The sequence below is a fragment of the Sparus aurata genome, chromosome 14, assembly GCF_900880675.1.
Source record: "Sparus aurata chromosome 14, fSpaAur1.1, whole genome shotgun sequence".
In the NCBI taxonomy this organism is placed as follows: Eukaryota; Metazoa; Chordata; class Actinopteri; order Spariformes; family Sparidae; genus Sparus; species Sparus aurata.
In genome coordinates, this window is record NC_044200.1 from 20,425,534 (window position 1) to 20,568,156 (window position 142,623).

Consider the following 142,623-nt stretch of genomic DNA (forward strand, 5'->3'; position numbering starts at 1 on the left):
CAGCAAATTACATGTATGAATCACTTTTTTTTATTGGCCTTACGTGAGCGGATTGTAATATGACATCCAAGCCTGCGGACGATTTGTATAAGTTGTTATACGACTGTCTTCCAGCACAACTCAGAGGTTCCACAGAGCCTCTGTAAGTGCTTGTTAAAGTGAAATACTTCACATTACAGTGTTATATGCTAGTTTAACAAGTGAGATGCTGCGGTAACGGCAACTTGTTTACAACCCGTACACGACCCAGATTTGTCAAAATAATGTGTGTTACTGTGTCCTTGCCACTGACCTCACCAGGATGCAGATCTGATCTGTGGCTCTCTGTTCGATGCCTGCTCCCGTAATTAAATGTTGATTAAATGCCTATTAATGTGCCCTGACTCACAGACAGGGTGTAATCAGGTGAAACAGAATTAATAAAGCATCCAGTGTGGTGCTCGGGAGAGAAGGAAGGGCTCCCCTGAGAAAGACGGACAGATGGCGGCAGGAATCGCCAGAGAGGAGGAGAAAGCAGGGTGGGAGAGGGGATAAAGCAAAGACCAGCCACCACTTTGGTGATTAGCTCTAAATTGGTAATTTGATCCGGCCTGTTCCACCTACTCATTATTGATAAGACAGACCATATTTGACCATATTTCCCCCTGTTGGCTCAAACCGGCACCACAGCACTTCCTCTCCGCTCGGGTCCTGCCGGCCCACGCCGCCCGTGTGCTCAGTGGATCTGACAGGAAGTACCGTGAGGTGGGATCGCGGTAACGGGGAGGGGGGTGGGGGGGTATACACGCTGTCAACACATGCACAGTGGAAATCCCATCTGCTAGGAATCTCTCTAATCGCATCATCTGAATTGAACAAGGAAAAGAGGGGCAGCAATCACTTTAGACAAACCCTATATGGGATTATGTGTCATACTTGTGATGACGGGTCAAACGATGACATCAAAGGCAGAAAGAGGCAATTGATTAATGCCTTTATTTTCAGCTAGCTTTGCTTTTTATTTGATTACTAACTACATGTATCTATATAGACAATGTAACCCCATAAACGTAGTTATGTATTTATGTATTTATGTATTATGTTATGTATGTAAGAGATGTATTTTTTTCCCCCCTTATTATCATTTTGCCTGTTTCCTTTGCTATGCTTTTAATTTCGGGCCTTATAATTTCCCCGTAGGTCAACCCAGCCCACAGCCACTTCATCCTTTACCGTCTAAAAATGTACTTGATTTCACATTCAGCGCATAATTAGTAACAACAAGGTCATTGGGCCGCAAGCACCCATGATTCACCGGAGGGAAATTGGTTGTTGTTCTCCATCAGTTCATTATTCACCAGCAATTAAGGCTTCTATTAAGGATGGAGAGCCCGCGCGGTATTTCTGGCATAATGTGCATAATCATATGTGATGTGCTTTGTCCAATACAACAGGTACGGTCCAAATGAAGCCTACAGACAAAAGCAAGACCTACGCTGCTCTCTAGCCTCTCATAGTGGCACTGAATGGGTTTGAGAGTCTTGCACAAGCTGGCAGAGAGCTCCACACCAGTGCACTCCAAAGGAACGGGAAGCGCACACATGTATACACACATCAAGCGCCATTGTCCTCCTACCCTGAGAGCCCCTTATGCCCCCTGTCACCCACTCCGGTCTGGGGTTACAGCCCATGAATGAGGGGTGAGTCCTGGGAGGATCTGCTCTCTTGCTCCCTGGAGTGGACCAGCTCTGGAGCTGACTCGGTGCTTCTGGGAGCTGCCAGGAGCTGCAAAGAGAGATGGATGAGCTGCTCTGCTGACTGCTTGTGATGTGTCTCCAGTGATTGATGAGTTAACACAGCGCCCCCTGCTCCCTGGGTCAAACTGATGCACCCTTGCCATAAAACCACCATACTGTCCTGAAGAAGCGACATGTTAAGAGAAAGGCAGAGGAGGATAGGGAACAGAGGTTTTGTTAACTGAGCAGATGTGGGAAGTTGGCTGCGTGGGAGAGCAGACTCCATCATCGCGTCTTCTGCTGTCGCAGCTCAAACCACCGGCCGGTCTCACAGCAGCTCAATAATCAAGACAGAGGGGTTATTAATGCAGTGGTGGGGTGTTTTAAATGTCTCTGGAGGGCCCACTCACTGTGTGGCTTTTTTGTTTGTTTTGCCAGGCTTCAGTCATTGTTCTCAGCCTGGAGGCCCACGGAGCAGGAGAGATTGAGCTACTGAAAGCAGTTTCATCTCCCAACTCTTTTCGACTGATCAATCTCAATCTCGCTCGGATAAATGTGTTTCTAACCGTCAACGTGTACCTTTGCCCTCTTTCTGTAATCAATAACTGTTTATATTTACGTCTCACTCTCGTTTTTTTCTCGCAGGGACCCATTTATGTGTCGTTTGTCAGCAAGGCCATCTTGTGGGAGAGAGGACTCTGCCACCACACTGTGAGTGCCAAAACACTATTTAAACAACAGGGAACATGAATACTGTTTTTTTTTTACTATCCTAAATCTCTCGCTTTTTTCTGTGAAGCTTGTTCCTACGACCTTCCTAGTTGGACCCTCGGACATGCACACAAGTTGCTCATTTATACTAATGAGCGGCCAAAATTGGTGTTTTAAGGGTTTTTATGTTACCCAAGAGTTAAAAGAAGCACTTAGCAGACAACAACATATAGAAACATTATTACCATGGAGCTGTTCTGTGACAGATACAAAGAGGGGGGTGGTTTCATTTGATCCCTCACATTCCTCAACAGGTGGCATCGGAACAAGTGAAAATGTCCAAATCAAATCCTTATATCTCACTGGAATATCACTTTCAAGGTGATTGTGTCTTATAGTAAGTGCGATGAGATATTCTGACTAGAAATAAGCAAAATATGCTTGTATTGTATTAAGGTGCATTGATTTTATTGTTGTGGAATGACATGTTTAATGTGATTGATTCATCTCTAAGATATTTTTTAGAGTTCGCAAGTAGCAGATCAAGGCTGCTGTATCCGACATGTTGGGAGTGAGATCAGGCTGCTTTTTTGGGGATAACTGGCTGTTGGTCAGAGTTACGTAATAATTGACCTTTGGTAAAATTGGTATGGCAATATTTCAGGTGCTTATTTTTTGGAGCAAGAGTCCAAAACCCAAACATAGTTACCTTACAATAATGAAAAAACAGTCGATACTGTAAGCTGAAAGCAGAGTAAGTTTGATAAATGACATAAATGATTTTATCCGTCCTTAAACTTCTATTTACTGATGGGACACTAAGGTTCAAATTCAGTAAAAGCTTTTCAAAAAATCTACTAAATCTGGACGTTGGTGGTTTTCCTCTAACAAGTAAAAAGAAACACACACACACACACACACACTCCTCTCTCTCCTCCAGCACTCAAAAGTCTCCACCTCTCCCCTCGGCTGAAAAGAGTCTGGGAGTGGATGTGCCACAATTATCAGTGGCGTTGCCATGGGGACAGCAGAGTTGTGTGGGCTGGCTTCCTGTCTTGGCCTCTGGTTAAACAAACAAGTAAAGTCGCCAGACAAAGACGCTCGCTGGTCCTTACAGCCTCATTTACATCCTCAACTGCCTTCAGCACTTCTGCATTCGGCAAGTTCATCGGGCGCCCGCGTCGCCCTCCACCATCTCTCTGCCGCTGCCGCTATATCTAATAAATCAGGAGGGCATTGTGATGGTAAACCTGCTCCCGTCATACAGCTACACAACTTTTTTTACAACAAGCATGTCCCTGTCTAAACAGACAGACAGCCGACAAGAGGCTGTTGACCCAGCAGTCTGCTTTATATAGGCGTCAGAGCCGCTGCGCTGTCACCCGGGACACGAGCTGCTATGGGACGCTTCAGGTCAGAATGCACAGGTGCCCAAACAAGCCAACAGAGCTGCAGAGCTGCAGATTAACATTCAGTACACAAAGAGTTCAACACACGTTTTATGGTTTCACTCGCTGCGAGTCGTTGTTTTCTTAAATAGTGAGTGAGCACAGAAAAGCTTCTCCTCCTCAAGTGTCACTGAAAACCCTTTAACGACATACAGAAGACATATTCAACTTTTTAACAGAGGTTAACGATCAATAGTGTTGTTTTTAATATGAGGTAGGCACTGATGAAAATGTCGTTTACTCAAGTCCAATTTAAGGTAGTTTTTTTGGCAGTTTTTTGCGACTTGTCTCCGAAGAATAATGTGGCATTTGTACTCCAACCACTTTAACTGCAACATTCAGAAATATTAAGAAATTTAGAATACATTCACTCGTCCTCTTCATTGAAAATGCCGGAATCTATGAAAATGCAGATATTGGTAAAATAAATGTAACTACTGGATGAAAGGAACCTCCTACTTCACCGAAAAATACATTCTTGGTGTATTTTCCACATAACACTTGTGCAAGTTGCATGTCAGACAACTAGCACTCCAAACTTCATGGGAGCATCATTTTTATGACCGCGACACTCTCAGTAGTACTCTGAAGTAATAACTACAATTACTTTAAATGAGCACTCTGTACTCCTGGATCGAAGGAGTCCCATCTTCGATCTCTGCTTATGTTTTTATCTCAACCTGTAAAGTGTCCACACAGACAGACAGACATAAATACTTGGCACGATGCTCGAGTTTGCTAAATGTTTCTATGATGACACATAAAGTCACAAACTGAAAACATTACTAGCTGACGTTGTTGTGGCTGGTCATCATGCTTTACTGAGAAAAGACTTGAAACCAGCGACTGAGACTATAAACTCATACTCAAGTGACAAGTACTGTCATTTTCTCATAAGCTTACATACAATCACACGCCAGTGGCGTCGCCCCTTTAGAAAGACTGCAGGTTTAAGGCACTGTGTATGTTTTTTTAGTGGGCTATGCTAGCGGCGACTGCAGAGGTTTGTTAAACTCACTTCCTTCGAACTCTGTGCTGTACGATCAGATTATTTCACACTTCTAATCTTCAGCTTCACAACTAACTCCAACACCTGTAAACAAACTTTGATGTGTGAAATCAGTTAAATTCCTGTTTTGAATAAAGAGTTTGAACGATTCTTCCTTCGCTGTATGTAATGCAGGCTGTCATGCTGTCGTCCTGTGTTGTGTTGTGTTGTGTTGTCTCAGGATGCTGGGGCTGGAAGAGCTTGCCAGGCCCTCTGTGCCTGCTCGGGCCTGTAAAGGGGGGTCATTGTCTAACCATCGAAAGTAGAAAGTTGCTCTGAATGCTAAGCTGTATCTGAGCCTGGCTTCTGACACGAGCTGATAATCAGATTTACTCCCCTGAATCCGCCGGACTCCACAATGCGCCCCACTGTCGTCGTCCCCCGCTTCGCCTCTTGCCGGCCCCTCCCCAGCATCCCCGACCTTCATCCACCCACCCTCCTCCCCCGCAGCAAAGCTAATTACACCCCGCAGAAACACAAATCTCCATGATTTAAAAAGTCACTCTTTTTCAGGGGTTTAACCTTGTTAGGGCCTAAGCCTGGCTTTCTTGTGCATCAGCTCTGTGAAGAATTCTCTGTTCCTGCAGACACTGGGACATAGACACACTTCTGTCTTTGCTCGTAGTCGTCCGCCTGTCAGAGAGTTCACTCGGAGGCAGTGTAATTAAGTGTGTGTGTGTGTATCGCTGCTTATGTACGCTTGTGTGTATATGTGTGTGTGTGTTTAGAGGTGAGGGGGGGGTGAAGGAGCACACGCAAGCCTGTCCTCTGCAGGCCATCTGGGACTCTGACTAACTAATAGACTTCCTACATTCATCGAGCAGCGCTACTTGTACATCTCAATCAGGGAGCTGTTGACCACAAACAGGCCCGTAATGACATTAGCCAGTTCTGGCTGTGTGAGGACAGCGTGTGGGTTGCCTGACGCCAGGAGGTCAGCCCGTTTCCTGGGGGCCTGCAGGGCCCCGGAGGAGCCCACACGCGTGTTCTGGGTGTCTACAGAAACTATAGTATTACCTACTGTCTCTGATGGAAATGGCTTCCTCTGTGACATGTTCCAGTCATCCCTTTGTACGGTAATGACACGTGCAGCAAAGAATTACATTTAGTCATTTTGACTATTTGACTTTCATCTTCAGTAGCCATTTTCTTGTGAGAGGATCCAATATGTGTATTTGCGTACATGAGATATGTTTTTGAAATAGCTCAACTTCAAATTGACTAATCTTTAAAGAATGGAATTCAGACGACGTACATTTATATAGCTGGTTTTATTATTAGCCGATATTCGCCACATCAAACAGTGTTGGGCTATATGTTGCTCGATAAGAGAAGATATGAAACCTTTCTTTTTTAAAGACTATATTACAGAACAGGATCTGTTTTGATTTTTTTACCCCAATATTGGTCCCAGTACGTGGATGCTTCAAAGATTCTATTCTTTACAGCACTTATTTGCCTCCATACTCAAACTTTTACTTTAAGTTTGTCGTGAACATGAAAAGAAAATCAGACTTCGGTACTGTCATTCAAAGTTCGTTCAAAAACTAAAGTTAGCTAATAGCGTTGAACGTAAACTTTAACTACTGTTGTGCAAGTTTTAGACGCTTTATTATGATGAAAACAAATCATCAGCTTCACGGTGTATCGCTGCAACCGCTCACATAACTACAAGACAGAAAGTTTACGTTGAGTCAGTTTTTGTTAAATGTCAGTAGATGATTGCTTTTGAAAGCTGCATGTGTCGTCAATGTGACCATGTTTAATTAGAATTGGAGTGTGTTTAAAGGACACGCAGCTTCGTCTTGTACTGTGTGACTGCGTTCGCGTGTGTGGCTGCATTAACATGGCTTTTGCATGTGTTGTAATGACCCAGACATAAGTTAAACATTCGTGCCCGGACGCGCTCCTCAGAAGGTCACCGGTTTGATGACACCGGCCCGAGTCGATCCTCACAAAGCCTTCCTCATCCTCCTGACAGGCCTGAGCGACAGGTAATGAGGAGGCCGTAGGGGAGGAAGAGGAGCGAGGAGGAGAAGGGCCCCCATCACCGGCTCTTGTTCTGCTCTTTCTACCTCACTTCTCCTTCTTTACATCACAAGAATGCAAATCTTTAAAGCCTCCAGATCTGAGGAGAGGGAATCAGCAGAGATGGTGCAGGGATTTAAACGCTGATCCTCCCTGTGTGAGTCACAGACAGCGACCCCACCTTCCTCCCCCACTTTCTCCCCCCTTTCTCCCTCCGTCTGAAGGTCTCCTGGTTCATCGTTGTAGTCGGACAGATGTTGTATCCGTGCATTTTCTGTTTGTTTTTTTTTTTATTGTGTGTTAAACGAGTGAGGAGCTGAACTTTGTTTTACGTGAAGCTTAAATCCAAGTCAAATAAAGCCCTGCTGCGTCTGTGGGCCGTCTATTACAAATGTTTGCTCTCTAAAGGCCACTGAATGAGTCACTGGGCTGGTTTTCTCTGTTTGGCGTGCCTCAGACGGGCGTCCATCCCTCCACATTTCCAATATTGACCGTCCCGCCTGCTTTTATCTGGCGTGTCCCGACAGTGTACTCTGAGGAGTTTTATCACCCTTGAGATAATTTTCTCCCTCTTGTCTCTGAAAGACGAGGAAGGTTGTGGATGTAAGAACAGAAAGCAGGAGTTACTTTGTGTGCTGAGGAAGAGGAAGATGGTGTCGTCTCTTTAGTGAACACAAGGGGGCAGTGGAGGCACCATGCATCATTTGAATTCTCCACAAACTGTTCAGAAGGACTCCTCTGTCAAGCTTTTATTTTGTGGTGGCAGGAGTTACAGATGTTTTCCAGAGTGACTTTTATTTTGACATGTTTTCTATCAGATATCTGGGAGGTCAGATATACATTTACTTTGCAAAGTCATAGTTTAGTTTTTGTTTGTTTGTGTGTTTGTTTTGTAACCTGCCAGTGTAAGGGAGTAGAGTTAGAGTTAGAGGTAGTTAGAGTTTGGTTTTATATATTTATTTGTAACTTTTTGGTTGACATTTTTTCAATTTAAAAGTTATTTTATATCAAAAACACACAACATATTTTCTGTTGTTTTTTTCTTTTAATTCTTTATTGATTTTATATGGCTTATATATTCACAGAATTTGTACTTTTATGGTTTTGATTAGTTTTTTATACACATATAAACTAGTTTGTTTTTACATTCTTCCTTTATTTTAAATAATTATTTTAATTTAACAAATGTGTTTAATTGTTAAACAATGTATTTTCTGTCTATTCATGTTTTTCTTTTTTATAATGTATATTTTTATTGTCTATTGTATATGTATTTATATATTGTCTGCCCTTAGTTAACATTTGTTTGAATTTTTACAAATTTGTTATGGTATGGTATGGTTAGGTATATTAATGTTTTTTTCCTTTTATTTAATTATTATTATTTGTTTGTTGTATTTTTTAATACTCTTATAACTAATTTTATAATTATTGATTGATTTATTTATTAATTTAATTACTTTGATTATTAAAAGTAATGATAAATGTGCTGATGTGGAGTCATATTGTGAAAAGTTTCTCTCTCTCACTGATTTCTCTTTTTCTTGTCTTACAGGTTCATGAACGTCCTCGTCATCGTCCTCTCTTGTGTCCCCGGTTCTTGTCTCACATGAGGGCTCGTTCTGAGGACCTCAGGCCTCCTTGTTCCCTGAACACCAAGTCCAGACCACAGCCTCCGTCTCAGGGGAGGACGACCAGCACACACACTCTCGCTGCGCTGAGGACGCAGACGCTGGATGGTGAGGCTTATCAACACAACACCTGGTGCTTTCACACCACCAGGAGGAGGCTGCTGCCTCCTTTGACTCCACAGCTCTGCTCATTAACAAGTTTTCTCGCCTTTTCTTCCTCTCCTGGAGCAGTGGAGGTGGAGGCCACCGGGCTCGTCGTTAGCTCTTAATCTCTCTCTGTGGTTGTGTTTGGTTAAGTGCAAATCTCCTCTCTGGCGAGGAAGTGCCCACAGCGCCGCCCTCCTGGTGGTCTTCTGGTGGGAGTGAAAGGCCCGGGGCTGGGAGACCTGCCGCTCCTTTCAGAGCCCAGCCTCTGATGTGAAGGCATCTCTCCCAGCACACACCTCAGCTCCACAGCAGGGCACTGCTTTCACCATGCCGGGGTGTGTGTGTGTGTGTGTGTGTGTGTGTGTGTGTGTGTGTAGCAAAGGAGGGGGGCATTTCTCAGCAGTGGGGTCTAATGCTAATTATTCTACCATATGGTGGTCGGCTCCCTCACAATCGCCCTTAACCCTGCTCCCTGAAGAAACGTGCTGCGCCCGACGCCGTGGCTTTGCGCTCTGACACATGTCATTCATACACACACACGCACCAGTTCGCTTGTGTATGTGTGTGTGCGTGTGTGTAACAGATGGGAATGGCGGGGCATTGTAAGAGGAGGCAGTGCAGAAATGTGCTCTCCAGTGCGTTCTCTTTATCCTCCTGTGCTGACTCCTCTCGGTGGCAGACCCCCAGGAAACAAGAGCAGATTGTTTCACACCCTCCCTCCCCCCCATCACACACACACACACACACACACACACCGAACACACTCCCTCTCAGTGGTCAACAAAAAATAGGAGGAGAGAGAAAGGAAGGGGAGTGCAAAGGCGAAAGGGGGAAGAATGGAGAAGGCGAAAGGGAAATGGGCGGCTCTGGGTGGAGAATCTTAGAGGGATGAAAGGAAATGTTTAGAGGAAGGAAGAGGAGATAATGAGCGTGGAAGGACGAGAGAAGTGGATTTATGGAGCAGTGCAACAAGTGATTGAGAAATGAGTCTGGCTGTTTGCTCGCTGTAGTGCTGACATGATTCAGTGGTCATTGTGGAAGTCATTTATCAAACAAATTTGCCCAAGAGCTGATTGATAGTTGACTATTGGACATATTTATACATAAAAGCTACCTTTGCACACTTACCTTATTGCTAATTTGTCCAGAAATCAGTTCTTAAAAAAGTTCGCAAAAGGCATTAAATGCATCTGATACCTGTAGACACTCTATGCACACAAGCAAAAGATTTCCATCCTGCTTCCAAAATATATAAATCGGAAACCGATATTCAGTATTATTATTCGTATCTGTGTTGTTCTACTTTGGCTCTGATGCAGCGTCTGTTCAGTCAACACTGAATAATCTGGATCTGCAAAATAACTAACAAGTAAAGTTATCAGATAAATGTATATTTAAGTTCAGTGATATTAATTGAAGGATGGGAACGGCAGGTTAATGTGAAGTTTATGTCAAAAGAAAGCACTGAAATGGTACAAAAAGTGGTCACAACCCTACCAGAACATCTTCTCACCTGCCAAGTCAATTGAAAGTTCCCCTGACATTCACAAAATAATAATTTTATGTGACACCTGTAACTGACATGATGTTCTGCCATCTCCAGCCTTTAAGAAAGATTTAACCCACGCGAGCTCTCCTGCCCTCAGGTCTGATCTCTTTTGTGAATATTGAGTTTGGAAACAGGCAGCTGCTCCAGCGGGGAAGATTTCTCGCCGCCTTTGTTAGCGGGCCGACCCACCCAGCAGGAAATCAAATGTTTGCTCCAGGACCGAACAAAGTGGGAATGAACATGTCACGAGCAGACTTTTAGAAATGATCTACGACATGTTGAGCATCTTTGTAGAACAGTGAATAAGATACTGTTGTTGTGTTTCTGTCTTTTATTTGAAGGTTTCTTCAATCCCAGTCCAGACAGAAGGAGAAATGTTGTGCAGGCTGGCGGGGGTTCGATCGCAGGAAGTCGGTCTGCTGTTGTTGTTCCCTGTCCTCCACTCCCTGCTACTCCACCATCATCCACCATTAATCCCGAACCCCTCCATCAAAACACCCCTCAGCCCGACTCAAAGGGAAAACAAACCAAGCTGAACTCTGTGCCAGCATCTCCCTCCAGCCCTCGACATGCTCCAGAGGAAAAAGACGTTCAGGAGAGGGAGACACGACCTGTTGTGTCGTCCACCACAGATGAGCCTGCGACACCGGAGCGTTCAGCGTCACTGACCTCCATGTTCTCACACGGGTCTCTCTCAGATTTAAGTCGTCCTCCTTCCAGTTTGTTCAGTCGAAGCACAGATCTCGCCAGTGGCAGGAGCAGCGTCCTCTCTGGTAAAACTTTAGCATTAGCTTTAGCCTCCTTCACATGTACTTAATGTTTAAAACTAGTGACTGTCAACCCAGTTGCCAGAATAAATGTTGGCAGTGTTCATGTCTGCAGAGAACAGCTTTGTTGAAAGCTTTGTTTGTTGTTTTTTTAAAGTTGCAACTTCACGTTTCTTTAGGTTAGATTTTACTTAATGTTGTGACAGTGCTGCTCTGATTGTCAGGTGAGGTAAAGCACTTAGTTAAATAAAGCTACTTTCTTATTTTCCTCTGTTGTCTTACAGCAGATATCAGGGATTCGGACCAAGAAGGCAGACCTGGTCTCTCATCGCTCCAGCGTTCTGGAGTGATACAGTCACCGTTGGCTTCTTGCCCTCCAGCAGGATCCAACCCTCGCCGATCATCCACAAACACCACGACCCCCCCTGTATTCTGTGAACCACTGCTTGGCCAGACCAAACCTCTTTCACCACGCCCAACATCAGACGTCCCTCCTCAGACAGACATCACTCAGAGCAGGCGTGAAAGCACAAAAACAACAGAGAATCTCAACAAAGGTGCATCTCTAGATCCTGGTCTGAACCCATCCTCTGACTCCGATCGTGGCCCCATCACCCTGGCATTCCCCTCCACTACTTGGTCCTCCTGCCCAAGTCCACAAAGGACCACTCCCCGCTCAGGGTCAGGACCAAAGCTGACCCCATCAGCGTCAGTGACTCGGCTGGAGTCTCATCGTTGGCCTGTCCTGCCTCCCATCTCCCCTGTCAGAGGTGAGAAATGATCTCTGCAGGCCACATATGGGCTGTTCACAGCCTCCTCCCTGCCCGGCACTGCGCTCCTGCCTACGTTCTTAGGAGCCCGATTGTCTTGAACATGGCTGGACATCCACTCATAGACAAAGGGACACAGAGAATTCAAAGCCTGCCTCCATAGTGAGACGTCCTGATGCTCCTGCCCCCACCGACACATTGTCAAAGCATCGCTGTCAGCCCGCTTTCCCCATCGACCCCCTCCTCATAATAAATAACGCAGAAAGCTTTTCTTTTTCCTCTAAATCAGCAGTAGAAAGGAGGGCTTTTGATGAAAAGCTGGTACCGTTTGATTCCTCGCTCAAAGGCGCGAGGCCCCAACAATAGAAGTCGGGGTGCCTACCTCGTGTGCCGTGCCTCTCAGCCTCGGCTCCCCCGTGCCTCGGCTATTCTCCGGGCTCTGAGAGGGAGACGTGTAGCCGATGGTCATAAATCCACACTGACCACCGCTCGCTGACGGCAGAACACTGAGCAGGGCCGCCACAATAGAATACCTCTGCGGCTTTCCTGTGGCCGCTAATTTACCGTTCCCAATGGGGATAAAGGACAGGGCCACTGACATCTGACTTCTCCGGGAACTTTATGAAAGAAAGCAAACAATGTGGAAATTGTGTAGGGATTTTCTCTTTTCTATCAGAGACATCTACTGTTCTCTGTGTGGTGCTGTGTACTGCAGGGGGGCCCATGCTGTATCGGAGCACGCTGTTCTGTTCACAGCAGACACAGAGCGAGTGTCACTGGTTCATTTATTTCCCCGCAGATGGAGGCGATTCAAGCTCAATGTGGCCTCAATGTGGCAGCGTGTAAAGCTTAAAAAGATCAGTCTGGTTTATTACCACTTGGGTTTATTTTCATAGTTCTGGCCGTCATCAACATAGTTATAATCTCAGAGCGAGTTTGACAAGGAGAGCAACACAGTAACGATTAGCCAGGTTGTAAACTTCACCTGGTGGCTACGGTACACATGTAAACAAGCTAACACTTGTTACCTTTTATTTTGCAGCGATTTAGACATTTTTCTGCCAGGATTCGTCTCCCCTACCTTCAAAACAAGTTCCTCCCAACGCTATTTTGCAGGTGCACCATCGCTGCATCTTGGGTTCAGTGCCAGCAAAGACAGTCGTGATTTGTTCAGAGAAATACAAACAAACCAGAGAAACTTTTATTCCCCTATAACAGAATGATAATGGGTGCAGACACAGACCTTTCTCCAGTGTAGCTGTGGCACAGTGCTGTGGTCTTGCTATACTTTAGCCAGATCATCAAAATCATTTTATTTGGACATGAAACCAGAAGTCAGAATGTCCAAAATAATAATAAATGTAATAATCTTGCAGAGCACAAAAGTGTTTGCATCAATACAGCAAGTACAGGAAGACAAAGTTGAGCAATAGAATGCGTGTTAACTGGCAAAAAGTTCTCATGGTCCAGTCACTGTTTTTGTGTCTCTCAAACTTGTAGATCTACATCTCAAACCAACCCTCCTCAGTTGAAGTTCATGTCTTTATTTAATCGAACATTCTCATTTGAGAGACACTCAAAAACTACTGTGAACATTGTCCTGAGGTGGTCTGCATCAGCATCATGTCATCGATACAAATCTGCATTTTCATTGTGATGTTTTGTCTTTTTGCAGCAGTTTTGGCTCCGGAGACAGTAAAGTAACCTTAAACCTTAGAATCCTGTGTGGTAAATGGCTGCAGAGGCTGATGTGAGTCTCCTCACCCCACTCAGCCCCTTTTGACCCCAATCATGATTATTTCAGATCCCCTACACTGCACGGAGTGACCCTGAGCTGACCTGTTTTGAGCAACATCTCCAGAGTGTAACTGTCCTCCACAATGAAGCGGGGCACTGTCCCGGCCCCGGCCTGGCCTCTCCACTCGGGGCCTTTTACCCCATCACTGTGACCAGGAAAAGAGGGCCACAGGCACACAGAGAAGGCCTTGTCTGCCTCTAACTCTGTCATATCAAACTCCCTGACCCCCCAGAGTCACCCCTAACCTCCCCGAAAAACTCACCCTGACTCAGTATAGCCCCAATCTGCTGGGAATGACAGCTGAGTTGACAGCAGCAATATGCTTTGAAGTGTCAAGTCAAGTCCTTCCATTGTCCGTCTGAGTAGAGCGCCGAGCCGCTCAAGTGCACAATAGTGCAGCGGTGTGTGCATGTCGTTGTTCGCGTACTTGACAGCGCGAGGGTGGCTTCATGTGTACATTTATACTCGTCCATGTGGGCAGAGGCGAAGGAGCTGAGTTTGCCTTTTTCCTTTTTAGAGCCTCTGTATATATTATCCTTTTGTGCGGACCAAGCTGCTCTGCATCTCTAATGTGAGAAAAGCCTCGACAAGCCTCTTTCAGGGCGACGACAAAACACACCACCCAGTGAAACAGTTTCTCTCCCTAATCCTCAGATTTCTGAACCAGGCAGAGTGAAACAGTTTTGTTTTGACGGTCCGAGAGGAGATAAGTAATTAGTGGTGATCTGGATGGAGGTTTTTGGTAATTTGAGCTGAAGTGAGACTACTTTCGCCCTGAAGTCTGACTGCAACGCCGTGCTCAGACCTTCATATCTGCATAGCCTGAGGGCCTTCACTCATGGAGGTCCTGGGTTTGTGTTGTTAGTTGTCCACTTGTCAGAGTGTAAAACCTGGAAGGGACAGGCTTTACTTAAGCCCACTACAACATCCAGCTGAGATTTATAGTCTGATAGCTGCATCGGAGAACGTCCTCCAGGAGCTTTTCCTCTGGCTGTCGGCTCGCTGTGGTGTTATTTGTTTATTTACATCTCATTACTTATCAATCCAGTCTACACCCCTGAGATTTACTGAAATCCCAACAAGTGATAGATTGTGATTTAATGCCTTCTAATTGTTTAATGACATTCAATTTAATGGTTATCAGAGTTTTTGCTTCAAATGAACAGCAAGAAAATATCCTCTTTAGACTTGTACACTTCTGTGTAGTTGATAAAAAGAAATCTGCTTCGATTTCTTGTTAAGACTTACTGTAGATGAGAACTTTGATGCTGCTATCATATCTGTCCATTAGCATGATATGAAGCTAAATAAGGAGAGCAAGTTGAAACAGCTAACTAAGATCAGTCCAAAGTTAGAAACGTGTCTGTTAGTGCTTCTAAATATAATTAATTTATACATTCTTTGTTTTAATTGTGCAAAATCAGTCTAGAAAGCATGATGGTGAGCCAAATATCTCCTGGCTTCATAGTTTTGCTAACGGACAAAGAGTGTTTTCATTCTCATTTAACTTTCAGGAGGAAACTTTCAGCAAAGTCAATTTCCCAAATTGTCAAACTACTTGAAAGATGTCTGGAATATCACTATAATGAGATTTCCCATCTTGTTTATTTTCAGCTCTAGATGAAGATGAAATAACTTATCTACTAAAATCATGAACATCCAACTTAAAACGACTAAAACCATTAATCTTCAGTGAGAAAATGAAATATTTAATCACCTCAAAAGAAGGTAATTATATCACTTTCCTGAACTGCCCCTCTGCATTGTGCTCATTAGGTTCTCCCAGTTGTTTTTATTATTATTCATACACCTCTTTGTTGTTTTCTATTATTTTCTAATGAAACAACCCACTGTGCCCACGTGTGTCATTAAAGCTGCATTTAATCCTCATCATCATCGCTGTTTATCATCCTAACATAATACACCCACTCTGTGTTGCTGCAGGACGCTGTGGCACTGCAGCATCTCGCTCGTCTGAGCTCAGCTGCAGTCAGTCTCATGTGTTTGACGAGCTGGAGGCCATCGCCCCTCGTTCCACCTCCTGTCCGTCTCTGGACGAGGCCGCAGACTCATCCGGGTGCCCCTCACCTGATAAAGGTAGACACACACACACAACCATATAGTCTGCAACAAAGACTTGTTTTCATGATGGATTAATCTGTCATTTTCATCTTTCAGCCAAATACCTGTAAAGCTTATGACATCCCATCAGCCTCTGCTCTGTTAGTAGCTTATTCTAGTCATATAAGCAAACATTAGCATGTTCATACACTGCAATACAAAAGTAAATATGGGAAACAACATGCTAGCTTAACATATGCATGTTGCTGTTGACAGCATGTTAGCATGCTAACCTTAGCATTCCACTCAAAGCACATTACATCAAGGTTTGAAAGTTAACTCGTGCCTTTGTTGTCGTTCCTCTTCCAGTATATTCTGACAAAAACAAACAATGATGGAGTTGATTATAATAACTGCCAGAATGGTGCTGTACATAATGTTTTCCTGTTTATTTGTTTGTTGCTGTTTCCATCTCTATGTGCCTCCCAGTAATGTCTCAATTAGACGTGCTCTCCTTCCTCTGTGACTTCAGCCTTGTTACAGACAGGGACGGGCTTATCTGATCCCTCACTGTGTCAGGTCATTGTATCAGCCCATGTTGGCCAACAAAAGCAGGGTAAATGCGATGTGTGTGTCTGCATGCCTGTGCTAAATAGCATGTGTGTGTGTGTCCTGGAGGTGGTTGAGTGAGCCGCCGAGAGACACATTAGCCAATGAAGACTTCCTTCACCTCCCTCATAGCCCTCTAATCCCTGACAAGGTGTTTAACCTGCTCGCTTGACCCAGACCCCCATCTGACCCCGGCGACCTTTGCCCCGAGGATGTGGACGGATCAGGGCAGCCGCTGCCATGGCAGCCACAGCGTGATAAAATCAACTCAGGCCTCAAATGCCCTGCCAAATGTGAGCTAATGCTCCACACTGATTTTTATCAGGCTGACATGAAGCACAATCCACATCTGTAGATAATGTGGCTGATTTAAAGCTTCACTGAGCAGGATTTTATTAAAAATACAGATATCTTATCAGCCTTCATCACCAAGAAGAATATTTCATCTTTAAGCACATGTGGGGACACTGTAATGAATGAATAGATTAATGGTTAAAATAAAACATGCTTGTCTCTAGAAACAATTCTTCTTGACTAGTTGACATAAAGCAGTTTTGTTTGAACCAGTCTGAAACAGAAAATCTACGGAAACACAACAGTCAGGCAAGTATTTTTCTTAAAACAAACGTCCAAAGTGACGAAAGAGACTCAAGCACAGTCGGACACAATCTGAAATTGGTTAATTAGACCTGTTCTAAAATGTTCCCCCTTTAATAAGCAGTTATGGTTGATACGAGCAGCAGTACATGACGTTCTCTGGTGCCTTTCACAGTTAATGATCCGTGATCAGAGCTGAAAGTGAGTCAACCCATTTTTACAACACATAAAGTTCTGTCATCCACAGCAGCAGGATCAAAACTGATGATGAAGCAATCATAATAGTTTAATACTAGTGCTTAATACTTAACCTGAGGCTACACTTGAGTTGCTAAAAATGAAACTAGAGACTTAAAATTAAAGATGGGCACTCTTTAGTTTTTTGCCTGGATGCTGATCACAAACTGCCACATCCCACATCATCCGTCATCCTCTCATCTCTTTCTCTTCTTATTTCCTGCCATCCGATTAACACAGAGGCTCTGCATGACCTGTATAAAGTTTACTGATGTTGAATAAATAAGTATTTTTTAAACCTTTCTCAAACTTCATCGTCCCACAGTGCATTTAAATTAGAAGTGTGTCCGTGCTCTTCTGTCCGTCTGACCCTGTGTGGGTGGTAACCAGTGTGTCCAACACCTTAATCACAAGCTTAGTCATTTGTTATCTGCCACTGTGTTTGCTGAGTGTCTTTCAATCTTGCGGCTACCTTTAAGTAATTACGCACTAAGAAGCAGCCTAACTGAAAGTGTGTCCCATCACATTACGTTACACCCACGGTTAACCCTGGGATTTCCTCTCAACGACTCCTTAATTTATCAGCCGAGGCAACAGTGCCTTTTTCTCACCTGAGGGATTACTTTACCAGCGTCAGCACACCTACGTGAGTGACTTCCCAACTGAAAACACTTCACAGGAAAGTGTGTGTGTGTGTGTGTGTGCGTGTGGGAGCAGACTTGACTGCACAAAACAATTAAAACAAACTGAAAAGTTTCTGTTTGTGAAAGCTACAGGCTTGTGCGTGTGTGCGTGTGTGTGTGTGTGTGTGTGTGTGTGTGTGTAGTGGGGTACCTTCAACAGAGCGTGCTGTGTGAAATCCCCTCGGAGTGGAATGGTAGCTCCACACCCAGCCAGCGTCGGCTGGGGATTTGCATGGGCCCCGAGCCACACTGTCATTGATCCGGTTTTAATTGGGTGTGACGATGAGAACTTTGGATTCTGGGGGGGGGGGGACGGAGTGTGTGAGGATAATGTACAGTATGTGATCATCTTGGAGGACTTGCATTGTAAAGATGATTGTATTTTTGATGATTGTTTCTGTTACTATATTTTGTTGAGTGTGGGTTTAATTTGGACATATTTAAGCCTGACCATCTTTATGACCGTGCTAGCAGAACAGCTCTTAACGTATTTTATGTACATTTTGAAGTATTGAAGCATTAGAAAGGGTCGATAGAAGAGCGCTTACCTCACATGACTGAACGGCTGTATCCGCTTCAAGAGAAGAAGAAGAAGATGAAGAAGAAGAAAATAAAGAGGGGTAAGAAGATGACAAAGAAGAAGATGAAGAAGAAGAAGATAAAGATGAAGGAAAAAAGATGGGGGTAAAGAAGAAGAAGAAGAGGGTGAAGAAGAAGTGATATTCAGAATTCATGAATTCCCACATTCCCCTTTAGACTGGTTTGGGCTTTTCCTCTTTTTTAGGTTTATTAACTTGTTTTGTTTCTGGTTCATGATCCTAAGAGGTCGTCCACACCAAGAGCGATACCTGTGACAAAAATAATAAATAGATCGTTTTTAACCTTCACCTTCTGTCATGAGCTCTGGTTAGTGACTGATGTGATTGAGGATGAAAGCATCTGAAATGAGTTCAGCCTGTCAGGTATCACAGATCCTCATTAGAGTTCCGGTCAGGAGCCTGGACATCTGAAGGCAGCACAGAGAGGAGGTGCTGCTCGTTCACATCTATAGGAGCAAATGTAGGTGGTTCTGAGCATCTGGGTCCTGCTGGATAACCAGGCATGTCCAACTGGTACGGGTAGACCCAGAAGAAGGGAATGCTCTGGATCCCAAGGGGGAACCTGGAGAACGTTGCCGGGGAAGGAGACACCTGGATGTCCTTGCTGAACCTGCTGCCACTGCACAAAGCCTCCAGATCAGTGTCAGTCTATTTTAGGACTGAAAATGAGATGAAACAACATGTTTGTTTTCTCATCGTTAGCAGCTGCATCGCAGCCCCATCAGTGGTCTGTTCTGTTATCCAAATGACTCACCTATAGAAAAGAAAACCTGTTTTAGTTATAATCTGTGTGCATCAGCGCTGCAGGATATTTTCCCATTGATTCAGACTTTGATGTTGTCCTCCCATGCAGAACTCTCTTCTGGCCTGGCAGCGCTGACGGTGGGCTGCGACTCAGGAAATCTGGGATCCCTGTCCCGGGTCCAGCTGCTCCTCCTGGACCGACTGGAGCCGGAGAACCTGCCGAGTCCCTTCGGTATGGAGGAGGAGCAGGATTGGGATCTGAGGGAGCAGTATGATCCAGAACTGGAAGGTAAAGCTCTTCATGAGAAAGGTGCAAACAGATGTATAGGGAGAAATATGAAAAAACACAGGGGCTGAACATTATCATCTCAGCATCGACATCTCATGTTTATTTCACAACTAACATGATGAAACTTCTTCATACAGAACTCCTGTCTTCTATCCTCTAATATCTAATACATTTCTCTCTCTATGTAAAGGTAAATTTGCCTGAATAAGTGTGTGGTAATGTGAGAGAGAGCAACATAATCACAGTTTAATACCAGGATTAGATCTAATCCAACGAAAACATCCAGCTATATCTGATACAAGTGTCTTGTTAATGCCAGATGGAAACTGAGCCAAAAGGGGAAGTTCACACTCGAAAGATAAACTCTGAGTCAGCATCGATATCAATCTACTTAAAAGCTTTTGAAACTTGTTTATTAAGTCAACAAGCATCCAAACGGTCTGCAAATTGTCTGTGATCAAGTGAAAATCACCTGAAATCTCCATTATTTGCGATATATTGAAGAAGTCAACTGTGACTGACGAGCAATCTCAGTTTACTGATCATAAACCTCCTGCTCTGACAAATCTCTCTGACAGTTTGCGTGACATTGTGTGATAAGCAGAAACCGTCGCTTTAATAACAGGGAGCAGTCAGACAGGTGTGTGTCTGCGTGTGCGAGGAGAAAACTCACATGACCAGACAGAGGAGAAAAAACATGACACTGTAGGTTGGTTTTTTTGCCGTCCTTGAGAGTAAGCGATGCCTTTATGGCGTGAAGCGGCTTCTCTTTTAACGAGCCGTGTTGCCGCCTCTCATCTGCTCCCAGGCATGCCGCTGCGAGCTCTTAACTGCTTTTCCCCGAAAGGTGTGGCAGCTCACAGAGGAGGTTTTTAGTGATATCAGGATGTGCCATATTAATAAAGATCAAACCGCTAGAGTGGATCATTAACCGGGAAAGTCCAGCTAAGATAGCAGGAGACACTTAGAAACAAGCGCTGCACACACAACAATGGATAAGGAACCGAGAGGAGCGTGTGCGGCACAGTCATTCAGTCTGGCGTCTGTTGTTCGGAGTGTGATAACGCGTCGGAGAGAGAGATAAACACTGCAGACGTTTAAAGGTTCAGTTCAACCAAATTACGAAAGGGAAAACCTGTAGTGGTAGGAAGTCGTGCAGGTGGTTCATACGTTTGTTTGTTCAGGTTTTGAGAAATTCGTCTCAACTAGATTTTTTCAGTGGTGGAATGTAATTGAGGTACATTTACTCAAATACTATACTTCTACTCTGCTGCATCTCAGAGGGAAATATTGTACTTATCACTCCACTACATTGTCTCACAACTTAAGAAAAAAGTCACTTTTCAGTTTAAAGTTTTTGTGAAAACTTGCAAATTGTCTTGGATAAGCAAAGCTAAAAAAACATTTTTCTGACACCATGAAAACGCTAGTGAATATGAACTTAAACATCTCCAGCAGCAAAATGCAACATACACATACAATGCAGATGTTATATTAACCCGAAAACATGTGATACAACAGTAAAACACTGACTACTTTTCATGTTTATAATTAAATCTTGTGACAACGCTGTCAGGTTTTAAATGCAGGACTTTCACAGTGTGATCATTCAAACTTTGGTCTTAAAACTTGATCAGATGAAACATTTTACAAACTTTACCTTTACTTAATCAACAGATGTCACTGTAAACAGTTTCAACTGAAGAGATAATTATTTTTTTATTTGTTATGAGCACTGACATTCCTTCGACCTCCATGCAGATTTCTCCAAACCTGGACAGATATAACCAAATCTATCTGCTAGATTTCGTCAGCGACAGACCAACAAAAATAAGAATACTGCTGTGGTTTTCTGCTTCTGCATCTATGCCACCGATGTTTACAACAAGAGAAAATCTGTCCGAGTTTGCTGGAAGCTTGTCTTTCCTCTCTCTGTGTCTCCAGAACAATGTTTGCACCTGGCACACTTCTGTAGACAGGTGCTCCTCCAGGGTTTTGTTGCTCCATTTTTTGCCATTGTTTGCTCAGAGATTAAGAGCCATAATTGGAACTAATACGCGATGCATTACTCATATCTGAGCACACACACTCAAGCACAAAAGACAAGTGCATGTAAGTGCGCGCAGGAGGCTGCCACTTATGTACACACATGCACGGGCGCCTGCCTGCAAACACACAATTGCTTCCTTTAGCTTGACGCTGCGTCCTCTGTGTGTGTTTTTTTTTATTTTTCAGGTGTTTTGAGGCCCCTCACAGCTGGCAGCATCTCTGAAAGGTGTGACTCTCCGGGGAAAGTCCAAGAAAACAAATCGGTGAGTGCCGCAGCCTCTTGTGAAACCGCCTTTCACTCTCTACCCCCCTCCTCCGTTCATCTATCAGATTTCCCCCCAAAAGCAGGACTGCGCCTTGTCGTGAGCAAACACAAGACCTTCAGGAATCAACTCCGGTCGGACAATAAGTCCAAACCTGGCACACACAGTCTCCCTCCCACACAAAGGCCCCCTTTTACAAACTTGAACTGGCATGTATTTATAACTGTCTTTCCAGTAAGACGAGCCAAATTGTTGTTGATAATTGAGACACAATATAACAGAGGGCACGCGGCGTGCAGCAGGTGTGTGGTTAATCAGTCACGGGCTGCAGGAGGGGGGAGGCCTGACTGTATGGCTTTTACTCCAGCTCATTGCTCTGTCGCAGGGGGGGCACGCTCGGCTAAACGCCCGACACTGTGGGATTCTTTTAGAGGATGCACCACCTCTAGGATCAGACAGGGGTTGAGGGGTGAGGGGTCAGGGGGGTAAACAGGGCTTGTGCATGCTGGGCTGCAGCGGAATGGACGCAGGTGCTCCACGTGATCTACGATTAATCTCCCCCTTTATGACGGACGAGAGAGAGCCCCTGAAAAGCATGAATGAGACTCATAAGCCCCCTGCAATTATGCCAAACCACAATGACGGGCTGGAGTGGTTGGAGCTGGATTCATACCGTCATTTGCATAATGTTCCTCACTGAACCAAGTGTCCACACACTGGATTATTTATAAAGAGGAGAAAGTGATAAACCAATGGTATGTTTGGAGCCGGAGAATGGGAGGAGCTGCTAGCTCTGGTTCTCGGTTTGAGGCGTTTTATAAATCACTCCCGTTTGGAAGCTTTGTTTACGTGAGATCTTCTCAGTTATACAACATAGAAACCATGGAGTTTTAAAGGAATAGTTTGACATTTTAGTTGACATTCCTAAAGTCTTTTCATCATTTTGAGGCTGCGAGGCAACCAGCAAACACTCCAGGAAGTCATCGCTCCCGGCCAAGAAAACGTCCGATACCATCTTAAATAAATTCTTTGTTCATAATGCTAAAGTTATTAAAACCCCACCCATCCTCACCTGTTATTATGCCACTGCAGTAATGGCGTCTTGTCTACTTCTTGACTACTTGCCCAGATTCATGTATACAGAACATAAACACGGCTTTTGATTCCAGAAGTTGGCGTACATCCATGTGTAGACTTTGCACATCACAATATGGGCGATCTGTCGCTGAAGTTTCATCCTGACTTCTGTTTCCTTGCAGGATCAATCTGAAGGAGGTTCTGGTTCACCATCCTCTTGGATCATAGACCCGAGTCCATCACATGACATGTTCAGATCAGCCTCTCCTCCTGGTACTGTATCCCTTACATCTACTCTGACAATGATTGTTTTCTTGATCTGTGTGTGCTGTTATGTCATATCACCACTTTATTAAAACAGGCGCTCTTGCTCAAGAGCCTATAACAACAATACTTAATCAATACAAGAGCCTGTCTTCAACCATTAGCGTCTGATCCGGTAAAAGCCCACTCAGTCCCTGTCAGCTCTGGTTTATCAGGAGCCATTGTCTCCTCACTGTCAGCACTGTGTTGAGCGCTCCCTTGCCTCCGGTACACTTAAGCCCGATAATCCTCAGTAGGGGCCAGCTGGCTCCAAGTATCACCTTCACCTGTGTGGCTGGCTTGTGTACATTCATGAGTGATGGTTCAGAGGCAGCGCTTACTGTACGAGACCACAAACACTGGAAGGAAAGACAGGAAAAAGGTCAGGAGTGCTGTCACCACATGGAAGTGGAGAGACGCCCTCGAGCTAATAGCGGAGTCTTTTTCCTCCCGTCATCGTGAGACTGTGATCACACTTTCCTCACCTATCAGTCGTTGTTCTCTGACGTTAATGGTCCACACAGTTTGCTGTATTCCCGACGAATGTCATATCAGAGATTGATGTGTCTGAGGGCCGAGCTCCAGCTCACCATTTAGACCAAAGGTACAGTGATACGTCTTCTAATCAAACATGGTTGACGTCAAGTACCAAGGCTGCGTGGCTTAAAAAAAACACTGAGTCGTTTACTCCTTTAACACCAAACAAAAAGCCCATCAGCACCCGCTAACATTGTCTTCAATGCAAATGTGTATAATCAGCATCCGCATTCACTCCCACGTCAAATGATCCTGCAATCAGCTGCAGCTTCAATGAAAAAAACTGTGATGGAAACACAACACTGAGGGAGAATACGTTATTTTTTAACCCCTTTCAGGCTCATTTATACTGATATCTGATTATCACTATTTATGCATTTTTGCAAATTTGACTGATTTTACTGTTTGAGCGAAAAGACCAATCCAGTTGAAGGAAACGTTACTGAGTTGCATGATGGGAAATGTAGGATCTTGCTTTTACAACAAAGTTAGTGCGTATATATTTCTTAATGTGCGTAAACCTTCTAGAAATAAGTTATTGCCCCTGTTCACATTGCCAGGAGACAGATTTGCCTTTCTGTTGTATTTTTCTTGTGTCATGTTCTTAGTCACGGACACACCAGCGAAACAGGGAACGGCGTAAAGCGGCAGATCATGTCACCTCATCGGTTCGAGTTACATCACAGTGGTCTTTAATATTTCAAGACTGTTGGGACACCCAGAACTTCTGAGCTGTAGTTTTTCTATTTCACTTAAATCTTTCCAAAACCGTTGACTCTACTCTGCAAAATGTTGCAGGACAGAATGATTTAAGAGGAGAATGATTGATTTATTAGCTTGTTAAATGTTTTACGATGTACAGCCATTGTCGTAACATACAATGGCTGAATTCCCATTAGCTTTTAAAAGCAGGTTGTTTATTTCATTACAGATTTTAAAACCAGTCTTAAACTGTTTAACTGCCCTATAAGAATTAAACAAACTCAGGGAACAAGATGTCACCCAGAGGATCCCGGTGATGGCTTGTGTGCTTTGACCTCTCAGAGGCCAAATGCATGGTCACACTCTGGGGGAAGAGGAGGGAGCGAGGGGGTCATCAGCAGGGCGTGGAGAGGTCACGCCTGAGGTCACACAGTGACTTAAAGATGCCCAGTGTGTGGCATGTCTTTGTGTGGATAGGTGAGATTCGGTTACCCTGGAGGTGAGAGCAGTTCAGCCTTTGAATGGGGCTCTAAAGTAATGGAGGGAGTGACCCCATTACGACTCAATGTATATGAGTCGTTGGAGAAAATGAGTTTGTGACACCAAGTTCACACGACTAACTGCTGATTTACATTTAGATTTAGGGAAGATGGGTTGAAAATACATTCCGTTTGTGTTGTTGTGTGAGAAATTGTGAGTATTTATCAGAAAAAAATGCAAAAAAATGTGTTTGTGTTCCATAAGAATACATAAATCTGGTCCGTTAGCCGTTAGCTCTGTTGGTTTTTTTAGTTCCATTAGCTGCTAGCTCCTTTAGCCAAACGCCCACAGGACTCTGGTGCCTATTGGCTACGGATAGCTAACAGCTAACTAGCTTTCCTCCCACCGATTTCAACACAAAATTGGTGTTCACAGTGTAGAAAATGGGGGTTGCATCCCATGTCTTTCTTTCTCCCAGAATTTAACGTGTTATATTTTGGGTGGGCTAGGTCTCGCTGTGAGTTGCTAACTACAGTAACAGTCATTTGCTAAGTGATAGCATCTCAGGGAACATCTGTATTTGTTCCAGATGCATTTTCTGTCATGATGCAGGTAATCTCGAACCCTCAGATCGAATGTGTCATGTTAAACAGGTCTTTTAGTGAAAAACCCACAAAGAAATATCCCCCGACTCTGCAGTAGCTCATAGCTCTACACAGCTTTTAGTGTTTTTTTCAGCTCTTTGTTTTGTTTTATGGCTCTCATCAACTCGTTTCGAGCACTTTCCAGCGACAAAGCTCTGACCCACTGTAACGCAGGCCTACTGGCAGACAAAGTTAGCAAATAGCTGTTCAGTTTAGTGCAACAAGCTGCTATAAAACCAGGTGTATTTGTCTCAATGATGATAGAGAACAAAAGTTGTGCTGAAAGGAGAGTGAATATTTGACTTACATCAGTCTGGTGGATGGAAACACGTCTCCAACTAAATACTAAACTCATGCCGGCAGCTGAAAATAGGATTACACCTTATTTGAAACATTCATATAGAATAGTGTAACATCCAAGAACATCTTTTTGAATCAATATTTAGAAAAAGGCTCTGGTACATTTATCCATTCTTGGACAAAGCAAAAGGGAAAATTGAGACTTTTAATGGGCCAGACTGAAACTTAAGGTTCTCCTGAATCAAGTGATGTATGACAAGATTGGTTGCCTGTCAACCTGGAGTCCACTTTCATATTCCAACAACACAAAATACAAATTAAAAGTATTAAAAAAAAACAACAACATGCCATAGAAATTAAAACAGAAGCTGTCAGAATCACACTGCTCCAGAAAAAAACACACAAAATCCCCCAGAACAGATGAGAATAAATGATATAAATGATAGATTATTCCATATTTCTTGAATTGCTTTATTGAAAGAGACTTTGTTTTTGCCACCTACGATGGTTTAGCAATCCTGCGATTGATCTGAAGCCAGAAATGAGCTGCGATAAGATTCTCCTGCTCCCCAGTGAGGCTCATGATAAGACCTCTGTCCGGATTTGCTCATCAGGAATTCATAGGTAGGATTATCCCTCCCCTCATAATTGTTTCATGACTGTTTCCCTTGCTGCCCCGGTCACTCTACGCTCACTCCAGTGTTTAGCATTCAGCTGCTACTAAAGATGTTAGCGTCCGAATGAATGTAGTGATGTGCGGGGGCCACAAAGAGCACTAATCTGAACTGACCCTGGTGGATTGTTCCAGGAAGCTGAGGAAGCTGCGGGACAGATTAAGCTCCAGATAGACAGAGATGGTGCAAGTAAAGATTAGTCGTGTACTAAGCGAGGATCGTTTCCCCCCCAGAGGACCACACACTGACAGTGTAGCCATGTCACCATTGTCTCTAAGCCACCGCTGCTGTGGACTCATTGGCTATTGTCTCCGAAATCCTCCAGCGTTTCCCCAAAAACCTGGACTCGAGCCCTTTGATTGGCACTTGTCAGGGCTGATAGAGAGCGGTGACATGTTGGGAAAGGCTTCGATAAAGGAGCCCTGAAAGGCAAATCCCCTCCCCATGAATAATAAATTGGCAAGGATTTTCCTTTTTACTCCACCCCGCTCCTATTCTGCCCATTCTTTCAGGAGATAGAGGAGTGCAGGCTCTGGGTGGCATCAGTGAATAGCCTCGGCGCGCTGATTGTCTCGCTGATGCTCATCCCTTTCTCAAACATGCAGAGAAAGAGATACAAGTCCAACCTTCTTGCCTCTGCCTGGTGCGCTGGATGGTAAAGGGCAGGCAGTGTGTGTTGGGGAGAGTGTGGGCGGTGTGTGTGTGTTTATTGTCTCCGGCGGCCTTTTCGGAATCGGCGAGGGGATTTGACTCGGCCGCTCGCAGCCAAATCCAGCTATCTGCTGCGTTCAGATGCTGCGGTTGGTATGGTAACCTGCTCTGTGTGTTTTAGATGGGCTCTTGTTTCCAGCTTGAACTGACCAGTAATCACTGCGGTGCATTCATGGATTAGACCACGGTGGAGGTTAGGATAGGAGGGTTTAAAAAGAAGGAAACCAAATCCTGAATAATTAGTTTTTCACCCTCTGCTTTAAAGATTGTACTTTACAGAGGCTGTGTGGACGTATAGAATTAAACCAGTTAAAGATAAAATATGGAACATTTCCACATTAAAATGTGACAAAAAGATTTAAATTGTGTACTTAGATTATCCCAAATGTTTCCTACAGTATTTAAACCTGGAGAAATCCATAATTTGATCACCACTGGGGTCATTTTTTTCAAGTAAAAATTCAAAATATTTGATAAAACGTCCTCTTAAATGCAAGGATTTGTTGCTTTTTTCTGTTTAAAATCCCATTTTGTAGGATTTTGTGGCGTCTAGTGAGTGAGGATGAAGTTTGAAAACTACTGTACACTTCTTGTCTCACTCAGTAAAAACAGGAACAATATGAAAGGCCGGTCTCCAGAGTGTTTGGGTCGGCTGTTCTGGTCTACCTGAATACTTCAGCTAAATACAGTTAGGCGGTTTTTTCCTTTGGTCTTGAGCTGTAATCTCTGGATCCGTTCCTTTATTCAGATCCACACCAATAGTTAATGGGGTTTATTCTGGGCCAAGACCAATTCTCTCTCCAGGTTTCATGTAAATTTGTTCAGTTTTTTTGTGTAATCCTGCTGACAAACCAACAAACCAACCAATGTACCCAGGTGAGAACATAACCTCCTTGGCCGAGGTGATAAACTCACATAAAAGTCAACAAAGGAAATATTCTTACACCTGTTAAATACCTGAAAAATACCATCATGCACCTTCTGAATTTAAGTTTCCGTCATTATAGAACTAAGATGAGCTTAATTGTCTTGTTAACTCATCAGACAAAAACTGTCTTGGTGTGTCTTTCCACAATCACCTCTTTGGTCAGCTTTTATCTACACATCCATCAAGATGTCACGTTAGAAAATCCCAGACATTTGGTTTATGTTGCATATGAAAGAAATGATGGATTCTGCGCCCTGGAGATGAACACATTCCTCATCCTGTCGTCTGTTTTGGTGACATTGAGACGCGAGCAGGACACGAAGGGCCGACGGGAGCGTGTGATTGTGTGCAGCCTGGTGGAAGACGGCCTGTCAAATGAGACATGGCTCCATCAATCTGGGCTGCTGACCTCTGCGCGCTCGCCGACGGGACAAATGAATCCACGGCAGCGCGTTCGGACGGCTTGATGAATCTGCTGGTCAAGCTGTCTCCCTCCCTAATGAATGGACCCATCTCCAAATGTATCACATTTTTGAATTATCGCTCATGCGCTAACACAAGTAACACCCGCGTCCTGCAAAAAGTAGCCCGAAGAAAGGAGTCCTAATGGAAACTGTTGCAGAAGACAATCCGAGACCTCCTTCAGCTCAAGACTGCATTGATGGAGCTCTTTGTGTCTGCTCTGCTATACCAAGACGTGTATTCAGTGGACTTTATACTCAGAGATAATGGGACCCTTAATTGGCTGGTCAGTGACAAAATGCACCGCTGTTTGAGTTTCAGGCAGAGCGTCCGTTCCTTAGTGAGAGTCTGAAAGGGGCTGAAGGGAGACGTGAATGTGGCGTTTAGGAGAACAATGCGACGAGAATTAGTGTTTATTAAGGAACAGAAATGGGTTTTTAGTGCTTTTTACTAAGTGGCTACTTCCACTTAAACGACCATGAATATAGATGTAGTTCCTCTTGTTCAGGACCTGGTTATTGTGGTGTTTAGATTTAAAAAGTCGCCCCGCTTACCACCCAACAGTTACCCAACTGTTCGGATCAGATCAAGCAAACGACTACAAGATGTTAGACTTTCTGTATTTTGTGTTGTATCGCTCTGCTCTCAGGTTCCAGTGCAGATGACGGGGGTCCCGACGAGGAGGAGTCCAGTTATCCAGGATGGGGAGAAGAGAAGGATAGAAGGATGGAGGAGAGGAAAACGAAGGCGCTGAGCATGCTGTCCAAACTGCAGGACGACCGACCGCGTCGCCAGGCGAACGCCAACAAAGGTCGCTCCAACTTTGAGGACTGTGAGTTTATTTATCCTCGACTGAAAACGTCGTGAGAAACCGTTATTTTGTGTCCTGCAACAAAAAACTTTGACGATTTGCGAGCCAAGCCATCACAAAGCTGCATCTTTAATGGTAATGACCAGCTTAAAGGTCTCACATTGAGCTCCCTTTGTCATTTAAATACATTTAACTTTTGTTGACTCAATTTCCTTTAATGGAGCAGCAACTAACAAGTTAGGAAGTTGTGTTTTTGTACAGTAACGAGTCAGGCTCGGCCTCACAAGATGACTCTGTGCTCATGTTGCTATCCTATCAGATGGTGCCGGTTCTGGGCAGGCTTCTAAAATCTGTTCAGTCAGAAGAAAGTGGGCTTTTAGGGAAGGAGGGCTAGGGAGGACAGAGAATAAACATTGGTGCCTGCATAAAGGGCCGATATAAGTAAAGTTTAGATTTGTGAATCCTGCAAAGCTCAGAATAAAAACACAGAGCTGGAAAAGAGCATAATAGGTCCCTTTGACTGTTTAAAATCAAGGGGTTTCTAACTCAGCGATGCTTGAAGGCTAAATCCATCTCTGCCTGCCAACGCTCTTCTTTACATCCTGTTCACACAATAGACCATGTGAGGAAAAAACACAAACACCCGACACATTTACCAACACTCCTCTCGACTCTAAAAATTTCCCCCGTCAATTAAGGCACTTGATTTTTTTTAGAATTGCCTTTTTTGCGAATAGGAGTTTGGCCAGGAGTTCTCCAGTTTCCCTCAAGTGCCTAATTTCTGGCGTCCGAGCCTTTGTGAGAGCGCTTGGGTCCGACGGGTCCGACAATAAGCATCCACACCTCAGGTCAAGGCTGAAGGGGGGCCGGCCCTCCGCAGAGGTCGGCCGGGTCAGAGTTCTCCCGTGAGTGCTGGCAGCCATGAATGGGACTGATTGGACAGGTTTGTTCAGACGGTAATGAAGCAGGATGAAGAACCCTGCAGCTGGCTTCACTAGTCTGCAGCGAGGTTATTACTAATGGAAAGCTTTGATTACTGTGTGTGTGTCATTGTGATTTGGAGTTTTATATATATGACAGCTCTTGCAAAGTAATGTCATCCTGCTGCTTTCTCCTCAAGCGATGAGGACATGACTTCGATAAAAATGTCTTACCATCAACCCCAGTCTTTACTTTCGTCCGCCATGTTTCGCCGTCAAATGACGTCAACTCAAGTCAACTCAAAGTTTTCCCCGACTTGAGGACGTGACAAACAATTCTAAGCCAGTGTGTGTTTGTGTGTGTGTGTGTGTTTGTGTGTGTGTCTGTGGCATTCCTCAGAGAAAGACACTCGCTCGCTGTGCTCTTGTTCATGGGTGTAGTGTGTTTACTTAGTCTGTCCTGGTACAATCTGTAATTTTTTCAGGCCTGAATATTCGCCAGGGTTCCTTTGTTTGGTCGTGTGTGTGTCCTTGCACACACACACACACACACACAAGTGTTCCTGTGTGTGTGTGTGCTGGCTAGCTCTTGTCCAGACACTTGTAACAGTGGCTCCTCATTAGTCTCTGAAAGAGCCTAACTGGTCATAATTGTCTCTTTTCGGTCCAACGCTGACCACTTGCCAAAGGATTCCCAAAATAGAGAACACCCACACACACGAACACCCACACACACACACACACACACACACACACAGACACACAGACACACACACACACACACATGCACAGACACACACCTATAACTTGCTGTACTCTGCCACCATTCATCCATTCAACCGCGTGCCGTGTGGCTCGCATTGGGAGTTAACACTCGTGCTGCAGGCGAGAATCATAGAACAGAGAAAATGTACATGAGGACAGACAGAAGATGTAATTATGTTGTCAGAACAAGACGTCAAACCTGCTCCTGTAGGCCTGAGGCTCCAGGCTAACACTACTGTCCTGGAATTGTCCCAAAAAAACAGTTTTAACTGCACCAAACGGAGGCAAACCGTCCTAAAACTAAAGTGTTGTGTTCTTTACTTTGTTATTCAAATTACAGGCATTCAGAGTGCTTTCATCTCCATAATGTGCTTAACTGAAGTACTTTAGTTCATGTATTCACTGTAAACATGTTGTTAAATCAGACACGCCATAGAATAGGTGAGCATCCCACTGTAATCAACAAGCAACTGTCAAATGTGCTGATTGATCGCAGCAAAAAGTACAAAGAGTCACAAGGACAGATATTCAGAATGAGGTTATAGAAACAGCCGATCTTCTCACTCATGGTCTTGTTTGCGTATGCAGACCACACAGAAACATCAGTTTTAAATTGAGAATGTTTATAAGCAGGTAAAAGTTCCTCGTAGTACATTAAACAACAGGAACAGGTTGAATTGCATTAAAGAAATACGTTTTTTGTGTATTTCGATCATTTCAACATGCTTTTCATGGACTATAAAGCCCAATTTGGTCCCATGATTTGCGACAGTGGAGAGCAGCCCACTCTGAACAGACTGTAAGTGGATGGAGAACAGGGTGACGCTGATGTCAAGTAGCTGTGGTCTCCTTTGTGTCGCCACAGAGCAGCAGCAGCTCGAGCTTGTTAGCCGGCGTGGTGCATGTGAGGGACTCTGCGGCTCCCTGATGAATGTCCGCGTTGATGTGGAACACCTGGCGGCCTTGTAGCCAGCCTCGTTTGACCCCACCCACCACCAGCACCGCCAACACCACCAGCACCACCTCTAGCCTATATCACTGTCTTCTACCTGTGGGGGCGGAGATCGGGACTAATTGTTGTTTTACAATGAGCCAGAAAAAAAGAAAAGAAAAGAGAAATAAGGCCGACGGAGTGAACAAGAAAGACCAGTCGCTTTAAAAGAGAGATGAAGAGAGCTTGTGAATGCGTGTGTGTGTGTGTTAGTGTGTGTGTGTGCGAGGATGTCCCCGGTGTGTGTTCTGGTACAGTGCCTTTATGTAACGCCTGTTTACTCAGCCTTTGGTCTGGAATACCTCTATGTATTTACCATCAAGCCCAGAATGACTGGGCAAACAAACAGCCCGTCTGTTGATGAGCAGCAGCGTGGAATATGCCCGCTGTATTCACGAGGGAGAGAAAAGGGGAAGGGGAAGAGGGAGAGAGCGCAAAGTAAATCTGTCAAAGAGTCTATTATACGGTGTCCAAACAGAGAGCGCCCTTCCACAATGGCCTTATTAATGGCACAATGTCAAGGAGCGGCGGGGCAATAATAGCGGATGATTTTGCTTTGTGAGGTTATCTCTGGAGATCTGGTCTTGCAATACAGCAGATGATTTGGACTCTGGGGGCATATCAGTGCGGATCTGCCGCAGGAGCTGATTGGACGTAGGCGGGCGTATGTGTTTGTGTGCAGAAAGCGTAAGTTGTGGTTTGTGGTGAGGCCGATGGCGTGCAGCCAGAGACGGGAGTGTGGCCGCTACGTGTGTCTTTGTTTGTTTTCCTCCACCACCCCTCTTCAACACACATACATACAAACACACACACACACACACACACACACACGCTCTCTTCTCTGGCTTTTTTGGGAGAAAGTGAGGGGGAGGAGTCGTGTTTTCAACGGGCTGCAGGAGAATGCTGCCAAATACTGTCACCCGCTTTTACATTGTAGTGCCCACTCGAGTGAAACAGGCACACGTTGCCAAATTCTGCTCTGAAAAGACCATTTTTTTACACAAAGCGAGACACCCTGAATATTCATGTACCAGTCCTCAATGTTTGTAAAACTGTGGGTTTATATCTTTACGCTTTAAGTTTAGGAAACTAAAATTGTTTGGTAACGAATAGAAGGAGATCATGGTCATGGCAAAACTTTTCATGGAAGTATAAATGCAGATGTGCCTTAAACCTGCGGTCCCTCTGATGGCCAGCAGGGGGCGACTCAGCCGGTTTCAAAAAGAAGTCCGATTGAATGTAAGCTTATGAGAGAATGACCCTACTTCTCACTTGATTCATTATCTCAGTAAAGAGTTTTCTGATGAGGAAGAAGGATAGCAACATCTTGCTTCTTCCATCTCTGCCTCTGAGAAATGACAGTCATTGTTACCACGACTACGAGAGGTTTGCTTGTCCGGAAAACATACAAATCCATTATTGTAGTTGCTCAGACAAATGATCAATGCTGCACCTCAATTCTCATGTTTCATTGTTTTACAAAGTTGAGTAAAAGTAGAATCTGGGTGGCTTTTTTTGTCGCAGATCAACAGAAAAAGTGAAAACAAGTGATTTAAATTAATGACAGAAAGCCAGATTAAATCTTGTTTGATCAGGTCAGGAACACATGAAAACAACCTGCGCTCAGAACCTCTCTGACTGACTCACTCTGTTCTCTAAACACTTCGTAGTTTGCTGCATTGTGAGCAGTAACTTGAGCCGCCTGACACGTGTGATTCATCATTATGCGTCACCACTGCCAGGTGTAGTGACACATAATGGTGATTTACACAGTTGAACAAAGGAGACGTTTTGTAAATGCTATGGATACTACATTTTCATTCCAGTGATAAATTTATGATTCAAAGCAGTGCGTGATTTTAAAACCTGTGCACCCAATTTAAATGGTAAAAAGCTGTGTTAACATTTTGCATGATAATCTTTGTTTTGTCCAGTCTTTGCTTCTGATGATTGAGAGGCTAGCTGATGTTATAGCTCAGCCAAGGAGGCTTGTCCAAACAGCTAAGAGGAAAAATATGTATTTTTGATTTGGGGTAACTGTCCCTGTAATCTTCTTTACAAGGAAGGAAAGACCTCAGTGAAACACACAGTGTATTTTTGATAATTAGCACTGAATGAAAATCTAACCTTTATTTTCCCCAGAGCTCCTTTAAGCAACCTGCCCATTGGGTGGTAAACAGGAAGAAATGTTAGTATTACTTGAATCTCATAATCATTGACTAAAAGGTGCAATTTGTAAGATATGACATATGATATAATTTTAGTTTAAAATATTCAAATATGTGCTCACATTAACAGTGCTGACGTTATGTCAAAGTTATCCGTTTTGCAGAGATGTCTACTGCCGTTAGCATGCTAACCAGCTAGCCTGGACCGTCCTGTCTCTTTTAACACTACTTTGTTCCACAAGAGGCGATAGTCTGATGTGATAAATGCCGGCCAGTATTGTAAATTAACAAAATAAACTCACAAAATGTCAAGAAATTAAATATTCTTACTTCTGTTTTCCCTGTCGCAAGCTAATTTGCTAATGGTTGCTAGCTACAGCCAAGGAAAGCTAGCCGAGAGCAGCAGTTGTCCCCCCGTGATTCAAATTCTGGTCATATTTTACAAATTAGATCTTTAATATTCACATAAAACGTATCAGGTCATGTAGATTTATAAGTGTGTGGGCATCATTTCCAAGAATGTGATGTTAACATACGCATCCTACAATCTTTATTTAATCAAACTCATGTCAGGGTAGATGGAGTATTAAGTTTCCTGCTTGGTAAATTGATGATCAGATTGTAGAGATTGTCACCACAACGGCTGAAACAGCTCAAACCACATGTAATCTACCCTCCATGTGCACATGTGGGTCGTGCGACTGCTTTCATCAGTCTGAAAACCTGCCCGCTCCGTTTCTACTTCACCTCCCGCTGGTCTGCCACAGTCCAGTGTTTTTCCCTGGAACACCTTCATCAGATAAGATATTGATCTTTACCTTTGATTCAGCCAACAATACCTCATTCTATACTATTGTGAAACGACACGCTTGGCCTGGTTTACAGGTCCGCTTTGGCGCTCAGACCTCTCACCTCCTTATCTTACAGCAACACACTTCATATTTTATGGCTTTTGTCTCGTCCCATTGAGGCGGTAGATTTACAGGATCATCACATATTTAAGCACTTAAACCCATAAACATCCCATAAACCCATTTCTCATAGAATATCAGCAGTAAAAGATCGGTTTAGACTCTGTTTATCTCCGTGTGTGTGAATGCGATTTGTTCTATATTCGCGCTCTTAATCACATATTTCAGGGCTGTATATGTGGGGCATGTTGCACTCTGACATTCTCCTGCTATTATAAAAGGGGGTCACCTCCTCGCCACTGCTGAATATGACCTTTGTTAAAGGAATTATAGGACACTTTATACAGTGTGATGATGAGCAGAAACAAAAGTCTGGGATTAAGCGGGAAAGAGAGCAACAAACAAAGTGAACTCGTTAGAGATACAATAGACCCCTGTGTGTGTCCTTGTGTGTGTGTGTGTGTGTTAGAAATGACACTGTTTGACAAGTCATTTATAAAAAAAAAGTTCTCCCTGTTTAATAAAGTGTTTTATTTTCAATTTAGGCTCCTCACAGGTCAGTAGAGCAAATACTCGAAGGGATACGAATTAGTTTTTAAACAAAACTCTCCTGAAAAAAGAGGCCAAACTTTGCCGTGAGTCACACAATATGATGTTTGTGAATGAATAAGATACTTGTGCAAGTCAAGAAAGTCACAGTTTGTCTTAAAATCAAGTAAAATAACATCTGGTTTATTGAACTGCATCGTCTTGCTTAACGTACGTCATCAACACCAACATGGCCGCGGGCTCAGCGCAGAAAAATTATTAACAAAGGTGAAAATCATACTGACATCTTGCAGTTATGGGAGAGGAGAGAGTGAGTCAGTTCTGTTGTTTAGCTAACAAACAGGAGCAGCTCCATAAAGTCCCAACTGTTGGTTGTGTAGTTTTTATAATTACGTGCTTTCACAGTCTCATATTTCATTAGTTTTATGACAAACTGCGACTTTCTGAAGTGGAAAAATGATCTTTTAAAGTGACACTTTGGCTGCGGTTACTGTCGAACACGGCAACTAGACAACTACAGTAAAAGGCCTAGCGTGTGAGCTAGCATTAGCTAAAACTAAAGCTATCTCTACTATTGATTTTACCTTAGTTGTAATATGTACATGAAAAATATTTGATCATTTAACATGTTGGTTATTTAGTTTAATCTCGCATGACTAAATGAGGCAGCAGCAGAATCGATTCATGATGAAGAAGGAAAAGACGAATAATCTCCTGCTAAAAATCAGAAAAAATAGATATGAATATACACCGACATGCTGAAACTTACATACAAAAACATTTCCAGTCTGAAGTTGGAAACATTAAACGGCCGTATTTCATGCTTGACAATTATGTCTAGTTTAGGAAAGTTTATCGTTTTAACTGAGTCAATTCCTGACTTTTCCATTCTCACACCCTGTTTCAAAAAGCATCCACTTTTTCAATAGAAGCCAAACATCTAATTTACCATATTTAACTCAAGCCAAACATAGTAAAGTTATGATTCAATAAAGAACTCTCTGATGAAATAAGTAAACAAAGCCACGAGTCGGACCAGACATTTGATTCCATCTTTCAGCACCTGACAGTTTTTGATGCCATGAAATCATGGAGGTCACAGCGGGAGATATAAATCATGCACAGATGAGTACCAATAGTTGTCAGACGAGCAGTCAGCAGTGTTTTTCATCTGTCAGCTGCAGACATTGAAAATGACGTCCAAGTGTGTGTGTTAAATGAGTTGTGACCCGCGGCTGTTTGCAGCCCGCGGACCGCTGCTCGAGCAGTGACTCCGCCAGAGAAAAGGAACAAAACAGAAAAACAAACGCCAGTGAAAGAGTGAACCTCCCTGCTCATCATCATCACGGCCCCATTCTTCCTCTCTCAATTGCAACTGAATCGCCTCGGTCTCATTACAGATTATGGCCTCAGCAGAGTGACTCTCCCCTTTCTCTCGCCTTTCTCCACACAGTCCCTCTCTTGATTAACATTTTCTGCTAGGCTTCACACCAAAGGCACAACCTGTGCGCTTTAAAGGCAGGGTGAAAAAAAAGCCATCAAGCGCTGGAGTGGAATCAGATAAGGCTATCAGGCAGGAGGCTTTACTGCCTCGGCTTTGTCCCGCTCCTCCACCCGCCCTCGCTTCCTCCCTCAATCTCTCACTCCACTGCACCTTTTGTCCAGATGATTCCCTGACGGAGTGCTCCCCTCAGCCAGGGTCCCCCCGACCTCCTCCAGCACCACTGCAGGTCCACAGTGTGTGTGTGTGTGTGTGTGTGTGTGTGTGTGTGTGTGTGTGTGTGTGTTGTATACAGCAGCAGTGTAGACCACGACAGGCGAAGCCGTGTTCATGACTGATGTTGAGTTTGAACTCTCCTGAACTATAACTATATAGTTATCCTAATAGGAGTGTTGCGATATTGACAATAATTGTGATGTTAAACATGTGATATTTATATATAGAGAGTCAGTAATACACAATATAAGTGATAATAGATATTGTGTGATTCAGCCAGCCCAGATTTTAGGCCTTGGGTTCCCTTTTCACTTTTAATTTGGTGTAATTGTCCTTTTTGTACTCTTTTGTGTACAGTTATGGTGACATACTCTCCCTCTCTCTCTCTTCCTCCCGACACTTGTATTTGGAGTGTATTCAATCTGCCAAATTAGAAGCAAAACACACAGTAAACAACATACATTTTGACTAACAGCAATTTATTTGTAGTTTTCTACAGATATTCTGATAATATCATTATTTTGAATTTGTGGGACCGTTAATTGTGGGGTGAAAATCTGGTATCATGACAGCTTTAGTTCCTAAATGTCCTAATGACTCACTATCACAGTTTATGTTATAGAAAATAGTAAAAATATGACTTAGTTTTATGGTATAACTTGTGCAATGCCCATTTAAAACATCTCAAGATGTGCAAAGAGACAGAATCACTGTAATGTAACACAACCGTTCATTCCAGGTAGAAAACTGGCTGTTGATTTCCCGTCTGAAGATATGTGAAATTGTCAAACTTGTTTAAACATGTTGTAATTTGTAACATTTAAAGATATATAGAGAAACACGGTGGTCTGACTTATCTAACGTGTCTTCTGTGCTTGTATTTTGTACCGTGCTGCTTCGCTAGTGACTTTAAAATCAGCACAACAACAACAACATCTCAGCTAAACTGAGTTTTGGGTGGACTGAAGCTGACTGAAGTCTCTTCAGGTCAACAGCTAACTCTCCTCCAGATGGTCAGTGAAGCTCAGCCTCAGCCTGCCTGTTGTAAAAGAGAAGGTGGATCCATTCACTCTCTACCACAAGCTGCTGATTCTCTCTAGCAGATTGACCAGTTGCCCCTGATGCAGCCGCCACGTCAGTGTGTGTTCGAGTCTTTTGAAGGGACTTTTAATTCCCCCAGCAGGCCGAGCGGCGGCTGCATGTGTGACTCCAGATCCTCATCCTGCAGCCTCTTCTCATCGCAGATATTTGCAAACAGATGCGCCGCAGGTTTTTTGATCAATCAAGCTTTAACAAGTCAAGTTGACTGGATGCGAATGTAACATTTTGCATGTGAAAGGACGAGGCCACGGAAGGCCTGGTTTTGATTAGGCCTAAGCTGATAAATGGCAGATTCAAACAGCCCCCCTGCCACTGTGGAGAAACCCCAGAGGTCCAGGGGTTTAAGTCCAGACTGATATCAACTCTGTTGCTCCTCTTTCTTCTCCAAACCAATGAATAGATCCATTATTCAGTAGACTCATTCTCATCTCCTAAATTGAAGTGGCAGCAGCTTAAAAGCCCCATTTTCTACCCCCGTTTTTTTTTTTTTCCAAGTCGCTCTCCCTCCCAAATTTGCCTACTGAAATATTCATGTCAGTCTCAGTTTGTCCCCCTCGTGTAATAATCGTTTTTATATTGGAGACTTTAACAGTGATCATTAGATTTTAGTAAGAAACAGTGTTTGTAAATACAAGTAGGTTTAAATGTTTTTAGTTTGAGTGTTTCAGGATAATGAAGATTAAAAAAAGGGTCATTTAGAGTCACAAAGTCACGAAACAACAGAAGTTGTTGTCGATATTTTTACAAAAACAACTGTTATTTCTGTAGCTTGTGCGTCATAATCAAAGAAAGAGTCTCAAATGTAAGAGGCACAAACTTGAGTGAATTATTATTATCTGTTTCTCAGAGGTGACATCTTCACATTCGAGGTTCAGGGTTCATTTAAGTGACAGCCTACAACACAGAAAATATTTTTCTTTACCGTGGAGTGTTGGGGATGAGTTCACAGCCTGATGAGTGAAGCTGCTGTGTTGTCTGGTGACACTGCAGCAGATACTTGTGTATCTCTTGAACAGACTGTGGCATTGGTGGGTGTCGTCTTTTAATTTCCTTTGGGCTCTGAGCAGACATCTCACTTCACTGATGTCGCTGCTGCTCTGCGAGATTGTTGGTTTCCTCTGGCTATGAACTCTCATCATTGTTTATAATACAGCCTACGATGATGCTTTCATACTTCACAATAGAGTTCTCCGGATGTCTGGGAGTGCATTCAGTAGTGAACAGTGTGAGCCTTTATGTGGCTCTGGTGTTGAGCACTAACGCAGAGAAGGTTTGACTGTCAGTCTGAACTCTCTGGAGCCTGTTAGTGAGGAAGTCTAATCTCCAGTTGCAGAGTGTTGTTTAGTTTTCCAATCACCTTCATGGGTGAGATTGTGTTGAATATATGATGTGGGGATATGGCATCCTATGTGTACTGAGGGTCCAGGCTAAGGACTTCATCTGAAGGGTTGAGCCTCTCGCTTTTATTCAACTACAGATGTGGTACTTTTATCATATTAAAGGGATATTCCGGTGTAAGTTTAATCCCAGGTCTAAACCACCGTGAAATTGTGTTAGACTCCCTCTCGAGAGATCAAGTTAGCAGACCGCTAATTTACGGAGTTTTATCAACCTCAGAAACGACCGCATGACAACAATACACTGCAGTAAATGGATCCAAATATAAACCGCCACCAAAAAGCCACAAATAATGCTCAGAACAGCACCAAACTTCAGCAACAGTACATATAGGGTCTCAGCACATAGTCCGGGGCATCTAACCTCCGCTAACTTAGCTGGATTTCTACTGAAAAGCTGACTAATTTTACCACTCTTCTGCAGCAGCTTCCTGTTGACGGGAAGTCCCGACGAGTCGATTACCGAGTGCAGTAGAGTTCCGCGGCTCATGGATGAAAATGTATGATTATGACTCCATGGAAAAGCAATCAAAGTTCATATGTGTCTTACCTGCCAGTTTATAACAGTTATTATCGAGAGCGGACAGGGAAAAGAACGGAAATGAGCATTTCTAACCGCACTCGGTAATCGTCGCGTCGGGACTTCCCCGACCCGGAAGCTGATGGAGGAGAGTTGAAATCTGTTTTTAGCTTCACAATAGAAATCCAGCTAAGCTAGCGGAGGTTAGATGCCCCGGACTATGTGCTGAGACCCTATTTGTACTGTTGCTGAAGTTTGGTGCTGTTCTGAGCATTATTTGTGGCTTTTTGGTGGTGGTTTATATTTGGATCCATTTACTGCAGTGTATTGTTGTCGTGCGGTCGTTTCTGAGGTTGATAAAACGCTGTAAATTAGCGGTCTGCTAACTTGATCTCTCGAGAGGGAGTCTAACACAGTTTCACGGTGATTTAGACCATGGATTAAATTTACACCAGAATATCCCTTTAACCCCCAAAAAAGCAGCAAATTCTCACATTTTGGATCCAGTAACCAGAGAAAGAAATGGAAAAAACTTGTACTCAGTTATCAAAATAGTTATTATTTTCAGTCATAATGTGTCTCTTTGCTTTTTTACTATCTTGACCGTCAGTCACTATTCATGCTAATCAAACTAATCCTCTGCCATAAGATATGTGATTACATTACACTTTTTCCTGATGAAGCAGAAAATTATGGTTCATTTCAATGTCTCGACCGCTGCAGCATCTATTCAGCAGCCCAGTGCCACTCTGCCCCCCCCCCCCCCCCCAACCAGTCAAGGCCAACTGGACTCCCTGTGAACCACTCGCCCTGTATTGTCCACTCTTCGTGACCCCGGTGTGACCAGAGGACAGAAATATTGCTCTAATCCACTCTGCACACACACAGAGAGGCTGAATGTTGTCGCTCGAGCTGGAAATCGTTCAAAATCCAACATTTAGACAGAAATGTTGTTCTCCTGCCGTCAGAAAGTCCAGTTAAGGTTCATCAAGCTCTAATGGGGTTTTTCTTTCTGTTTCTTCTCCTTGCAGTCGACTTTTTGGCAAAGTATTGCATTTTCAGTCAGGAGAAGCTGGCGGAGTACAAAAGAGCTTTTGAGGCAGTAAGTGAAAAGACATTTTATCCCTTTTTATCGGGGGTATTCTCACTGTAATATTAAGCACTTCCAATTAAGAATAAAGTGATGGTTTCTCTTTCTTCTCTCCGTCGTGGAGTCATATTCAAATTACCCCTTTTGTCCAACAGATGAAACTCAGAGTTCATTCCATTTAATATTGTAAAAGACAAAATACTGAACAAAAAAATACATTTAAGAAGCTGAAACCTGTGAAGTTTGAGTATGTTTGCTTTAAAAAATGACTTAATTAACTATTATTTTCATCTAGATTTAATGTTTCTCAGCCTGTTGGGTTCCCAAGAAATATTTATGGGCCCACAAGATGATTTAAAGGCATAACAGGAGAAGTAAAATCATATTTCTTATACGTTTGCTCATTTTATTTTTCTAAATTGCCCATTTTTTCTGAAATACTTGATGCTTTTGCCACTTAAATCCCTGAAAATTCTTCAAAACGACATTGACTTGTAAAGAATCGTAACCCAAAAAGCTCAGGAGCTAATGATGTTGATGATGATGTTGATGATGATGATGATGATGATGATGATGATGATGTTCTTCCTCTGCAGGAGGACAGTGACGCTGACGGCTACATCTCCTGCCTTCAGGTTCTGCTTGCTCTTAAAAACATCATCCCTCCAGAGCTGCTGTCCGACGAAGAGGAGATCTATGTCTACAGGGTCGGTTTGTCAACGTGCAAATACAAGAACACAACCGCTCACATAGAAAATCGCCCAGTCAGAGCCTCCAAACCCACCCAGAGGTCGCAAAAGTATTGATCATCTCCTCTGTTGTTCATGTTGCTTCAGATCCTGGAGATGGTGGACTTCAGAGTGACAGATGGACTCGTGGACCTGCGGCTCTTCGCTGTGATCTCCAGTCTGGCACAGAAAATCGCCACCATGGAGTAAGTGACCATCAGCTGACACGCTCCCTCAATGGAGGCGGAGGTGGGAGTCCCTGACCCGCCATAAACAAGAATAAGAGTGTGTTCGCTGGGTTTGTTCCGCTGATTTTGTCGACGTGTGTGGGGGCTCGCTTTGATCCGCTTCAAACAGTTTATGTGACCTCAGAAGTCGAAGTTATGAGTTCGGATGTGATAACCGCACATTCAGCAGCACTAAAAGGATCCATTGATTAGTGGAATGAGGGAATATTAATCTGCACAGCGGAAATACAAACATTATTAGCAACAATACAAAACATGCTCTGGTTTTAGCTTTTGCAATTTGATGATGTGCTAATTTCCTCTGATTTAAATCACTTTAAATTGAATATATTTTGTTTTTGGATGAACTAAAGTAGGTATCTGTGTTGCAACTTGTCCAGTAAAAGGTCAACTGAACAATAGAAATCTCTCCGCAGATCTTCAGACACAAAAGAAAACGAGAAATCACAAAAAAAGACTTGATATAAAGGGGTGAGGGCATCGCTTTCAGTTCTGGACACCATTTTTCACGGGTTTCTGAAATGTTATATACTAAATGATCGATCAATAAAAAGAATAACAATTAGCTGCAGCCCTCAAGAACGGCACCATATCTCCAGATATCATACCAGTTTTGTAAAATGGAATGAATTTGACTTGTTTTGTCCAACCAAAAGTCCAATTAAACCAAAGTTAAGGGAAGAAAAACAGCAAATATTCAAATTTTAGACCAACAACTCTCCCATCTCCCTTTAGAAATCTTAGATCCTGTTTGTAGTTTTGGTGATTAAATGTAGATTTAACTAAAGCTGCGACGTTTAATCACATCATCAGTTCATCAGTTGATGGAATATGTGATCTGAAGGTATTTTGATGATTGATTAAGTAATGTGTTCAAGCAAAAATGCCCCAAAAAAGGTAAAACTATTTTCAGACTCTCAAATTATGAGATTCGATGCTTTACTGAGAATGTTTGAATGTTCAAAAGAGAAAGACATTTAAGGGTGTGAACTTGGGCCGTGGGAACTCACAAAAAGGCACTCTGCACAATTTCCCTGACATTTTATGGATCCAGAAAATAATCTGCAGATTAATCAATAATAGTTGCAGCCCTGCGTTGAACCCTTGGCAGACAGAAAACATCCCACTGATTTGAACTCGGCCTTGTGTCTCTACATTACGCCCCATATGCCGCGGATTCCCACACACATCGCCTCTTTTCCTGCCCTGGGGTGTATAGCTTCCTACAGACAGGAGTGTGTGGAGCCAACCCTACTCCGGAGGTCTCCGAGGGTCAAGGCCTGCTCCCAAAGCCCCTCAGAGCTCCCTCTCAGCGAGGACAGGGCCAGGGTCATGGGTCCTCTGATTTACGGCCAGCTCTTTGTGTTGTGTGTTAGAGGCGGCCTGGAGACCGACTGGCACAGGGAGACCAGGGTGTCTCCTCTCTATAGAGGCAATTATAGTAATCATAATGAATGACCATATTAAACCTCTTTTCACAGAACTCCTCGTTTGCGATTTTGATAATAAGAGAGAAGATCAGCGTTGGAAACAAGGAGAAAAACAATAGCATCCTTCTGTCATCTCATCCCGGCTGAACTAAATTGATCCTCTTACCTGTCTCAGTTAATCCTGTTGTCTCTAATCCTATCCTAGAAATGAGCTGCAACAGTAGTTACACAATCAGCCTTTCTGATCATGCAAGGCTTTGAAATCCGAGCAGCTTCTCCCCACATCACATTTTTTTTTTTTCTTATATTTCTTTCTCCTCGTCCAGTTTTTTACCTCGCGCTAATTGCACCCTTCCACCCCCTTCCCTCTCTTTTTCTTTTCAACTTTAATTGTCCGTCCCTCTCGTGTCTTTAATCTCTCCGGCTCCCTTGTCGCCTGCCTCTCACCCTCTGTGCCGTGCTGTTTTGGCCCTTGACTCGGCCCATCTGTCCCCCTGTGTCGCATTGTGCTTCCCCGACAAGTCCACCTCACACAGCGCCGCCGCATACCCTCAGGCTGAGTCACATGATCCGCCAAGAAAGCACATTGCCACACAGGATTCCTGCAGTCGTTGTCCAGGTCGGGGGACTTGTTGCTTGGACTTGCGAGCATGCACGCGTGAGCTGGGAGTTACCGTAAGTCTCCTCGTTCCTGGAAATTCGCCGGACTGAGATGAGTCAAGGAGGGCTAATGTTGGAGGAAACGTGAGACGGCAGAACCAAGGACACAAACTCTCCCTCCTTTTCCTCCTCCTCCTCCTTCTCCTCCTCCTCGCCGCAGCCCGCTCAAAAATATCCCAAAACAGCCATCAATTCTGTCAAATTCAAACTAGGTCAGAATATGTTTGTGCCCGCCGCCTCACTGTATACCAGCTCCCCCAATGAGGAGAGCGCCAAAATTTTGGGGCGTTACGTAAGCGAGAAGTCTGCTGTGTTGTCCCCTGCAGGGTGCCAGAGCAGCGCCGACAAAAGAAAATGGGTTAGGCTGCTATTATCCTCCCAGTCCATCACCAGTTCCCCAGCCCCTCGTTTACGCTCGCCATTATCACGCCAGTGTCCTCAGCGCACCAGCATTTGGACTCTTTTACTGCAAACCAAGTGCAATTAATGATCATTAGCTGCCCTGTCTCGCTTCATCCCCGTCAAGCCGCGGCCCGCACCGTGGCTGGAGGGCCAATCATGGCGCGGGGAGCACTCAGGCGTGCGGTGCACTCGTTGGCCCAGCGCTTGGCCATTCTTCGCTCTAACAGGCCATTGAGCGCGCAGCGAGGAGGGGCTCATTAACACCGGGCGCTCGTTAGAGAAGGGACGACCGTCGCTGTGCCACACGCTGGACTGGAGAGGTCTGTCCCAACACAATCGGTCGTGTCTCCCTCTAATCATCCGAGCAGACCTAGATTTTGTTGGTTCGTGAGTGGTCACATTGCACCAGAGTGTGCCCCGGTAGCTCGTTCCCCTCCCTAAACCTCCACACGAACCCCGCTCACCCCTGCTCACCCAGCCTCACCCCCCCTCAACACCCCCAACACCCCCAACACCCACTGTCCCAGAACCAGAGCAGTTTTATCCGTTACTGTGGCGGGATGTCCACGTGTGCCCACGTATTGTTTGGCAGCCAGGCCACTGTGAGCAACCACAATGGGCTCAGAACACTTTACCATCACATCGCTGCAAACACAACACCGCACGGGACGCACCCGCCAAAATCATCAGCCGCCAACGCAAACAGGATGGGCTTAATGTGTCTGGAGTGGCAACCAAAGTATTTACCAACACAGATACTACTTTTATAAGATTTAATTTATTATTTTTACTGCAATTTGGCAAATGTAGGCCATGTTAAAGGTGCACTGCACTGATTTGACACTAAAGGGCTTTTTAAAGTTGACTGAGACTTCTCCAAAGTGTGTAAAATAACCTTGACACCAAATTTACAACAGAAAACCTGCATTACAAAGTGAGATCGTGGACATTCAACAGGCAGGAGGCTTGTGATGAAAGATGCATTATGGGAAGTGTAGGATCCAGCTTGAACCGCACTATGTACTGCCTCCTGCAAGTCTCATATCTTTATGAAATTCCAACATGAAATCAGTGGAGAGCATGTTTGAAAACTAGACTCACATGTTGTTTTGCTGAGTTGAACCAAATAACACGATCACTTTTTTCTTCCAGTGAGTTTATGAGATCTCTGATCAGCGACATGGACTTCCGCTCATTAGAAGTGAGGCTCTTCAGAGCGAAGGTAACGTTTCCCAAATTCTACCAAACTTCTGCTGGCTGAGAAAAACATGTCCAAGAGACGATCAAAGTCAATTCAACGGCTTTGTCAGCGTTGAAAAGACGTCCGCTGAGGAACAAGACTGAACGTTTTTAGACATCTTTTCAACTTACTGTGTTTGAGTCACGTCACTGGATATTTTTAAGGAGAGCTGCAAACATTTCTTTACGTTATTGTGGCGTCAAAACCAGCTGTTTTTTATGGGAAGGGTGATAAATCTCCATCTGTGATCATGGCGACAGAAACAAGTAATTTAACCCTAACCAAGTGTTTGTTGTTCCTGAACCGAAACACAGTGTTGAGGCTGTAGATTTGTTGCATGGAGTAAAATTGGAACATTATAAAGACTTTGATTTTGAACCAGAAGACTAGTGGATTATTGTGGACGATTGTAAGTGAAGTTGAAAAGTTCATTTTAAACCATCAATAGTGAACTTTGAAAAGACAACTAATACAGATTTGAAGCCGAAATTGGAGTGTATCTGGCAAAACCTTCTAAAAATACTTGATCACTTTTCATTTTTGTTGTTTTTTTTTTTTACCTTGTTTCACATTCCTCATTTCAAAAACAGGGAAACAGTAGAAAGGCAGCAGATGTTGTACCTCATCAGGATACATCCAGAAGATAGTAAACAGGTTTTAACAAGCTTTAATCAACATTATTTTAAATCTGATACGTCGTTTCTCTTCTGTGATGAAAGATGTCTAAAAAAGACGTCACAAAAAAGTTAATTCCGGCTCTTCGCTGGACGTCTTTTCAGCGCTGAGCTGACGTCTGTGGACTCGTTCTGTGTGCAGCCACATGCTCATACTGCTCCTGTTTGTTTGTGCACTTGATTGCCTCCATGCTACGTCAGATTAACTCCCACATTAGTCACATTCATGCCACCAACACCACCTCCGCCTCTCTTTCATGGCTCCGCGGGTATAATTACAATGAAATAAATACTGGTAAACACTTTGAAGAGCAATTCCAAAGCATGCTTTGTAAAGCTAGCCTCTTTTTTTTATTTTTTTTTTATGAGAGACACTCAGCCCTCATGCATAGAAATGAGGGAAACGAGCGAGAGGGAGAAAGAGAGGGGTGCTTTTCCCTTTTCATAGATTAGCGAGAGCCTAATCTCATTAAAGTGCCCAGCAGTGAACATGCCGTCCACTCCGCCCAGCCCTGTAATCAGCCTGAGACACACGGCTCATCTCAGATGGACCGGGACTGGCCGACCAGCTGGCCCGGCCCTCATTCATACGAGGAAGTACCGAGAAAACTGAAAGGCCGGAGCGACATGAAAGCCTGTGGCCATGGGTGTGGAAACTGAGCCGCTGGCCAGGTAGAGGAGGCTGTGTAATTATAGAGCTGTTAGGGATAGGGTTGTTAACTGGAGAGGCTGGCGGGGGGAACAGGCTAATTGCCAGAGGGATTATTCCCCCCCCTCCTCCTCCTCCTCCTCCTCTACCTCAACAATTATTACCTTGACTGCATTAACTGTGCAAACAGGTGCACTCAAACAGGACTAGAAACAGGCCGAGGTAATCTGAGGCAGCACACACAAAAACACACCCACACACTCCACTACTGTGCTCAGACTCTCCTCGGTTTTAACCATTTATGTCAAAACTCGCGCAGCAACTGTTCCTGTTCCTCCTGGAGGAGCAGCGAGGAGACGGCGGCGCTCAGCAGGGCTTCATCAGCGCCGAGCAGCTGCTGCTGGAGCTGAAGGCCGGAGGGATCCACCTGGAGCAGGAGGCGGCCATCAGGCTGGAGCTGCAGCACATCCCGCCCCTCGACCTGCTCGACTTCCTGGCCTACCTGCCGCTCTTCATGCTCATTCACAAGTCGGTCATCTCCAACCCGCTCGACGACTCCGGCAACCTCTGAACGTCTCGCTGGCTGCAGCGTGCGGCTCAGGTATCAGCGTCACTGCCGCAATCATCGGCACGGCACCGTCTTGTTAGGTAGTAAAGTCAGAAAGCTTATGATCTTGAACAGCATTGAAGATAACGTAAATCTGCTGTGGTTTCAACTCATTACTGGATCCCACCTGCTGGGGTAAAGTAAAGACTTGTTCACCTTTAAACTAAGTACGAGCAGTGGAGTGGAAAATAAAATGTTTGGCCAGCTTCCAGCTTCTAACTGCAAGGCAGATACTGGGAATGTCTGTCACCAACAACATCTCCCCTGCATCTAAGTTACAGCAGAATACAATCTGTACAAATGCTTGAACAGTTTATATCTGGATTTACCAGAGAAACTCTCAACACAGCACAAGAACTTCATTTAAAGATGTTATATGTTAGAATTCTGCATCAAAATACAACTAAACTTATCTCAAATGTTTCCAACAATCCACAGAAATCCACAAGTTTACTCAAAGTTATGGTCTGTTCATACGGTTGCCTGTTGCTGTAACTTCTGGATGCAGCCAGACTGTGAGGAAGGATAGAGAACTTCTCTGCTTGAGTCACTTCAGATCGTTTTTCATCAACAATGTGTTTGTTTAAAGTTGAATTCACTACCAGCAAAGCAAGTTGGACCGCAGGACCGCAGGATTTGTGTTTATTCAAGTTTTTTAGTGCCAAACAGCCGGATTACTTTACTGTACATGAGCTGTGAGCCATCATGTAAAAGCACGCAGCGAGGTATAAGTGTGTCTTTGTTTTCAAATTCAGACTCATGTTCTCTCTCCTGTTTTTCCCGTGTCCTCATGGAGTTAAGTAATCGTCCTCTCCAGCTGCGGTCAACATTACAGAACATAAAAACACCCGACAGTGGAGGAGACGTCCTCGATCAGCTGCAGTCAGGCTGATAAACGGGAGTGAAGATCAGATAATAAAGTTATAAAGTCGTGTCTGAGATCTCCTCCTGATGAACGGCTCCGGATCAGAGCAGAATCACATGAGATTTTCTGGGTGTTTATTCCTCCTGCAGGTCCGGCTCTGCACTTTCATTATCAGTTTACCTGAGAGCAGACCAAAACACTGCTTTTTCTTACACTTTTGCTCATGTGTAAACGCCAGTGTGTCTGGAAACCATTGAGTATTCATACATCTCTTCCTCTCACACACTGATTTATGACGTAAACATCCATGCCACATTTTGTTCTCCTCCTTTGAACTTTGAATAAACTGTAACTTCTTCATATCACTCTTAGTTTTGACTTCTCCAGGATCGATTTCTTTAATAAAGGATAAACGAGATGACCGGTTGCTGTGAAAAAATCTAACAAAAAATGTTTCTGGAGCTCTGAGAAAAACCCCGGTGATGATGATTTAACCTCCACAGAACGGGCTTTTTGACGTCTCCTCACGCAACTGTCACATTTTCTTAAATTTGGACCTCCTGGATTCTTTGATATGTTGATCATTAATCAGATATAAAGGGATCTGTATCAACAACCCTGCAAGAGAAGTCAGTTGTACGTGGGACGTTTCACAGAGCAGTGCTGTCTGTGGTCCTGAAATGTTCTGCAGCACCGCACAACTTTTATTTTGCTTCCATGAGATAAAAAACTCCTTCTACAAACTTTCCCTGACACGCCGCTGCCTCCGAGGCGGGCTTATGTAAATTTTCTGATACAACAACGTCTGATTGTGCTGCCGTAAAAAACAAAAACAAAAAAAAAAAACTATGTTGAGTTTGCCGCTCAGACTCTCGCCCTCTTCTATCCAACTTAATCAACGCTGATGAGTGATATTCAATGAGATATTCGACTAATATAGTTCGAGCCATTGTTTCGCCTCGGCTTTGTCAATTAGATACGGCCGTGCTCTCCTGCGGCTCGTACACGCTTGACAGAGCGCCAGACAGGAAAACATAACGGGCTCTGACAGGCAGCAAGACCGGGATTGTTAGATCAGCGACGTCCTGTAAGCAGCATATGTCGTCATGTAAAACACACAAAAACAAGAGAAAAACACAATATGTTGTATTCTGCCATTGATGAGGACACTTTTATTATTATTTCTGTCAGTGTTTCTTCAGTTTCTCCACTTTTTTTTGCCTTTTTATTGACCTTCAATTTTTGTTTCTTACTTTTTGGTGCCTTTTTTTTTCTACTGTTTCCCAAAAATGAAAATCCAGTCTTTATCTCTCCTCGCTCCTGTGCTGATGGAAGTTTCTCAGTCCGCTAAACATTTCTGGAGCTTCACAGCAAAACAGCATCTCAACATTGTCGTAAACAGCCAAAGACACAACATTGGGGATTAATGAGGAGCTGCACGGATCCATTTTACGTTTTTCTTTGTAGTTGTTTAAAACAAGTCCCCACCGCTTCAGTTGTTCAGGAGAACGCTGCGACGCTGTTTTTCCGTGAAGCTCCACAAATGTGTTGTGAAGGACTAAACTTGTAGTAACAATGACAAACTGCTCCTTTAAGTCTCTAAAGTGTCGTCTCGTTTTAATACTTTTGTTTCGGGTTCTGTCTTCTGTAACTCTGTGTCGACTTGAAAAATGACTAATAAAAATGAAAGGTTTGTGGCGGCTCACTTTTAAAAATGGTGGCTTGAAAAGATGCTGCACAGAGTCGGCCAGTCAGAAATCTGAACCACCACGAAGTCATCCTGTAGTTTAGGGAAGTGCTGAGCTCCTCTCCTTCAAACGGGAACTTCTTGGGGGTCAAATAACGTTCACAGAACTGAACTTAGACTCTGGTTCCTGTAACGGAAACACAGCTTATAATAAAATACAGTATCGTGTATTTATATCACATGCAGTAAAATACTCTCACGTGTTTACACGTTGAACGGCAGCACGTGTCATTCGTGTGCGTAGGCGTGTTACTTATGTTGCAGTAACTGTGTTTCACTGAGTAAACTGTCGTATGTTGTCTGTTATTATACGTGGTTTATTAAAAGTGGCGCCTGACGACATCTGTCAATATTATTCTGTTCAAAAAGTTGGAAAATAAAATGTGTTAAAACCCAAATTAGTAACTTTTTAATTTCATCCAGGCAAAAGTTTTCTTGTTGTCTTTCTTTTGTTCTTGTCATTTATGTATATATTTATTTATTTGTTATATTTTCTCGACTCAAATTGCATATTGGCCCTTTAATAAGTCACATAAAGATCATAAATTCTAATCAAACAGCTCTAAATATTAAAAGTTTGCGTGTGTTTACTGACACTTCTTTTCTGAAGCTGCAGCTCTGTTCATGTTCCAGGGGACCCTTCTCCCCCTCTCAGGGCCCCCTGGCGGCCCATGAACCCTCCTTTCAGGACCTCTTGCACGCTGACCCTGAACGCACCACGCAGCTTTTACAGTTGGCTTCACTTTGTGGATAAAAAATATTTCATTGTTCTTCAGAATCAGAGTCAAATGTGTGAATTTGGTATTTTTTATTTATACCGCTGAGTTCTTAGTGCGAGAAAACAAAGAGCAGCCATTCTTCTCCTCACACACACACACACACACACACACTGGGCTTTTTTTTCCCTACCCAGGTGGTGACTGTTGTGTGTTCAGCGGCATGCGGCTGTCAGGAGGCACACGCCATCAGCCAATTCAGCTCCGTGTCTCCACTCGACCACCCGACAAACCCCATTCACTCATTAAACCAGACACGCGTCCGGCTGCTGCCTCCGCCGCTCTACCTGTCAAACTTCGTTTTGGAGAAACACAAACTCCACCTCAGGGTCTCCCGGTGGTCCCCGACCTGTAACCACCCTGCTGGCGTCCCCTCCATCTGCTGGTTCCCTTCTTTTATCTCGAAGTTTGACTTTATTCGGGCTTTTTATGATGATAAAAAACTTCCATCCACGTTTCAAAACTTTAAATCTGTTTTACATAAACTCGACAAACAGTTAACAGTTCTAAGCTGCTGCAGCCTCTTCAGGGAAAACATTTCATACATCAGTTTTGTGAAATTAACTTTGTTTATGCTGGTGTTTGTTTGCTTTGACGCCCATTTCTGAAGAGAAACAAACAGCTTCTCATCAGTGTTTTTATTCTTTAATGAAATAAACAGAGGCGCTTTAAATTTCACGCACTTGTGGCACCAGCTTTACTTTAAATCAGTTTTGTTGTAGAAGCTGTGAGATAATTCAAAAGAAGCTGGGCAGAGTTGGGACATTGAGGGACTTGTGGCTGAAGGCTTTTGCGCTGAATTTGGAAAGATAAGATGGAAAATCATCGTGCGTAAAATGTGCGCAAAATGGATCAGTTCTCTTCTAGAAGCTGCCCGATATTACAGAAGAGATTTGGCGGAGTTGGACACTGATAAACCTGTGACTTCACTCCTTGAGGAGCCACTGTGTGCTGACTTTGGAACGATACGAATATCGTGCGTAAAATGTGCGTAAAAGTTGGGTTTCTTTTTCCTTGTTGTCCCTTTTTTTTACAACATTATAACTCCACCGGTCCCTGTCTTACTCCTCCTGTGAGCTGCTGACCACATGTTGAAAGTTGAAAACAAATGTTCCCTCCACCCTCCCCAAAAAAACAAGACATGAAAAGTAACTCAGTAGCAAATGATTTTATTCTTGGACTAGAGTGTAGAAAATATGGTTATAAGACTTCTTCTTTTTTTCTGTTTATGTGAAGACAATATAGAGCTGGCAGTATAAAGAGACAATGCATGGCCATTGCGCTCTGTTTGGACAATAGCTGCATAAGTTTTGATCATTGTGAACTTCATGACATGATGCAAACAACATGGTTCTGCTATTAAATAAGACACATTGGTGCTAGAATCAAAGGTCGGAGTGTCAAACTCCGCCTGGAACAGAAGAGCCAGAGAGGAATAGACTACACGTCTACATAGGCAGGAGGTATAGAAGCAACTTCGCAATATATAAACAAAATATATACAAAAACGATGTGTACAAAACATCTATAAATCTCTTACATACAAAAATATCTTAATATATTTCAAAAAAAGCGTTTTTTTGATATAGAATTTCATAGAATAAATCCAAGACTTGGAAGCATTTTCTGAATTAAAACGTCTGAGAGGTGTTTTTTTACCAAAAGGGTTGGTGTTCTTTCTGTGATTGGATTTAGCATAGTTGAAGAGCGACGTGTTAAATAATGTTTTTTTTTTTTTTTAATGTGCTGCTGAAGGATTCACTTTAGGGTTGCTTTCTTTCTTTCTTTTTTTGTTTATGGGCACAGAAGCTCGGATTCCCACGCTGTCAGGACACCCGTCTTCATTTAATCCTTTGGCGCTGATCTCTGGCCTGGTTTTCCACAAGTTTATTAGGACTTTCAGGCCGTTTGTGTCTCTGTCAGGCAGGCAGGCAGTCAGCCTGGGAGGACCGGTGCGTTAGAGGACGCAGGGACCAAAACGCTGAGACGTCTGGTGTGTGGAGGACAGCCAGCCTCCTCCGGGACCATCCCAAGCGCGCTTCAACAGTAAATTCAGTCGATCCATGTTTCTGTGAGGGAGAAGAGAAAGGAGAAGGTTAAGCCACTGATCAGACTGTTTATCACGACTGTTTGTGCGTAAAAGAGTCTGATGGTAACTCGTGAAGTCTGCGCTCACCTCATGGATGCTCAGAACCAGTTGGTGAAGTCTAGCAGCTCCTGCTCCTCCGGACTGAGAGGATCGTAGGAGCCCTCGTCGGATGAGTAGGAGGACACGGGTGAACCTGCCATGGAGTTCATGTCGGCGGAGTATCCCTGCGACATGGTGGGCGACAGGACGCCGGACTGAAACGCGGCGCTCACCGCGTCGTGCTCGTCCAGCAGCTGCTGCAGGGCGCGGATGTACTCCACGGCGGAGCGCAGCGTCTCCACTTTGCTCATCTTCTTGTTGGCGGCCCCGTTGGGGACGTGCTCCCGCAGGGTGGCGAAGCCGTTGTTGACCAGCTTCACCCGGTTCCTCTCCCTCTCGTTCCTCCGCGCCACGGCGTGCGGCTGCTGCTGCGGAAGACTGTAGCCGAAACCCGCGAAGTTGAGCCTCCGCTTGCAGCGCAGCAGCTCCGGGGAGGAGGAGCGCTGCCTCTTCGGCTGCTTGGACACCGACTTCCCGCTGCTCTGGCTGCTGCCGCTCGGGCTCAGCTGGATGCTCTGCGCGGAGAAGAAGCAGGCGGGCGGCATCAGCTGCTGCTGGCTGACGTTAATGTCCATCATGTCTGTGAGATCCGGTCCCAGGAAAAAACTTATAAACAATCACAGAGTCTCGCGGCGGTGCGTCCCGCTCGTGCCGTTCACGTGTTGTGGGGCGGTCCGCTGGGCTTCTGCCTCGCGCGCTCCTCAAAGCTGCTCTGAGTCCTCGAGGACAGACTCCACTGCTTTTCAATACGTCTGGACGGCGCTGAGGCCACGCCCTCCGGTCGCGTGGATTCACCTTGGGCTCCTGCCCCGGTGCCGGTGCGTTGCGCGCGCCGGACGCGTGCCACTTGAAGCACTAAACAAACAGTCAGTGGAGAGTGTTTTTTTCTTTTCTATCATCACGAGTGTCAGAGAGGTGAAGCGGCAGAGCAGAGAGGAGAGACGTGGAGCTGCAGCACGGCGTGTTGTTGTTCCAAAGAAAACACACTATGAGTTTTAGTTGATAAGTTAAATTATTTTGAAGAACAAACATCAAGAAAATCACTCAGATGGAGCCACGTAGGGATCTTTTAACGAATAAACTGTACTATTTATAAGTTTCAGAGTTTAGATCTTTAGAGATCAAGATGAACTTTTTCCAAAGGGAAGTTTGGTGTCCGGACTTTCCCTCAGTACCGAGCTGACGCACACACGCACACGTCAAACTCTCATTTCAACAGATAACATCGAAACAGTCTCAGTCATTTTGAGCATTTTAAGTCTGGTTATGAAAAAGAAAGTTTCACAAGAAAGTTTGTGGTTGTGTTTGTTCTCAGATGTGTCTCCGTGATCCAGTTTTTCTTTCCTCTGGACCAAACTGTGGTGCTGAAACACAGCTCAGCCTCCGCTCGCGGCTCACGGTCCAGATCTCGGAGCGCTGCATGTAAATCAGTCGCTCGCTGCCGTTTCAACTCGAACGCCGTCTAGTTTTATTGTTAACATTACAGACGCGTCTGAATGCCGCTCATTTGAGGCACCATTGTGCAACAGAGGCCGAATTTTCCACTTTGATTAGAGCAGATCATCGGCCGCGCACAGGCGGAACGGAGGGGCGCAAATCTGCGGAGGGGCCCTCAGAAGCGGCTTTGTGTGTGATTGGATACACCCGGTATGGTTACAGTAGCGCGGACGCGCCGAGTTCTGTCAATTATTGTCGCTTTGAGGAGAGAAGAATAATAAAACACGTCTTTCAACGCGGAACAAAACCAGGACTGAACTGTAACACCCTCTCTAATTTTCTCTCTGTGTGCGCGCGCGTGCACGTGCAATAAAACAGTCGTGTAAAGAACAAGTTGCTTTCCAGATTGTGCGTAATTTTTCAGCTTTTAGGCCTTAACATCTTGTTTGTGGGTTTTTTTTTAGTTTTTTTTTTTGTGTGTGTGTGTGTGTGTGTTATTTTGTGCATGTGCCATCAAGCAGAGAGGAACCAGAATTAGGATTGTTTTACAGTTTGTTTGTTTCTCGAGTTTTACGAGCGAAGTTTCCTCTCTATCCGTGTTTGTGTCTTTTCCACAAGTAATCAGTGTGTGTGTGTGGGTGTGTGTGTGTGTTTGCGCGTGCATGGGCGGGGCGTACAGGCTCAATAAAACAGGTTGGAACCAGAAGATCACTTCAAGATCAGTTTGTGCGTATTTCTTTTGGTTTTTACGCATGGAGTTCTTCTCTACCCGTATTTTCCTACTACAGATTGATTGGTGTGTGTGTGTGTGTGTGTGTGAGTGAGAGAGAGGGGGGGGGGGGCAAGAGAGATGGAGAGAGAGAGAGCTTGCGCGTGCATGTGCAGTGCATAAATGCGCAATAGAACAGAGGGGAACCAGTTCAGGATTGTTTTACAGTTTGTGCGTAATTTCCCCGGTTTTACGCACAAAGTTTCCTCTATATCTCTATATCCGTGTTTGTTTCTTTTGTACAATGAATTATAGTCTGTGTGAGTGTTTGTGTGTGTGCGTGTGTTTGCGCGTGCGTGTGTGGCGCGTGCACGTGGTATTAAACAGGTTGGAACCAGAAGCAGAAAGTTTTTTTCAGATTGCGCGTATTCTCTCCGTTTTTTACGCACGGAGTTCTTCTCTATCGGTGTTTGCGTGTACTCACACACTATCACAGTTTATTTCTGTGTGTGTGTGTGTGTGTGTGTGTGTGTGTGTGTGTGTGTGCGTGTGTGTGCATCCCCCTCCTCCTCATTCAGCGTTTCTTTATTTCTGTGCGCGTGCGTCCTTGCACGCGCGTCCTGAAGAGGGGGATTGTAATAAATTGTGCAATTTTTCTGCGGTGGCAGTGGCATTCAAAATCAAGCTTGCATTGAAGAGCCCCCTCCTCACCCCAGCCCCCTCCCTCACCCACTACCACTACTTTCTTTTATTTCCCTCCTCCCCCCCTCCCTCATTCTCTCTCCCTTTTTCTGGCCCAGCAAGAGAGTTTAGAAAAGAAGCGTGGGTTCTATTCAGCCTCCCCCTGCACCCCTTCGCCATCGCCAGGCTTTCTGAAACCTATCCATGCCCTGTCAGTGTGCTTCCAGAGTCCAATTAGCGCTTTGTGAGGACTTTCTCCCTCTCTGCTGCTGCTGCTGCCGCTGCTGGTCTTGCTCAGACTGGGAGGGCGCTCATTTTTCTTGAGGGGCTTTCCAGTCATAGCTGAGTGTAATAATTAATATGACATCTGGGCGCCTCTTTTAACCACTTTCTGTATTTATCTCTTGTCTTTTCTTTCGCTTGTGCCGAGACAATAAAACAAAACACCCACAAGCCGCCGTGTCATCCAAAACCGTCTTTGTGTGTGATGTGAGGGATAATCTTCCAATTTGTTTGTCATTAAAAACAGATTTTCTGACCGCGTTCTGTTTCTTTCGGCAGGTGCACCAATGATTTATGTTTAAAGAGGTTTAAAGACGAGATTTGAGCCCGTAGCATCTTTTAAAGCAGTTTCTCTTTTGCAGAGTGTGCAAAAACTAACTTTAAAAAACTTTTCCTGAGTGAAATGAAAGAGTTACACTGAAAGTTACGATTAACTTTTTATTATATCTACACCAGTCATACAGGAGGACATCATGCATTTTAACTGGCTGACATAAAAGTGCAAGACGTAAAGGAAATTTAAATGCAAATGTGACAAAGTGAGGAGAAATATGACAGGAAATGTAAAGATAAAACTTAGAAATTCACACACGTGGAGTAGTTTTTAGAACTACCTCTTCTGTACTGGACTTCTGCCTCTGTGGTGTTTGTGTAAACACCTCCTCCTTCCTCTCTGTGGGGTTTTCTGCATGAACAGGACAAGTTGTAACTAAACACCGCCCTCTAGAGGACAACAAGGGCAATGAACTATGAGAGTTAAAATAATCTTTTCCTCCCATATTTTACAAAACTATAAAATGTACTGGTGCTTTTAGGTTTTCTGTTATACGCATTTTTCCCTGTGCTTGTTAATTTTTGCTAGGATGATTTTGATAATATATTTGTATGAGGAAGGTAAAATATAAGGTATAATGTTTTGGGGTTTTTTTGTTCCAGTAGCAACAAGAAAGGAAGAGGAATGTTTTTCCCCCCTTTTTTTATTTGTAAATGTGTGAAAATGATGATTGCTAGCAGGTTGCTTCATTATAGAGTCCACAGAAAAAGCAAGTCATATCAATGCCACTTTAAAAAAATGTTTTGTTGGATGAAACTGTTAAAGAATATTGAGATATGTTAGTCTTCAAATATAAAATCTTCTCCAGTAATTGATTCCATGTGTAGTAGTGATTTTATTCTATTTAAACAGGGATCTGAATGTTGCTGTTATTCATCAAAAGCACCAAAGAAGAGTTGGGAATTAAATAAAATGTATTTAATTGTGTTGTAGTGCAGTAAACCCCCGTTAGAGGTTACCATTTCACCCCCTAAATGATAAAACAACAGTGCCAGTCCAAATGTAATTAAATCCTAGATGTTAAATAGCGTTTTTAAATATATATCAAAGTCATATACTTTCACTAGGATTTGTTTAATGTGACATTTGATCACCACAATCGTAAAAACAACAGTTTTAAAGTTTTTTCGATTTAGATATTTTTGTCTCCAATGCTGTTCCGTACTTTGTCTGGTCACGTGTATTTGTTTACCAGGAAGTAGCGCGCGTGCTACCTAGCTGCCCACCTAGCTAACTATTCCACCCTAAAACACAAATATACGCTTTTAAATCATTTAACAAACAGGCATATTAAACGGCAGCTCATTAAGAAGGATGCGCTTTAATATCGAGCGATGTTGAAGAGGCTAACGTTGATGCTAGCGCCGTAGCTTCTTGGAGCTAACGTCAGCTAAGCTAGCTGTGTGCTTTAATAACGGTTACAACTGACAGCTAACGTTCGCAGCGATGCGCTCGTTAAACTACGTTCAGCGAGTCAGTTTGGACTTTGCAGGGACTCTGTTTCCTCATGCGATCTGTCTGGGAGATGCAGACAACGACTCGGTAAACAAAAGCTTTATTAACTTTTTATTTGTCTTAGTTTTACCCAGAGCTGAACAAACGTCTCCTGTGAATTTGTTCAGAGTCAATCAACAAACCTGGGAAAGAATGCAGATTTAATGTAGACTTAAAGGGCCTGAAAGTCATAATTGTAATGTTTACAATGTTATTGAGGTAATATTACAAAGACAGAAATATTTTTCTTTTCCATAAGTGAGTAAACAAGCTGTTCTCAGAGGAAAATAAGGTCCCAGAACACTGTTTGAAGCTAGAGAGGTGGCAGGGTCCGCCACATATGAACATTGTGTTGTCCTTTAAGGTCAGTTTGTTTGTTCAGTCATGAAAAACAAAGACAGTTTGTTTAATTCGTTTAAAAAAATCAGCTATAAAGATCTTAAAATGTCTTCCATAAAACTACATAGTGCACCTTTAAAGTATTTAACATCCTCAATGATAAGTAATCAAGCCCAGCACATTGATTAGCTAGGCTGATATATCATCTGATATTATTTAATTACAGATATATCTGTAATACTGTATGTTTTAGCTGATCCATGACAATAAAGATATGTTATCCATAGTTTGTCCACCAGAGAGCACCAACATGTCCTTCACACTTTGTGAATCTCACGGATATTGGGCTTTTAATTTCTTTATAAATCTGTCTGTTTTAGATTATTAGATTATAAACTATATAATAATGATAACATCATAATATAATAATGTTGAAAAGTCCTCGCTGTACTCTGTGCATGCAGCCTTTTTCTTGATTTTAGCAACTGGAAGAAAAATTAGTCACAGCGTTTCAGTAGTATAGGTTGTAAAACTCGCAACATTTGTTCCATATTATATAAAAGTTAATTTGCTGTCCTTCTCCATTTAACTGCAGTTGAACGAGCTGGTTGTCGGGGACACAAGTGGAAAGCTGCACGTGTACAAGAATGACGACTCCAAACCCTGGATCACAAGAACCTGTGTGGGCATGGTCAGTACAGAAACCTGAAAACACTCGTGATTTCACAGAGAGATTGTTTCTCTTACTCACCTCACGATTTGTTGTTTCCCCAGCTGACCTGCGTCGCAGTCGGAGACGTCTGCAACAAAGGAAGGGTGAGTTATGAAATGTTTAATGATCTGCAACAGTGAATCAGGAAAATTCTGGTGGTAGAGTGTGTTTTTTTTTTTTTGTTCCGTTTGACAGAACTTTGTGGTCGCTGTTGGAGCCGAGGGCTGGTTTCACCTCTTTGACTTGACAGCTGCCACGGCGAGTAAATCAGATTCATCCAGTCAGCATGAATTCACATCCTCTGAAGACCAGAAGCCTCTTTTCACCCAACACATCCCTGCCAACACCAAAGTCATCTTAATAAGTGATATCGGTAAATCCTCACTTTGCTTTCTCACTACTATACATCCATCTTGTCTATTGATCTCGTGAATTTGACCGCATGGTGTGCATGTCTGTTCTGTAGACGGTGATGGCCGCTGTGAGCTGGTGGTGGGCTACACGGACCGAGTGGTGCGAGCTTTTCGCTGGGAGGAGCCGTCAGACGGTTCAGATGTGGGGACCGGACAGCTGGTCCTGCTGAAGAAATGGCTGCTGGAGGGGCAGGTAGACCTCAGACCAGCAACTTGGAACCTCCCTCACAGTGTTTATTGTATAATTTTAGCAAACTGGAAGTTTAACACCAGAATTTTTGTTCAAAACTTTAAAAAAAACTAACCGAGACCTTCCGTAAGCAGAAATGTTTCTTATCTTAAAATATTACTCGAACAGATTAACTGATTATCTGACATATAAGCTCATCATCTTATTAATCTGAACTCTGAATGATCAATAATAATGTCTGTGTTGCAGGTGGACAGTTTGTCAGTGAACCCGGGTCCAGAAGGCTTACCTGAGCTCATGGTGTCTCAGCCGGGCTGCGGCTACGCCATCCTGCTGTGCTCCTGGACACAACATGACTCCAGCGGCTCTGGAGAAGAAGCCCCTGCCACCCCCGGGAGGTAGACAAGCTAACACTGCTATAAACTAAAGTTATAGGTGTTCAAATGGAAGAAACTCTGATTGTTTACATGTTTTCTTCTGCTCACAGTGAGGGACCCTCCAGAGATGTAATTCTGCATCTGACCACCGGGCGGATACACAACAAGAATGTGTCCACTCATCTGATTGGCAGCATCAGCAAAGGTACCAGAGAAAACCTCAGTCTGTTCTATTGTTATTAACTAAAACAACACGTCATATCCAGTATGTTACTCAGAAGTTATGTTTTATGTTTCTCAACAGGATCAAAAGAGGAATCTTCTAAATGTGGCCTGTTTGCTCTCTGCACTTTAGATGGTGAGTCATGAGCATTTTGGATTTGATGTTTGAGGCTTTGATTATCTGAAAAATTGTTGGTTTAGGTTCCTGAAAGTGCTTTAAGATTGCTCTTTAAAAGTTGCACACTCTCGGTATTATTATATATTATTTTCCCAAAGTGGATCCCTGTAGTTCTGATGATGCAGGTCATAAAATCCGTCCAATCACTGAGTTTCTTGTTAATCTGTAAAGCCAGTGCGAATGAAGCGGACCAGAACTAAATGCCACCTAATCAGTTGACACAATGTATTTACATGGCAGGTATAAAGTGCCATATGTGGCCTGTATATGCAGCAGCAGTACAAACCCTTCAGCATGTGTCGGTGGCTGTCGGCCAGTGTTGACACTCCTCCTGGCAGACGGCTCCCGGAGCAGCTGGAGAGTCCATCAATATTTAAAGAAGAGAGGATCTTCGGGGATTATCGTCACTGAAGCCTTCCGGCTGCCAACATTTTACTCTCACAATCTCTCTCCTCTCGACACCCCGATGCGCTAACACAGGGAACAGAAATTAAAATACCATTAGAGGCTTTTGAATTATATCCAGGAAACTATTACTGGCTGTATTTCAGTTTCTGTTTGTCAAGGATTTCACAGTGTGAGGAAGATTTCGGAGCAGCGTCGCTTTTCTCACCTTCTTGGCAACAAGACGTTGAGAAAATACATCCCTGAGTATTTCTTGTGATTTGTTGGTGTATTCTTTGTTTCTAATAAGAGTAGCATATTAAAAACAAACAGAACTGAACTCTAATATTTGACTTTAATCTCTTTTTGTCTCTAAATGTTCCAGGTACCTTGAAGTTGATGGACAGTTCAGAGCAGCTGCTCTGGTCGGTCCAGGTGGATCATCAGCTGTTCGCTCTGCAGAAGCTCGACGTTACTGTGAGTTTGTGTTTTTGATTATTATTAACTGATATCATCTTTATTTTTTATTCATGTTTATGTTACTCTGTGTCTCAGTAGCTCATTTTTTCATTAAAGCACACATCTCCTTTTATGTAATGTCATATTTTCCATATTAAGATGAATAAATAGATAAAGATTAACTAAATGTCACATAAAGAGCGATAAAACTCAAGTCAGGCTTTTTAAATCTGTGTTTTGGTGCCACAGCTCAACGTTCTTTTTGGTGGATCCTCTTTTTGTGCTTTTTCTATGAACGTCGGCAGATTTGTGTTGTAACAAAGTGTTTTCTTTCAGCTTCAGTCGAAAAAAAATCCACTTCAGAGTGAAGTGGTCAGTTTTCACAAGTGTTCTTGTGTTTGAATGTGGCTTTGTTGGGTTGTTATTACCAGTATCGGCACCATCACACTGTATTTCATCTAAAAAATATACTGTATTTTTATTGAAAATATAAAAAAGAATGTCAAAAAATCTAAATGTTTTAACTATTTCAGCAAATAAACTATGCAAAGCTTTTTCTTATATATATTCAGCTTGTGTCTTTGCTGTCTTATCGGTTTGAGAGCTCAGTCAGCTGGTGGAGATCGTAGAGAATGATGGCGAGGATGTGTGTTTGCTCGCAGGGTGACGGCAGAGAGGAGGTGGTCGCGTGTGCCTGGGATGGTCAAACCTACATCATCGACCACAATCGGACAGTCGTACGTTTCCAGTTTGACGAGAACGTCAACGCCTTCTGTGCAGGTGAGGGACCTCGTACTTCACCCCCACTTTCACCTAGTGCATTAGATTAGCTTAGCTTAGCTTAGTTTAGCAGAAAGACTGTAAAACAATGGGAAACAGCGAGCCATGTTCTGTTTAAAGGTTGAAAACACACCTACATGTGCCTCTGAAGCTCAAATATTAAATATGCTAACAAGCTTTTTTTTAATACTTGCTTTTATGTGACATGATTTTTTCATCTTTCTGTCTTTTTTTGCTCTTAGTCTACTTATCTGTTTTTAATTCCTCTTCTGCTTTTATTTAATTTTAATCTATTATCCGTTATTCTTTTTACTGCTCCTAATCTTTGTATCTCTTCTTAAGCCCTCTGATGTGATGTCATCTTCTTATCGTCCTGTATTGATTTTATTCTCTTTTCTTTATCTCTGTATTTGCGTTTTTTTCTGTGATTTTGCTTGTTTTTTATAACTTTTATTCTTTTTGCATTTATTCCTCGGCCTTCGTGTGTTTGTCTTGACTTTCGAGTGTTTTTTTTTTTTGTCTTCCAGAGTTTCCTTCTTGTTAAAGTACACTCTGTTTTTAAAAGTGATATTCAGATAAAATGTATTTATTTAATTTAAAGGGTGATGGTATGTCAGAGAAATGCAACCAACTTTCAGGGGATTACTTCAGAAATAAGCCATTAAAGCTTTTCTCAGCGTTCTTCTTCTTTTTCTTTTTATTTGTCGGCGTCACATCGTGTTATCACGGCCCAACGGTAAATTCTCCTGAGGGTCTGTGCGTCTCCACAGCCCAGCTTCCTCGGACGGTCGAGTGAATTCACGGCTGGTACTTTTAAACATCTCATGTCGCCAGTAGGTGGCAACGTTGAGCTTCATGTTCCTCGCAGTCTTTATACTCCCTGTCCTCCTCTTCAGTTTGTCCTCTCACATCTTTATGCAGTGTTTGATCGAGCCACAGTGAATCTGAGGGAGCTAATATGCCATGTACAGCTGTTAGTGGATTAGAGAAAGAGACAAGAGACTTTGTTTGATCCGCCTGTTTCCACTGCGGATTGTTTCTTTGCACCTACAGAGTTCCTCCCCTCCCATCCTCTGTCCCCTCTGCCAGCTCTCTGTGATCATTTAGGCAGATTAGGTTGGTTTCCATGTCTGTGTGGATGCTGGCTCTGCTTCAGGGGGAAATTATGATGAGCCGGGCAGCAGAAGGACTGCTGATGTGTTCATCTGTATTCACATGACACACTGAACCACAGCATGATGAGTGAAAGCTTCCTGTTATATACGCGGATGTTGTTGATGTTTCTCATGTCTTGGCAGGTCAGTACACATGTAAGGAGGGAAAGAACAGCCCCTGTCTGGTTTACGTGAGCTTCAGTCACAAAATCTACGTCTACTGGAAGGTGGAGCTGGAGCACATGGAGTCCACCAACCTGTTGAGGGTCCTGGAGGAGAAACCGGAGTTTAAAAGCCGCCTGAGGGAGCTGAGAGTCGGTAAGTACGCCAACAACTAGAGAGCATCCTTCGTCAGACTCACACCGACGCCTCGTCTGTTTGTGGTTGTGAATGTTTACGCTCAGTTTGTAAAACTGTGTTGTGTTACTCTGTTGTAAAACTCAAGACCCTGACCAGAATATTAATGAGGAGGGACGACAGGAATCGATCTCCACATGACAGATTTTTACTGCTAACAAGCTCAGACATGCTCGCAGGTTTAACGGGCCTCATCAAGAACAAGTCATACGCACAGATTCTGTAAGCGGAGATATTCAAACCTGTCGCACGAATCACAGACAGTTATTGGAATTAAGAAACAGTGACGTGTCGGCTCCTTTCACTGTTTTCCTTTCTTTATTAAAATACATTATTAAAATATACATATGACTTATCTGTTAAATTTTATCCAGAAACATTTGTTAATCGAATTAAGACTCCACTTTGTTGAGTCTTTTATATGCTGCGCCAGTCGCCAACATATAAAATATAGTTTAATCTAGATAATATGTTCAAATGCTCAGTGTATTTACATTATTTAAGGTTTTTATACCAAACATTATGTGAAGTGGAACTGGTAACTGACCATATTTTGGACGAGAGAGTGGAGCTAGGGAGGATAACCTGATTGGAGCTGACTAAGAACCCCAAGAACACGCCCGGGGTAATGACTTTTCAATCACGTGATAGCCATGCGGCTGAATAAATGAGACCATAATTTACAAAATAAACATCATGCATGTCTAAGAAGACTTGAATGTAGATATTGAGGCCTTAAAATCATTAGGAAACTGTTTACTGAGGTAATAAATCAGGTGAGAAGCAGGTTTGTGTCCTCATAGGCTTATAAAAGTACAACCAGTGGTGTCACCCCCTGCTGGCCATTAAAGATAGTGCAGGTTAGAGGCACTTCTGTATTGGCTTCACTTTTCCGCCCGTTAACATTAGACCTGCTGAACATCAACATTTTAGCTTTGTCATCGTGAGCTTGTAAGCATTTAGCTCAAAGCCCTGTTGTCCCTATTATTAGAGCCTTACAGAACTGCTAGCATGGTTGTACACTTTTAGTCTTGTTCTGTCTAATTTTATCCGATTCACAGTCACAGAAAAGCGCTGCTCTGTTGACACATCGTTAGCAGGTATATTTATAGTCCCAGATTGTTTTGAGTCCCCTAACTGCTGAATATGTTCTGTTTATTTGTCTGCTGACTTCCAGCAGCAACACTTGAAGCTCTGCAGTGTTAATTACTTATTTTTTTCTCTCTCTGTGAGACGTATTAATGGATGTAACTTTGTCATGTTTGGCAAACAAAATACGCAAACACAGGACACCTCAGAAGGAAAGGTGAGAAAGCAAAAAACTTTAATAACCGAGCTGAATTCACAAAAACGAAGACAGGCAACAGAAAGGAGAATTCAACAGAGCAAAAAACTAAAACCAATAAAAAGAGAGGGAGATCAGAGGAAAATAGGCAGAAAAGTAGCAAAACAGAAATGAGGAACAGACGTGAAAAGACAGACGAACTGACAAAGACAGAGAGAAAAACACAGACTTACATACACAAGGACTATTTAACTAGCTAAACACTGGTAAACAGAGAAAAATGGCCAGAAAGAGACAAAGACAGGAAGTGTAAATCAGAAGAAGACACATGAGACTAACCAAGAAAATAAAACAGAAATGTATCCATAAATGGAGCAGGACAGGAAAACCTTATGTAGCAGCTTCAGGGCTATAGCTTCATCAAGTTAGAACAAGAGATTTACAGCTATTTTGTGCAGTTAAATCATGTTGAATCTGACTTCGATCGCTGGTACGAACCAGACCCACAGGAATATGATCTACACACACGTACAGGAAAAAGGCCGGGAGGAAATTCAACCAGTAAACCCCAAATGTTTTCATTTCTGTGTCCAAACGTATATAAATCTGTATCCTGTCAGTCAACTGGTCTGCAGAGTATTTTTAGAGGAGGCTGTAATCCCTCAGCACTCAGACCCCGGGAGCTGAGGATTCTGCTCTCTGACTCCTTCTCTTTATCGCTCTCCCCTCCTCGCTCGGTGGAAAATTGTCTCTCTGCCGTCCAGACTCTCTCCAAACACAGTCCTCCCGACAAACACGGGGTTTAACCGAGCCGGTAACGTGGTTAATCATTACGAATGCGCACAATGGTTATTTATTTCCTGCGAATTTCCCTTCGTTAGAAACATCAATAACGCCTCTGTCCTCGTGCCTTTTCAGCCTGTATGTAAAATAAAAAAGACAGGAGAGACAGGAGAGGATGAGTCTGATTGAATTATAAAGAGGTCCGTGCTTTTCGGTCTGCATGGATGACCAGCAAGTCAGCCGTCAGAAAAGCACTGTGAAATGAGTGGAAACTTATTTAGCGAGGAAGATTGATAACGACACACGAACGCATGATTGTGACCGCCGATGAAAAAACACACAGGTCCCCAGCTGATTCTCCCGAAGCCCGCTCGTGGTGTTGTTAGCGTAGCTTCCTGCTGCCTCTGTTAATAATTCAACCTCTGGGCCTGTTGCCTTCCTTATTTCACGGCCTTGTTGTTACCTAACAGTGTCGAAAAATGTCTGATGCGGCAGCCTGGGGACGAGGACAGAGAGAGGAGGAGAGGGTGAGGGAAATTAAAAGTGTGAAAATGTGTCGAGTGCGGAGGAAGTGATGGTTGGATTTGCGATCGTCCACTCATGTCAGATCTCTGTCTGCCATCGCAGCCATCATGTGCGGTTTCAACCTAAACGTACAACCCTTAGATATGCATGACATCAAACACTACAAGTAAGGAAATGAAGCCGCCTCGCTCAGCAGCGGCTCTCAGTCTCGTCCCTGCTGTTCAGTCGGCCTGTCAGTCCTTCATCACAACCTTGCGAAGGTTTCTAAATATTTACCGTTCCTCCCGCGTGCCCGCCGGTTTCAGTTTAATCATCAGCTAGTTTTGATTGGGAGAGTGCTGCAGGAGAGAGGTGTAGTGTTGAGCAGTGCAAGGTAAGGAATCATTTATCACACTGGAAGAAGTATCTCCAGTCATTACTGAAGGAAAAGTATTAATGTCGGTGTGTATTTTGTGTATATATATGAGATATTCGGGTTATTTTGCACACATGTAAGCAGGACTTGAGTTTTGTAGCTAGTGGAGGTGGAGGTAATCTAACTACTTTACATACTGACGGGTGGTTTAATCTAAAAGGAGGTTTTATAAACTGATCGTTCTTTTATTTCAGTTGAATCTTAATGTGCAGAGTAATCAGAATCCATCAGATGTCGAATGTAGTGGAGTAAAAAATACAACATTTCTCTCCGTAATGTGGTGGAGTAGGAGTATAGAGTAGCAAAAAAAGGGAAATACTTACTTATTACTTATTTTTCTTGAATACAGTACTTGAATAAATCTACTTTGCACCATAAGAAGCCGGTTTTATATTTTTATTAAAGTGTTTTATGACAATAATTAATACGTTTCAGCTCAGACTCTCTATAGAACAAGTATAGCCCGTTAATTAGCTTGAGTAGCTAACTTACCTGCAGCTGCTTCATAGTTTCATGGCTTCATGAAGACACAAAATAACTTTTAATCTCCTGAATACTATATAAGGGAGGGAAGGCGATTCTGGAGAAAGTTGTTTTTCCTCCGTTCATTTTCCCTTTTGTTGTCATTCAAAGTCATTTGGAGCTAAAACGTTGCCAAACACTTCACAAAGGCCTCACGATATGTATGAAACATGATTTTTATGACGAGCAGCTGCAGCAGGTGCTATTAAAATTACATTAGATTCACATTAGGAGCGAGGGAAGGACTTCATTACAGCTGGTACAAGAGGACCAGATCAAAAATGTGCGAGCTGCAGTGCTGGAGGGTGAGAACAAGGCTGTAGAAGAAATGAATTCAGACTGATGGTCACTCCTGGGCTCTGCAGGTGAAATTAGCATCTTCTGTCTTCCTGTTATTGCTGCATATTAACAACATGGCTAACGGCTGCAAATGTACCACACTGTACCGAAAATTAGCATAATACAGTGCAACAACGAGCAAAGGGAGTAAAAGCCCACTGAACTCACATGTTAGTGTAGGAGAGCACTTATTCATTTACATCCACCTGCGAGCACCGGTGTCATAACAAGAGTCATCAGCACAGGTGTGCTATGTTCACTTTAGTTTAGCCTGTTAGCATTAGGGGAGGAAATCTACATACCTCAGGATTTTATTCTGTTTCAGAGGGCGACGAAGTGAAGTGTCTACATGAATGATGTCTTTCTGATCGTGTGAAAACAAACAGATGAGTTTACTTCAGTTATGTTTGCTCACTCGCACCAAAACCCAACAAGTAGCCTAGCTGTGACTGTAAACACAATGCACATGTGTACAACTGTTATGTTTCACTTTCTGATGCTCTCAGTCGTAAGTTATGTTCAGCCCGGTCTTACAGATTGTTGGAGGCAATCATAATGCCAAGAATTAGGTTTCACTTTTCTGGTTTTTCACTTTGCTGCACTGAGAAATGATCTTTTAAGAGAGAATCGCAGAGCAACTCTCTTTTGAATTATCCTAACTAAAATGCTAACGTTGGCATTTAAAGGATTAATTTGCAGGATATGGTCAGAATCTTTACAAAAAATGAGCTAACATTATTATTATTATTATGTGAAGAAACATCAGAGTTGATACGATAAAGATGTCTCTATGTTGAGTTGCAGAGATGTTTACTGAAGTTAGCATGCTAACCAGCTAGCCCCAGCCTGTCCTGTCTCTTAATGCTACTTTATACTGCAAGAGGCCCTGCAGCTAACTGAGTCATGAGCTTCCTTCAAATTCTGGCCATGTTTTACAAATTACACCTTTAACACAAAGCACAGCTGAATCTCATTAGATTTGCTCTTATCTGGTCATGAATGTTTGAACTAAATTAATTGGAAATCCATCCAATAGTTGTTGAGGCAATTCAGTCTGGACCAAAATAGTTTAACAACTCACTTTATATCTACATTACTGTATAAAGGAAGAAGATTTTACTGGCAAGAAAGTCTTCATAAACTCTATCTGGTCTCACCGAGCGTCTCGTGTCGATGTTCATTGCCACATTTATGTTTTTCTTCCCCTCCACAGACACGGAGGACCCGGCAGCAGTGAGATCGCTGGTGGCAGACGTTCTCTACAAGGATTCACAGACTTAACACAGCGACACGCATCAACACACCGCCTCTGTAAATACTCTGTTAATAAACACTGATTGTCTGTCTCCGGTGCCGCCGCTGGTCTTGTCATTTGTGTCCCCTGCAGACGGACGTGTCGGGTTCAAGTTTCTGATCCGCTCGCCCGCTCGAGTCGGCTGTAATCTCAGACGTGCACACGGCCTCCCGTCATTAGTATTCTGTCTGCCCCGGTTGTTGTTCACGAGGCTGAGAGTCGACGAAAGCACGAGGCACAACGCAGGGGGAAATGCTATACTGTCCGACCTGCTGTTCTCACCGGTGAGTGTGTGAATGTGTGAGTGAGCAGGACCGGCAGCGGCTTTATGTCGCCGTCAGTCAGCGCTGACAAGCCGATGAAAAGACCTCTCTGATTAAAGATAGTGAGCGCCGCTCTTCTTTTCATCCCCTCTAGTCTCTTCTTTTATCTGGTGTATCATCTCCAAGACACAAAAGCGCCACAGATCTTACGTAATCCAGCATTTGTTACATAATGAGATTTACATAGCGGCAAGACGACAGTGTTTGTCAGCCGAGCAGCAGAGAGCCTGCAGGGCTTTATCGGGGGGGGGAATCACCCGCTGTTTTCCCACCGGGAGCATCCTATAACCACCTATGTACACTGCCTCTCTTTTTCTCATGCAATATAAATAAGCTGTGTGTGTGTTTGTGTGCCTCGGGGTAAACGCAGGCTCAGGTGTCCTGGTAGGCCACAGCCTCATCTCGTGTTGCGTCTCTGCCCTTTAGAGACGTGCCGGGGGAAGGTTTTCCCTATAGGAGCATGAGCCTGCGCTCAGTTGTTTGATTGCTGTTGGCTTCACACTAAAAAGTCAAATCCTCCTAATCACAATCTAACAGCTGAGTGGCCATTGAATGTGTATTCTAAAGGGATATTCCGGTGTTTAATCCATGGTCTAAATCAACGTGAAACTGTGTGAGACTCCCTCTCGAGAGATCAAGTTAGCAGACCGCTAATTTACGGAGTTTTATCAACCTCAGAAACGAAGATGGATAAAATGTGTGATTATGACTCCATGGAAAAGCAATCAAAGTTCATATGTGTCTTACCTGCCAGTTTATAACAGTTATTATCGAGAGCGGACAGGGAAAAGAACGGAATTGAGCATTTCTAACCGCACTCGGTAATCGTCGCGTCAGGACTTTCCCGACCCGGAAGCTGATGGAGGAGAGTTGAAGTCTGTTTTTAGCTTCATAATAGAAATCCAGCTAAGCTAGCGGAGGTTAGATGCCCCGGACTATGTGCTGAGACCCTATTTGTACTGTTGCTGAAGTTTGGTGCTGTTCTGAGCATTATTTGTGGCTTTTTGGTGGCGGTTTATATTTGGATCCATTTACTGCAGTGTATTGTTGTCGCGCGGTCGTTTCTGAGGTTGATAAAACTCCGTAAATTAGCGGTCTGCTAACTTGATCTCTCGAGAGGGAGTCTAACACAGTTTCACGGTGATTTAGACCATGGATTAAATTTACACCGGAATATCCCTTTAAGTTGTCGCATGAAAGCGTAGTTTTGTTATTCCCGACAGATAACTCGTCAAACGTAGCTCTGATGTGGACTTCTGAACCTTCCACTCATGTGAGAGTGTTGAAAGATAAGTTCGCACAAAAATAAAAAAGTCAGTCCGTCTCTACTCGCCCTCAAGCCGACGGAAAGTTTGGAGATGTTTCATAGCCTACAAAACATTTCTGGAGCTTCGCAGCAAAACGGTGTTGCAGCGTTCTCCTAAACAACCGAAGCAGATGGAGCGAGATGTGATGAAACCGTAAAAAACATGAAAATTGCAGAAGCCCCAAGATCCCAAAAATGATTTGAGAAGATGTTAAACTAGAAGCACGAGCCTGATCGCAAGCAGAGGGTGTAAATAATATTATTTTCAAATCAGTTTGGGATCTCGAGGCTTACGAAGACTTGGATTACACCTTTTTGTAAAGGTTCAACCACATCCAACTCCGGCTTCTACTCACATTCTCCCTCTGCAGAAGTAGTTCGAGGTCCTGCAGTTTACACTGAGGGAGATAATCAGCTATCGACTCGACAGGTGTGACCTGCGTTGGAGGGCTTTTACCCATCTAACTAGCAAATCTATCTTTTTTATTTTATTTTAAACCAGTAACTTCAGTATTTTAGCCCAACGCTGCAACACTGTTTTGCTGAGAAGCTCCAGAAATGTTTAGCGGACTTCGAAACGTCACCCGACGTCCCCCTCAGCATGGAGTTGACAAGATAATGACTCAGTTTGTATTCATGGATGCTTTTATCCTTTCTTACCTGTTAGACTTCTTGTAGTTTCAGTCGTTCCTCCACATTTCTGAACCTCGCTGCAGGGATTCACTCTTGAGCAAAAGTTCTATATCTGATAAATTCATAAAATCAGGTTTCTGTTTACGTCAGAGCACCGAAACTGCCCCCATTAAAGTAAAGATTGATCTGATTGTTGGAGCTGATTGTTGGATCATTTTGGTCAGAGTGTTCCCTCTATTATTCTCCATCTCCTCAGTTTTGATTGGTATCATTTTAAAAAGGGAACTCGATAAAGAATAATGTGTTTTGGCTCGTTGCACCTCGATCAGTTGACCGCATAAAACAGAACAAGCCTCGACTGTTTTGGAGTTTATTTTATGATTAACGATAAAAGTATATTTTCCCTCACTAATGTTTGAGTGTTTAAACGTCAGGTTGTGTTTCAGATGAGTGGACGAGTCGCGATAAGTTGAACTCACTCAGTGTTTTTATCAGAAAATCAAAACATGCCGAGTCGAGCTGCAGTTTGTCCTTATAAGTGGAGAACATTCCTGCGCAGCCCGCTCACACTGATTTGTGTTTATGACCATGAATGGTCAAACGGGACCGGGCCGATCGTCTTGTTGTTCTTATGGATCCTGTCTGTTACGCGTGGAGTCAGGTCTCCGTCTCCTGGTTCTGCTTCGGTCCTCCGGAGAGAACGTCAGTGGGTGTAGTACGTAAAGTCCTCCGTGGCCTCCAGTGATGAATCCTGCGTGACTTTTGCTCCGAGCAGTCAGGCTGGACATAAAAACACATCTCAGACATCTGACCCCGCGACACGACCGCGAGGGGGCGGCGGCCTCGCCGTGATCTATCTGACCTTGTGTGTGTGTGTGTGTGTGTGTGTCTGTGTGTGTGTGTGTGTGTGTGTGTGTGTGTGCAGCTATTTCAGCCAAATCATATCTTGCATTGACTATGAAACAAATCCAGATGGCCCCTTTTTTTTTTTTTCTTTTTTTTTTTTTGCGTTGCCATCTGGAAGTTGGCTTTTGAGAAATATCGCCTCGAGAGACTTTGCTGTTATCTGATGTGGATCCATGTTGCATTTTTGTTTTCACGTAGAGTTAAAAGGTCATCAGGGTACCAGAGCATATTTCACGTGGAAGAAAAATGGCACACAGCGTCTGTTGCTGGTTAATATTCAACATTTTTGGGATCACTTTAATGAGGATGTTGAGTCTAGATTTCCAAAATTAGCCTCAAACTACGTGACGCTGTCTGCTCAGTCATTCCGTTCAGTTCCTTTTATTTGTTTATTGTGTTATTCGGTTATTTCCCACTTCTACTTTTATCTCCAACTTCTCGTAATCCAGAGCGCCGCGACGTGACGATGTCAGCTCGTCCCACCAGAGCTCTTAAACAAATGTGAGGTTAATGTCTAATCTGCGAATGACCTCACCTTGCTCCGTAATCCCGCGCATTAGCGTGACATATTGTCTCGTTCTTGCCAGTGCAGCACTGCGATTGGTTGATGTTTGTCCTGGTTCGGCTGCTACGATTGCCTTTAGGGCTGAAGCTGCAGGATATTATTATATATTACGGACTTCTCTTTTCAAAATGCCTTGAGTGATGTGTCTTTTTCTTGTAATGTGTCTGGTACAGCTGAGGCCGATGGGAATTTCATTATTTCTGCAGGTATTTGCTCATAAACCAAAGTTTTGGACGTGAATCAACAAGTGCTGGTCGTAAATAATCCAGACAGACTGACAGACGGGCATTTACTTTCCTGTTCCTTTCCCGCTCGCGTGGCTGAAGGTGTTTATCAGAGATCAATCCCGCGACCATTTGAGGTGCGGCTTCATTTAATGGAGGCCACACGCCAATAAAGGCTGTGACATCACTGCATACCACGGCTTTAATGTCTATAAAAGATCTCCGCCACGAGACATTTCAGTGAGTAATAGACTCATCAGGAGGACCTCGTCTATAGAAACTGACAGCATGCGGCCACACTCGCTTTAGGCTGCTCTCCACACGCTCCACTATCAAGGGAAGCTGCAGCCTCGCTTGGTATCACACACACAAACACACACACACACGCGCACTGTATTTAAACACAATATGAAGCAGCCTGACATTTCCATTCGCCTGCTGCGTCAAAATCGTTGGTCTAACCTCATTTCTGTATGAATAAGAAGCAAAATTCAAGACATTATTAAGTTTGAGCTTCATGAAAAGAGCTATAATGAGCCGAATAGAGAAAGAATAATCCAACTTTAAAGGGGTTTTATGGACTTCCTTTCCAAGGTCTTGAAAGCTTAATCTGCTAAAAGGAAAATCTCCCCCGCTTGAACCGAACACATACTGACAGCCCGCCCTCGTCCTAAAGCACACACTGCATCCTCCCACCCTCCAGAACCTCCGGTGTCAGGTCAGCCGGGTAGTCAGGCAGCCGCCGTCAGCTCTGTAAATACATACGATCTGTTGTCATGGCGCTCGGGTTAGAAAAGTTGGAACATCCAACAAATCAGCGGAGGACGGTCGGATGCCGCTTCGCCGTCGCTGTTCCCGACAATCTTCTACATCCTACACAGTTCTGTTGGTTATAAAAGAGTTGTTGTTTGGTTTTACATCAGGGTGAAAAGATCTCAAAGTAAAGGATTGTTTGTTCTCTTCCAACAAATCTGCTGTCAGGCTTTATCGTCGCTGAAGATATTCTTCAGGCTGCAAGTACAAAAGCTGTTTTGATTATTTATTTTAAGGTCATATTGATAATCTTTATGTTTAGAATTTGTAGAAGGATGCAGAAAAATATGTTATTTCTCTTAAAGTGTAATTATGACGCAATTATTAAACTTGTTGTGCCGAAAACGATTGTTGGTTTCTGCTTCTAACAAGGTTTGTCAGCAAAGAGTGTAACGCTGTTGGTATCACGTGGTATCTGTGTTTCGTCATCGACCAATAGTTTTGGTAGTTTCCAGTTTGTGGGAGAAAAAAGATGTCAGATTCCTGAGTTTCCTGAGTGTGAGCCAGAACGTTTAGCAGCCAAAAAAAGCTCAACATCCGCGTTGATGTTTTGTTATTTCTTGTTCATCTGTACGATTTTGATAATTTAAGTCCAACAGTTTTATCGGAGTGCAATAAAGGACCAGTGGACTGCTTTTCAACCTTGCGCCTACATTACCCACAATGCAATGTATCCGCTGAGTGACATCACTGGGTGGAGTTCCTCAGATTGCATGCAGCTTCCTCTGGAGCCACACAATCCTTTATCATACTTTTTATTTCACTTTTCTTCACATGTGCAGTTTTACACCTGAACACCTGTCTGCACACTTTAACGTGTGAATTGGTGGCGTTACCCTTTAAGTAGCTACTTATGCGACAGCTTAGTGGTGATCTTCATCAATCAAAAGACTTCTTGACGTATTTACTGGTCTGATTTTGTCCGGATACCTGAATGTGATTTCAGAGGATTTTATGCAGCCTTTGTGTTTGATTGCACAATCAATCCAGGACACAATGGCTTGTTATTCATTTACTCAGAGACACACGCACGCTTACACGTCTCATACACCTTGAACACAATGCTGATGAGTCACAAATGGCAGGAGCAGCTTGAATGCAGGAGGATAATTATGTGCCGGCTTTGAGAGATGAAGATGAATCAGGGATTTTTTAGCTAAAGCTCGTGTTTAAACCTCGTAACACAGCGGGAGATGTGACAAGTTCACCTGAGAGTCTGACGCAGTTCAACGCAACAAATCCTGCTGTAGCTTTTCTGAAAGCTCACAATGTACAAACACGTTCGCCCGAGAACTGTAGCTCTACTTGACGGCATTTCAGAGGGAAGTATTGAACCTCTTTACCACATTTATATGACAAAAGAGATGAAGTCACGACAGAAATCCTCGCAAATGCTTGAATTTTAGGACCTTCCCTAAGAAATTGTCTTTATTGGCTCAGTGACTTTACCTCAGATGCAGAGTCTGCACATTTTGAAACATGACATTTATTTGTGTTTCCTCCTATTTTGTCATGTTTCTGCAGATTGTTGTCAATTAATTATTTACCGGAGATGTTAGTCGCCAGAAAAAGCATGAATATGCTCGAAAGGTCCTTCAATTTGATTACTTAAAAAGGTGGAGGAACTGAATATACCAATTAATATTCCAATCACCACAGGCTCTAGAGGGCTTTGTGTATAAAGTCCCATTTAATATGAACTAGGGGGATTCAGGAGGGTCTATTAAACGGAATGTAATGTTCCTGTTTCTTGTCATTAGTGAATAATCACAATAAACTATAAATTGTTGTGTTTTTGTCGTACAGGATGCCGTTTGCAAGCCTGACTTCATCCCGACCAGCCACAGCTCGCCTCCTTTCTGTGGGAGAAACATTCCCGCTCTCCATTTTGCATTTTAAAAAATCCTCTGGAATTGATTCTGTACTTCACACAGGCACAGCAAAATAAATCCCATATGCAGAAAAATGATGTGGGATTAATTAAACCAGGACGGTGGAAGTTGAAACGAGGCATTAGCCGGTCACGTTCGAGGCAACTGCTCCGCTGATCAAAACACCGGGTGGGATTTTTTTTTTTTTTTTTTCAATTTATTGTATAAAAACCAAACACTTTAAGCGTTCTGCGTATAATAAAGCAGCCAGCCGGACTGAAATCCTCTCTGCATCTGCTCAGATAACACCAGCGGCTATTAAAACTGGCCAGGTCGTGCTGTTCATCCCGCAGCTATCTCCCATCGAGCACGAGGGGATGATGAAACGTGCCGAATTAAAGCCTGACGCAGGCGAAATCGGCTGGCGTTAATCAGTGGTGTCAGTTCCCTCGGCGGCTCGGATCCGTTGATAAAACGTGATGGAGCTCACGTCAAGTCCACCAGCACCCCCCCTCCTCCTCCCGGTCTGGAGGTTGGGGGTCCAGCTGTCTGTCAGTCAGGATCAGATCCATATTACCGCCCCCCACTGTGCCACAGGGACCGAGCCTGGGCACTGCATGGGGGACGGTTATGGGAACTGGTATCCGTTGTATTCAGAGGTGTAGTTGCAGATTTCAACCAAGTAACTACGCCTCAACTTAACTCCTCAAGGCGGGAAGATTGCACCATTTTTCCGCCTCGCCGTCTGTATGACCGTCACAGAAGCAGAAGGGCTTTAAACTTTAACTCATAATGTCTCCGTCGCCTTCTGTTGTCATATTGTCGTCGTTACTGTCTCTGGCAAAGTAATCTCCACATTTAATGAGGAGATTTAATGAGGTCAGCCTTCCTCTCGTACCGAGTCTTCAGTGAACTCGAGTGAGAGCCTACACTGAAAACAAACAGCGACAGACAACAGAAAGAAATGTCAAATATAGAGTGAACTTAGAGTGAAAAGCAAAAACACGTCCGACACTGTTACATGAGATCCACCAGAAACATGCTGGAGTCTCTAGAAGAAGACCTGTAGATATAAACGTACAATAATCATGCCAGTAGTATAATTATTGCACATGCGGCGACGATGAACATTTTTTTCATCTGCATGTAAATGTCCTTGTGATTCTCTCCAGCCAGGAGCTTAATGTTCTTCCTCGTTCTTGTTACAAACCCTCTCTGGAGGATCTTCCACTCCCTGGTTACATAACAGACACCTCAGCTGGTCCGATCAATATTCCCCTCACAATATCCCCAGCTCTCTCTCCCTCCCTCCCTCTCTCTCTCTGGGGTCCAGGCTTGTGGGTCATCCCACCGAGTTAATCGAGCCTGCAGGGCTGCATTGTGTGTGGTGTGTGTGTGTGTGTGTGTGTGTGTGTGTGTCCAACCCTTCACCTGATGGAGGGAGTGATGCACAGAGGGAGGAGAGGCTGGTGATGGAGATGAAGGACAAAAAGAGGCAGAAAGCTATTTCTGGTGACAGGCCGAGTAAATAAACAGGCTGTAATGAGGCTTTGGATGGGGGAGCGGACTAAAGGTCTCTGACAGAGTCCTGCTGCCCACACTTGTCTCTCACGGCTTCTAATCATGTGAAGTGGAGCAGGAAAGATCTAAAGTACGCTCTTGACGTACGCTGCAGAATAGACTTTTCATACAGCGTGCAGGCTTTGATTCTCACTTTTCACCCCGTGCTCACAGTACATTGAGGCTCGAGAGATCAATCCTGGAGGGTCGGTCGGTCGGGTGGACATCCAATTATTGGGTCGAGACTTAAATCTCTCAGCAGAGACTCGCATTCCCCAGAGGACGAATCCCATTGACTGTAATGATCCGCTGAGCTCTCCTCCAGGTCCGCCGTGAGCTGCACATTTGTTGCTTTTTAGTGAAAATGTCTCTACAACAGTTTGATGGATTGTCTTAAATGTAGTAAACACATTCATGTTCCCCCTCGGGATGATTTAAAATCACTTTATTGATAGCCTGACCTTCTATAATGACACAGTCAGGTCAATATTTGTACTTGTCCCGCTTTCAATACAGTAACTCAGCTGTACTTTGTGTCGATTGTGCTAATTAGCAAATGCTAGCGTGCTCGCATACCATCAACTGAGATTGTAGTTATGTGTTAGCATACTGACGTTAGCATTTAGCTCAAAGTACAGCCGAGCAGTGCGACAAGAACCAGCTGAAGACTCTTTTTAATTTATTTTCTACATTTTAGTTTGACTTCAGATTTCACTGAAGGATTTGTCCGGTGAATTTTCTGCATTATTCGTTTTATGTATTGAGTTTACACTTTGCCGCTGCGAGAAATATTCACTAGAGCACAAAATGTGTGTTAATCTGCTGCTGAAAAAGGTCCCACACAAATGTACTACTCACTCCAAATTGAAAAGCTACAGTGACCTCGGGCCAGATGCATAAAACTCTCTGATTAAAACTGTGTGTACGCACACAGGCATTGTTTTTCTCAGATTTGTAAAGCTGTGTGTATGTCTATATTCTGTTCTGTCATGGTAGAAACAGGCACCCATGCAAAAGCTTTAATTCCAATCGCACAATGATCAGTGATCAATGATCTGTGATTCTGTGTGACCGTTCTTCCTTTATCAGCCGTTAAAAACAATAAAACTGCAGATTTACAGTCGGAGAAAATGACACTCTGCTGCAATCACGACTCTGTTTGAAGCAGAGAGCACATTTAATTGTTTCATTATTATTATTTATCGATATTTCCACCTTCCACTCCTACATCTGACCTTTCCCCCACCCCAGTAATCGTCTATAAATACACCTGCATGAGTGGTTAAACAGGCGCGCAGGTATTGTGCTGTAAGTCTCGGCGGTACAGGAGAGCTCGGGGGAGATCACCGCGCTACTGTGTTTGCTTTCTACGCCTCTGGATGGAGATTTGTATGAGTCATTCCCTGCTACAGATCAGTGCACCCCCCCCTCTCTACTGCACTCTCTAGTCGAGATCTGCCTCCTAAATGAGAGTCTCCTCCTCATGCATACTGTATGTGAGGACGAGGCACGTTGATTTATGCAACACCTCCACTGCACAGAGTCGAGCGCTTGCTGCAGCCCCGAGCTCGACTTTAAAGGTCAGAAAGTCGACTCATACCCTTTTTCTTGTCCCCTCGCGTGATCGGCGACGTCTCAAGCGATCAGTCTGAGGTTTTGAGACAAACCGTCTCACTTTCCGTTCGACTAGAGACCCCCCGAGCACGAAGAGAAACGCAAGACCACAGTGCGTTTTCTGTGAAGGCACTCGATGGTTCTCTTTCCCAGCAGAGGTGTTACCTGCTGCAGAGCTCACAGGATGTGGTGCGTGAAATGACTCAAAACAAGAGAGGGGGCGTTACAAAGGAGGGGGATCTTCTCTGACAATGTTTGTGTAAATTTCACGTTCCTGTGATGTTCGTCGCCCCATTGTTCCCTGGAGAAAACGGCGTCACCTGACAGCTCTGACAAGATGAATCTAGTTTGGGAGGAAACAAAAGCGTCGAAGCAGAAATGAAATACCAATCGAATGCAGATGTGTCCCCGGACAAAACATAATGGCCGTCGACTTCTTTTATTGTGACATTTCTGCAGCCGTATGCCTCTCTGCTCGCCGTCTGGCTTCATTAGTTCGGCCGGGCAATATTGTTTTTCTTGTGCCTGTCACAGTGGAATCTGTAATCCAGCCTGGAGCGCAGGTGTTTACAGAAATAAGGGATTTAAGACTGCCGTAGGCTCGAGTCAAGTTTTTTTATATTTCTCCTTTTGAGAGTAGCATTTACTGACATTATCTCCAGGATAGGATTTCAAGACTCAACCTTTCACAAGAACCTTTTCAGCATTCAGATTCATAATTTACTTTTCTGCATGTGTGACGAGCAGCTCAGTGAGATCAAGTAAAAGATGCTTTTTTGTCTGAATGCGACTTCTCTGTCGTCGCTTTTAAACATTTACAGCTGATTGTTGAGTGAGATGTGATAAGTAGTAAGTACGAGATCACCAGAGGTCTGCAGGTTATGCCAGTCCCATGCAAAAGTTCTTATAATAGAAACGTTTTTTAATTGCTTGTATTGTCCGACCAACACTGAAAAACCCTGCAAAATATTCACTTTAACATTAGAGTTAGTTAGAGTTAATCCTTCTGAGAAACCAACAAACAAAGGAACAGGAATGAAACCAGAATCTCTTTGAGAAAGGTAAAAAACAAGATGGCAACAGGTGGACTGTGCAATTACTGCTGCAGCAATCAAATGTCATCATTAATAAGTCTGTTGATTATTTGTATACACTTTGTAATTTAAGTCTATAAAGTATTAGTCTTTAAATTGCTTGTTTTCTCCAATCAACGCAAAACAAACCCCAAATATTCACTTTAAAATGATCTAAAACAGCAAATAGTTGGAACCTGCCAATGTTTTTTTATATTTCGGTGTAATATATTAGTTTAACAATGACACAACTATCAAAACTGTCATCGTAATTTAGCCTAATTTGCTGTTGCTATTAGTAGGAGTGGTCTGGTTCTGTTTACAAGGACCTGAGAGGAGGACTTTAAACTTGAGACTCGCTCTGACAGACTTGACGTGGACCAAGAAGGGCAACAGCGAGATGGGAACCTTGAGAGGTCAACAGGGGTCAACAGCCGAAGCCCACTGGTGCTGTGGGAACATCTGCTTCCTCTCTCCTGACACGATAAGGTTCTTTATATAGCAGGATCCACCACGAATGGCACATTTTTTGCCTGTACAGACCATGGGAATCAGTGTGCGTTCCAGCAAAACTGGAAACCGGCTGCTCTGGCCGTCTTCTAGTGAAGCCCTCCCACAGCCAGTCTGGTGATTCACGATATTCAGACAGGCACAGATCAGAGATTTTTTTTTTTTTCAAACGGCTGCAATTTCACAAAACGTGACTCGTCCTCTTCACTCACTGTGTCGGTTAATATCAGAACCACGAATCCAGTCGGAGCTAGCCAGAATACATATTTTATTAGGCAGAGAAAATACTGTTCAGAAGAAGAGAAAACACCAAAAATAAATTTTCTGTCATACATCATTTCCTCTCACACACGGCGTAGGAAGGTCACTAAGTACATCAAAGAGAAAACAAACATCGCCAAAACTGCGCGTGGATCGCCTCCGCAAAGAGGTTTTGGATGGATGCTGCAGCACGGTCCCAAAAAAAAAAAAAAAAGCACGGCACGGCTGGTTAAAGCGGAGCATGATCTGAGGCAGTTCTTGATTCTCCACGCTACGAAAAAAACACAGACGAGAGAGGCAGGTGGCACTGTAGTGGGGGAGTTATCTGTCGTTTCACTCGTGTGAGGCAAATCAGCAAACATGAGGCGTCGAAGTGAATAGCGTGAGCCAAAAGAGGTGGTAGATACACAAAGAAGAGCGGTCCTCTGGACGGAGAGGACGATGGAGGCCTTGGCACAGAGCGCAGCCTCAGCCGAGTGATTAGAAATCTCCTGAAAGAGGCGGAGAGGGAAGGCAGCTGGGGTCGGCTTTTTGGCAGCTTTTTTTTTTTTCTGACCGGAGCTCTTGAAGGGGGGGGAAAGATCGGACCTGCTCCACGTTTCTTTCCCCCCCCCCATGTGAAGCCAAAAACAAGGCAGGAAAAACGCCTCGCTCCGACTCTGAACACACACACATGCACACAACCCGGTCAGACCCGACACAATCAGACTGGTACACAAACATGCAGACTTATACAAAGGCAGAACTTTACAAAGTCATGCAGATGGAATGTTTAGATATTTCTGTAGTCTGACTCAAATGTGTTTCGCCGCCTGAAGTCTGTTTTTATTAGAAAGGGAACTACTGTAATTCAGTCTAGGCGGTCGTGACAGACTGGAAGAGTTGCTCTTGGAAAACTCAACCACATCTCTCTCTTCCGACCGGGAAAGAAAGAGCAAAAAAAAGGGGCTTTACAAAGCTAAATCTAACCTATCTATCAGAAACTGTGGTGTTTACCTCAGATTTCATGTAAGTTTCTACACGAGAACCCGTCCCTGTCTCTTAAAGAGGTAGCCTGATCCAAACCAAATCGCACAAGACTTCAAAAAACATCAAGGCTTCTCAAAATCTTCTTTGAGCGCACTCGAAAAAAGGGCATCCTGAGTACAGACACGTTTTAGATGAGTTGATTCTTCGGGGAACAGTTTGACATTTTGGGAAATATGCTTATTCATTCTTGACAAGAGTGCGTGGAGAATGTTGATGCCACTCACATCCACCAACAGCACCTCTAAAGCTCACAAATTAACATGTATTACATGCTGTTTAATGTGGTGATTACCAGCCAGGTGTACGTATACTCCTGGGGGTTGCCTACTTGTGTTAAGGTTGCAGGTTAGCTTAACTAATTGACCTGTAACCCTGAAAATAAAGTGTTTTAACTGAGTGTGAAAACTTAGTTAACAAGCCAGCAGAGAAGTCAGAACAGTTAACTAACAGTATGTAAATGTAGCCTATAAACTGAATGGTTGAATAGAGAACTAAAAGTAATTGATACTATGTAAAAGTAGGCTAATGGATTTTGCAGACGGTGAAGCTAAAAGGAGGCTAATGGGTAAAATGGTTGAAATAGACGGCTAGGAGGAAATAATCAACAGTTCAATTAGCAAAACGTAATGGACTAACAGCTGAAATAGATGGATACATGATTTAAAAATGAATTAGCAATTCGATTAGCTGAATCTAATGGATATTAATGGGTCAACAGTTGAATGTAAGACTTGTTCAAATTGTAATAGACAAACGGTTGAAATAGTAAATGAATGACCAGTTAGCTAAAAGTGATGGACAAATGTGTGAAAAACATAGCTAAAAGGAATGTGTTAGCAAATAGGCTTATTAGCTCAATAATGAGTCAGCAGTTTAAATAATTAGCTAAAAGTGATAATAAAAATGTGAAATAGTCAGTTAATGGATCAGCAGTTGACTGTAAGGCTAGCTGAAAGTAGAAACAGCTAGCTAAAAGTAATTGATTTGCACTTCAATTAGCAAAGAGTAGGCTAATGGACAACAAGTTTATTAATGGAAACTCATAGATTAAAGTCTGGAATCATTTGCTAAAAGTACAACCAAATTGTTACACTTAGCTCAAATTTATGGATCAACTGTTGATATAGCTAGCTAAAGCATAAATGGTGAGATCGCTAGGCTACAAGCAATGGATAAATGGTTGTATAAGATAGCTAAAAATAACGGATAGGCTAAATGGTGAAGTTGAATTAATTAATGTGATGTTAAGTTTGCTAAATAAGTAATGGACTAACAGTTAAAATACTTAGCTAACAGCGAAGGGTAAACTTCTGAAGTTAGAAAAATTGGTCAACAGTTAGCTAGATATTAGCTAAACGAATGCTAATGAGCAAGTCGTTATAGCCTACTTAGCTTGGCTTCTGCACTTCAAGTTTAGTAGCCTGCTGATTCAAGAAGGATAGAAGCCACTGGTTTAATCTGTGGACAAACTAAAAAAAAAGATAAATGTTGGTGTTCGTGTGGATTAAACAGACATATTTATGTTAATTAACGAGCTTTAGAGGTGCTTGGAGGCAGATTTTGTAACCTGCCTTTATGCCGAGCTACGCTAAGTGGCTTCTGGCAACTCCGGCGTCCCAAAATATATAACAATTCTTCGACCGCCATCTAAACTGAAATGATTAAAGTTTACAGTTAACACTCGAAGATTTTAAAGTAATTTTTTTGTACAGCCAAATCACAAAATATTCCACTAAAGATCACTTGAAATGATTATAATAGTCGTCCCTTTCAGAGAGTCAGTGAACCCAAGCAGCTCAACAGAGGAATCGGTTTGAATACACAGTATAATCATAACGATTGATTAGACTCACAGAGATCAGCTCATTCTGGCTTCCATCCCCTCTGCGAACTAGACTAATTGAATATAAGAGATAATCATGGTGAATGTCTTAATTCTACAAACACAATGATGTAAACTCAAGAACGACGGAGGCGAACGCTCGTCCGTGTTCTGGCAGTGTGAGACACTGTGATCGGACAGTCCAGACACAAACGTCCTCGAGGAGGCGGTTGCTCGCCGTCGAGTCGTCGGAGGCTCACAGGTTCTCGTTGGTGTCGTGTTGGCACTGGCTGTGGGTCGAAGGTTTCAGGAAGGGCAGCTCCTCGCCGCAGCCCGGCAGCTTCAGGACCTGCTCGCTCAGGTCCAGGCAGCACTGTGGAGAGTAATTTGTTCTACATCATCCACCAAAATATGAGATATCTCTTAAAGCCTTCAAAGTTTACAATCTGAGAAGGGAAAACATGAAATAGTCTCTTTTTTCAGATGATTTGCTGCTTTCTCTGTTTTCTATTGTTGTTAATGGAAAGGCTTTTGATTCCGGATGCAGAAAACATAAACTGTAGTTGGTTTATACATGAATCTTGTGATTTAAAGCTCTCACCAGTAGGCGATTAGTTCATTTTTAACAGCGTATGTGAGAGAATATTGTAGATCCGAGATGAAAGTGAAGGAACGGCGTGAGTCAGAGAAAGTTTCCTCAGATGAACTACCTTGTGTTGTGTTTTAGCACATTTTAATTCATTTCATTCGCCTACTGGCTCATAGAATTACATAGAATTACTTAAAAACACTCGACTATATGGAGCTTTAGTTGTGTATAATATACTATTCGCTTTACAGACTCATAAAACAAATAAATAGCCTTGAATCTACATATTTGAGAAGCTGGAACGAGGGAATAATTGTCAATTTTTGCTGTAAAATAAACCAAAACATTTATGTTTTAGTAAAACTTTTAATTTTAGTTTCATTACAACTTGTTTTATGTTGTTACTCTGTGAAAAGCTGCTAATGCCGAACCCAAAAATTAAAATCAAAGACTGGTTTAATGTCCCTCAGTAGAGAGCCGGCGTGAGTTGTTTTTGCCGTCTCCGTGTTACACAACATTTTAATAAACCACATGATAATTAACGCCATTAATCCTGATTAACGACTGTGTTGTTTGTGAAAGTTTTGCAGAGAAACTCTGAGCACAGGAGCGAGCTCAAAGGGGAAATGTTCGTCTTCGGTTACAAAGTCTTTAAGGGCTAATTTACAAAATTAGAGCTCGTTTTCCTTTCATGTCCTCGAGTCGCTCTCTGATTCAATTTAAGGAATATATGAAACAGATGCAGCACATGAAGTACTCTCATAACAGAGAGCAGTACTTTCAGATCGCCAGATAATCTCTTCATGGGGGGTTTAAATTGCATTTTCAAATGTGCAAATTCCAAATCTCACCTGGCAGGATGTCCTCAATTCGTTCTTATCTGGCTTTTACCTGCACAGTGGGAAACTAACAAATCGCTGTGCCCCTAAAAATGAATCTGCGCAGCCTTTTTCCCTTCAGATAACAACCACATCCAGAACATCTCTCTGTAAGTGTTTGTGCTTCTGCCTCCGACTTTCCCCTCGAAATGTAAATGTTTCTACTTGCGTTTGTTTTGCTGCTTCTTCCTCCTTTTTGCTGCTTCAAAGCTATGTGACCATTTCTTTCAATAAAACACACACACACACACGCACCAAAAGACAAGATAAAGACATTAGCAAAGCAAATGAGGACCTTACTTTAAGTTCCAGCAGAGTGTGGAGACCCAGGCACAGCTCGAACGCCTCATCCTCTGGAAAAGATAACGGGAGCCGGGGGAGAGAGGAAACATGCGAGCGTCAGGGTGAAACCAGGTTAAATCATCAACACAACTAAATTATTCACTCCTGGGTTAATAAGACACGCCGATAAGCATTATGTACTTCCCGAAGTGAGACTTTTGGAGCCGGGTGAGAATTAAATGTCTGTGAAAGAGTCAGGCGTCGGGTTTAGGGACTGAATTAGACTCATTACTGAGCAGGGCGGAGGGATGGAGGCGGAGGTGCAGACGAGGACTGCAACATTAATAATTGCGTGTCATCGTGTTCTTTTAACTGTGTGAGGACAAAATGCCCTCGAAACAACAAGAGATGGAGGTAAATCTTCAAAGTATGGGCCTGTTTTCACAAGTCACGACCGTGACATTTCTATTTTTAGTTTTTGGGTTTCTGACGTAATATATCCATTCACTGTCTTGCTGAGAGTTCGAAGAGAAGTTATAAAACCTCTGTCATGACCACACAGTAAAGATGAGGCTGCAGCCAGTTAGCTTAGCTTAGCATACAGACTAGAAACAGAGGGAAACAGCACGCCAGGCTCTGTACAAAGGTAACAAAATCAGCCTGCAAGCCCGTCTAAATCTCACTCATTAACACGTTCTAGCAGGTTTAATTATCTGTATTAAAATCAGAGTGTAAAAATGACATAAAACGTGTTAATTAATAAGCTTTAGAGGTGCTGGAGGGCAGACTTTGTTACCATCTGTTCCCCCGCTGCTCCCATTTCCTCTGCTAAGCTATGCTAACATTCTCACAGACTGCAGACCTGAAATATAGTGACGTTAATACCACTTGTTCTTTGACCGTGTGTAATCTGCAGCTCTGAGTTCCCCCTCTCTGTTTTAGCTCCTGTCTCTTTAAGGCCCCTCCCCCTAGAATACCCAGTCTGCTCTGATTGGTCAGCTCACACATGCCTGAGCCAGCACCGCTAACAACAACAACAAAGCAGCTGTGCTAAATGATAGATGGCAAACTAGCTGCTCGGCATAATTATGCAAACGTGCGACATGACATGGTGACGCAGTGTGATGTCACGATTAAGGCGGACTACTGACGTGGCGTTCAAGGAGCAGCGTTTTCTGTGGGAGAGAGGAGCTTCTGTTTTCTAAATCTTTAACATGCACACGAACATTTATATATATATACACACACATACAAAACGAAACAGTTAAAAAGCATAACATGTCTCCTCTATTGTACGACACAGCAACCATGAACTAGTCGTGATTTGTAGGTCAGCTAGCTAAGATAAGAATAGCGAGTGTCGTGCAGAACCAGACAGACCGGCATTGTGGTTCTGCTGTGGCTGCTCTGCCTCTCATCATGGTGCTTTCTTGTCGCTCTTCAAAAATAAACCTACTATTGAAGTCAGCCTGCTGTGCTGTGTTCATGGTTATCGCTGACGTCACTGTGTTCTGGCACAGCTGAAAGTGTTTACTCTTGCTTTTTCTGAACATCCATGAAAGGGGTTATCTTTCCTGGAGAAAAAGCTCGGCTGCACAGAAGGTCGTATTTCTTACAAACGCAAGAAAAAAAAATAAGAAACACTCAAAGTGATGCAAGATCCAGGTGGTACTGATGTACTTTTCTCCTCTCCTCCTGTCTGTTGCTTATCTTTGGACCAGAACCTTTGTGGTGGCGACTGTATTGACCACTTAGCTGCCACGAGCATCTGAGAAAACGAGACCCATCAAACAAAAGTCACCGTTTTCTCTTTGTCAGTTCAGAACTACTGTTCCTGATAATTATCCTCCCACTTGTTCTTCCTCAGAATCAACTGCAGACAACAGTATTGTGCTGCGTTGTCAAAATAAAGTGGAAAAGGATCATTAAAAGAGACTTTTATTTGCCTGAAAATATTGTTAATTACCGCTTTAACATATACTTATCGACCTTCGTGCCTGCAAGAGGAAGAAAAGCTCTGTCAGTCTGAATGTGAAGCACGTATTCAACTCAGTGCTGCAGAAATGACACAGCAGGTGGACTCACAAAGCTGCTCGCACGGCTGTACAAACTCTTAACTGAGGAGTCAGAATCGTTCAGATAGTTTGAGCGTGATCCGATGTTCTTACCTTTGACATAGGCTGCACACTGGACCGTCTGTCGGCCCAGCTGAAGCTGCAGACCCGTCACAGTGCTGCTCCCACCACATGGTGAACTGTCCTGGCTTGGCACCAGTCTAATTATACACACAGACACAGAAAAAAAACATCCCAGATATTTCTCTGTGGTGAATTTCATCAGCTTTGTATTAAAATGTCCATCAAAAAGCTTCTGCGGCGGAGATTTTAAAGACAAACTACGTCAATTTTAACAGCATGTGCTGTTGAATGTTACCTTAAGAGCAGTTGTGAAAGCTAGATGGGAACGAAATGTCACATCCTTTTCACACTCTGAGCTTTACTTGGTATTTTAATATCTTTTCTTGGAGATGAAGGTGATGTCAGGTCTCCGAGGCGGTCGTTATTAAATCTCCTCTCCTTATTCCTCAGCCGATTCTTCTTCCCTTCCTTTCCTGTTATCTTAAGACTCTTACTAACTTCTGTTTTTTATCAGTATTTGCTTTTGATGAATCTGATTGTCAAAGCGCTTATAAAATATGGCAGCTGTTTTAAGTGTTGTTAGTGTTTCTCACCCCAGCCTCTGGCAGCAGGAGGTGGAGATGTGGTTATGTTGGCTGCCGGTGTTGATGGATGCCTTGACTTCGGTCTCGCAGCACTGTGGGGAAGACACACAAAAAGAGGGGAGTTTTTTTTTTTGGGTGTCACAGTGAGATTTTCCACTTCAGCTGGGTAACGCTGCACATGAGGAAACAACCAGTCACAACAGTACATTAAACACAACTCTAGTGGGAGGCTTTAAAAACCACCCGTCTCTTTTTTCTGTTTGAACAAATCCATTCTGCTGCCACATGCCGAGCTGAAAAATAAAGTCCAAGTCGATTTTTAATCAACTTTGCACGGACAAAACAAGTCTCGCGGTGGCGCCGGATTTAAAGCCAGTCGTGTTATTTTTGTGTTTTAGCTTGATCTGTATTGATTCTCTGTTGTAGTCTTTAATCACAACTGTTCAGTTAATTGCCTCCGGCGTTTGTACCAGCATCCTCGCAGGTAATAATCAAGTTATGAACGAACACTCAGAGACATTCTGTGTATCGTTACAGATGATTTTTTATTATTATTATCATTAACTCGACTGTTATGCTGACTCTTATTTCCCAACTTGCAGATTCTTCAGTTTATCGAGTGCACTTAATGACCTCAGCATTACCAGTTCATGAAATATTAACCAAATGAGTCATTTGAGTGCATTAACTCATTAGTCAGCCAAACAACTCCGCGCTGAGGAGGAGAGTGATCCGTGACAAGTCTCGTGATTCAATTTACGAAACTAGAAACTCACACGTTGCAGAGTTAATGATTATTTTTTAAAATGGCTAATTTTACAGTCTAAGTTCACGTTGACCACTTTAACAGCGTCATGTTGGACAGAGGGCAGTTGTTTTCAGCAATAAAGCTCTAAAACTGAGTGCTAACTGATATAAGCTAGCGAGTAAAGTGGAGAATTTAGCAGCTAAAGGAGTTCTTAGAGAGTAAATACTAGGATAAGACTGATCAGGTCGATACTAAACAACTCCAGATGATGAAAGCTAATGTCGCTATTGTGGTGTTGGATATGTAGCCTAGCTGAACTAGCAACTGTATATCATGTCAGCTCAATATGTTAGCGTTGTGTTCACACTAGCCTACGTAGCCAAAGTGCTAAAAAAAACAAAATCTGATTGCAGGTTTAAAGTCTAACTGTGCAGCACCACACAGCAGACACAGTTAGCAACAAGCTAGCGAGCGTAATGGAGCATTTAGCGGCTAAAGAGACAAATATTTATCTCATAGTGACAAAAAAGGTGTAAATAAGGGACTTAAATTAATTTGGTGGACATAAACAGAGCTCTAAATTAATGCTAATGTTGCTCCTTTTCTGCTCTGTAGCCTCACTAAAGAAGGTAACGTTATGCTAACAAGTTATCTATATCAATAAGGTATCATTGTGTTGTAGTTTAGAGCTTGTTGCCTCAAAGTGCCTACGGAAAATTAAAATTTTAGGTTGATACCACTGTGATGTTTATCAGTTAAATATGAAGCAGTCAGGAGACAGTTAGCTTAGCTTAGCTTAGCTTAGCTTGAAGACTGGAACAGAGCCAGGAAACTGGTCGCCTGGCTCTAAACACAAAATAAGCCTACCTACACCTGTTATTACTGTAACATGTGATGTTTGTCTACATTGTACAAAACTGTAAAAACAGCTAACTATCTAAGCTAGCTAACCTACTCCTGGCTGTAGCTTCATTCAGATAGATAAGACAGCAACATCATCTTGTCTTGTTTTACTGTAGGACCCCTGACTGACAGCGTGTCCTAATTCCCACTGACATGTCTCTTCCTCTGCATCTCGTAGTTTCTGTGTTGCCTGCGGGGCGCTTCATGTCACAAAGACATGTTTCGTGTGCAGCAGAGTGCAGGAGATTGTTCTGGTTTGTGGGAGCTGTTGTCCGTAATGACCTTTTCTACTCAGCAACCTCTCAGCTGATGTCATGCGAACTGTACACAAATGGTATAAAACAAACGCAGTGGTAGATTGAAGGATGTATACAGGACATATGGTGGCTCTGCATGCATGTGAGATAAGCAGCGCCGGCACCACCCCCACATTTCAAACTGTGCATCCGACCATGCACGACAAATGCAAACAGACCCCAGCTACATTGAACACTGTGGTTGATAATTTTCAGTATTCTGTTTTTCAGATAAACCGCAGCTCAGGAAGCAGTTGTTGTTGGAGCGAGCTTGAAGTCCTCACAGGCAGAGCTGTCAAAATACTGGACGGAAATACTTTGACGAGCTAAGAATGCTAATACTGTAACAAAGCTATTACAGACACAGTCGAACTGGAAGTGATGCCGACACTGTGACTCCAAAACCACAAGGCGAGAATGCCAAAAACGAGGAGATCTATTTGCATGCGATCCCCCGTCCAGGATAATTGCAGCACACAGTGTGACGGTGCATTTCCACTCAGTGTTTCTGAGACATGTTAGAGCCCAGAGAAGCGGAGGTGACATTTAAATTTGTTTCAGGTAGATTCTCGCTGATAGCCGTGCAAAGTCATCACAGATTGATCACAGATTAATGTTAATGCTAGCAGCGCGGCTCTAAGGATGTTAATGTCAAAAACAATGGGATGGATTGTCATGAAATTCTTGCCACAGTTCAAGGCAGCGTTTTAACATCCGTAAGCGTGACTGCTGGATAATTTGAGGAGTTTGTGGTGACTAAAGCGGTTCTTTTAAGCCAAAACATGATCTTTTCCCAAGTAGTTTTCGTCCCTAAACCAGACAATAAGCACAGAGCTGCTGTCTCAAGATGAAACTGAAGTCGCAGTATTTTGTGGTTTGCAGAAACGAACATCACATTTTCATTCCCTCGAGGATCTTCTGACTTTTGTTATATTCAGTCCCACCATTCCACTTTCCCACGAGCCTCAGCTGTGCTGTGCTAAGATACTTTAATTGACCCTGCGCTGGGAAGTTCTTTAAATGTTCTTAAATATTAACATGCTGACAGTTAGGATTTTGGATGTGGTCTAGGGAACATCAGCATGTTAGCGTTTTCTCTGAGTTCAATTAGCGATTAGCTGACAGCGTGTCTGTACAGAGGCTCTGGCGAGGCTGCAGACTCTCGGTCTCGTGGATATATTTGAGACATTTCTAATATCTTTGACGTGTTATCGTCTCTCCAGCACCAGTCGTCGGGATTCATGAGCTTTTGATTGAGTTTTCGCTTTGAATTGATTTTCATTTTGAGATTCTTATCACAGGATGGACGGTTCATCACGCCTGCTGTCACAGAGCCGATCAACCTCTTGGGATGTAACAATGAAACCTAATAATCTGATTTAAATCCAAATATTTGGAGTTTTGGACTGATGACACTATCACTCAGAGGCTGATCTACCTTTTATGTCTATTAACAAAACGCACCTGTTGAAGTTTCTTTATAAGATTTTTTACTACCGTGGTTTTCACCGTCCAGCAGCCGGCCTGCTTCCTGCGTCTGTATATCTTTCTCTCCCCATCATCCCCGTCATAAATCAATACCTTATCCACTTGACCGGAGGATATTTCCCCCCATGGAAATAAACACGTTCGGTTTCCATGAGCCTTGTTTTTGATCCCTCACACTCTGTACCGACCGAGCTGAGCCTCCTTTTGTCCTCGCAGGCACACCGGGCTTATCAGCCGGCCTACGAACCTGCTCTTTTGTCTCCGTCCTGGCCGTGTAGAAATCCCTCTCTCTCTCCCCCCGATGGTTTAAAAATAGCTGCCGAATGAGTAACCGAGGAGCACTTTGCATTTAATAAGTTGATGATAAAACCGAGCAAAGCACAGCGAGCGCCACGAAAAAAAACTGCTGAATCTACCAGAAACATCCAAAGTGTACTGTTAATCTTAAACTCAGAAGCTGTCCTACATACTCTTAAACCACAGCGGCTGTTCATTGATCATCGCACTGATTATCTTCCGGAGGATTATGAAATGTCTCTGCCCTTGGAGTCGTACGCGGCTGCCGTTCTTTCTAATCAGGATCCAAAATGCCAAGGATGATTTTTTTAATATCGCCGCTTTTTTGTGTCAAAACATTACACAAAAAAGAAAAAAAACCATTACGTGTCGGCTGTCTCTGGTGGCTAGATTAGAAAAAAGAATGCGCTCGAGGACGGCCTGAATCACTCCTCGAGTATTTCTCCTCGCGACCTTTCTGCATACATTAATCGTTGAGAGTGTTGAGAGTGTGTTAGATCGAGGGACCACGGGGAGCAACTCGATGTGAAACCTGACAGCCGTTAATGCCTAATGTGCTTCTGAAAAGACACTTGATAAAATAAATTTAAAAAGCATGAATACTGAGTCACTGCAGCCGTGAACGCTGCAGTTTTCTACTTTCAGTCATCTGCTAATGGGGACTTTAAACATGACCCTTAAAACGTGGCGAGACTGTGATGCAGTCGAGGTTCTTTTGGGTTTTTTTATTCAAGCGGCACTTTAATGATTTCACACGTGAAGATCTGTTCACTCGTCTAAAGAACAGCCGCCGTGTCGTGTTTTCTACGGCTCTGTTAACCCTCGTGATGTCATCAGGGTCGTGACGTGTCAACGCTGTATCACCTTCGTGCAAAACTGGACTTGTGTTTTCTGTTGAGCTGCATTATGGGAAACGTAGGATCCAGTGATCGACCCAAACTGGAGACAAAGAGTCAGACAACTCTCCCCCCCAAAAAAAGATTATTTCCTTTCACCTCAGAGTAGCAACCAACAGCAACACAGGACAAAATGTTCACTCGGTTATTAAGTCTGTAAAGGAGACATCACGTATGACGGGGTTGTAGCTGACACAGTCACGTTGCCTCACTTATCTGCTGTCCTGATCCGAGCAGGCAGCTGCTGGTTGCTGCCGAGCTTCTGATGTGTTGTAAAGAGAGAATAACTGAAGAGTGGGCTTCAAGTGATGAGTCACAGGAGCCCGAAATGGTGCCGTCTTTTGTCTATCTGTTTGTTTTGTGCAGTAGTAGAAAGTGTGAGTGAGGACAGACAGGCAGAGTTATCACATCGCGGTACCTTGCACTGGATGACCAGAGCCGCGAGGAGGGTCGAGCTCTCCGTGCCCTCGGCCTTCTCGGCCGTCTGTCTGGCTCCGGCTTCGCTGCTGTCGTCCTCTTCGTCCGACCGTAGGCTCCTCTCGCTCTCCTCCAGGGACTCCCTCTCCTCCGTGGAGTCGTCGGCCGTGCTCTCGCTCCTCTCCTCGGCGTCGGCGGGTCCGTCCTTGGTGTCGGCCAGCGGGGAGCGGACCCGGCCGCTGGGGTCCCGGGCCTCCCCTCGCAGCCGCGTGATGTTCCCCTCCAGCAGGCGGCGCTGGACGATGCTGTGAGGTTGCTACAGGGGACGACACAAGAGAAACTGATGTCAGATGGATATTTTACAGATGTCTTGTGCACAGGTTTCAATCATTGTTCGAGCAAAATGAACAAACTGTTGATGGCTCGAGGTTCTTAGATGTGAGGTTTGTTGCTTTTCTTGACCTCAAATTGTAATAAGTTGAATATCTTTGGATGTCTAACTGTTGGTCGGACAAAACAAGACAGTTGCAGACATCAACTTGTGTTTTCTGATGTTTTATAGACGGGAAGATTCACCCAGAAAGTTGCAGCCTTCCACATATAACAATTAAATTCTTGAACACTACTCAGAATTTAGTCTTTACGGAGTGAAAAATCTGAAACACTGAGTCAAAAACACAACAAAAGCCATGAAAACTCCAGGTTAACTTGAACGATGTGAGGTGGAAACTCTTCTATATTCACTGAACTCGATGTATGTGAGAGGATGCAGATGTTTGCTCGTCTTCCCCCCTTTGCGCCTGGCGAAAAGATAAATATTTATAGTATATTATCTCAACAGGGGCACGTCACAGATAGCTGCTGACGCAAGATACATTTAATCGGAGTAAAGAAAAAAAAAACAAGACATGTAGGTCATCGTGTTAAAGGAACATGTCAGGACACGTTTCATGCTTCCAGATTATCGGCACAGTCAGAGACAGATGAAGACACAAAGTTGGACTGCTGACTCCTTTTCAGTTTTGATTGAAGGGAGACGCAGACGTTTGTTTAAAGTCTAATTAAAGTTCTGAGGGAGTTCTTCAGCGCGGCCATTGATCATCAGTACTGATTACCGGCGAGTAATACTTCAGCGTAATTGTCAGCTTCCCTTTTTTCTCCCTGCTGTCAGTTTCTAATGAATGTCGGAGCACTTAATGGAGTTTGTGGCCGAGTTTTAAGTCCACAGACTCTCTGAGTAGATAACGTCGTCAGCATTGATCGAGCTGGAGGAGAGATCATCTGCGTAAATGAAACCCGAGTGGTGGTTTGTGCTGCGGATTACTAATTTGCACCCTCGGTGACGCTGCTCATGCACGCCACGCAGACGGCTGATCTACAGTCAGTATTACTGTGATCAGATAGGAACATCGGCCTTGAGAATAATTACAGGTTCGGGACGCACAAACATTGCTGCGTGTTATTTTTGGTGCCCCGATCTGGTTCTTTACATACACGCAGATGCAGGAGAAGAATGAAGAAACAATATAACAGTCTTTATTCAACTAACAGGTACGTAGTTTAAAGCTCACATTGTCTGATTTCTCACACACGACGAGGCTGAAGTGCCAAAAACACTTGAGACCGGCTCTGAAAGTCAATCAGACCCCCCGAGAGAAACTTTTCAGACTTGGACAAATACTGTTTGTCTCTCTTTACAGCTGTTATTCATGAAGGTTTTTATATAACTCACTCATTTAAATCATAATAAGGCTCAGAGCTGTCGGCGACCGGGCTTCATTTGGACCGGCTCAGCTCCACCACGCTCACCTTTTTTATGGATTTGTTAATACGAGTCACCACACGGAGCTTCAACCTTTGACGTCACAGAGGCCACGTCCATGTTTTATATGTTTTACAGAAAGAAGTGCAGACGCTGACAAACACACACACACACAGACATTTAATTTAATCTAAGTGAAAATTCTGCTCCCCTTTCTCGTCATCACTGTCATAGAATAACTTCTCGTGGTTCGTGTTGAGCTCAAAAGTCTGGTGGCCGTGTTTCTGCAAACGCACACTTCTCTGGTGTCACCTGAGGTTCTCCAAGACACCAACACAGCTACACAACATGTAGAACGAACACACAAACACAACAGTTTGACAAAATGTTCTTCACGGCCACAGAAACAGATTTCAGACTGTATTACAACTGTAAAGTACGTTACAGTGTTGCTGTATAGATTCAATACCCGTCATTAATCATGATTAATGGCACATTTCCAGCTGTTTCAGGACAACATGTGGCCGCTGACCGGCCGTTCCCTCCTGGATCATATAAAAAGTAAATCGTATTTGAGCGGTCTGTTCCTCTGTAATCACGTTGCTGCTCGGCTCGACTCTGCAGGCTTCAGACTTTCAGAGAGCGAGCAGGTCACCCAACACCAGCGCGCTCTCACACCGCATCAATAAAACACAACGCTTTTCCTTTCCAGGGGTTTTTTTTTGGACACTAACATCACCAGGGCTTTTTAAGGCATATTTAAATTCACAAACGTGTAGCGGGAAATGATTTTAGCTCGAAATATATTCAGGTTAAATCCGAGTTGCAGCTCTTGGGTAATATCGTTAATAAGAAAACGGATATCAAATATTAAAATGTATTATAATGTCAAGTGAAGCGAAACGGCATCTTCAGAGCAAAACATCTGGTCCAGAGAGAAGGCAGTCTGTGCTGACTGAAGCTGGAGGAGACGCTGGTTTAATAAACTTTGTAGATTTTTAACTCTGAAACTGTCTTTTCTAATGATAATCTTTGTTAGCGATTAGCATTGTTACAAACAGACAACGAGTAATGACTAAGGTATACCTTTTATAACCCAAAATTAAGGCTTTAAAGTTGTCATGAGCATTTTTTTAGCATCTTTCAGCTCATTGTTTCTGTTTTATGGTTCAAAATCTTACATTTTGTTTCAGTCTCACTGCTGATCTACATGATGTAGTCTCCATCAGGGGGATTTCAGTAAAAAGCACCAACAAACCAACCGTATACTTTGTTCCCAGCACCAAAAATTAGATAAACAAATTCAGAAACTAGCAGCTGAAGAGCAAAATATTTCTCCAGGAGTTGGTGGAGACCAAAACAGAGTGCGAACGCTGAATGTGAAAATAGTAAACAGTTTCCCATGACAGCTACAAAGGTGATGATATGTCAACAAAAAGATGAGTTGATAAGGAATAATGAACATTTCCTAATCAGACAATGTTTTTCAGCGTGACAGATCAACCTGACGATTAACTTTAGCGTACAATTAGCAGGTTACAGTTAGCATGCTGACAGTTGTCTCAACATACAGCTGAAGCTAAAAGAAATTCAGTCCTGGATCCTGAAGTGTTGGAAGAGGAAATGTTTGTAGGTCAAGATAAAGACAATATGATTCGTCTTTTCTTTATCAAATTTCACCGAAACTCAGCAGCTATTTTTCACCTGAATTCAAACCGTCTCCATCCCAGATCAGATATTTTAAACCAAACCACGATGTTTTTCTGAACCTAACAAAGTGTTTTTGTTCCTAAAACCAAGCAGAGCAGAAAAACAGTCGACAGAAACGTTTCAGTTTGAACTCATCTGTGATTTCTGCATAAATGTTCCGCTGATTGGTTTCCAACACGTGATGATGTTCGAGGGTCCTGAAGGGTCGTCCCATTTCACAGCGCTTCAGGCCTCTCGTAGCTCTGAGGGGCGAGGGAGCACTTGAAAAACAGAATGTGCCTCTTGTTCTTAGATGCTTTGGATTTTCGACCACCACTCACCACACCTGTTGCCTCCTCTCTCTCCGAATCAACAGGCGTGCAGTCGCTACACTTTCACAGAATATGGCTGCCCACTTCACAGCCGTTTAAACGTGGCCACCATCGCTGCCTCTTACTGTGAACGATTTTCATCATGAGAGTGTGACGGCTGAATGGAGATCTTCTGCGGAGAAGGCTGGATGTGTGATTTGTTTTTAGACGACACATTTTGGATGATAGCGGCGACACAAAGGGAGCAGTCGATTAAAAAACGCCGACCCTCTTTTGTCCGCGAGGGAACTCGATCCAGCTGCTGAGTGTCTCTGACCCTTATCAACAGAAAGGAATAGAAAAGAATAATCTGTGTGTGTTTTTCTTTCTTCCACATTACTGGTCATTATTTGATGTTCTGCTCTGATTAACATGGACACAGTAATGCTCGTATTCCTGAGCAGAATCTGAATGAAGACCAGGGGTGTGGACATGGATCACGGCCCAAAAGACCAACCGTAACACGGTTATAATAATGTCATCTCATGCCCGGACATGTCCGAGTGTCAGCGGCCTCGCTCTCAGTGTCATCTGTCATTACCCTTCAGTGGCACTCGGTGTCTGTCAGCCATCTGTGGCTCTGCAGCTCCATCCAACACCTCTTAAGATCATCTGAGAGTCATTCCTGACAGCCCGTCAGGTCCGAAAGCACTGATGCATCTTAAAGAACATCGAATACTGTAAAAGATTTGGGTTTGTGCTATTCATAGGCCTGTGTGTGTCACTGCAGCAGGCCTCCTGTCCAGAACAACAACACTTCAGACTGGTAATCACCAGCCGTGTCACTGAGTTCGATTTAGCCCATTCGTTCCTCTCTGAGCTCCAGCTGAGGCCGAGGAGCTCCCAGCTGCTTTATAGACAGGCGGCCATGTTGGCCTCTTCTCCTCCTCCTCCCTCCTCTTTCCTCTCCACTTCACATCTCGCCTATTTGCCCTTTTTTTTTTTTACCCTAACCCTTTTCATTTATTCTCCTTAAATTCCTTCCCTTTCCGTTCCTTCACTTTCATTTATTTTCTTTATTTTTCTCATCACTTCACCTCATTTCCTTCCCTTTCCTTTGCCTTTCTTTCCTTTCCTTTCATTCCATTTAATCTCCTTTCTTTATTTTTTTCATCACTTGATCTCATTTCCGTCCCCTTCCTTTCCTTTCCTTCCCTTTCCTTTCCTTTCATTTGTTTTCTTTATTTTTCTCATCACTTCATCTCATTTCCTTCCCTTTCTTTCCTTTCCTTTCCTTTCATTTCCTTTCCTTTCCTTTCCTTTCCTTTCCTTTCATTTCCTTTCCTTTCCTTTCATTCCATTTAATCTCCTTTCTTTATCTTTCTCATCTCTTCATCTCATCTCATTTCCTTTCCTTTCCTTTCCTTTCCTCTCTTATATTTCCTTTCCTTCCCTTTCAGCTCCCTTCTTTATTTATCTCATCTCTTCGTGTCATGTAATTTCCTTTCCTTTCCTCTACCTTTCTTTTCTCTCCTAACCCTTCCTTGTTTTCCTGCACTGCTTTACTTTTCTGTATTTTCTTTTACTTGCCTCTCCTCTCTTCCTTCCACTGCCTGTCTTAATTCCTTGTTTCCTTTTTCCTTCCCTCACATGTCTCCTCCCCCCACTTCTCCTCTCCTCTCTTCATGCTTTTGATTGCAACCAACAGAGATCAAGATCATTTTTCTGCCTTCCACTGAATTACATTTATACCTCATACCAACCCTGAGTGAAAGGCTGGAGTAATCCTAATCCTTAAAGTCATCACCTCCTCTCTTCTCCTCTCCTTCCTCTCCTTCCTCTCCTCTCCTCTCCTCTCCCTCCTCTCCTCCTCTCTGCAGTATCTCTACTAAATCATGATCTTTCATGTCGATCCACTCGACATCTGAACTAATCAGATTCGATAACGAGCTCCTCTTCAGGCCGTCTGTCTGAATGCTTCCTCTCTTCTTGTGTTCTCCACGTCGTCCTCATCTTTTGGCCTCGCCGGTTTATTTTCTCCGTCTCTGTTTGTTCTGACAGAACTCTGCGTATCAGTTGTCCTCGTTCCCACCTGGGCTCAATCAGTAATTATCCTCCTATTCAAATTAATTAAACAGCTTGGGCATGCAGACCGTGACAGATCAACCCTCATACGCGCATCTGCTGGTGTGCGAATCAGTAAAAGCCTGAAAAATCTTATCTTGATGAAGTTGCGTATTAATGCTGGTGGTGTAGCACAAATGTTGTTATTCAAAGAGGAGGAAGGAAAATCGTCTCAGGCGGGAGGAGGGAAGAGTTTCTCTCCTCCGTGCTGCCACGAGACTGCAGAGAAGCCAAGATTAAATCTGATCGACAACAAGCGCAATGTAATTTCAGCCATTTTTCTCGTCATGCCGCTCCCTGTCTGCTCTGATGGTCGGCGTCTGTTTTTCCTGCCGAGGCCCGACTGCTCCGAGGTCGACCCGCCGGCAAATTGCGTTAGCAAAATGTAGCTGCTAGCAAGGCGGCGCTCTGTTTTGCGGGTCAAGGGGTGAACTGGCAATCTTTCACTTAAAACAGTTGGACTTGATCTTTAATTTAAATACAGCGCAGAGGTTTTGAGGGTCGGAGGTGGCACAGAGGGGGAGATGTAGGAGGTGAATTAATGTCAAACGGAGGCAATTAAGGTAATTTAAGACCACAAGTGCCACAATTTGAGTCATAATTCGGTCAAACCATGAAGAACTTGCCTGAGAATCATCACATTTTAAAGTTCCTTTAGTGTCAAAGTAGTCGATTGATAGTCGTCTGTGCATTCATGAGTACATTACAAGCAGGAACTACTAAAAGTGAATTCTGTAGACTTTAAAGCAGCCGTATTCAACTACTTTTCCAGAAGGGACAGATTTTCCTTCACGTTGTTTATTTGTTTTCACAATTGAGGACGAACTATTGTGCAAAAGCAAAAAGGAACAATTCACCAAAGGGTTTTGCCGAACACAATCGGAGACCAAAGAAGACTGTTAGCTTCATTATCAGTTTTTTTTTACGGAACGAGAGCGTCATTTAATAGTCATGTGAGAAATGTTTCTACCCTCATGACACGTCTTGAGGTTTCCCGCATGTCGCACCTCGTTCTGCTGACTGCTTCTCAACAGAGAGGCTGAGAATAGTGAAGCGGCGTCAGTCACACGGGCTCCTTGTGGATCCCCCGACATGAAATCTAATGAAGACAGCAGGCGGTGTTGGCGGCGGCGGCGGCGGCGGCAGCGGCCCGTACAGAGTTTATCTATCACACACGATGCCTCCGACTGTTTACGCTTCATCTGACGGTGAATTGTGTCATTGTTGAAGCAGCTGAGGTGAAATCTTGTTTGTTCATTTTCTCACAGCGTGCGGAGCGATCCTGAATGATATTGTGTCAACATCCATCGCTTCTGATTAAAATATGTGGCAAAGATAAAGTGAGGGGAGGCTTTCACCATCATTTATTCTGCTTATCGGAGAATAAATGGGATTGATTTAATACTGAGGCCGTCTTTCTTCCCTCTCCTTACTGAAAAATATCTTTCACTTCAGTTCTTTTGTGTGTAGAAGCTCAGGATCAGTGAAAATATGTTTGCTAGTTTACTTATTTCAGTGTACAGACTTCTCAGTGTTGATTATTACAAGACAAAACACTCAAAACTTCTTCTTTGCTAGTTTCTGCTACAACAGGAGTCACCACCAACACATTCTGCCGTTATGGCACAAAATAAAAACCTTACAAGCCGACATATTCATCGTTTTTCCATCTTCCTCACAAGAATATTTTACTGAGCCTTTGATTTTCTGCATCTGTCGCGACACCTATATGCTTTGTAGGTCTTAGCGGTCCCTCAGAGCTCCTCCACAGACGAGATAAGGAAGTCAAAAAAAGCATCAAAGCGACGCAACCTGAGCTGCTAACACGAAGCGTCTAGTATCTGACGACCTCTGGGTGAGACGATCAAGCGTCTTTCACCAGGAAGTAACATGATGTTGCATTAAGAGACAACATAACGTAAAGGATCAGACTACTTTCTTGGAATCAAAGTAGTCTGATCCTTAAATATTTGCCTAACCTGTACCTAATCCACGAGCCTTATCCTGCGTAATCTCTTGTGAATTACATTTCTTTTCTTACTTACATTACTCCATCATAACCAGGATACTACTGCTCACGTGAACACATTCAACGTCTGAACAAAAGGGCAAAACTCAGGATCAAGCCGGTCGTTTCTTCGGACCGACTCTGGTCCTTGGTGTCTATTCATGCGTGCTCTGTTACTGATTTTGCTGATGTGCGTCCTGTGTTGACTTCTGATCACTAACCAGTCCGAACCAGCCGATCCGCCGGTGGAACAGAAAGACAACTGTTATTGTGTGACTCCTCCAACCCTCCTCCTCCTCCTCCTCCTCCTCCTCCTCTTCCTCGCAGTTTCTTTTTCTCCCTCTGTGAGTCAGATTAGAGGCTAATTGCCATGTGGACTAATTATCTGACTGCAACAGGCTCCTCTCTCTCATTCAGCTGGTCACATGAGCTCCTAATGCCCTCTTTCTCATTCTGATGGAGGTCCCCAGCGGCTGACTTCCTGTCGCACCGACCGGGAGGCTCCGGCGGCATCACATCTGCTGCCTGCCCCTTCTACTTCCCCTTCATTCTTATTTTATATCTCTGTCCTCTCGTTTGCTTCGTTGCATCACTTTCTGTCTCTTCCCTGCAGCCTTGAATCCTGCATAAATAATATTTGTTGTACGGATGAATAAATCAACAACAATTCTTGTAATCAGTGAATGATTAATTAAGTGTCTGCCCAAAATGAGCTTTTTTATTTATTCACTGTCCAGTGTACATCCTGATGTTTTTGTGTAATTATATTATTGCCGAACAAACCAGTTGATTAATTAATTATCCCGTGATGTAGCCTCCTTTTAAGTCATCTTGTTAACGTTCCCTTTCCCTTTAGATAATGTATAGGGCTCATTTATGTTGACTAATGAAGAAAAACGTGCTGCAACTTCAGAAAACACATGAAGCATTTAGGAAGTCTAAGTGACATAAATACCCACAGCACAATCAAATACACAAACAAGCAAAACAAAAGGAGAAAAACGAGCAAATACAGAAACAAATGCATTTCTACTGCACTTTCTAGATGAAGTAAAAGTTTGTTATGATGGCACTGATTAAATAAAAAGTTATTCTCTTAAGTTAAATGAATAATTTGGGATTTGGGTGACACTTACTCGCTTCTTCGCTAAGAGTCAGATGAGAAGAATGACACCACTAGCTTCAGTTAGCTTAGCATAAAGACTGGAAGCAGATAGAGACAGCTAGCTTGGCTGTTGAAACTAACACTGCAGGAATCAGGATATCTTCTAAAACTGATGCCTCAATATGACCTACATCAGCAAATGAGGCCGAGAGCGAGACCAGGATCTTTAGACCCGAGGCGGTGCTGCTCGTACCGCTTTTGTCCACAGGGGGCGCCAGAATCAACAGGAAATGAAACTTCCTTGTTGCTGCTTTAAAAAAAAAAAAAAGACATAATGTAGTTGTTGTTTTTGAGAACCCAGATTACAGACTAAACGATCTGTTGGTCAATCATCAAAAATGTATCCATACTATAAAAATGATCATTTGTATAAATCCACCTCTCTTCCAGCTTTATTTTGTAGATGCTCACCTGCACTTTAATCATCATGATTTTCTGATTGAGATTTTACTTCCACAAAAACATTTCTTGCAATTTTCTTTCACTTTTGCTTTCAATTATAAGAACTTAAAGCACCGACATGGCTGAGGTGTCCTGTGTCACCTGGCCAAACCCAAACAAACAAACAGAAATACTCCTTCTTCTGTTTCTTGCTGTCTCAGTATCATGTTCTCTCTTCTCCTCTTTTGTCGGGGTTGTTTTTTTGTTTTTGTCGGGTATTTTTAGCCTCCTGTCTTCCTGCACTGCTCTGAGGGGGAGCAGCTGAGGGGGAGCGTCGCCGCCCATCCACCGCTCCGGATGACACCGAGAGAGACGGGTTCACGCTAACCTCGCTCCAGCCCACCTAATTGTCCCGGAGCTAATAATAAAGTCCGCATCGGAACCGATTCAACGCGGTTTGTTTTGGAAGGAAACAGGCGCAGGGAGAGGAAGACTCCCCGAGAGCCGGACGATCACACTAAGTGACATTGTCGTGTTTACGCCACACTTTGAAGCGCCTGCTCTGCCTTCTGGGAAAAGTCATAAACAATTGAGTTGAGGGAGTGAATCCGGATGCATATGAATGTGAGAACCTGTGCAACATCTGGAGGTCGAGCCAACAAAGTCCTGGTTCGACGAAAGCACAAAACTTCTCCACACTATTTTATTCATCTGTGCGAAACGTCTTTTCAACCGTTAACAGGATATTTTTGGCTTAAATTGGGACACAAAGTTGAATAAATCAGGGCTTAAGTTGTATTTAATGTATTAAGCTCACTTTTTTTTCCATCCATCAGCTCCTTTTCTGACACCGTTCTACATTCAGGCCCAGTTCTGTAGCTTCTGATCATCCTCAGAAGTAGCTGGAGACTCCAGTGTCTCGATTAGACAGGCCTTCACACACACACACACACACACACACACACAGAGGTTTCAGGCTCACTCATGTGTAAACGAGGGACTTGAGCAAACAGACAGCAGAGCTGCAGGGGGGAGATGAGGGAGGCTCTGCAGCAGCAGACACACAAGGTGTCTGCAGTAAAATTAGACCAATATGCGATTTTAGGGGTGGTATTTTTGTGTTGGAGCTTCCTGTAATCAAAATGTTTGTTTCACTTCCACATTCGACCAGTTTTACAACCATTGACTTGAGCAAGGCTGTAAAAGAGAGCATCACTCTCAGCGTAACGCCCGAGACTGAAATCCTGAAAACAATCAATGCTTCAAATGTGAGAGAAGGTCTTCTTATCTGGATCCGCACCAAAAGTTAATGGGGTCTATTCTGGGCTGAGACCGATCCTCCATCCAAGTTTCGTAAAAATCCCTTAAGTAGTTTTTGTGTAATCCTTGCCACAAACCAACAAACTCAAAAAAACCAAACACAGAATTGGCGGTATTGCCCTTTAAATCTTATCATCGGTGTACTTTTGCTGCTTTGAAGTCGCCCCCCCTCCTCCTCGACATCGTCCCTGATTCTGGCGCAGCTCTAACGTTCAGTGTGTACAGTGAGGTCACTCGGCTGTTACACAATAACTCGGTCCGTGCTCAGGTGCTCAGGTGTTTACGATCCTCCAAACACACTCAGATACACCCTCATTCTGTCATATTCACTTTAACACCCGTGAATGTACTCAAACCGCTGCGTTACATAAAACAGTCCGACTAAACCGCTCGCCCTCCTCGACCCCCGTCCTCAGCCGTCTCTTCTTTTCCCCTCCATCGCTCTCGTGTTCGAGCGCTGGATTTTTGCCCTTTTCAGGCTCACTGCTCTCTGTTCTCTGCAGCACAACATGGCTGGAGTGATGCTGCTGCTGCCGCCGCCGCTGCTGCTGCAGAGAGTGAAAAGGACCTCAGGCTAAAGAGCAGCAAAACAAATTCACTCTTACGTAACAGTCTCTGGTGCTGATAACACGCTGGACAGGACAGGACAGGACAGGAACGACGAGCTAGCAGAAATTAAAAGGCATGAAAGGCGAGGCTGCAGCTAAAATGTCCTAATAACACCCAATTTTAGCTGAGAGCGTTGTTTAGCTGCAGACTGTTGATCTGAATATTTGGGACATTTTGGGAGACGTGTTTTATTAATTTTGTTGCAGAGAGTTTGATGAGCAGCGTCACACAACTCTCTCTCTTTCTTTAAGCAGGAATGTAGACGGGAATACAGCTAACTTAATCTCCCTTTAATCGTTTGATTATGCCTGTTTAGCTCATTAAATGCATTTACCAACATCTGACTAGCAGGATTGACACTTACGCATTTAAAAGACAACGATATTCCCCATTTGCAACACAAAAGATAACGTCCTCTTCATCCTCGCTGACAAACATAAGGCCTCTAAATTAATGAATCTTTTGTGTTTTCCAGGAAAAGATAAGAAATCATTTATTTGTCAAAGGTCAGCGTCTGACATTTCAGATACGACCTTTGTTTACGAAGTTTACGAAAAAGAATATAGTGATTCTTCAGCAGTATTGTAATTAGATAAAGAATAGAAGGATGTTACCGGAGCAAATAGAGAGGAGGTATTTATAGTCAGACGTCCTCCAGACAAACTTTCTCCAGATGACTTCATCTTTTGTCTGGCAGGGTTTTGGCATGTAAAACCACCTGAGGACCTCGTCATGCTCTCTCTTCATTTAGTCCCTCTGTGTCTTTCGTGAGACTGAGCGATGAGGCTGGCTGTCTGCAGAGAGGAGATACAGGCACGACGGCGAAAAGGCTGCTGGCAACGTCCCTCAAGTCTCCAAAGCTGTTCTGACATCGAAATTCACTTGTAGACGCCACGCTACGCTCCCTGCGGCCACATGCTGGAGTTTAGATAAGTGCTGAGATGAGATCCATTCCGTCTTAGAGGAGGAGATAATTGGTATTATGATAAGAGGGTTTTCAGGCCCCTGCAGGAGGTGTTGAATCACAGCAGATTAGCTCCTCGAAATCTCACAGAGTTTTTTCGGGGGGACTCGTATCTTGATGTGAACATTTTTTCACTCTGATCTTTATTGGACTCAAACTCTGGCTGCCAAAACAGGAATAAGAAGAGTGTACAGCCATGCTAGTGGATTGAGAAGGTGATCGTGCCTGGTCAGAGCCGGCACTGTCTGATGATGTCATAAGCATGTTGGGTTGTCGTGTTGTTGTGTGTGCTGGAGCTGATGGGAAAGTCATTAGTTTTGCAGGTATTTGGTCGTAAAAACAAGATTTTGGACTGATTTTGGACTGATTTTGAACTGACGATGGCACTAGATGAGACATAAAAGGATCTCCAAAGCTTCTACAGTTCATCCTGAGAGGAACACGAAAATGACCGTATGTGAATACATCCAATTGCTGTTGAGATGTTTCACTTAAAACCACAAACGTCAACACAAACCTCTCAAGAGAAGGCCAACTGATCACCATCGTCGCTAAGATTCATCCCCTGGGAATCATGAATCAGCGCCGATGTCTGAATGCTTTGGAACAGAAAAGAAGGCTACAACAGGAAAGTGGTCTGTTAATACTTAATAAATTCCACTTATCATTACCAGTATATGTTAGGTTGGAAACACGAGGTTAATAACGGAGTGACGAGAGAGAAAAAACAGCATCTATCACTAGATCACCAGAAAATGTGTCTCAGTCAAAGGAGAGAAAGATTGGAATGTTTTTCGAGCAGTAATGAAACCTGGCAGACGTTTAAGGCATCACAGTGTGACACTGGCGGAGCACAGAGCGCCGTTACCGCTGCGTCCCCGTGCCAGAGTGATTGTGTGGAGGTTCTTGGAGAGCTCTGGGGAATCTGGGAAGCCGCCATCAAACCAGAACTGTGTCACAGGAGAGGTGGAGTAATAAATTGTGGAGATTATTACAGGGAGTTCCTCGGAGTGTATAACAGCTGCGGTTTTTTAGAGGAAGAGGAAGTTAAGAGGTCTCATTTGACACGCGGGGGAAACATCTTTCAGAGCTATATATCAACCTGGAAACGAGTGTGTGTGTGTTCCTGAATGTATAACGACGTCTCCCTGCATGTGAGAGTGGCTGCTTGCTGATGCAGGCTCTGACTTCCCTCCTGTGAACGCAGAGAGCAGCGATCTGAATCTTTCATGAACCTCCATATGATGAATTTCGTTCTCAAGGCTGCACTTACATACAGAACATACAGTAGTGCATTAGTGTGTGCAGGAAGTGGAGCTCACATGGAGTCAAAGAGCTCCCCGTGCATGAGATTGAGATTAAAATAGACGACTATGAGGCGAGATGGAGCCTGAAAATCCGCTTTATGTGTTTTTAAAGGTCCAGTGTGTTGGATTTAGGAGGGTTTATGTGCAGATATTTAAAATGATATTCGTTATTATGTTTTCATTCGTATAGAATCGCCTGAAACTATGAATACTTGTGTTTTTGTTTCCTTAGAGTGAGACTTTTTCATCTATATTCAAGGGGGTCTGCCATGTTTCTACAGAAGCCCAGAGCAGACAAACAAAACTTTTCACGTTGTTCGTGTTTTTGAGGTATTTAGTTACATGCTAGATGCTGGTAAATCACACACACCGGTCCTTTAAATGAGTAAAACAGATCGAGCGTTGCAGTTTCAGCATCATTCTTGATTTCATATCATCACACTCTCAATACATTTTTGTTTTCAGACTGACCAGACGGTCAAAGATGTCACCTTGGATTCTGGGACTCCGGGAAAATATCCGCTCCCACGTCACATGACTGCAGTAGCAACAGGTGTTTATCAGCTCCAGCTCTGATTGGCTGTGATGGAATCATGACACCCGGGTGGACACGCTAACACCCGCCCCTCTTCAGGTGAGATCCTCTAATTTACGTTGAAGTTAAAGACGCTGTGCTTGACGATACTTTTCCATCCGTTTCTGACCAATCTGCACTCCGACATTTCGGCATTTTGAGGTCAACCAACTGTAGTAATTATTACAGCCGAATCTCAGGAAGTGACGAGAAATAGTGTGAAAAGTCATGTCCAGTGTGAGAGCAAAATTCAACGGTGTCCTTTTAAGAGTACTGAAGTTATGTCACACACCTGTTGCTTGCAGATAATAAACCTATTCAGTCATTTAGCCGTGAGGACGCGTCTGAACCGAGTACATCGCTTACTTTTAACGGATCTACCTGTTATTGAAAAACCTGCGTGTACACAATGATTTTGCTGTTACGAGACGATTAAAGGGTGACTCCACCAAGTCCACCAAGCACATAAGACCTGCTAGTAAAACACACCTGATATCTCAGTTTGAACTGTCGCCAGTTGAGTTGCATTGCGGGAAACTAGGCACTAGAACTTGACAAGGAAGAAAAATGTGTTGAATTGAAAAAAGACGATATCTCTGATTCTGCTGCATCGATTTTAATCTTCTTTTTTCCCATCATGAGTCCGACAGAGTGAAATCTGTCAGTACTGTTTTAAACGTTACGTTACCGCCTTGACTTATCGCTCTAAAATGCCGTACAAGTTTACCACCTACTTCCACTCGAGCACTCTGCAGCACTCACTCCATCCTCTCCAGTCAAGTGAATTATAAACTGTCTCCACTCACCAGGTCTTTGGACGTGCCCAGTCTCTTCAGCCCGTCCAGGGGCAGGAGGTCAGCCGAGTCCTTGTGTGTGAACTGGGTGGCCTGCTTCAGGCGCCGCTGCTGGTGCAGGATGGCTTTATCCCGGATGGCTAGCTCACCTTTCTTCGCCTCGCTCATGGTCTCGGGCTACGGATCAGTCCCTTCTGGAGCTGTGCACTGAAGCACGGATGCTGTGGAGCTCTCTGCAGACGGCAGGACACTGAGTGAATGAGCGGAGAGGAAGAGAAACCCCCCCCGAGAGGCTGCTTTCTGTTTGGATCCCTTTTTAAAAGGCAAGCCTCTTCCACCCAGTTCTGCTGTCCTTCCCTGTGGGCTTGCTGTGCTCTCTGTCTCTCTCTGTGATTGTAGTCCTTGGCATGTATCTGTCTCAGCAGCTTTTCGGGGGCTATTGTCCTGTCCTGGATGCTCCTCTGATGTAGACATGCATCTTCCTCGCAATGTCAAGATGTGTTCTGTCTCTTGCAGAGGCTGTGAGTAGGTGTGACTGAGAGACTGTGTGTTTTCCCCTCCCCTCAGTTCCGTCTGTCCTTGGATCTCTCTCTCTCTCTCTCTCTCTCTCTCTCACACACACACTGCTTTCGGGAGTGTATTCTCTCTCTCTCTCTCTCTCTCTCTCTCTCTCTCTCCTCTGAACCCTCCTCTTTCCATCACACACTCGTCACAGATGCACTCTCACACTCACATTTTCACGCAAACACAAAAGAAAACACCCCCCTCGTTTTTCTTTTTCTTTTTTTTTGTTTTAACACTCCACTACACCCAGTCTGTCACTCTTCCTCTTGTTCCCTCAAACCCCGTCACTTGTCAGCAGTGATTGGCCCCCGGCGGCCCCTCGCTGTGGAAGCGCCAGAGAGAGATCACTGCGATCTGACGCCACACAGAGGATCAATCTGGACCGCTGATGGCAACAATTGATTTCCTCCGCCTCCCCACTTGGCAGCCGCCGTGATTTAAAGAACCCAATTCCTGCTGTCCGTCATCCGTCCGCACCAGCGTATATCTAAAAATATCGCCTCCGTCTGCGGTCATGACCTTCGGATGATGACACATTTTCACAGCCGTGATGATTCAGCCCACAGGTGATTCAATCAGCGGTTAATTGTCACGTCCTTCAGAGCACGAGTGGATTTTTTTTGTCTGAAAGTACACGTGAAAAAAAGAAAAGAACTAAAAAGCGAGGATGATTATTTATAAACATACAGTAACCACTGTTTATTTGGTGGAGGGAGTCCTTGTGAAGGTGATGTGGGAAGAACTGTGACTGCTCAGATGAGCAGGTGCTGCCCCCTGCTGGTCAACGCTAGTCTAGGTTTTACTCTGATATTATTTTCAGCCTGAGATGCTTCAGAGTTCAGATTCTATCAGACGAGCTGAATTCAGACGATGTATAAAAGCCACAGAAGGACACGTGCAGCTCTGATCGTTCAATATTAGTCGGCCACACAGTGAGAATTAGACTACAGCATCTTCCAAGGATGTTTTGGAAAAATGCTGAACATACATAGTGATGGAGTACTGTACTGTTTGTTGGTTCATTTCTTTCTTTCTCTTTTTTTTTCTTTGTCATCTGTATCAGTGTATGAAGGTTCTCTGAGTTTTTGACTGTTGGTTGGACAGAGGAAGCCATGTCATGACATCACTTTGGGCTCTGGAAGATTATGTTGCACATTTTTCACAAGGTTTTGACATTTTATAGACATTTTATTCACTCAATGAGCTATAGATTAATAGTGAAAATAATATGAAGCTGTTTTCGTTCGTAATTTGGTGAAGCAACCCTTTATCTTTTATACTTTCTCTCATTTTAGGCAAAATATTGAGTAAATTATTCCACTACGTTTACTTGATAAATTTATTAACTTGTTACTTAGACTACATGCTGCATCAGAGCCAAAGCGACAAATGTTTAAATTATTTTATCTGCATTTAATCTTATATATCTATAAATCATTTGATTTATTTGGTCAGAGCCCAAGATGACGTCTTTAGATATCTTGTTTGGTCCACAACCTAAAAATACAATTTTTTCTCTCACAGAAGAAGAAAGAAACCAGGAAATATTCACATTTAATAATCTGGAATCAGTCAAAGTTTTGACTCCTTCCTGGAGGAATTACTCACACCGATAATCTATTGTCAAAATATCGATTGCAGGGGATTCAATCTCAAGGCGTTTCTCAACTCCAACAGGCGGCATCATGATGTGGAGATCCAGCACGGCTCCCCGGGGTCTGAGGGACACACATGCTGATTGGTTGGGTCATTTGTGCCGAATGTTCCTGGGAAGGAATGAAGCAGAGTGACCCACAGAGGCAGGACCAACTCCACGGTCCCCGGTGACCAGTAGATTGTGGGAAGATGTCGTGCATGTTATGATGAGACTGATTCTTAATTACTGAATGCAGAAAAAGACACAAGCTGAAAATGACATAACATAAGGCTCAGAATTAAAGAACAAACGGACCCCTGAACATCATCTTTAATATCATGACTTAAATTTCCAAACTGTCAAACAAATCAGTAATGCAGAGAGAATCTGAAATCCACCAACTTAAACACTTTAAATGCTGCATTTACCCCAAACTTCAACAGTTTCAGAAATAAGTTGTACTTTGAGGCTCGTTTCTCACATCTGCACACCACAAACACTAAACCAAGGAACTGAAAAGTACCTTAATGGAAACAAAAATCTGCTTTAGCAGAGAGGAAAAATAAAAACACAGCAGTTTTGGTCAGTTGCTGGCAATGTAACAAAGTCTTGCATTTTGTGCTTTTTTTTTTGTATCAAGTTCCTTTTAACTGAGGTTGCAGAAGGCACATGTGCATCGTTCATTTCATGGAATTTGCGCTTTAAGCTTTGCTTAGTGCATCTCAGGAAAATAAGACTGTGCAACACATTAAGCTCCCTCTGAGCCACTTCTCATCACAAACAGCAACTATCAGGGAACCATTAATCCCCATAAAACTGGCAGTGTAAAACCAAAGCCATTTCATGATTATCTGCTATGTACAGTACATACAGGAAATGTGTTTAAGGTCTGTAGTGAATTATGGATAAACATGTACGCCATATTTGGAGTGTAAACATCAAGAACATTGTGGCCCATGCTGTTATATAGCCTCAGTTTGTGCCTCTCATGTATTCTGCATTACTTTCCACAGTGCTTCATGGTTTCTGGAAGATAATTCCAGAATCCTATAAAGTATATTTAACTATCTGCATGGGAAACTTTTCAGTCTGCTGCACAATAAAAAAGCAGATTTTCAGCCTCTTACCCAAGTTTCAAATCTGGCAGCAAACAAAGACGGCAGCTGTTACCTGGATAGAAAACTAATTAAAAATGGTTTTAATTTTGCAGAAGACAAAGTTAAAACTGCAGCTAACAAGTATTTTCGTTGGAATGATCCGTGGTGTATTTTCACACTTAATTGATTAGCTGTTAAGTCTATGAAATGTCAGGTTAAATTAGTGTTTCTGTCAAAGGAGTCTGCTGCCTTAATGGATTCAGTTCCCAAATCAAGGGCTGTCTGACGGCAGGGCAAAGCAGTGAAAATATTCTAAGGATATGTGATGTTTCTGTATTAAAATGTCTAAAGAACAACAAGACGTTTGTTGTTGAGTTCTGTACTTGCAATATCCCAAACGTTTCCAACAAGGTCAAACCCAGAGAAATCTGTTGTTTTACTCCAGGTAACAATAAGTTTCATTTGGTCACCTGCCGCTTTAAGTTTCGGGTTAACAAGAGACGATACATCAACTAGTGAAGAACATAACGTGAAATAAACTAGAAAATTAACTGTCAGATAGAAAATGAACAGTGAAGACAACAACTCCCATGATCCCACGCTACTGTTGTTACATTCCTCATACAGCCCCACTTCAAAAAAAACCTGAACTATCCCTTTAATGTTAGTCCATGAGAGGCACAAACTGGCACAAGCTGCTATGATGCTGTTGACCTGCGGGCCACGGTGCTTCATCACTTTCATACTCGTCATTGTAGCTTTTGTATTTGCATCCACAGCAGGATTTATGTACAAGGTAGTGCGTTTTGTTTTCGAGGCACAGAGGTCACGAGGCGTCCAACCTGGCAACCACACGCTGCTCCCATTACCGCCGCAGAGCCCCTATTCTGTGCAAGGACAAGCAAAGCCACATACTGGCCTATATTAATGCTGCGCGGGCTCCACTGGTGTGTTAGTGTTCACTGAACCGTCAGCGCTCTCAGTCACAGCAGGTTGGGGAGGTAAAGCGAACACAGCAGCATGTTCTGTCCCAGAGCCGGGAAGCGTCTGAACGCCTCCCAGGCGTCGGAGAAGATGTTGTACTTGAGAAAGACGCGGTGCTCCAGGCTGGTGGGCAGGCTCACGTCCCGGCTCATGATGTAGATGCCGTCGTTGTGCAGCGTGCACGTCAGGTTCAGGCCCGACTTGGACGTGTTCTCCTTCAGCTGGATCCACTCACCCGTAGTGACGTTGTAGGACTGCACTGTCAGCACATCCTCTGTCTGGCTGGGACGCCGCTGCCGGCGGCCCGCCTCCAGCTCATGGGTGTAACCGCCCACAAGGTAGATGGTGTCCTCCACAGAGAGCATCTGCTGCTTGCGGATGTGCGCCGAACACGACCGGAACACCGTCCAGGAGTCAGAGGTGGGGCAGTATCGGAGGACACTCGTGTTCCTGTCTGACAAACACAGAAAAAATAAATAAGTTAAATTCTGACTGAGAACTTGTTTCGTTCTCACAAAGTCTGCAAAAGTTCTGATTTTAGAAGTGAGGGGTGCACAATGAAATAAAACGATAAAACAAAACAAATGTAGTTCCTACATGTACATACACTGGTTTTAAAACAACAATCTCAGCAACATGACCATTCTCAAGGAAAACGATGGCAGACATGAAAACAAAAGCCATCAGCAGCCACTCAAGCAGCAGAAAGATCCCTCTAGACGGCGAACCCCGAGTGACACCTGTAGTCCTCCTGTCAGGAAACAGACAACAACCTTTCCCCAATTTATACGTATAACCCCGTATGTAGCCTGAGAGGCAAAGCACAGCACAGACATACAGCAATGGCAAAAATTAAAGAACTTTTTTGTGAATGTTTGTTGTCTTTATGTTATCCTACAAATCTTTTTCCTCCACTGTGTGCGATGTAGTTATTGTTTACTGTGTACATACAGACTGCAGAGCGGCCAGTATCCCGACTACTTGAACTGTGTTATTCTAACCTCTTGCAGTGTATCCACCCATGACGTAGATCATCCCCTGACATTCACAGGCAGAGAACTCGGCCAGCGGGTCAGGCATGGAGGACACGCAGGTCCACCAGTCCTGTTCCGGGCTGTAACACTCCACCGTGCCTAGACACTGGCCTCCGACAGCGTACAGCTTCCCTTGTACTGCCAGCAGCTTGAAGTTGGACCTGATGGGAGACGACGTGGTGAGTAAAACCACAACAGAAGAACCTGATGAGTGAGAAGACAAGTGTGGGTCTGGTTTTACCTCTTCTGGTTGAGCGGAGCCACCTGGTTCCACTCGTTCCTGCAGGGGTTGTAGCAGTGCACTGCGGAGATCTCCTGACTGGTCATCCTGTATCCGCCCACGATGAACAGGTAGTTATCCAGGATGGCTGAGCCGTATCCTCTGACGTTGATCATGTCAGGAGGCAGGTTGTTTGCGAGTGGCTTCCAGCGCTGCTCCATCTCTCCATACCTCAGCATGGACCAGGGTTCATCCTGGTCGGGGACTTCCAGGGACAGACAGGTGAAGTCCCCGATGGCTACCAGGGTGGCGGTGCCTTTCATGCGCATCTCCTTGACCTGGTCTCTGATAGCAGAGGGCAGGCTGCTGAACTCCGGCCTCCTCAGCATGGGGTGGTAGTAGCAGCTCATGTATTTGAGGCAGGCACTGCGCAGGTCATGAGTACCGTACACCTCAGAGAGGCTGTACAGCTCCACGCAGTTATCCATGCGGATCTCCGACGTGAGGAGCTTGAGGATGGAGGTGACCTGTAAGAAGGAGGCGGTCTCGATCAGGTCCTCCAGAGTCTCGTTGACAACCTGGACCTTGGAGGTGTTGATGAACTCCAGGACCAGCTCCAGGCCGGGGACGCTAAGCCCCTGCAGCTGCACCGAGTCCTCCGTGGACTCCCTCATCCCGGAGCTGTACAACGCACGGAAGTAGTCGCTCTTCTCGATCAGCTTCTTCTTATTCACCTCGTAGATTTTGTCATCCATGACGATGGCAATGATCTGGTCAGATGACATGGTGAAGCTAACGCGCTAGTGTTTGTTCTTCCTTGTTTTTGCTTGCCCTTTAGTCAGCCTCCTCCGCGAGTCACCGTTTACATTTCACCGGCGAGGGAGCTCTGTGGCCGGTCTATATATGGTAATGTTCAGCCCATAGATCGCCATGGAGCGGCTTTCGTTAGCCGTGGAAGCTAACCAGCTAGGTGCATAGAGAGGAGCCGCTGCTGCTGCTGCTAGTAGATAAACTAGCCAAAAGCACCTTTTCCTCTCGTTAGCATTCCTCGACAGTCCGATAAAAAGTCGCTCCAGTATCTAAAGATGTTGGTTAAATGGTGTCGTTGGTTTCCGACACCGACAGTAACATTTTCCATCGCATTTTGCAGCCTTTTGGTGACGAGCTGTCAAAATCCCGACTGTTTTGATTCTGCACCTACGTCACATCCGGTGTGCTGCTAAAAAGTGATCGTCCGCCGGTGTTGTATCGAGCTGTTGTGCTCGTACCACAGAGGCACTACGGAGAGAGATAAGGTTAGAAACTGACTTTTTTTTAGCGAGTTTTTTCTGAGGATGTTGTATTGTAGACGTGAAATCCAAATTTCATGACTGTCAAGTTATATTTTTAAACTGGGACAACAGCATGTTTGTGTTTTTATGTCTTTATTAACACAACCAACTACTGTTATTTCTATTAATAAAAAATATTATATTTGTGAGGGACTTTTCATTTCGAATATTATGACCTTTGGGACAAAATGTGCTCATTCATTTATAGGCGAATATAAATCGCTATTTTATCATATTTGTCTTAAATCCAGTTCCATTATAGGCAAGGCAAGTTTATTTGTATAGCACAATTCAGACACAAGGCAACTCAAAGTGCTTTACAGGCACACACAAATTACATTAAAAGACATAAAAATTTCATTTAAAAGACATTAAAAATTGCAGTAAAAGAAAATTAAAAATAGCATTTTAAGACCAGTAAAAACATTAAGAAACAAACATCAAAACAAGTAGGCTAAAATAGAGAAGCTTTAAAAGAAACAAGACTGGAGAGTCAGAGTCATAATGCAGTTCAAAGACTTGAATTGCTTCAGTTAAAAGCAGTGGCAAAAAGAAATGTTTTAAGTCTTGATTTAAAAGAGGTGAGTGTTGGAGCAGACCTGCAATTTTCAGGGAGTTTGTTCCAAATATGTGGCGCATAGTAACTGAAAGCTGCTTCTCCATGTTTACTTCTGACTCTGGGGACTGAAAGCAGACCGGTACCTGACGATCTCAGAGGTCTGGATGGTTCATAACGCGGCAGCAGATCAGAAATGTATTTTGGCCCGAAACCATTCAATGCTTTATAAACCAACAACAGGATTTTGAAATCTATTCTTTGATAGACAGGAAGCCAGTGTAAAGATCTAAGAACTGGAGTGATGTGATCTACTTTTTTGGTTCTTGTTAGGACTCGAGCAGCAGCGTTCTGAATCAGCTGCAACTGTCTGATGGAGTTTTTAGGGAGTCCTGTAAGGACACCATTACAGTAGTCGAGTCTGCTGAAGATAAATGCGTGAACAAGTTTCTCCAAATCCTGCCAAGACATAAGCCCTCTTATCCTGGATATATTCTTAAGGTGATAGTAGGCTGACTTTGTAACTGTCTTAATATGGCTGCTGAAATTCATGTCTGAGTCCATAATAACACCGAGGTTTCTGGCTTGGTCTGTAGTTTTCAACATTACAGACTGAAGCTGAGCAGAGACTTTAAGTCGTTCTTCCTTGGATCCAAAAACAATTATTTCAGTCTTATTTTTGTTTAACTGAAAAAAACTCTGACACATCCAATCACTGATTTGTTCAATGCATCTACTCAGGGTATGTATGGGATTATAGTCCCCTGGTGATATGGTTATATAAATTTGTGTGTCATCTGCATAACTATGGTAGCAAATTTCATTGTTTTCCATTATCTGAGCTAGAGGGAGCATGTAAATGTTGAATAGTAGAGGCCCCAGAATGGAGCCCTGGGGTACTCCGCTTGTCATTTTCATCCGTTCAGATGTGTAGTCACCAATAGACACAAAGTAATCTCTCTCATTTAGATAAGGTTTAAACCACTTTAGTGTTGTATCAGAGAGTCCAACCCAGTTTTCCAGTCGGTCCATAGCAGGTAAAGCACATCCTGACAGCTTGGAATATTACTGTCAGATACTGTTCCCCCTCTGTTCAGTATGACAGGAGGCTCACACAACTTTCAAATTCATACTTCTGACTTCTTTCCCCACAACAGATAAGTCCTGTGATTTTCAGGCTGATATCATCAAATTTGACCATTTAAACAGGGGGAACGCATCCTGACAGCTTGGAATATTACTGTCAGATACTGTTCCCCCTCTGTTCAGTATGAAAGGAGGCTCACACATCTTTCAAATTCATACTCCTGACTTCTTTCCCCACAACAGATGAGTCCTGTGATTTTCAGGCTGATATTAATACATTTGACCATTTAAACAGGGGGAACGCATCCTGACAGCTTAGGGCTTAGTGGCTTTTTCGTGGCGGTTTATATTTGGATCCATTTACTGCAGTGTATTGTTGTCGTGCGGTCGTTTCTGAGGTTGATAAAACTCCGTAAATTAGCAGTCTGCTAACTTGATCTCTCGAGAGGGAGTCTAACACAGTTTCACGGTGTGTTAGACCATGGATTAAACTTACACCGGAATATCCCTTTAACAAATAAAGTCCAGATATTAGGAATTAGAAATAAAATACCTCACAAAAGGAAGCATTCAGTGTGCTATAGGTTGGTTTTTGACTCTATAGAATCAGCAGCAGAGGATGTGTGAGCCTCCATCATGATTTTGCTGGATCAACACATTTGCACATTGTTAGTGTCTCTCTGGCTCCAACTCTTCTGTCAGTGCAGAGTTATATTAAGCTCTGCAGCCAGCAGGCCTGCTGCCTCTCTGCAGCTGTCAATCAAGATAACGTGCGTTATCACAGTCGTGACGTCACAGTCTGAGTGAAGGTTTAGCTGAGCGAGAAGTGAAGTCTTAAATAATGAGATAGACTGAGACAGGAGGTGGAGCCTTCAAAATAAAAGCCCGGGATTTAAGAATAAAGCATTGGTTCGGGGAGCAATAATTGACATTCTGGGTTTATCTTTTTTAAATCAATTGATAGAAAATCATTTTCCTGAGCCCAACGATAGTCATTTAAATGTCTTGTTTTATTACAAAACATGTTCAAAACTCACAAATATTCACTGTCATATATGATAGAAATAAGAAAAGCATCACATTTTCACAATGCTTTGCTTGAATTGACTGGCTGCATTATTTCTAATTAGCAGTTATTTTTGGACAGAAATCCATACAAGTAGCCTGTCATATTACTGAACAACAAAAGCATTAAAAGTGTCACTCTAAAAGAACAATAATGAATTAAGATGAATAAAAATAGTTATAGAATACAGCATTTATACATTACAGATGCCTGCAGAATAAAAAAAACTTAAAAAAAAAAAAAAAAGGTTATTCTAATCAAAGGAGAGGATAATAAATAACTATATAACAATAACAAAAAAAGAATTATTACAATTTCAAATCTCAATGCTTTTTTCTAAAAATAACACGAGTTTTAATTTGAAAGCCAGGACCGGAAGTGCATTTTTAACACCGTTTGACCTGACGGTGGTGGTGGAGGTGTGGGTGGAGGAGAGACAGACAGACAGGCGCATCAATGACAGGGACGGCGGCACACCAACACTCACCGCTCGGCTCGTTTCATGTTTGAGGCTCCAGGCAGCGGACAGCCGGCCGTCTGTGATCCGAGCTGAGGATGCGGGAGCAGGTGTGGGCCTCCTGGTTCCCCCGCTGCCTTCTACTCATCATCACCGCTCACGCACCGTCAGTGTCCGCCGGCAGAGACCTGGGACCGTGCGATGAGGTGAGCGCTTGGTTATTAGTATTTTTTTTATTATTATCTGGAGTGACTTGAGGCGCCAGAAAAAGGCATTTAATTTCTGTTCCTAAATCATTATACTCATCTTGAAATGACATTTTTCCACATATTGTAATGCGATGATCAAGTAAAAAAAATGGCCATGCATGCAGAAATAAACAACCACATTCCATCCAGATGCTTCTCCTGTAATGCACAACAAGACAACACATTTACAAGACGTTTTACAGCTTTATTCGGGGTCGACAGTGTCCTCCTCACGCCGCTGATCGGCTTACAGTGCGGTTCACTGTTGTCCATGAACACGCTCCATAACGAGATGACGCTATCTGCTGGCCCTCGTCCGCGCTCAGGCAGCCGTCTGCCGGTCAGACGGGGCAGGATCACCCGCTGAGGAGGAGAGAGGACCGGGCGAGTAACGCTGCTGTCAGGGGTCTGTTGTTATGCTAGCAGCGCTCAGTGAGGACGCAGCATCCCGAGGTTGTCTGTGAATCAGGGAATAGAGCAGATTTCAGGACATGTTGGGGTTATTTGAGGGTTTTCATGGATGTTATGAAACCAAACCGTCCCGCTCACAAGTTTAAAAAAAAAAAAGAGAAAAAAAAAAAACGCGAATGAAAAACACAAAAAATCAGTTTTTTTAGTTTGATATTAAATGTATGTCCACATTCACCACAATTTATGTAAGCTATATAAGGACATAAGGGGAAAAAAATAATTAAAATGATGGTAACATAATCCACCCACAGTTGGTTGCCTGGCAACCTCATCGCGAACTTCCGGTCAAGAAATGCTCTAGCTAGCTCCTCATCTAAAACCTGAAATGGTCTTTTTACTCTTTAGTGTTGTTTGAATTAAATAAACAAGATGTCAGGTTTTATTTGTTAGCTTTAGAGGTGCTGGTTACTGGGTTTTGTTACCCTTCAGATGGAGTTAGACAATCTTTTTCCGTCTTCCATGTCTCTATGCTAAGCTAACAAGGCTTAATAGTTAACGTTAGCATTTGTAAATTCAGTGGTTGAACTTAAATGCTGCCTTTAAGCCTTGTTATCTTAACATACAAGGTTTAAATTTAATTATATATGGAAAAAAGATTTGCACCAATGGTTTAAAAACTGAAAAAAAAATAATTCATGCCTACTTCTTTGTTACGTAATAAGAAAATATGAGCAAAAATGCAAAAGTACTAAAATACAAATGTATTTATAGATTCTATTTGTTAGTTCAGTGCAAGGTTCACTTTAAATACATTATTCATATCATACAGGTTTACATTTAAAACTGTATACAAAATGGGGTTTGCATTTTGTATTCTGTTAATGATAGACATAACATTTTCAGAAATATTCCACTGTCTTGTAGTACCAGAATGCTTACGTGAACCTCCTATGAGATAACAATACCAGCTGTGGCCCCCAACTCGTTTGAGTTTAGTTTTAGCTAGATGAGTTTTAATGTGATGCATTCCATTTTTATTCAAGTCAAAGTTACAAAAATATTGGCATCAAAATAAACTGTAGAAGTATTAAAATTAAAAGTGCTTATTATGCATAACAGTCCATTTCAGCATAATATATGTTATATCAATGAACTATTATCAATCATGCATTAAAGCTTGCTGTACTTTAATAATGAAGCAGGAAGTTGAGGTTTATATCTATTACATCAGAACTTATTAAATGATTTCTATTAGTCTGAATCTGCAACTAATAACTTCAGTTTTCAAATAAATGAAGAGTAAAAAGTACAATGCTTTGTTCTAAAATGTAGTTGGAGTTAAAATATAAAATAGCAGAACGTGGAATTGCATATGTAAGCTTAAAAACTAAGGTTTTAAAGGAGAATGCGACGCTGTCTAGTCACAGAATGGAGCCAAGCAGCTGCTAAATGTAGCGTCATACTCGATAATGCAGCAGAGACTATATTATTTACAGTTGAATGGGAGCCAGCTGTCAGTGAGTTTGTCCAAGGATGGTCAAACAGCAGGTTTAGACACTTTCCTACCATAACAAGTAATAATGAACACTAAGCGGCCATCTCTCTTGTTGTCTGAACAAATTCTCAAACCTCCATTCCCACAATCTCCTGACTCAGAGGATGGACTGTTGTGTGGCGCTGCATTTCATCCCCTGTCCCCCCTCCCCTCTCTGCTTTTCATCAGTCTCCATGACAACCAGTGTGAGTCACCCGGGAGACCAGCGAAACACATCAGCCCCTGTTGGGTTTTTTTTTCTTCTTATCAGTCTCACCTTTTCACCCCCCATTGTCAACACATTACCGCGGGCACCTGTCCTCTTGTTGGTCCGTCTATCCAGAAGGAGACAGCAGGTGAATGTCAGCGCAGGTTGCCACATGTTAACGAGGTGGTTTAGCCTCTCACGTGGCCGTCCACAATATGTATGTTTGTTTGTGTGAGGGCTGGGGGAGGAGACGCAGCATGAATGGCCATTTTTGTTGTTGCAGAGAGGTGATTAGTCTTTTAAAAGAGCTCAAGCTTATCTGTACTGTACACACACACACACACACACACACACACACAGACACGCTGTATCTGCAAACCATCTTATTCCCCCGGACACACATCGCGGGTCATCTCTGTGATTGTTTCAGTTTAATTAGCTGCTACTTAGATGTCGGCGCTCAGCTGCCTGCACAGTCTGCTGATTTGTCCGCCCAGTGGAACAGCAGGTTCGGGGGAGGAGATGGAGAACTGCCAGAGCGAGTCTTTGGACTCAAAAACTAAATATCAAGCCCTTCTTTTTGGCTTTACTGCCTTAAATCTGCAGGGACTTCATACGTGTGAAAACGATTTAATTTTTAAAGGTAAAAAAAGTAGGCCTAAAAGAAGAAAGAGCAGGACTTTATGTGCTTGCTTTCCCCGTGCATCATTTTTACAGCTGTAACATAACATAAACACCACTATGGCAAAATTCTAATATTATATTGCAATGATGAGCACTGTTCCCAGTCTTTCGTGCTAAGCTAAGCTAAACTGGCCTCTGGCATTAGATTCATATTTACTGTATAAACAGGAGACATGTATCAATCTTTTATCATTTAACTCTCTGCAAAAACATGTATTTCCTGAAATGTCAAACTTTTCCTCTTAGAAATCATAATGTTTTTTTTTTAATCAAAATCATAATAAATTATCTTTGCACATCTGAGGTGCGTCAGACAGCTTCAAAACATGAATAAAAGTTAAAAAAAAATCCAATGTACTTTATTTGTTACAACTTTTTTTATTTTTATTTTAGTTAAAACAATGTATTGGCCTGAATACTCAAGGTTGCTTTGACCGACATTTTGCATTAAATTGATATGAAAAAAGAATAAAATGCTTTTAGAAAATGTAAAAGCAAAGAAGAAATAAGATTATCTATCTATAATCTCTAATATGTTTATTGATTTAAAGATAATAAAAAAAAAAACTCAGCTCTTGTTCTGAAACACTGAACTCACTCCAGATGACGACATGTTGCTCTTGTTTCTATGGAGATTAAAAGCCGTCATAATCAGCTGTTTTGGACCTGATGTTCTTTTAAATGACAGTTCAGTCTGTTCAGATGTTCCACATAATGTCACAAGCAGCGGTCCTTGGACATTAGCGACTGTACAGATGACCCGCTGTCGTGCTCTTAATGGACCGATACTGTTCCAGCGGTTGGTTGCCGTGGTGATCGGGGTCAGCCACCACTTTCGCCCTGGACATGCTCCCACCCCTCCAATGTTCCCTTTTGTAAGAGCAGCTCTTGTTTTCAGATGGAATCAGCTTCACGCTCGCACCGAGTCATTTAAGTGGCGTCTTCAAATTGCGTCAAACAGTCGAAAAAGGCAAAGACTTTTAAATGAAAAAGAAATGCAGCAAATCCTCAAATTCAAGAAGCTTCAACCAACAATTGTTTAACATTTTAACTTGAAAAAAGATGATGTAGACTTTGTCGTGTCTATATCTGTGGTGGTTTAAACGTGATAAACCTTAATAACGATGTCTTTGTGTGTCCTGCAGACAGACTACTACTACCAGTACACAGAGTGTGACAGCACAGGCTCACGATGGAGGGTCTCCATCCCTCTCAACCCCGGCTCCTGCTCCGACCTTCCACCTCCAACCAGAGGCACAGACTGCTGTCAGTACTGCCAGTTTTATGTGTTTGTGTGCGCGAACGCTCATATCTATCTGTGTTCACATGTCAATAAGTCCCTACTTTTCCTCTCTGTGTCATAGCTTTCTCCTGTCCGGCTGGGAAGTATTTAGAGATGAGCATCCAGGAGTGCACGCCGTGTGCCGCCGGCTCCTATTCGCTGGGCAGCGGCCTCCGTTTTGACCAATGGGACGCCATCCCTGCAGGGTTCACAAGCCTGGCCAGCTTCTTCGACCCCGGCCCAAATGGAGAGGACCTTCAGGCCTGTAACAGGTGACACAGACGCTCACAAACACTACCATTCCCACAGGTTAGACAGACAATGGGACTGAGCACAGAGGTGTTAAACTGAGTGAATACAGTATTCAGCTGTTGTTGTGTGATGTTGTTTGCCAGCTCATCGTGGACGCCACAGGGTGTGTATCTGGAGTCCAACCGTGACGAGTGTACGGTGTCTCTGGTTTACGCCGTCCATCTGGAGAAGCAGGGCTCCGTCTCCTTCACGTACCAGTACCCTGACAACAACATCTTCTTTGAGTTCTACGTAAGCTCCTCTAACCGCTTCCTAAAGTATGATGTGTTCTGATGTATTTACCATTGGGTGGTGTTATTCCTCGTTATTTAGCAGATAATAGGAAGTTAATTAGTGGAGCGGCAGCTGTTGTCTGGAGCACTATTCTGTGGCTGACAGCTTCCGTGTCGATTCGTGTTCAGGTCCAGAACGAGCAGTGTCAGGAAATGGCCCAGACTGATGACCAGAAGTGGATTAAAGTCACTAACAACGGCGAATGGTACACGCACTCAGTGAGTATCTGGTCTCGGTTGTGTGAGTAGAGACAGTGTTATGTGCTTGGTTCGGCTGAGCTTCACTGTGCGCACGTCCCCCTCTTCGTTTTCAGGTGAATCTGAAGTCCGGAACGAACATCCTGTACTGGAGAACCACGGGCATCCTGGTGGGAGGGAAGATGGTCAAACCTGTGCTGCTCAAGAACATCCAGATAGAGGGTAAATACCAAACACCCCTCCTCAGATACACAGGGCTCTCTAGATGAGGATTTGTTTTAATGCTTTGTGTCCACACAGGTGTCGCCTACACATCGGAGTGTTTTCCGTGTCGGCCCGGCTGGTTCAGCCCGGCCCCCGGCTCCTCATCCTGCGAGCCGTGTCCCAGCAACACCTTCTCCATAAAGGACGCAGCCTTCTGCACACCCTGCCCTGAGCACCACTACTCACGTACGTACACACGGAACAACAGTCGCCTCAATAACCGAACGATACGAGCTGTGGTTCTTTTGTTGGCTTCATTATATCCAGTGATAAATCTGTATTTATTGTCTGTGCATGTGGACAACTAGACCTGTTTTCCGATCCCGTTCTGGTTTTGCATGTTTTTGTCTCTGAATCGCTGCGTTCTGCATCATCACACCTCGTTCTCCCGTCTGACTCCTCTTTCAGATGAGGGATGGGCGGAGTGTAAGGTGAGGCCGCCGTGCTCGGAGAAGGATTACTTTCAGATCCACACGGCCTGCGACAGCGAAGGGAAGGTCAGCGGCATCCACACATTTTACATATCACACACACACACACACATCCTCATCCTTTTTTACTCCACAAGGACAGACGCACTGACATAGAATGTTTGGAACAGTTTGGAAATATGTCGACTTTAGACTCCACCCACGATTTGTTTTAGGTTTGATACACGATGAGCGTGAAGATTCCTGTTTATCTTTCATTCGGTCGAATGTTTTACACTGAATAAAAGAACATATGATAAATAGCTCTGTGCTGTTTTACTGCATTACATTTAAATTGATTTTCAAAGGGTGAGGATGTTTAGTCAGCTGTCTCAGGTCACCGTGTGAGAAACTAGAGAAGTTACACAATGTGATGAGAAAGGAAACGACGAAGGGCTTAGTGAGCGCTTTGCATGACATCTGAGCCTGAATCAACTCCCCTGGCACTCATCCATGACCTTCGCCGGTCTTGATTCACATTTCAGAAAGCGCTGAGTAAGAATGATGATTGTCAAAGACCATAAAATAAACACATCCCTCTATTGTTGATGGTAATAATTGTTTTTATCATCTATTTGATGTATCTTAGTCTCTATCCTCCCTCTTTTACCTCTATTAGCCCCTCAGTCACGTACAGAAACCGTCCAATCTCTGATCATAACCTCTGTGGTTTTGCCGGATACAGACGCAGGTGTTGTATCGTTGGGTGGAGCCAAAAATCTGTGTGGAGAACGTGACGGGGGCTGTCGAGCTGCCCGCAACGGGGCAGAGAGAGCCCTGCCCTCCCTGCAACCCCGGCTACTACAACAGCAACGACTCCACCTGTTTGCCCTGCCCACCTGGAACCCACTCAGACGGCACCTCCGGTAAACCTGCCTACACAAGCTCATATACCTGAAGAAAAGTCAAATGAACACCTTATAAATGACAATGAGTCCATTGTTGCAGCTATTCATAGCACAGAATAATGAATACTCCTTCATCTGGACTTCCTGTTACACTCCTGATCTGTATCAGCCTCTCCATCTGCTCACATAATGTTCTGATCATTCTCAATTACATGTTGTAAAGAGTCGACCCAGCTGCATAATCTGCACCTGAAAAGATGATTCTTGTTCAAACATGATGTTTTATCATGAAGGAAAATGTCATTGTGTGTGTGTGTGTGTGTGTGTGTGTGTCCAGCCTGCACTGAGTGCCCTGCAGGTACAGAGCCCGTGTTGGGTTATGAATACAAATGGTGGAATGTGCTGCCTTCCAACATGAAGACTTCGTGTTTCAACGTGGGAAACTCCAAATGTGACGACATGAACGGTGAGAACAGTTACAGCCGTGACACCGAGGCGGAAAGGAAATGTGTCCATTGTGGACACGATATATATAAATATATAAGATCTCGATTTTCTTGTTCTTGCTAACTTGGTAACTAAACGTTAACTACTAATGATCTATTTATTACTACCCATACGTTATCTACCTACTAAGTAACTAAATACAAACAATCTACAATCTAAATAACTACTAACAACCTAGTAAGTAAACACGTAAACAAACAGCAGTAAAGGTCCTTTAATCGCATGATCACATGATCTTCATCATCTACATGTGGACGCTTAAATGTCCATTATTTGCCGAGCGGTTAGTGAATCTGCAAAACTTCATTTTCTGCTGCTGAATATCACGTTGTGCAGTCAGAAGCTACTAAATGGATTTGCGTTTCCTGTCCTTCACCGTTCACATACACGCACTTGCTTCCCAGTTTTGGACGATACATCACACATCATCGTGTACTTGAGCAGAAATCCGTAATCCACAATAAACGAGGTGTAATGTGAGTGCATCATGTCTGTCGTTGGTCAGGATGGGAGGTTGCAGGGGACCACGTTCACAGTGGAGCGAGCAGTTCGGATAACGACTATCTCATCCTCACCCTGCATGTTCCTGGCTTCAAGTAAGTGTGTGTCTCTGTCATGGTAGCTGACTTAACCTTAAAAAGCAGGTAAAATTCCTGTGTTTTTCCGTGATCAGAGTGAATATGTCTGTTAAAGTGTTTCATCTAAATGCCTGTGTGTGTTTGTGTGTTTGTGGCAGGGTCCCAGCCTCGCTGTCAGGGATGACCGGTAACGAGTTTGGCCAGATAACCTTTGTGTTCGAGACCATCTGCTCCGCCGACTGTGAGCTCTACTTCATGATGGTGCGTGCCTGACTGTTTGTTCAGCACTGAGGGCGATACGCGGGCGACTTATTTTACCAGCAGGCAAATATTTGTCCAGTTTAATATCCAGCTGTGGTCCAGCTTATTATTCAGGGTTCGTGCGGGTGCTTGAAATCCTTGAAAGTGCTTGAATTTCAATGTTGTGTTTTCGAGGTCTGAAAAGTGCTTGGATCTTAGTTTAAGTGCTTGAAAGTGCTTGACATCATAACTCTCTGTCTTGGCAACATTGGGATCAGACTGGATAATTTGCTTATTACAAGGAGAAATAAAATCAGTGTGTGTGTGTGTGTGTATCATCACACATGCAGCCTGGTAGCAATAGAGAAGGATGGCTGAGGAGAAGGTGAATTTGAAGCAATTTGGACTGATGACACGTTCAATATTAAACTTTGAGGAATTAGCGAACAGCTTATAAAAGTTTAAGTCAAAAAAGAAAATTACAGGGTGCTCTCAGGTCTCTCTTTGTCTTGGTGCAAGTGTGCATGAAGAATGCCAAGTGGCTTCCCTTTTTTTGGATAAAAGTTTGTGTTCTCCTTTAATTTCTAAAGTTTTTGCTATTATGAAGCATCATTTTAGATGTTTACAGCATAATACAATGTACATAATTGTGATAAAAAGTGAAAAAAATGATCATGAGTATATTCCTGTAGATATGTATTTTACCCCAGCGATAAGGTGCTGGAAATTTTTCGTAAATTACCCTTAGCAGTGCTTGAAAAGTGCTTGAAATTGACCTTGAAAAATGTGTACAGACCCTGATTATTACTGTATTCTGCATATATTTGTTTTGAGACATCCAACTCATATTATCACCATTTAACTCTTTACTGTGGCGCCCCCTGCAGGATGTGAACAGTAAGAGCACCACGGTGGTGGAGTCCTGGGAGGGCAGCAAGGGGAAACAGTCGTACACGCACAGCATGACCAGGAACGCCTCCGTCACGTTTACATGGGCCTTCCAGAAGACGAACCAGGCGCTGGACGTGAGTGAACACACACACAGAACCCTCCCTTTAAAGATATATTACGTAAAATGACTGCAAACAACTTAGACCGGTGTTGTATGTTTATTTTTCCATGTTTTCATACATGTTTCAAACCCTGGGAACCCAGAATTTCACTCAAGTGAACGAAAACAAAAAAACATATAAACAAGGAAGCTGGTCAACATGACGAAACTTAATATGAATAAAACTTTAAAACATTTAAAACTGTATTCAATCCTGCTGCGAGAGTCAGGAGCTGCTGAATATGACAATAAATTCACATCCGCTAAACATCAAGAACAAACCTCACACATGTTTCTGTTGTCGTCCCGTGTTTGTGCGTTTGCAGATGCGTCGTTACGTCACCGACATGGTGAAGGTTTACTCCATCAGTGTGACCAACGTCATCGACGGCGTGGCGTCAGCGTGTCGGGTCTGCGCTCTGATACCCCACAACTCCCAGCGGGCCGGCTCCTCCTGCGTCCCCTGCCCCGCCGGGTTCTTCATCGACAGAGACACCAACCAATGCCAGGAGTGCCCGCCCAACACGCACCTGGCAGGGCGCCACACCTACGGCCAGGACGCGTGTGTCGCCTGTGGGCCTGGAAGCGTGAGCAACAAGGTAGAGAGACGGGGTGTCATTCGATGGTTTTTGTCTGTCGTCATGTATCCGATATGTTGCATGGTGAGAGTTCATGTGTTTGCGTTTCTGTCAGGAACACTCTCGATGCTACAGCGACTGCTCCTTCACCCACACGGAGAACAACCGCACGCTGACCTTCGACCTCAGCCCTCTGAGCGGCGTGGCCTCGGTGACCATCGGGCCGAGTTTCACCTCGAAGGGAACAAAATACCTCCACCTGTTCAATATGAGCCTGTGTGGCCACGAGGTAATTCACAAGTTCACTTAACATCAGTCTTTTATTAGCAACAGTTAATATTTGATCACTTTTTGTGATTTTTTCAAAACGTTTTGTGTTTGTTTGAGTTGAATTGCTAATCATTCTTCTGTACTTCATTTTATTTTGTATTTTAATAGTTTCTTTTTTTATCTGTGCTAGCTTCTGTAACACTATGTTGGACCAGTAAAGTGTTTTTTTTATTTTATTTTCTAAAGATCTTACTGTTTAATTGCAGTTTTAACTAAAATATACATTTCTAAAGTTGTAAATGTGCGGTGAATGAAAAGTGATTTTTATTTACTCTATTTAAATGACAATTTTTTTAGCCTCCTATGTCTTGTGTCAGCATTACCTCACTTGCTTTACACATATTGTATATTATGTCTGTATTTCCACCAGACTTCATTAAATATTCCAGCTACAACACATCTGACATTTTCCATATCGTGTCTTGGAAGATTTATTCATGATATGAGAACGAATCACTTCTTCCTCACGTGCAGGCCCGTCGCCACGGTGTGATTAAATGATAACAAAGCTGCGGGGAAAACATGGAGTGTAACCATAGCAACTGGCAGATCATTTTAATGATATTTGCGTGTCTGTCTGCAGCGGGAGAGAGCTGCCGTCTGCACAGATAACGTCACCGTCGTGTCCAACAAGGACGACGAGAGCGACCCGGCTCAGTTCGTCAACTCGGTGGACGGCTTCATCTGCCAGTCAACCATCATCCCAGCTGATGGGCGGGGCTTCAGGATGGCCATTTCCTCCCAGTCCGTCAGCCTTGCAGATACGTTCATCGGTACGGAGCTTGTGTAATGTCAGTATGTGTCTCTGATGATAAACTGGTAATAGCGACTTATCTTTATGTGTGTTTTCCTCCAGGAGCAACAGTCGACTCCGTCCTGGACGGCGTGAACGCTACACCTGATCTTTTTCCTGAAAACTTAAAGGATGTCCCAGACATCAACTTCTTCTACAGGTACGGCGTGAAATACAAGTGTGTTAGTGTTTCTTTTGTTGTGTTTGAGTCCTAACTATGTCCTTATTTTCTTTCAGGTCAAGACAGGCGACGGCGTCCTGCGATCAGGGGCGCAGTTCAGTCATCACTGTTCGCTGTAACCCCGAGAAGTCTGACCGAGGAGAGATCTCTGTGCCCAGGTAGACAATAATCTTCTCTAATGTTTTTGTTTTATTCTTGAGATGCTTTAATTTATTCATTCCTGATCGTTTTGTATTTTCTTTTTTTCTTTTATTTACCCTTACAGTCTCTGTATTCTGTCTTTCAATATGTTTGTTATATGATGACAAATAATAAGTAAATAAATGAAAAAGAAAATGGGTAATATGAGTGTAAACAAAATACAACCAGTTCTATAATATGAATGAAAATACACACGTTTTTTGCACATATACCTTAAACTTAAGTACAAATAAATGGCTCATATATGTCACACCAGAACATCAGTAATTAGATCATATAAAACATGTAAAAGTTAATCTGTGTGTTTGTTCAGCACCTGTCCTGCAGGAACATGTGACGGTTGTACGTTCCACTTCCTGTGGGAGAGCGCCAGCGCCTGTCCACGCTGCTCCGAGGACGACTATCACCAGATCGAGGGAGCGTGCAAGGGAGGCGTCCAGGTAATACACACACACACACACACACACACACACACACACACAGGCTCTCTCCTTACTGTCCTTGAGCAGATTTGCTTTGTCTGCGTTTATTCTGTAACATCAAAACCTGAAGGTAATCAAACCAGGCTTGTGTTCTCTCCTGTTCCCGTCATCTCCTCTAAGCTGTCTGCTCCGTCATTTCGATTTTATGAATACAATTCTCTGCTTGCATGAGAAAATCATCCACCTGTCTCCCTCCACCCTCTCCAGGAAACTCTGTACGTGTGGAACGAGCCAAAGTTGTGCACCAAAGGCGCGCCGCTGCCTGCGAGGAGCTCGGTTCCATGCGAGGCCATCGCTCTGTGGCTGAAGGTCGGGGTCGGTGGCGGAGCCTTCGTCGCCGTGCTGCTCATCTCTCTCACCTGCTACTTCTGGAAGAAAAACAAGAGGTGAGAGGCGGCTGCCAGTCAGACACCAGCACCAGTCTCACTGAAGACCCACATACTCATTAAGATCAGCAGGAGATGTTACTTAAAGTGAGAGATGTCAGCAGCTGTTTGTTTTTTCTACATTTATCGATTACTGATTTGATCTATAAAATGTCCATCCCAGCTTCTCGAGGTTAAAGGTGATGTCATCAAATGTCTTGTTTCGTCTTCAGTCTAAAACCCAAAGATATTCAGTTTATTGTGAAATAAAACAGAAAAGCGGGAAGTCTCCATATTTGAGAGGTTTTGTCCTCTCAAAGTCAGTTTCTCCTCTTACATTGTGTCATTCGAGGCATTTTAAATCTCTGAAGAAGGTAAATGAGAATTTCGAATGGATTGATCAATAATGAAAATAATTGTTGGTTTATTAAAAATACCAACTAACAGCTCATCCAGTTATTAAAACATTATATTAATATTCAACCTTTAATGAGCCACATGATAATGTTGTCTTGTGCTGACGGTGTCACTGTGGTCTGTGTTGAGGCTGGAGTACAAGTACTCTCGGCTCGTGATGTCCGCCAACAAGGAGTGTGAGCTTCCAGCTGCAGACAGCTGTGGTCTGGCTGAAGGGGAGGAGCCTGACGACGACGTGGTCTACACCCAGAAACCCTCCCTGCTGGGGAAACTGCGGGCCATCGCCAACAAGGTGACTGATTTTACCGGACAGTCTTTCTGATGTCACTTGATGTTTTCACTTTTACTTAGAAGAAGAAAAAGATAACACAAAAGTTGAGCTTTTTTTATTTTTATCTCAGCCAGTTATTGTTTATATTTTAACTTTTTATATTACTAAGTTTTTAAATTTATCCTGATAAGTTTTTGAGACATTCCCTCAAAACCACACATGGTGGCGCTACAGGAAAAGTCAGGAGATCACCAGAGTCATCAGGATTCATTTCTCCAGCACCACAACTGTCAAACATGTAAGTTTTGTAGTTTGATAACAGATTTGTTTCATATCTGTCTCTGTCAGCAGGAGGATGGAGACAGCAGCGAGTCTGTGCAGCTGAACTCCTCCCAGTCTGATCGATGGGTGCTGGGATAAACAGACGCCAGCAGAGAGAAAGAAGAGAGTTAAATAAAGGAGGAGCAGTCAGTCAGTGACACTGTCACTGCCCTCCTCCTCATGTGTCCTTTGCCTCCCTTCACTGTGGGGGCACCACTACAGATCCCAGTGTTAACTGGTTGCCACTCGGATGCTGGCAGAAACTGGACAATGGCTTTTACTCCTCGACTGTAGAACACACAGGAAACGCAGCGCTGCTTTAACGCCATGATGCTCCAGGGAGGCAACAGAAAGAGAAAACTTGCTTTTAATGTTTTTTGTATGTTTTGTATTTTTATTTGGTATTTTCTGTTCAGAGTCATGTATTTATATTGATGTCATAATGATGAACCTTTATTAAAGTCCTATTTGACTTCGGAAATGTGACGATTTGCTGCTTTTTCTTTAAATCATTCTGATTATTTTCATTTATTCCCGATATTTTTTAGATTTGAACAGTTGGTCCAATAAAACAAGCATTGTGAAGGTGTCGCTGTGGGTAACTGTGAAGGTATTTCCCAATATTTTTCACCAGTTTTAGAAACCAAACAATCAGTCAATCATTCAAGAAAATAATTAGCATTCACAGGATGTTTTGGAGGAGAGGACAGAGGCAGAGCTCTGACTCTTTTTAATAACTTTATTGAAAAATTTGCTGTTAAATTGACAAACATCAGATGTGGTTCATGAGCACAGAGCAAGAGTTTCTGTGCGGATGTGACACTGAACAGAGACAATGATCAACAAGATAACGTTTGCAAGTCGTCTTTATTTGACATCATTATTACCTCATGACATCACTGTAAGGACAGTCGTGTTCAGCATTGTTATCAGTGTGGTTAAAAGGAAACAGGTATTAATATACCTTTGTAGTTTTTCCTTTTAAGAAAATGAAAGAAAAACTGTAATAAACAGCAAAATCCACTCAATTTATTCAATTTACTTACAGGAAAATGTGTAATTGTAGAAATCTGTTTTCTTTTTATCGTAACAACAGTTTAACAGTAAGAATCTCAATAATTAACTTCTAATGATAGCTGAACATTTACTGTAAACCAATTAATTGTAAATGTATCAACTGTATATTTAACTGATGTGATACTTCACAGTTAACCACACCCAAAACATGCCTTTACATTGTCAATTATTTCTCATGGTATTTTCGATCCACTGCATGGATCCACAGACCCCCTCGTAATTATCCGGACCAGTACAGACGTGTGTGGGATGAACTCCACTAATGACACCATAAATCCTGTTATTGTACACGACTCCTCCACCAGAGTCGCCCTGTGAAAGACATGTTTATATTGTTTGTTACAGACTTCTGAAATAATTATTCTTTAATAAAGTGTAAAAACTTGTAGTGACTGTTGAAAAGATATGAGGTTAGAAGTCATTCATACTCACCAAACATCCACCCACTGGATTATTTCTGTCAGTAGTTGCGCCACAGAACTTCCGCTGATACAGATTTTGGTTGAACCGTGGACAGTCAACAGCCCTGATGTTTGCACATTTGAGATGTTGTACCATACCAGGAGCTAGAGGAGAATATAAAAGGTGTTTTTTTTTTCACATTATTAACTTGTACACATTTCACCAGCGAATGAAGAAAACTGCTGCGTGTTACCGGTGGAGCCTTAATATTAATACTTACTTTTACTATTATAAAATGTATTCAAACAACAAGGATTTTTTTAAAAGTCTTGAACTGAGGCTATTCATCTACTTTATTATTAAGTCTCAACTGTCTTTTGAATTCTAATAGGTTAAGCTTGAAAAGAAAATGTACAGATCTTACAATGTGTACATAAATATAATTAATTAGCAAAAAACAACTGAGCCTTTCGAGGATGCTCCTTTCATACCCAACTTGTCTTTGTGCTATCTGCAATTGAAGAATTGTCAAAAAGGATCAACAAACTATGACGTGCTTTATTTATGTTTCATACAACATCCCTAATGGAATCAGCTTTATAAAAATACAAAACTGAGAACACTCATTGTGTGATAAACATATATCATTGATATTAGAAAATAAACAAAATAATCTCACTTCTTGTTCCACCAGGACCTGCAGTGGTGGATCCATGACCTGCAATCTGAACCATCACACTGAAACACAATGAAAAGGAGAAAAAGCCAAGGTCAGGTTTTCATTTTGAGTTCCTCAAGTTTTGAGCTTTCAGACTTATTGAAGGGGGAAGATCACAACTCACTTCCTGGGAAGAGGATGACGAACACAGTCAGGAAGCGCTATTTGATGAACACCATTTGCAGGTGCAGGCAGTTTCAGCAGCATGATGTCAGCTGTACCCTCTTTATGAATGTTATTCATGTGGATTGGCACATTGACTTCGTTACCACGTGGGTGCACACGTAGAATTGCTGTGATTAACCTACAAGTAAGAAGAGGTCAAAGAGGAACATCACTGTAAATACATAATATTGTTATATTACATGTCAGTACTTAACATGACCATAAACCATGCTATCTTTATTTTGTGAATGTTTTATATTTATATCAAAAAATTACTTATTTAACTTCTGATTGAATTTATAAGTGAGAAATATGTTAATAGTTTTTAAATGAAGATTTCTCACCATCCCGGCTGCCAGCAGTGAGCTGCAGTCAGAATCCACTGGTTTCCGATCAGAGAGCCACCACAGAAGTCGCTAAGGGCAGTCGGTTTTTGTATTTGCAACTGCACATGGTACTGACGCTCGTTGTTATTACAGTCGTGACCGTTAATGATTCTCTTCTGCAGATCCACCATGGTGCTCACTGAGACACCTGAAAGAGAAAGTGGAGTTGACTTTGAGTAACAACAGTGGTCTTCATAGAAAACAACAGAAGTCGGTCCTCATGGAAATCTGGTAAATTTTTTTGTATCTTTGTTTTACATTTGGTATTACACATTTCTCTTTACTGTGATTCTACACACTGATTCGACATTGTCAGTCTCCTAGTAATTTTCTAATATGAGAGTTAGCTAGTGTCATTTTCTCCTCTGCCTTTGTAAAAAAGCAAACACTACATTGTAAATAGTGACAGTATTTGTGGCAACAGACTAAACTACCAGACCTTGAGTTTGACTAAAGGCCCTGACATCTCTACCCTGAATGCCATCCAATATCTGTTGTCTCAACCTCTGAAACAACTGCTTGTCACTCAGAGATGCATCATACCACATACTTAAACCTTTATTGTCTTCTCTAGAAAAGAACTGACGAGGAAATTAGGAACTATAAAACAGAAGTAAGACAATGTGCCCGAAGTGTCTGTCAGTGTCAAACATTACTGCTGCCTCTATCAGAGTCAGCATGTCTGAAGGAATCACTCAACATCAATCTTCCAAGTTTAAAAAACACGCATAATTCTATCTGAAGGCATATCGAAGGATTAAAGTAGCAGCAGAAGGATCGTTAACTCACCAGCCCACAGCAAAAGGAGAAGACTTCCTGTCATGCCACCCATCTTTCTCGATGTCTGCTGTCCTGGTGTAACAGGGGCGACTTTTTAAATATGTTCACACTGTCCTGTTGTCACTCGAGCCACCAATCACCTCACAAAGGTTTATCAATACAACCCCATTGGCTGCAGAGGTTCGCTCTTGTGCAAATTTCTTATCATTAATCGAGTGTTCCTGTTTTTGTCTCACATGAAGTAATGATAGTTACAGACTGTTTCTTTTCTGGCATGTAGAGCAGCCAAAATGGCACTAATGAATTAAAAATAGAGGAATAAAGTCACACTTATGGGCCTTTGTGAATCTGCTTTATAAAAATAAAGAGATGAGAGGGAAAAAGTTTTTTTGGTAGAAAGTGAACACAATGTCTGTGGGTTAATAAAGACAGTGATCAGGGTATTTTCATGTTTTGCTGACTAACTATCGGCCGAAGATCAAATATTTTCTCCTGCTGTTGGCTTTTCCTAAGGGGAGCTAAAGTTCGTCGATAATACACCTCAACACTCATCAAGCATAACATCATGGCCACTGACAACAGTGATCTCTTCATCAAGGCACCTGTTAGTGGGGGGGATATACTAGGCAGCAAGTGAACATGTTGTCCTCAACGTTGATGTGGCCAGGAAAAATGGGCAAACATAAGGATTTGAGCGAGTTTGACAAGGGTGATGGCTAGACGACTGGGTCAGAGCATCTCCAAAACTCCAGCTCTTGTGGGTTTTCCCAGTCTGCAGTGGTCAGTATCTATCAAAAGTGATCCAAGGAAGGAACAGTGGTAAACCAGCGACAGGGTCATGGGCAGCCAAGGGTCATTGATGCACCTGCCCAGTGTGGTCCGATCCAACAGACGAGCTACTGTTGCTAAAATTGCTGAAGAAGTTAATGCTGGTTCTGATAGAAAGGTGTCAGAATACACAGTGCATCGCAGTTTGTTGCGTATGGGGCTGCATAGCTGCAGACCAGTCAGGGTGCCCATGCTGACCCCTGTCCACCGCCAAAAGCGCCAAACAATGGGCACTTAGTATCAGAACTGGACCATGGAGCAATTGAAGAAGGTGGCCTGGTCTGATGAATCACGTTTTCTCTTACATCACATGCATGTCCAGGTGCGTGTGCATCACTTACCTGGGGAACACATGGCACCAGGATGCACTATGGGAAGAAGGAAAGCCGGTGGAGGCAGTGTGACGCTTTGGGCAATATTCTGCTGGGAATCCTTGGGTCCTGCCCTCCATGTGGATGGTACTTTGACATGTACCACCTACCTGAACATTGGTGCAGACCATGTACACCCTTTCATGAAACAGTATTCCTTGATGGCTGTGGCCTCTTTCAGCAGGATAATACGCAGTGCCGCACAGCAAAAGTGGTTCAGGAATGGTTTGGGGAGCACAACAATGAGTTTGAGGTGTTGACTTGTCCTCCAACTTCCCCTGATCTCAATCCAATCAACCATCTGTGGGATGTGCTGGGCAAAGATCCATGGAGGCCCTACCTCGCAACATACAGGACTTAAAGTATCTGCTGCTAACATGTTGTTACAGATGTTACAGATCAGATACCACAGCACACCTTCAGGGGTCTAGTGGAGTCCATGCCTTGACGGGTCAGGGCTGTTTTGGCAGCAAAAGGGGGACCTTTACTTATCCCACAATGGGGAAATTCGCTTGTTACAACAGCTTAAGATGCAACCAAGTCAAGACAAAGAATCAGACAAATACGTGTACGGTGAAATAGAAAAAAAACAAAGACATTTTTGAAAAAAACAAGAGTGGAAAGTGATGTTCAGGTAAACAGTCTGATGGCTTTCTGATGAATGATCTGCGGTAGCGCTCCTTCTTACACAGTGGGTGTAAGAGTCTGCTGCTGAAAGAACTGCTCAAGGCTTCCACAGTCTGGTGCAGGGGGTGACAGGTGTTGTCCATGATTGACGTCAGCTTGGCTAACATCCTCCTCTCACCCACCACCGCTATGGAATCCAGCAGACAGTCCATGAGAGAGCTGGCTCTCCTAACAAGTTTGTTTATCTCTTCCTGTCCCTGTCCGAGCTGCTACATCCCCAGCAGACCACTGCATAAAGGAGCGCTGATGCCACCACAGTGTAATAAAATCTTCGAAGTAATTTTTTCTGCACTACTAAGGACCTCAGTCTCCTCAGCAGATGGAGGCGACTTTGGCCCTTCTTGTACAGGCCATCTGTATTGTCAGTCCAGTCCAGTTTATTGTTAAGGTGAACACCCAGGTATTTGTATTTTGCCACCATCTCTATGTTTAAACCCTGAATATTCACTGGTGCGATCTGTGGTGTCTTCTCTGGAAGTTAATCACCATCTCCTTTGTTTTACTGGTGTTTATATGCTGGTGGTTGCATTCACACTAGTTCACAAAGTTGTTGATGACCCCTCTATATTCCTGTTCATTCCCCTCAGACACACATCCAATAATGGCTGTATCATCGGAGAACTTTTGGAGGTGACAGTTCACAGTGTTGTGACTGAAGTCCGATGTGTAGAGGGTGAAAAGGAATAGTATTTAAATTCAGCAGCCTTATGATAGTACACTTATATTTCAATAAACAAACTTTGTCACACTTCGGCTATTGTTGTATCCAAAGTATATTGCTGTTGTAAAAGTTAGAGTTAGAATAGTTGGTAACTAAAGGCATCCGGTAAAGATGGATTAGTGAGTAGATGTGTCTGTGTTCGGCATTAACGTCTTTAGTCTCATTTAGCCACTTGTTAGCAACGGCCATTTTAAGACAGATAAGCAACTTATGATTAAATTGTGGGACATTTAATGGTTTATTTTATGTTGTAGAACAAAACGTGTAAATATCTGTTTAGAGATCAGGTCAAGTTCAACATGTTAATGGATCAGCAGCAGCCATTGCAGAAAAAAAGAAAGTCAGTAGAGGACGTTTGCAGAAAGAGGAAGTAAGCAGCAGCTGTTGCAGAAAAAGGGAGTAGCTTGATTACCGCTTGATTGTCGAACACACAATCTTAGCTTCAGCCAATGAAGAGAGAACACGGGATATTTCTGGCTTTCAGAACCATCACTGATACAGAATACCAGAGAAACTGTGCCCTGATATCGCAAACCAATCTTTGTCATACTACAGCTATTGTTGTATCCAAAGTATATTGCTGGTGTGAGCGTCTCTCTACACAATCACTATAAACATTTTCTAATTTTCTATACACTGATCAAGTTGTAAAGTCAGAGTTAGAATAGTTTGTAACTAAAATTGGCTGGTAAAGATGAACTAGTGAATAGATGAATCTGTGTTTGGCATTAAACTCTTAAGTCTTATTTAGCCATTTGTTAGCAAACGCCATTTTAAGACAGAGATACACTCTATGATAAAATTGTGGGACATTCTTTGGGTTATTTTATGTTGTAGAACAAGGGGTGTAAATATCTGTTGAGAGGCCAGGTCATGTTCAACATGTTTGTGGATCCCTAGCATCAGTTTCTCCAGAAAGAGGAAGTCAGCAGCATCATTTTCTCCAGAAAGAGGAAGTCAGCAGCAGCCATTGCAGAAAGAAGTTTTCCTATCGCTGGAAATCTTCTGCCCCACCAGCACAGGGAGGGAGGAACTTTCTGATTCACAACCGCAGCTTCCTCCATTGAAGAGAGACCACAGCTGGTGACCCGATGGACCTCCAGATAAAAAGACGATGCAACTCAGCCGAAGGGCTCTGAGCTATTAGCTTTTTTAGAAGAGAAACTTAGTGCTTGCTTGTTACGGTATTCTGTAACTCTCAGAAGCGAGGTAAACTGTATTTTAAAAGTTTTGTTTTATTCTGCCTGCCTAGAGCAGTTTTAACTTTTGCCTTACTACACTTCTGACTCTCGTGTCTCCTTGGTTAGTGTAACCTGAGATCTTTCAGGAGAAAAAACCCATATATACTGTACATGGTGGTGGACTAAGTCCAGATCTCATTGTGAGGCCTTAGGGCCTTGCTCCTCCCAGACCTCCCTGAGGGGATCCCCAAGTGGGAAACAGGATAAGTGAAATCAGAACGAGGATGACTTCTCAAAGAGACATTTAGCCAGCTAAGATATGAAAGGCCTTTAACCTAGGATACAAATGGGTATCCCAGGATTGTAGGATACAAATAGGTGTATCTGAGAACTGTACAATACAAATCGATGTATCTGAAGAAAAACCTAACCTGATTGGTAAGCCTATTTCTCGCAGGGCTGATTAATTGTTAGATTCTCCAGTCTATTTAAATAAGGGGAGCTCAGTAATAAGTCGGTATTGCTGGATTCTTAACATGGCGTCCCTAGTTGGGGATTCTCAAGTAGGATTATAAAAGGGGTAACCCACCAACTTTTAAAGGACAAAGGAAGGACCCAGAGGAGCGCCATAGAGGCACCTCAACTCCCTTAGGCGATCTAAAAGAAGCGCCCTCGGAAATCAGGGACAAAGCCAAGAGAGCTGAGTCCCACCCTAAGAGACAGGCCTTAAAGATGTCTCACAATGACCTGTTCATTGGACAGATCATAATATATCAAGAAACTTTAGAAGAGCAAGTAGCCCCCCAAAAATCTCTATGAGTGAACCTGGAAATCTCTAGCCAGTCTAATGGAGCGAAAATGGCCTTATCCATGAGAAGCATTGCTGGGGCAGAATACCAGAAAAACTGTGATGCCGTAATGTTGCACAGAAATCTGGCCACCGGACCTGCACAAGCAGGAAAGTTCAATTATTGCAGTATCCTGAATGTGGTGCTGCAACCTAGTGGCAGTAGAAGGCCTGGCAGAAATATGGACAGGCCCTGGTCACATTCGAACACAAATAAGAAGACTTGCTTGATGCCCTAATGCAGGCCCTGAGGGAGGATGAGTGATAGTTCTTCCTTCACTTACTTATACCTAACGTAAAGGGAGGCCGAACAGGCCAGACAGAAACTAGACCTCAACACTTGGGAGGTCCAGAAAACGGACTCAAGCTTCAGACAATTGAGTCCCGGCTCCTAGCCCCTTTATCTCAGGATCTGATCCAGGGTCAAGCGTCTGCCAAAACCTCGATGTCAAGTAGCAGGGAACTAGAGCAAAAGTTTGTAGAATTACCTCTGGCCCAAATGGGACCGCAAACCTGGGACAACACTCCGGGAAGAGGAGGCATGGGAGGACAGTCAAGAAGGGACCAAGTGAACGTAGAACGGAGGTCGGTCTATTTGTTCACATACGCACCAGATAAGGGGACCATGCAAACGCACGGTCCCCGCCTATACCTCACAGGACCCGACCCGACCTGACCCGACTGTGGCTTATGCCCTAGAGGCCAAGCTCAGAAGAGCTGTGGGCCCGGGACTAATGATCCAAAAGCACCAGAACATTTGCCGGGGAACCGGAGAATGACAAAATAGGACATTAATGTTCACCAATGCCAACCACTTACAGGACATATACTGAGTTGGCAGGACACTGCCTATGCCATAACTCTCCAAACCCCACTCCACAGGCAAACTGGCGGAGAGGTGAAGTTATGTCTACCAGATGGGGAGCACCCCTAATATTCTGGAAGGACATGCCACCAAAATACCCCCTAGAAGAAACTCACTTCTTTACAGAAGCAGGGAAACTATGGGGACCACTGGTAACTGGGTTGAGTCATGAGAAACCGCATCTAGAGCCTAAGCCCGAAAGACGGGATAACACCATACTATCCTGTCTCCTAGGAAGATGCTGCCCAGTTAACCAGGGCGCCCGGGAAGTGTTGGGAGCACATGACAAAACCGGACCCTGGAAAAAAGCAGCAGGCTATGATTATCTAAAGCAGGAGTAAAAGCCAGAGACAAGAGGGCAGTTGCGCTATTGGGAATCTATGAGGAGGCAGACAGGGAAGTCAGAAAAAGGGACGCATCCCCGGCCAGAAGAACTTTCCTAGAAAGATTCAGGTCCACTTTGGTGGAAGGTCATCAGCGAAGCAGGAACGTGACCTTTTAACGAGAGTCCACCAACCGAAATGAGTAATCTGAGGATCGAAACCACCAGTTGAGCTAGTCAAGGATTTTGGCTGCATCCCCCGGCCAAAGAATCCTCCCCAGAGAGATTCAGGTCCACTCCGGTGGAGCGTCATCCACAAAGCCTGAGTGTGACCTTTAGTGGGAATCCACTACCCAGAATGAGTAATTTGTGGACCTGGAGCCTCCGATGAGGGGCGGAACTTGGTCGAGGACTGAGCCCTGATCTCAGAGTTTTGGCTCAATAAGCCCAGGACACTTCCAAGTAAGAAGTGGAAAAATCCAGTATAGATCTGTCTAATGGATTTTGGTGAGTTCACATTTTTTAACTGTCCACCCAAAAAACTGCATTTACTCATAGGGATGGAAGGTTCCACCCCAGATGTACCAAAAGACACAAACAAGCACTGGTTTAGTTATGTCATCAGTTTTGCCACAGAACACTGTTTCATATTCTTTCAAATCACTGACCCACGGACATTCAATAGCCTTGATGTCTGCACATTTGAGATCCGCAACTTCATCAGGATGGAGAGTTTTTTTGTTTACTACATTATCTACTTAACGTACACATCCCACTAACAAATGAAGAAAATGCTGCTGTGTCGGTCCCTTGGAGACTCAATATTAATTATTACTTAAACTTTTATAAAATACAAGATTTTTTCTACTTTATTATTAAACATGTCTCAAAAAGTTAAGCTTGAAAAGAAAGTGTACTGACAGATGTACATTTAACAATGTGTATACATGAATATAATTGATGAGAAAGAAATCTTTAAGATAAAATAAAAATGTACTTAATGAAAATATATGTTTGCAAGTTACCAAACACGAAATGATTCTGATCATGTTGTGGTCACTGTGTAAAACTGAAATAAAAACAGACATCACTTGCAAACAAACTTTGTTTACCAACCACAGTTTTACAGTGTCGTAAGTCATGTAGTAATATCCTTTAAACAACTATGTGTGTCACAAAGTGGTGAACCTCAGACCATTCTTGTTTGGGAACAACAGAGCCCCTCGAGGATGCTCCTTTCATACCCAACTTGTTTGATGTGTGTATCAACCTCAGAATAATATGTTCATAAGAATCAATGAAGCTGATAAACAATATATTGTCTTTATGCTGTTTGCAATTGAGAAGACTCAGTGTGAGAAACATATAAACTGTTATTATAAAATAAACAAGATTAATCTAACTTATTGTTTTATTAGGATATGCAGTGGTGGTTAAATAACCTGCAATCTGAACCATCACACTGGAACAGAAAGCAACGGCCAATTTTTCATTTTGAGTTCCTCAAGATTTTAGGTTTCAGACGTATTATTGGGAAAGACCACAGTTCACTTCTTGGGAGTAGGATCCTTTTTACTGTCAGGAACCTTCACTTGATTAAAACCAGGTTTGTGGTTTCGTTACCACGTGGATGCACACGTAAAATTGCTTTGATTGTCATACAAGTAAGAAGAGGTCGAAGAGGCACATCACTGTAAATATATAATATTTTAATATTACATGTCAGTACTGAACATGAACAGAAGCCATGCTATCTTTTTTTTGTGAATGCTATAATTTTAA

At 43.3% G+C, this 142,623-nt stretch overlaps 7 protein-coding genes across 11 annotated transcripts in view; 3 read left to right on the plus strand and 4 right to left on the minus strand.

Moving 5' to 3' along the window:
* The first annotated feature begins 2,321 nt into the window (after positions 1-2,321).
* On the plus strand, positions 2,322-51,143 carry LOC115595570 (mucin-5AC). The gene is made up of 14 exons (XM_030440212.1): positions 2,322-2,426; positions 8,506-8,689; positions 10,619-11,050; positions 11,329-11,814; positions 15,557-15,709; positions 19,252-19,431; positions 21,667-21,743; positions 23,003-23,093; positions 29,211-29,393; positions 41,443-41,513; positions 42,098-42,208; positions 42,338-42,435; positions 46,122-46,191; positions 47,852-51,143. The coding sequence occupies exons 2-14, from the start codon at positions 8,560-8,562 to the stop codon at positions 48,101-48,103; spliced, it is 2,334 nt and encodes a 777-aa protein (XP_030296072.1). The 5' UTR covers positions 2,322-2,426; positions 8,506-8,559; the 3' UTR covers positions 48,104-51,143.
* A 1,537-nt stretch (positions 51,144-52,680) lies between these two features.
* Positions 52,681-54,546, minus strand: LOC115595233 (achaete-scute homolog 1a). The gene is made up of 2 exons (XM_030439434.1): positions 53,704-54,546; positions 52,681-53,596 (listed from the first exon to the last, which is right to left on the minus strand). The coding sequence occupies exon 1, from the start codon at positions 54,291-54,293 to the stop codon at positions 53,715-53,717; it is 579 nt and encodes a 192-aa protein (XP_030295294.1). The 5' UTR covers positions 54,294-54,546; the 3' UTR covers positions 52,681-53,596; positions 53,704-53,714.
* A 3,769-nt stretch (positions 54,547-58,315) lies between these two features.
* On the plus strand, positions 58,316-69,440 carry itfg2 (integrin alpha FG-GAP repeat containing 2). 2 transcript variants are annotated; one of them, XM_030439422.1, is made up of 12 exons: positions 58,316-58,700; positions 59,587-59,682; positions 59,766-59,807; positions 59,899-60,076; positions 60,170-60,309; positions 60,556-60,704; positions 60,794-60,888; positions 60,988-61,041; positions 61,853-61,944; positions 62,589-62,706; positions 64,005-64,178; positions 69,300-69,440. In XM_030439422.1, exons 1-12 carry the CDS (start codon positions 58,605-58,607, stop codon positions 69,365-69,367), a joined length of 1,302 nt encoding a protein of 433 aa, XP_030295282.1. In that variant the 5' UTR covers positions 58,316-58,604; the 3' UTR covers positions 69,368-69,440. The 2 variants fall into 2 exon arrangements, with proteins under 2 accessions (XP_030295282.1, XP_030295283.1); XM_030439423.1 differs by lacking the exon at positions 69,300-69,440 and adding an exon at positions 64,306-64,561.
* An 11,589-nt stretch (positions 69,441-81,029) lies between these two features.
* nrip2 (nuclear receptor interacting protein 2) lies at positions 81,030-109,383 on the minus strand. Its single transcript, XM_030439425.1, has 6 exons — positions 108,427-109,383; positions 93,408-93,722; positions 88,371-88,453; positions 87,808-87,914; positions 85,658-85,710; positions 81,030-84,263 (listed from the first exon to the last, which is right to left on the minus strand). The coding sequence occupies exons 1-6, from the start codon at positions 108,580-108,582 to the stop codon at positions 84,147-84,149; spliced, it is 831 nt and encodes a 276-aa protein (XP_030295285.1). The 5' UTR covers positions 108,583-109,383; the 3' UTR covers positions 81,030-84,146.
* A 1,529-nt stretch (positions 109,384-110,912) lies between these two features.
* Positions 110,913-115,221, minus strand: klhl42 (kelch-like family, member 42). Its single transcript, XM_030439421.1, has 3 exons — positions 113,971-115,221; positions 113,697-113,890; positions 110,913-113,149 (listed from the first exon to the last, which is right to left on the minus strand). Exons 1-3 carry the CDS (start codon positions 114,732-114,734, stop codon positions 112,695-112,697), a joined length of 1,413 nt encoding a protein of 470 aa, XP_030295281.1. The 5' UTR covers positions 114,735-115,221; the 3' UTR covers positions 110,913-112,694.
* Positions 113,795-131,977, plus strand: LOC115595221 (UPF0577 protein KIAA1324-like). 3 transcript variants are annotated; one of them, XM_030439415.1, is made up of 22 exons: positions 113,795-113,908; positions 122,676-122,796; positions 122,895-123,084; positions 123,208-123,355; positions 123,526-123,615; positions 123,711-123,816; positions 123,895-124,044; positions 124,267-124,355; positions 125,014-125,194; positions 125,514-125,642; positions 126,189-126,279; positions 126,420-126,522; positions 127,389-127,526; positions 127,879-128,151; positions 128,246-128,419; positions 129,044-129,233; positions 129,317-129,413; positions 129,491-129,592; positions 129,949-130,075; positions 130,325-130,503; positions 131,029-131,191; positions 131,519-131,977. In XM_030439415.1, the coding sequence occupies exons 1-22, from the start codon at positions 113,894-113,896 to the stop codon at positions 131,588-131,590; spliced, it is 2,928 nt and encodes a 975-aa protein (XP_030295275.1). In that variant the 5' UTR covers positions 113,795-113,893; the 3' UTR covers positions 131,591-131,977. The 3 variants fall into 3 exon arrangements, with proteins under 3 accessions (XP_030295275.1, XP_030295273.1, XP_030295274.1); XM_030439413.1 differs by lacking the exon at positions 113,795-113,908 and adding an exon at positions 118,370-118,651; XM_030439414.1 differs by lacking the exon at positions 113,795-113,908 and adding an exon at positions 118,370-118,651 and having other exon boundaries at positions 131,522-131,977.
* Positions 131,978-132,339: 362 nt separating this feature from the next.
* LOC115595231 (anionic trypsin-2-like) overlaps positions 132,340-142,623 on the minus strand; it is an 11,036-nt gene continuing 752 nt past the window's right edge. Inside the window, exons 1-6 of one of the 2 annotated variants that reach the window (XM_030439431.1) lie at positions 135,029-135,292; positions 134,198-134,387; positions 133,813-133,992; positions 133,650-133,708; positions 133,001-133,134; positions 132,340-132,880 (exon numbers count right to left, since the gene is read on the minus strand). In XM_030439431.1, the coding sequence (XP_030295291.1) occupies positions 132,731-132,880; positions 133,001-133,134; positions 133,650-133,708; positions 133,813-133,992; positions 134,198-134,387; positions 135,029-135,071 (756 nt within the window). In that variant the 5' untranslated portion in view covers positions 135,072-135,292 and the 3' untranslated portion in view covers positions 132,340-132,730. Of the gene's footprint in view, positions 132,881-133,000; positions 133,135-133,649; positions 133,709-133,812; positions 133,993-134,197; positions 134,388-135,028; positions 135,293-142,623 lie in introns of those variants that run through there. The other variant, XM_030439432.1, reaches the window with a different exon arrangement.

Coding starts and splice junctions, on each gene's coding strand:
- LOC115595233 (XM_030439434.1), bottom strand. CDS start 54,293: ATGATGGACATTAACGTCAGCCAGCAGCAGCTGATGCCGCCCGCCTGC.
- LOC115595221 (XM_030439413.1), top strand. CDS start 118,544: ATGCGGGAGCAGGTGTGGGCCTCCTGGTTCCCCCGCTGCCTTCTACTC. Junction 124,045..124,266: donor CCCTGAGCACCACTACTCAC/GTACGTACACAC, acceptor CTCCTCTTTCAG/ATGAGGGATGGGCGGAGTGT. Junction 127,527..127,878: donor AGACGAACCAGGCGCTGGAC/GTGAGTGAACAC, acceptor GTGCGTTTGCAG/ATGCGTCGTTACGTCACCGA.
- nrip2 (XM_030439425.1), bottom strand. CDS start 108,582: ATGAGCGAGGCGAAGAAAGGTGAGCTAGCCATCCGGGATAAAGCCATC. Junction 88,454..93,407: donor CTCTGGTCATCCAGTGCAAG/GTACCGCGATGT, acceptor TCTTCCCCACAG/TGCTGCGAGACCGAAGTCAA. Junction 84,264..85,657: donor ACACTCTGCTGGAACTTAAA/GTAAGGTCCTCA, acceptor TACTCTCCACAG/TGCTGCCTGGACCTGAGCGA.
- LOC115595570 (XM_030440212.1), top strand. CDS start 8,560: ATGAGGGCTCGTTCTGAGGACCTCAGGCCTCCTTGTTCCCTGAACACC. Junction 11,815..15,556: donor TCCCATCTCCCCTGTCAGAG/GTGAGAAATGAT, acceptor GTGTTGCTGCAG/GACGCTGTGGCACTGCAGCA. Junction 23,094..29,210: donor CAGATCAGCCTCTCCTCCTG/GTACTGTATCCC, acceptor CTCTGCTCTCAG/GTTCCAGTGCAGATGACGGG.
- klhl42 (XM_030439421.1), bottom strand. CDS start 114,734: ATGTCATCTGACCAGATCATTGCCATCGTCATGGATGACAAAATCTAC. Junction 113,891..113,970: donor GCTCCGCTCAACCAGAAGAG/GTAAAACCAGAC, acceptor GTCTCCCATCAG/GTCCAACTTCAAGCTGCTGG. Junction 113,150..113,696: donor GGGTGGATACACTGCAAGAG/GTTAGAATAACA, acceptor TGTGTTTGTCAG/ACAGGAACACGAGTGTCCTC.
- itfg2 (XM_030439422.1), top strand. CDS start 58,605: ATGCGCTCGTTAAACTACGTTCAGCGAGTCAGTTTGGACTTTGCAGGG. Junction 60,310..60,555: donor AATGGCTGCTGGAGGGGCAG/GTAGACCTCAGA, acceptor TCTGTGTTGCAG/GTGGACAGTTTGTCAGTGAA. Junction 61,945..62,588: donor TGCAGAAGCTCGACGTTACT/GTGAGTTTGTGT, acceptor GTTTGCTCGCAG/GGTGACGGCAGAGAGGAGGT.